Source organism: Spinacia oleracea, chromosome 1, assembly GCF_020520425.1.
Source record: "Spinacia oleracea cultivar Varoflay chromosome 1, BTI_SOV_V1, whole genome shotgun sequence".
Classification (NCBI taxonomy): domain Eukaryota; kingdom Viridiplantae; phylum Streptophyta; class Magnoliopsida; order Caryophyllales; family Amaranthaceae; genus Spinacia; species Spinacia oleracea.
Window position 1 is genome coordinate 126,786,480 of NC_079487.1, and position 135,604 is coordinate 126,922,083.

At 36.8% G+C, this 135,604-nt stretch overlaps 15 protein-coding genes across 21 annotated transcripts; 3 read left to right on the forward strand and 12 right to left on the reverse strand.

The window, feature by feature from the left end:
* The first annotated feature begins 1,415 nt into the window (after nucleotides 1-1,415).
* On the forward strand, nucleotides 1,416-6,950 carry LOC110782932 (benzaldehyde dehydrogenase, mitochondrial). 2 transcript variants are annotated; one of them, XM_021987209.2, is made up of 11 exons: nucleotides 1,416-1,683; nucleotides 4,028-4,162; nucleotides 4,252-4,394; nucleotides 4,491-4,644; nucleotides 4,803-5,032; nucleotides 5,183-5,272; nucleotides 5,488-5,661; nucleotides 5,756-5,893; nucleotides 6,023-6,160; nucleotides 6,258-6,319; nucleotides 6,443-6,950. In XM_021987209.2, the coding sequence occupies exons 1-11, from the start codon at nucleotides 1,617-1,619 to the stop codon at nucleotides 6,714-6,716; spliced, it is 1,605 nt and encodes a 534-aa protein (XP_021842901.2). In that variant the 5' UTR covers nucleotides 1,416-1,616; the 3' UTR covers nucleotides 6,717-6,950. The 2 variants fall into 2 exon arrangements, with proteins under 2 accessions (XP_021842901.2, XP_021842900.2); XM_021987208.2 differs by having other exon boundaries at nucleotides 1,431-1,683; nucleotides 4,025-4,162.
* Nucleotides 6,951-9,749: 2,799 nt separating this feature from the next.
* LOC110782933 (probable xyloglucan endotransglucosylase/hydrolase protein 33) lies at nucleotides 9,750-12,214 on the reverse strand. The gene is made up of 4 exons (XM_021987210.2): nucleotides 11,904-12,214; nucleotides 11,565-11,665; nucleotides 11,239-11,447; nucleotides 9,750-10,265 (listed from the first exon to the last, which is right to left on the reverse strand). The coding sequence occupies exons 1-4, from the start codon at nucleotides 12,181-12,183 to the stop codon at nucleotides 9,857-9,859; spliced, it is 999 nt and encodes a 332-aa protein (XP_021842902.1). The 5' UTR covers nucleotides 12,184-12,214; the 3' UTR covers nucleotides 9,750-9,856.
* A 22,209-nt stretch (nucleotides 12,215-34,423) lies between these two features.
* LOC110782934 (U-box domain-containing protein 19-like) lies at nucleotides 34,424-36,493 on the forward strand. Its single transcript, XM_056827012.1, has one exon. The coding sequence runs from the start codon at nucleotides 34,424-34,426 to the stop codon at nucleotides 36,485-36,487; it is 2,064 nt and encodes a 687-aa protein (XP_056682990.1). The 3' UTR covers nucleotides 36,488-36,493.
* Nucleotides 36,494-36,690: 197 nt separating this feature from the next.
* Nucleotides 36,691-38,933, reverse strand: LOC110782936 (equilibrative nucleotide transporter 1). Its single transcript, XM_021987212.2, has 2 exons — nucleotides 38,423-38,933; nucleotides 36,691-37,534 (listed from the first exon to the last, which is right to left on the reverse strand). Exons 1-2 carry the CDS (start codon nucleotides 38,922-38,924, stop codon nucleotides 36,825-36,827), a joined length of 1,212 nt encoding a protein of 403 aa, XP_021842904.2. The 5' UTR covers nucleotides 38,925-38,933; the 3' UTR covers nucleotides 36,691-36,824.
* Nucleotides 38,934-39,700: 767 nt separating this feature from the next.
* On the reverse strand, nucleotides 39,701-41,643 carry LOC110782935 (equilibrative nucleotide transporter 1). Its single transcript, XM_021987211.2, has 2 exons — nucleotides 40,853-41,643; nucleotides 39,701-40,410 (listed from the first exon to the last, which is right to left on the reverse strand). The coding sequence occupies exons 1-2, from the start codon at nucleotides 41,376-41,378 to the stop codon at nucleotides 39,701-39,703; spliced, it is 1,236 nt and encodes a 411-aa protein (XP_021842903.1). The 5' UTR covers nucleotides 41,379-41,643.
* Nucleotides 41,644-43,683: 2,040 nt separating this feature from the next.
* On the reverse strand, nucleotides 43,684-46,760 carry LOC110781157 (equilibrative nucleotide transporter 1). Its single transcript, XM_056827016.1, has 2 exons — nucleotides 46,101-46,760; nucleotides 43,684-44,703 (listed from the first exon to the last, which is right to left on the reverse strand). The coding sequence occupies exons 1-2, from the start codon at nucleotides 46,636-46,638 to the stop codon at nucleotides 43,979-43,981; spliced, it is 1,263 nt and encodes a 420-aa protein (XP_056682994.1). The 5' UTR covers nucleotides 46,639-46,760; the 3' UTR covers nucleotides 43,684-43,978.
* Nucleotides 46,761-47,949: 1,189 nt separating this feature from the next.
* LOC130459556 (uncharacterized) lies at nucleotides 47,950-53,333 on the reverse strand. 2 transcript variants are annotated; one of them, XM_056827005.1, is made up of 4 exons: nucleotides 51,833-53,333; nucleotides 49,460-51,644; nucleotides 49,008-49,356; nucleotides 47,950-48,883 (listed from the first exon to the last, which is right to left on the reverse strand). In XM_056827005.1, exons 2-4 carry the CDS (start codon nucleotides 51,641-51,643, stop codon nucleotides 48,225-48,227), a joined length of 3,192 nt encoding a protein of 1,063 aa, XP_056682983.1. In that variant the 5' UTR covers nucleotide 51,644; nucleotides 51,833-53,333; the 3' UTR covers nucleotides 47,950-48,224. The 2 variants fall into 2 exon arrangements, with proteins under 2 accessions (XP_056682983.1, XP_056682981.1); XM_056827003.1 differs by lacking the exon at nucleotides 51,833-53,333 and having other exon boundaries at nucleotides 49,460-51,781.
* A 148-nt stretch (nucleotides 53,334-53,481) lies between these two features.
* Nucleotides 53,482-61,624, reverse strand: LOC110782938 (RNA-binding motif protein 25). 3 transcript variants are annotated; one of them, XM_056827009.1, is made up of 8 exons: nucleotides 60,824-60,965; nucleotides 59,181-59,523; nucleotides 58,420-59,082; nucleotides 58,139-58,291; nucleotides 56,392-56,836; nucleotides 55,549-56,256; nucleotides 54,908-55,407; nucleotides 53,482-53,971 (listed from the first exon to the last, which is right to left on the reverse strand). In XM_056827009.1, exons 3-8 carry the CDS (start codon nucleotides 58,825-58,827, stop codon nucleotides 53,720-53,722), a joined length of 2,466 nt encoding a protein of 821 aa, XP_056682987.1. In that variant the 5' UTR covers nucleotides 58,828-59,082; nucleotides 59,181-59,523; nucleotides 60,824-60,965; the 3' UTR covers nucleotides 53,482-53,719. The 3 variants fall into 3 exon arrangements, with proteins under 3 accessions (XP_056682987.1, XP_021842905.1, XP_021842906.1); XM_021987213.2 differs by lacking the exon at nucleotides 59,181-59,523 and having other exon boundaries at nucleotides 58,420-58,664; nucleotides 60,824-61,624; XM_021987214.2 differs by having other exon boundaries at nucleotides 58,420-59,523.
* A 4,719-nt stretch (nucleotides 61,625-66,343) lies between these two features.
* Nucleotides 66,344-85,919, forward strand: LOC110782939 (ubiquitin-like-specific protease 1D). Its single transcript, XM_056827024.1, has 14 exons — nucleotides 66,344-66,853; nucleotides 67,733-67,784; nucleotides 69,925-70,040; nucleotides 70,129-70,403; nucleotides 72,519-72,585; nucleotides 72,940-73,013; nucleotides 73,122-73,154; nucleotides 73,260-73,355; nucleotides 75,521-75,623; nucleotides 76,688-76,785; nucleotides 79,464-79,586; nucleotides 81,458-81,572; nucleotides 85,130-85,237; nucleotides 85,352-85,919. Exons 1-14 carry the CDS (start codon nucleotides 66,470-66,472, stop codon nucleotides 85,526-85,528), a joined length of 1,821 nt encoding a protein of 606 aa, XP_056683002.1. The 5' UTR covers nucleotides 66,344-66,469; the 3' UTR covers nucleotides 85,529-85,919.
* Nucleotides 85,920-86,433: 514 nt separating this feature from the next.
* Nucleotides 86,434-89,418, reverse strand: LOC110782857 (serine/threonine-protein kinase STY13). Its single transcript, XM_021987103.2, has 6 exons — nucleotides 89,084-89,418; nucleotides 88,739-88,851; nucleotides 87,998-88,134; nucleotides 87,715-87,889; nucleotides 87,295-87,429; nucleotides 86,434-87,172 (listed from the first exon to the last, which is right to left on the reverse strand). Exons 1-6 carry the CDS (start codon nucleotides 89,304-89,306, stop codon nucleotides 86,981-86,983), a joined length of 975 nt encoding a protein of 324 aa, XP_021842795.1. The 5' UTR covers nucleotides 89,307-89,418; the 3' UTR covers nucleotides 86,434-86,980.
* A 2,037-nt stretch (nucleotides 89,419-91,455) lies between these two features.
* Nucleotides 91,456-97,308, reverse strand: LOC110782940 (uncharacterized). Of its 2 annotated transcripts, none has more exons than XM_021987218.2 (19): nucleotides 96,898-97,308; nucleotides 96,088-96,125; nucleotides 95,973-95,995; nucleotides 95,325-95,407; nucleotides 95,203-95,254; nucleotides 95,030-95,117; nucleotides 94,804-94,894; nucleotides 94,320-94,358; nucleotides 94,111-94,178; nucleotides 93,938-94,000; nucleotides 93,638-93,693; nucleotides 93,482-93,555; nucleotides 93,283-93,375; nucleotides 93,076-93,177; nucleotides 92,891-92,971; nucleotides 92,725-92,816; nucleotides 92,610-92,625; nucleotides 92,135-92,245; nucleotides 91,456-92,053 (listed from the first exon to the last, which is right to left on the reverse strand). In XM_021987218.2, exons 1-19 carry the CDS (start codon nucleotides 97,012-97,014, stop codon nucleotides 91,949-91,951), a joined length of 1,392 nt encoding a protein of 463 aa, XP_021842910.1. In that variant the 5' UTR covers nucleotides 97,015-97,308; the 3' UTR covers nucleotides 91,456-91,948. The 2 variants fall into 2 exon arrangements, with proteins under 2 accessions (XP_021842910.1, XP_021842908.1); XM_021987216.2 differs by having other exon boundaries at nucleotides 95,325-95,431; nucleotides 96,898-97,239.
* Nucleotides 97,309-99,148: 1,840 nt separating this feature from the next.
* Nucleotides 99,149-104,260, reverse strand: LOC110782941 (uncharacterized). 2 transcript variants are annotated; one of them, XM_056827029.1, is made up of 10 exons: nucleotides 103,928-104,227; nucleotides 103,774-103,847; nucleotides 102,600-102,702; nucleotides 102,133-102,230; nucleotides 101,856-101,986; nucleotides 101,666-101,774; nucleotides 100,484-100,675; nucleotides 100,263-100,399; nucleotides 99,889-100,156; nucleotides 99,149-99,569 (listed from the first exon to the last, which is right to left on the reverse strand). In XM_056827029.1, exons 1-10 carry the CDS (start codon nucleotides 104,151-104,153, stop codon nucleotides 99,399-99,401), a joined length of 1,509 nt encoding a protein of 502 aa, XP_056683007.1. In that variant the 5' UTR covers nucleotides 104,154-104,227; the 3' UTR covers nucleotides 99,149-99,398. The 2 variants fall into 2 exon arrangements, with proteins under 2 accessions (XP_056683007.1, XP_021842911.2); XM_021987219.2 differs by lacking the exon at nucleotides 99,149-99,569 and having other exon boundaries at nucleotides 99,688-100,156; nucleotides 103,928-104,260.
* A 5,789-nt stretch (nucleotides 104,261-110,049) lies between these two features.
* Nucleotides 110,050-112,644, reverse strand: LOC110782942 (uncharacterized). The gene is made up of 4 exons (XM_021987220.2): nucleotides 111,538-112,644; nucleotides 111,258-111,449; nucleotides 111,086-111,177; nucleotides 110,050-110,971 (listed from the first exon to the last, which is right to left on the reverse strand). The coding sequence occupies exons 1-4, from the start codon at nucleotides 112,330-112,332 to the stop codon at nucleotides 110,311-110,313; spliced, it is 1,740 nt and encodes a 579-aa protein (XP_021842912.1). The 5' UTR covers nucleotides 112,333-112,644; the 3' UTR covers nucleotides 110,050-110,310.
* A 1,012-nt stretch (nucleotides 112,645-113,656) lies between these two features.
* Nucleotides 113,657-117,764, reverse strand: LOC110782817 (protein NUCLEAR FUSION DEFECTIVE 6, mitochondrial). The gene is made up of 3 exons (XM_021987065.2): nucleotides 117,519-117,764; nucleotides 116,866-116,984; nucleotides 113,657-114,004 (listed from the first exon to the last, which is right to left on the reverse strand). Exons 1-3 carry the CDS (start codon nucleotides 117,701-117,703, stop codon nucleotides 113,985-113,987), a joined length of 324 nt encoding a protein of 107 aa, XP_021842757.1. The 5' UTR covers nucleotides 117,704-117,764; the 3' UTR covers nucleotides 113,657-113,984.
* A 12,009-nt stretch (nucleotides 117,765-129,773) lies between these two features.
* Nucleotides 129,774-132,267, reverse strand: LOC110782943 (polygalacturonase 1 beta-like protein 3). Its single transcript, XM_021987221.2, has 2 exons — nucleotides 131,988-132,267; nucleotides 129,774-131,880 (listed from the first exon to the last, which is right to left on the reverse strand). The coding sequence occupies exons 1-2, from the start codon at nucleotides 132,063-132,065 to the stop codon at nucleotides 130,054-130,056; spliced, it is 1,905 nt and encodes a 634-aa protein (XP_021842913.2). The 5' UTR covers nucleotides 132,066-132,267; the 3' UTR covers nucleotides 129,774-130,053.
* Between the last annotated feature and the right edge of the window lie 3,337 nt (nucleotides 132,268-135,604).

Here is a 135,604-nt window from a genome sequence, read left to right on the forward strand (position 1 = left end):
ATTCACAACTTTAACTATTAATATTTTTAACTACATATTATAAAAACTTATAAAATACCAAGGGATTACACTTATCTTTTCCTTATCCCTACACGGCCACACTCCGGAGTAATTCTATATCCTTAGCCCTACTTTTTTTTATCCCTTTTATATCTCCGTCCACACATCAAACGCCCCCTAAGAGTAAAAGTAAAAGATAGAATTTTGTTTGACATAAAAGGAAGGTACGAGTATAAAAGGAACACCCATGAATTTAAAAACGGAAGATAAATTGAGATTATACATCCCCTTCCAACTTTGCTACTTTGGGGTTGTTACAAATATTACTCCGTGTGTCCTTGTCCCAAAAGATATCATTTCCTTATCCTACAAAATATTACGGAATTTTTTTATTGGTTGTTACAAAGTAATAACCAATATAAATACGAATTGTGCAACAGAGAACTCAGATTATTGGGTTGTAATTAGTAAAGTGAAAACTTTATTGGATTGTAATTGGTAAATTTTCCTATTAATTAATAAATCTTTACAAAATAAAGTTACATTTGATTTGTCAAGGTCCTGTTCTATTTACCTTATTTCTACCAATTTCATGAAAAGCAGTTTTGGTAAGATAAGTTCAGTTCAATTTAAATAAGATAAGTTGAGGACTAAAATAATTTATACCTAATATAATTTTATTAAAAAAAAAAAAAGTGATAATTTATACCTAGTATTTAAAAAGGAAACCATAGATGATTAAATGACACGTCTCATCAATCCCAATCGTCCATCCATAAATTATTACCTCCTCTGTCCTTAAATATAGCCCATTGGTTGACTTTTACTCTCCTAACACGTTAATTTGTCTCTTAATATCTCAAATAATGTATAACTAAAAGTTATAAAAAATTGATATTTAGAAAATATACGACGATACGAATCTAACGTTACCCCACATGACTACAACTTGTTTTACGTATTAATTACAAAAATGGTCAAAGTTGTAGTGTGAATAGTGTAAAAATAAAATGGTGCGACATTTAAAGAAGTGTATTTTTTTTCAATTTTTTTGTTTGTGGTTTGTTATACGAAATATTTTATTCTACAGCTTCAACACATCTTCCACTTAATCTGCCTCATTCAATATCGATTCTATATTGATTAACCTCTTCTACTCCATCTCCCCTTTAACACTCATTATTAATTCACATTCTAATTTATATATTTTGTCAACTTTCAAACTCCACCTCTACATAAATTGTATGTTCCCATTCAAATCATAAGGCCTCAATAAAATTAACACTTTATAAAACAGCTTAATAATCATTATATAATTTTCGTTATTTGAACGAGCTCAAAAGTTAGTTAAATTAATAGTTACGGAGTATGGAGTACAAAACAAAATCACATTTGATTTGTCTAAAAACTAGTAGTTGTTGGTAGACTGGTAGAGTGAGTTGATTCCCCACGCACCTCCTCTCCCCCCACACTCTTTTCCCACTCTTCCCTTCATTTCTTTTCACTTCAATCCCATCCCCTGCGTTTTAGGGGATCATCATATAAATCCACTCCATACCATAAAAAAGGAGCAAAAAGGCACAATCTTTTTCACTCTCTCTCCTAAGTCATTTGAAATGGCAAGCAGAAGGATTTCTTCTCTCTTATCTCGCTCACTTTCAACTTATCTCACCTCTCCTGTTGGTAATTTTCAATAATCTACCCTTTATATTCCCCAATTTTGATTAACTTTTTTTGTTAATGATATTTGTTTCTTTGATCTTCTATTTGTTTTTCGTGGGGTTTGTTGTTTTTTTTTTCTTTTCACAATTTTGTTTAGTTATTTATAGTAAATTCCTCTGTTTTTTTCCCTTCAGAAGTTGGCAATTTATTTCAATTTTGTACTTTTTATGTTGATTATGGGTTTGTTATTCAATCTGATTTGTTGGGTTTGTTGATCACAGTCTGCTGACTGTTCATCTGTTCTTGGATTTGAATTGGACCCCATAATTCTGGGTTTTTAGGAAAATGATATACCCTATGACCCTATTAAGAAGTCCGGATCCTCTACAAGGTACAGTTGTATTTAAACCATACAATTTAAAATCAATGGCTCATATTGATGAGAAAAAATAGGGAAATTTTGGAAAAATAATATATGAACCAATTGGTTTTTCATTCAATGGTTGATATGATCAAACTCTACCTTGTAGAGTTATTTTAGAACTCTAGAGGATCCAAAACCTCTATTATGACAGTTAAACTCAAACATTAATAACACCGGTCGACGCCGCCCTTGGTTTATATGATGTTGGTTGATGAAGAACTATATTTTCAGTTTGTGTAGTTCTCAGCCGCCTAAGAGGACTCTTTACTCTTGAATGTAATTGTAGAATTTTAAGATGTATTTCTTTGGTCAATGGAGGTTGTTGAAGGTTTAAGGTGTATAAGTTATCACTTTCCCTACTTATTTATAGTCATTATCTACACTTAATCATTTACACCATCCTAAAACGAATGTCACATTTTCATATTGTTCTTGTGAGTCCATTCCGATTAGTGGCTCGTCGGCCGTCGGCTAGTTGTACTGGGAGTTCTAAGTTTCCAACCAAGTTGGTGTGATTTCAAGGATGTGGTGGGGGGAAATCAACAATGAAATGTCAATTATTTCACAAATGCAAAATGATTTGGAGGACAGAAATAAGGCAAATATTGATCTTTTCTTGTATTTTATCATATTTGGCTCCATTATAATGGTATCATTATAGATAGTGCTGGTCTTGAACTGTGTGCCGAGCATTTGTAGTGACGTGTATGGTTCTGATTTTGATCCCCCCTCTTGCTTGTTGTTATGTAAATATGTAATGCAAACAAGTAATATGGAGTAGGAAAAGTTGCTAAAAATTATCACATTTGCCGGGTTGATTGTAATTGGCCTTCATCATTGTATAATGTAGCATACACATGATGATTAGAAGTGTTGCGTGAGTACTAGGAAACTCTTGGTGCATCTACTGCTTTCCTCAAAATAAGTTGGAGAAGTCTTGTGTTGTACAAGGTTGACACACTTGCTGTCTTTCTTTAAAGTAGTGTAGTGTTAGGTTGACACCCTATTTCGTGTACCCCACCAGGTTACTTGTTGGATGGGTGGTTAAAACGTTTGCTTTTGCAAATGCCTCCTCCTGGCCTTCGTCAGATTCTTTTAATTTTCTCATCAGACGAGTATTCATCATACTTGAATTCAGCTGTGCTTGTTCTTGAACCAATGAACAGGAGTTGTATATCCATTCTAGAAGAAATATGGGATACAAGCTAAGCCTTGTGCTTCATATTTTAACATAACATTTTGGAGAGCAATGATAATCCGATGCCATGAAAGCCACAGCTTGGGACTAGATGTTCTTTTGCCTTTTTAATCAAGGGACTAGGCAACGTAGGCATTCTTGAAATTTAAGTTTCCATCTTGGAAAATTTAAGTTAAGACTCACTTGACACAAACACAAGGAGGAAAAACATAGAATGACAAAGGTTTTGCCTCCTGCTTTAGGCCTTTTGAGTGTTTGCCCATTGAATTGTAGGTTACAAATGAATAAAGAGATCAAGAGACATGGAACTTTTGGTGATTCACAGTAGCTCTAGGGTAATGTTATTTTTAATATTCGTAGACCAGAGTGATGCTTATTAGCTTGCCATACATCATACAGAATAAATGACATAATTATTTTTGTGCATCTATAGTCGAATCCATTTGTAGACGTGCATTAGTTAAATTTTATGTATATGTACGTAGTAACTAGTAAGTCACTAGATTTTGGGGTTCCGGTTTGAGATTCGGTGCAGTATGTGATTTATCAGATTTCTGAAAAGGGGGAACTGCTTTGATTAACATTCGGTGATGTACTGCTTTGATTTCTAGTAACCATTTGTAACATTTTGGCATTCAGAGAAGACTATTTCCTGCAAAACCTGTATCTGTTCTTTCAATGATCAATGAATTAAAATGTCTTGCCATTGTAATTATTAACATCATCTAATTTGTTTTAAGTAGGGAGGACTTCTTGTGTCAGAAGGGGACTTCAAAGATACAGCACTGCTTCTGCTATAGATGAACCAATCACCCCACCTGTGGATATAAATTATACAAAGCTTCTGATTAATGGCAAATTTGTCGATGCAGCATCAGGTACGTACTTTCAAATTTCCTGTTTAGCTACCTGAGACAAATATGATACGCTTCTGTTAGACTGTTACTAATGTTTGTGGTGATTTCAGGGAAAACATTTCACACAGTGGACCCTCGGACTGGGAAGGCGATAGCTGATGTTGCTGAAGGAGATTCCGAAGATGTGAACAGAGCAGTCTCTGCTGCTAGGAAGGCGTTTGATGAAGGACCATGGCCAAAGATGACTGCTTACGTAACTAACTAAATTTTCTCAAATTTTGTGAGATTATACTCCAATTTCACATTATGAATACACCTTAAGTCCAACTTCTTTGATGATTTACTGCAGGAAAGGTCAAGAATTCTTTTGAAATTTGCCGATCTTATTGAAAAGCATAATGATGCAATTGCTGCTTTAGAAACATGGGATAACGGAAAGCCCTATGAGCAAGCTGCCCAAATTGAAGTACCAATGGTTGCACGCCTTTTCCGGTACTATGCTGGTTAGTAAATATACTCCATAATCACTTGATTACCCCCTATGACAATTTCTTTTAAATTAGTAACTTACCAAGTGATCGGGGTTGCATTTCTTATACTTTCTGGGCTTAGAACATGTTACAATCGAAGAACTTAATTGTGATGGAATTCTGATCCTCAGGTTGGGCGGATAAGATACACGGCCTCACTGTTCCTGCTGATGGACCATATCATATACAGACTCTGCATGAACCAATTGGTGTAGCAGGGCAGATTATTCCATGGAACTTTCCCCTTCTAATGTTTGCTTGGAAAGTTGGACCTGCATTAGCATGTGGTAACACAGTTGTTATCAAGACAGCAGAACAGACTCCTTTGTCAGCCCTTTATGTTGCCAATTTATGTCACGAGGTACACGATTATGTTAGCTTGTGGTAACTGTTCGTCATTTTTATTTGTGAGAGAAATGTAAATACCGAAAGAGAGATTTCGTGGAAAATGATAATCTTTTTATTTATTATTATAGTCTCAGACAAATACTGATGACTTGTGTCGTGGCAGGCCGGAATTCCTCCAGGAGTTCTAAATGTGATTTCAGGTTATGGCCCAACTGCTGGTGCAGCTCTCTGCTCTCACATGGATGTGGACAAGGTAATTAGGAATGCATTTTCTTCTTTTGGTGCTCACCAAAACTTGTTGGAAACCCATTTTCTGAATCGTTGTCTTCTGAATGTTAAAGTTACATCATTCCTTCTACCAATTGATAAATAACGTTGTAGATTACGCCTATTTTCTTTTGTAAATCATTTTATGCAACAGTTTGTTGTAGATAATGCTTACTAGTTTCGACCTATTATTTTCCACAGCTTGCTTTTACTGGATCAACAAGCACCGGAAAGCTAGTTCTTGAATTAGCAGCAAAGAGTAATCTCAAACCTGTGACTTTGGAGCTTGGTGGGAAATCTCCGTTTATAATATGTGAAGATGCAGATATAGACCAAGCAGTGGAGACCGCTCATTTTGCTCTATTTTTCAATCAGGTCTGAGGGGGGAAATCCATTTGTATGGGCTGGTTTCTGTTGCTGGTTTAAAAGTTCTGCTAAAATTAGAAATTTGTTTGCTTCACTTCTTCAGGGACAATGTTGTTGTGCTGGGTCCCGTACATTTGTCCATGAAAGTATATACGATGAGTTCGTAGCTAAAGCAAAGGCGCGAGCTGCAAACCGATCCGTTGGAGATCCATTTAAGCAGGGCATTGAACAAGGTCCTCAGGTAACTATATCATAACCTCTAAAAATCTCGTCTGACTATATTTTTCCTGGTATTTATTTGCAAGTAACCATTCTGTTCTTCGGATTTTTTGTTTGATCGTGTTTATGGTGGCACTGTTGGATTACGTAGATTGATCCTGAGCAGTTTAATAAGATTCTGGGGTACATAAAATCTGGTATCAATAGTGGAGCAACACTGGAAACCGGGGGGGACAAAATGGGCTCAAAGGGCTACTATATTCAGCCCACAGTTTTCTCGAATGTAACGGTATAGAAGCCTAAACTTGCCTCACTTGTCATCACTTTTCATGACTATAAAATTCTATCATATGATCCATAGCTAAATCAGTTACAACTGGCCTCAGGATGACATGCTGATAGCAAAAGATGAAATTTTCGGTCCGGTGCAAACTATCTTGAAATTCAAGTGAGTTTTATTCAGATCCTGATATTAACATACCTTTTATTCAGATAAAAAGGGAAATATATACATACAAAATGATTGCCAAATGTTTTCCTTAAATATCGTATGTTCTCGTTGTTTAATTAGGAGCATAGAGGAGGTGATACGTCGAGCAAATGCATCTGATTATGGTCTAGCAGCTGGAGTTTTCACTCAGAACATTGATACTGCTAATACTTTATCACGCGCTCTTAAAGCTGGTACGGTGTGGATAAACTGTTACGACATTTTTGATGCTGGAATCCCTTTCGGTGGTTACAAAATGAGCGGCATTGGTAGAGAGAAGGGAGAATACAGCTTGAGAAACTACTTGCAAGTGAAGGCCGTTGTGACTGCGTTGAAGAATCCAGCCTGGTTATAGACCATGGAAACGATTCTGTTTCTAAAAATAAGAGGTTAAGCTCAAAGCTGTATATGCTTTATTAGCTAATAGTTACGTTGATGGTAATTGATGATGGTGATAAAATCCTTATCTGTAGAATGTTGATGTCGATAATTTTGTTCTTGAACAATGCCGGAGTTTTGAGTACTTACACGTTTGTATTAGCAGTATCCATTTTCGCAACCTTAATAAATTCTGGGTTTTACTGTTTTAGTAATACTCTATCCTCCAACCAAAACGTCTCCAAAAATGTCAATAACTTTCCAAAAGGTTCTCCCTTGATTTCGTACCAACAACTCATTTGATAAGATAAACGGAGAATCTCTGTGAGATTTTTGCTGTAGATGTGGGAGACCAGTCTTGAGGAAATGTTTTCCTGAGGTTCTTGATCTCTATTTCATTTCTTTCATACCAACATAGAGTTGGCTCAAGTGGTAAGCAACTTGATGCCACTTAAGGGAGGTCTCGGGGTTCGAGCATCGCCGTATGCAGAAATTCTAGTTGGGAGACTCACCCTCCATAAACAAGGTGTGCGACTCGGGTCGAATCCGGATATAGTCGGAGCTAAGCTCCGGTGAACCGGGTGTGCTATACGTAAAAAAAAAAAAAAATCATTTCTTTGATAACATTCAATAATTAAGCAAACACCCTATAGAAGTTGTCAGCAAAACCTACTTATGAAGTAAGGAACATTGTTGAACGAAATAAACAAAACGTTCCCTAACGGGAGAATAATACAATGTTAATTAACTAAACGTGTAATATTTGAGAGGAAAAGTTAGCCAACTCTAAATTTAATCTAGAAAAGTTAACTAACCATGAAAATTTTAGAAGTCTTAATTTATTACTCCGTATGAAGTATGTTTCCAATTTTACTACAACTAGCTTTTGAGCCCGTTCAAAGAACGGACAGTTATATTAGTGGTTATTAAGCCGTCTTTTAAAGTGTTAATTTTATTGAAGGTTTGTGATCTTGATTAATGGGAATATATAATTTATATATGAGTTAAATTTAAATTAAAAAACATATAGGTTAGATGGTAAATTAATATTGAGTGTTAAATATGGAGATGGAGTGGAAGAGGTTGAATGAATATATGAACTAAATGGTGAATTGATGTTGAATGGGGAAGATGAAGGGGATCAGGTGTTGAAGCTGTAAAATATTTTGTATAACAAAATGAAAAGGTAAAAAAAGAAAATTATGGAGGAAAGATGAAGTGACACGTGTTATCTAATGATATTTGAAAGATGGGTGACACGTGTCATCTAATGATCTATGGTGTTCTTTTTTAAATACTAGGTATGGATTGATTCAGATGAAGTATTTAGATATCAGTAATTACTACTCCAACTAATATTATCGACTAATGACATGTTTAAAGTATGTAAATCACACAAGGGTTTGGAAATTTTAGGAATCATAAATTCATAATTTTATATGTTCTACGATATATTTTTAGGTGTACCAATGATGTCTTGACCTAATGGTTAAGACTGAGAGCCTCACAATAGGTCTCAGGTTCGAATCTCTCCGCCCCAATTTTGTAACTTATATTGCCCTCTTGGTTCATTCGCACAAAAAAAAACATATCTTTAGATGTAATAAAGATTGTTTTTGCCTATTTAATACTCCGTTATTTTTTATTTTAAAAATGGGCAAATAAAACGTCATTTAGTACATTCAGCTCTAGTTATACTCGGGCACGTGAGGTAGAAGTTGATACTCTCAAAATATGGTTTATGATATGGAAAATAGTGGGGGATTTTTTAATTGAATGTGAGATGATGTGGGTCAAAGCTTTTGGTAGTGGAAAGAAAGATGTATACGGAGTAAAATATTAGTGGGTCCATTTCATAAAAAAAAACGTGACAATTAAATTGAGACGTACCTAACGTTTCTAAGTCAGTTTTCTTAAAGTTACTCATAAACTACTGGGATGCGAAAGGTATGCAAGGTGAGTTTAATTAAACCATACTTCCTCCATGTTTTATTTCTATCACTGCTGGCAACGCAAGACGTCAATCATTAATAATTTTAATTATCTATATAAAAGTTGATATTATAAAGCTATACAATGAGACAATTCTAATATTATTTCACATGACTATATTTTTTATTTACGTATAAATCAAAACTAACGGTCGATAATCAATATAAATTATATAAATAATGTCAAAATTAAAAACACCTCAGAGATACAGATGAAGTATTCATCTTGATCAACTTTATATACCCACCTTTATTTCTTTTGAAAAACTTCAAAAGATTTCCAATCACTTTCTATTACCTTTAAGATCGTATAATAGTCAACTTATGGAACACCGCAATTTCGTTCAAGCCCAAATTGCCCCCACAAAAAGGATTTCAGGAATCATAAGTATTTTGTGATCCAGCTCATTAGATTTATGTTCATCTTTTAGTTCAATAATATTTATAGCTGTCTATGATTTAGACATTATTATGTTTATAAATTAAGTAGATACTTAACAGTTAACAACAACAAAATGCATGCTAAAAACAAAAAAAACTTTACTTTTTTAAATTAAATTTCATGTGGAATCGCAGTAGTTTCTTTGTTTTTATGCATAAACTTTGTTGGATAAAACTTTACTACTATTAGAATCTATGCCAAAAGACAACAAAAGAATCGCAAACATAAACAAGTTGTTACACTGTTTTCAAACAGTTCACGTATGATACAACAGGTATAGCTAAAGACCACGGAATATTTTAGAGAGAAAAAATAGTCCGTTCGGTATCACTATCAATTTTCAGTTTTTGGTGTTATGATTTTGAAACTTTTAAAGTTACATGTATTGCCGTCACGTTGATTTTAAAATTAACAACAAAAACTGGAAATTAATTTATGTGGTTTGCATATTTTTATTTTTAATTTTCCAAAAACAGAAAGCTGAAAACAAAAAACGATATAGAACATGACTTAAATTGCCGATTTCAGAAACTTGATTTTGATACTATTTGAGTATTTTCAAGTCGAAGAGTAGTAATTACATAAATAATCTTCACCCTAAAAATTATATAATAATGGGATAAAAAATGTTACAAAAAATATGTATATATCAAAAAAAAAATAAAGAAATTAATTGAATCCTAGTTATTTTGTGGTGCATTCTGGTGGTAAAACATTGTACCTATGTTTATCTTTACAATAAGAGTAAATCATTTGTTTGCTTCTTGCCCATTGAAGTCCCTGAATTTGTTGATTTGATAACTTAACAAAATCTTGGCCATCAACTGGGTCCAAACTTGATGGACTACTACTCTTCGAACACGATTTACCCGAAAGATCCTTCGGGTCGTATGCGCAACCGGCCATCTCCATTTGCCCTAAGGAAGCGGTAAACGGGGCGTACTTATAGTTAACCGGGTATTTTCCCCCGTGGGTCGCCCACGGGGATGCATCCCATATTGTGGCATAAACAGCCATAGGTTTTGATGGATAGGATGAGGAAATTGCTGGTGTGTTTTGCACTTCCCTCACTGGGATATTGTCCACTAGAAACCTGCATTTCGAAAAAGAAAAGGTTAAAAACATAAAATTTCATCGTAAAGTATTACAACTGGTTAAACTAGTTGACATCCATTAAATTAATAATTTTGTTATAAGATACTCCCTCCGTCCCGAAATACTCGACCCGGTTTGACCGGCACAGAGTTTAAGGGACTTGAATTGACTTATTTAATTTAATAGGAGTAGTTGATAGTGGAGTATTATTTTAATGTAGTTAGTGGGAGGTGGGTTGAGAGGTGGGGTTGGGGGAGAGTAGGGGTTGAATTTTTAATTATTTTTTGTATGGAGTAGGGGGTAGGTGAGTTAATAGGGGTGGAGTGAGAAATAATATAATATTGTTAGAATATTTCCATTTTTAGAAACAGGTCAAGTATTAAGGGACGACCCGATAAGGAAAACAGGTCAAGTATTCCGGGACGGAGGGAGTAATGTAATTACACAAAGAAATACCTCATTTAGCCTATATGTAGGTGTCAGTCATGATGTTGTTTAATTTCTTCTAGTAGTTTGTTACTATGTTGCTAGACATTTAAGGTATGTGTGGGGGAGTTTGTGTCTAGTTGTTTGTTATGGGCAAGTTCAAGTGATACAATACAACTCATTTTGTTTTGGCCATGAAGTCCACAATCATGCAACAACCTTACCAATAAAATTTTATTTACATTTGTTACTCTTATTGAGCTATGACTTTTACAGCACCGTTGCCGATTGAGATGCATGTTTTTCTCCTAATCGATACCATAAAAGTCAATTCAAGTACTTTAAAAAATTAATTATTTTACTGTACCGTTGTTTTAAATTTCCTACCTGTTTTTTTATAAAAAAAAAGTTGGAATGAAGATTGGTTAGAAGTTAAAGCAAGTTGTCAAGTAACACAATAAGCAATAATGTACAACAAATTGAATTAAATGACATGTAGTTTTCTGGTAGGTATAGTATAAGCTTAGAGGTTGAAGTTTGCTTACACAATATGATGACTATTCCAAATGATGGTATATTCATGAAACTCTGTAGTCGGGTCGAACCATAGCCGAAACTTCTCTTCTCTCCCTGTTTTTACACTTCCATTTCCGTACATGTTTGTTTGCAGAATCCAATTCCTGCTTTTCTGATGTCCAAGTAACTCGAAGTCAATCTCATCATGGTTGTGTGGGAAAACATCCGAATTCGACATCTGGTGGCGAAAATGAACACAAAAAAAAAATTAATTGATCCATGATTAGTCCGTTGGATAGTTATATATTGTGCAACCGTTGTATTCTACGTGGTACGACCGTACGGGAGGACTTACATAGAAGGCAACAACAACACCAGAGGTGAAACCAGAGGGAAGTTTGATAGCTGCACTAAAGAAACCATAATTGTAGTGATTCTTTGAAGCAAAACCTGCACCTGTATGTTTTGATCATGTTAGATTATATTATTATAAAATACACCGACGAATTAAAAATCATAAATAAAACGTATAAAGTTCGTATCCACTGCATAAGGGAACTGATTTTGGCACACTGTCTTGTGAGTATAGCATGGAAAACAGTGTTTGTTAAAATCACTCCCTGCTGCATAAGGCTCCCGCGATTTAGCGCAGAGTTTGGGGGGAAGAGGGGAAAAAATACATGAAAAGAATTACCAGTTTTTTTGTCTAGGGAGATCTTAGCATTAGAACCATTGGCATAAATTTGGGCATTAGAGTCTCCAAATATTTGTGAGTAGTCCCGGTCGAAGGAAAGGTGAGGGAAGAGGCTAGTCAATCGAGTCGAGCTCGGCGGCACACCCTGAGCAGTGACTATGGTGAGAAAATTGCCATGGTTTGAAGTTAGGAGTATGAATGTGTACAAAATTATGGGTTGTAAATAGAGGAAATTGGTATGTAAGTATGCCATTTTTGTGTGTGTTTTTGAAAGAGTCATAAAAACAGAGGAGCGTGGTGTTGGACAAATAAGGTTGTGCTCTATTTATATATTTGTACACAAGAGTAAAGAGGCTGCTGGAGTGCTGACATGGCGCCGCTGAGTTGGCGCAAGCTGGACTTTTCCTTTTTTCTGTTTATTTATGTCATTGTTGTTTTATTGGATGCAACTCTTGGTACTTAAAAGAAAACAACTCACTTGATTTTGTGTATTCTCTTCACGTTATTTCTATTGTATCATTAAAAAAAATAATTCAAAATCAGATCAGATTTGACCTTCTTCTTTCTGTTTCTCATTGCCATATATTTGTAATTCTGTATTTGTAAATAAATATGAAAATTAGATATTAAAAAAAAAATGAAAAGGAGGTAAATAGAATGTATATCAAATTTCAAAATTGCTGTCAATTATGATCATTAGATATGAAAAATTTCTTTTCTTATTTACAGTGTGCTTATCTAATGAGCAAATATACAAGTCAACGCTTGAGAGTAGAGGAGGAAAGTAAGAAAATCCCCACTTTTAATCATAAGCAGACGATAAAGCTCGAACTTGTGACCTCACAGACAGTTACATGTGAGTTCCCTGACATCTTTATCAAGCTTGAAGCGGCAAACCTAAATCGACCACTCACGTAGCTACACAAGTAACACAACCGGCCACTTGAATCGGTCAATTCAGGGCTAGCTAGGTATTATAATCAAGGTAACTGTGGTGGATACTTCTTCGATAGTTACATTCTTTCTTTTAATTGACACAATTTCAATTATTAAAATAAAAAGAAATTGTACTTGGTATTACTGAATCGTATAATCAAACTCAAGCAAGTAGGAAATCTAGGGATTGGAATGCTGGATTGGGTATGTTTGGCTAGAGAACAAATGCACGACATTTAGGACAACTAATGCTGATAGCTATAGCCTATACGCCTTCTGCCAAGCGCGGCAAGCGGCAAACATATACTTTCCTGTTTTTAAAAGATTGCCTCATAACCAAACTCACTTTATTAAGAAATGGTGGTAAAATAAACACATGAATTGAAAAAATGGACCCATTAGAAAAAAAAGATAGAGAGAAATCAAGTGAAAAAATTTACCATTTAATATATGGAGCAAATTTAGAGGGACATCTAGAAAAGGAATACGAGACAAATTTTTAGGGAAGGAAAGAGTGTGAGAGTATAAATGTATAATTAGGGGTTGTTTGATTGATCGTGAGAAGTAGAACTTATTAGAAATAAGTTTTTCTCATGTATAAGCATTTCTCACGAAGTGAGTGATATTGTTTAGTTAAACATGAGAAATTTCATTTACCTAAGAGAACTTAGGTAAGCAACTTCCTCCCTTTTGCAGGAAGTGAAACTTCTAGGAAGTATGATTTCCCATGTTTTTGTCAACCCAACAATCCTACAATCTTCCACTTCCTAGAAAGTCATATTTCCCATGTTATTTCATGTAAACCAAACATCACCTTTGTCTGTAAGCGATATCTCGGGTTTTTATTTTGAAGTGTATGATTTGACTTTAGCTTGAACAAAAGTAAAAGATTGTCCAGTTGCAATTTTTTGGGTCAAATTTTGAGAACTTTGACCATGAATTGTCAATAGCCTATAAGAAATAATAGTCATGTGAGGTATTGTTAGAATCATTTCAATACTCCGTATATTAATTTTGGAATATCAACTTTTTTTAATTTTTATACGCGTGTAGAATTAGAGTTATTTACGTTTTAAGTCGTGTCTTGGAAACCGTGAAAAGTCATGGAGCAGTCTTTTAAGGATTGAGGGAGTATTTTTTTAGGGAAGTGACGGAGGGAGTACTCCCTCCGTCCTAAAAGATTGTCTCATATACCATAAATGGATGTCCCTATTTGTTTGCCCCATACCTTTTTTTGGTTTGTGGTCCCCACATGACTCTCCTCACACATTATTATTTAATCTAACTAAAAAATAAATCTACCCCCATTTTATTAAACAATTGAAAAAAATTTATAAGTTAGTACACACAGTTGACGGAGTAATAAACGTTCGGCCGGTTGTTTCAAGTTATTTATATTTATTTGGAATAAAAAGCATATCTAGAGATTTGTTAAGATATGTAACCTTATATCTTGTTAGTCTCACGTCCGAATCTTAATATATAAAGTGTAGAGAAGAGTTTAACGGGGCACATAGTATACTTTATTAAAAACGATTTTTAATATATATACTCCGTAGTATAGAAACACACTCAAATAAAATGTGAATGAGGAATACGGAGTACTGTATATAGGAGTCCAATTTAACCATAAAGTTATAATGTGAATTTTCTACTAAAGTATACCAAATACGATAAAAGAAAATTACTTGCATATGGGTTAGAAATAGTAGTCACGCACTCCATCTCTGTTATTTACGTTACACAGGCTCTCAATCTTAATCTAGAACTAGATTAAGACCTCGTTAATTAGTTGTCATATACATCAATGTGAACATACAAAGATTACATTTCAGGTCATTGACAAAAGGTGAAGTTTGGGTGTGAAATATTCAACTGGAGTAGTACTAGTACGGAATAGTTACTAATGTCAAATATGTGAATTAAATTTGGTGACCTCAAAAATCAAATAGAAGAAATTAAAACCGCTGACCTCAAAAAAGAGAAAAAACAGGCCGTGTCAAACTTTCAAAAGGCAAAACTCTTGCACTCAAGGCTCTCACCGCTTCGCCACTCGAGCATCGTGAAGAAGGTAATTTAAGTTACATCATATGCTTCAATTGGTAAATGTATAAGGAGTTACGTTGTGTTTTTCAAAAGATTTAGACTCTAAACACGCTATGAATTTTAAAATTAATACAATATACTCTTTTTTATTTTTTTATTACTAACTGAGCTATACGTCGGATGACAGTGTCAAAGTTGCCTTTGACTAGAAACGTCTAGGATTGGCCAACCGTGTGAAAACTGGATAGTGTGCTTGTATTTTACCGGTAAAGCATAGCTTTCAATCTTTATGGTTTTTGTGAAACTATTATGGCGGCTCTTGCTTTTGTACTACTACTGTGATTAATACGTAGTTGTAGTTCCTTGTCATCTTTGTCTACACTTGTGAATTTTCTCTGACTTTTCTAACTTTACAATTTAAATTCATATAATCTTTTAGGTTATAAATATTCTATGATGACATTTTAGCCCAAGCCCGAAACATTTGCACCGGCCCGACCCAGTTTGGTAAGCATGGGCATAAGTTTTCCGGTCCGGAAATATACCCGTCCAACGATCCCTAGGTAAAAGTTGGTTACCATTTTGTTACCAAAAGCCTAATCTTTATTTATTGACACCTTTACTAACGCGTCCAATTTATTTAAATGACAAAACAAAAATAATTCATCTACCTTTGAGAAAATATACGAGTAATTTTTTTTTTAAAAAAAGTAGTAAAATGTCGCACACGCGACGTCTGCACTAGATACTAGTACATACTACATGCTACGAAGATAAGAAACTCCGACGGATTAGGAAGAAAACTTCAAACATTCTAAAAATCCAAAAAATGATGATAATAGCAATGAATTTGTTGTTAGTGATAAATATCACATGAACCACTAGATAACTATCCCACTCAATTAGTCAATTATAGTGAGAATTCTCTTATAGATGCAAGTTCATTGTGATCTGTGATATTGGATTTAGAATACATGCACAAGTAGCTAAAGAATGAAAGATCTTATCAACCACAAACAATTTTAGCAATTTGTGGTCCAAATTCCAGAAAAAATATTGAGGCGGTACCATACCATGCATTATGCCAGCTAATACAATTTGCTTAATGCTTTGGTTTATACTCGAGTTTATATAGTGACATTTTGCATGGCACAATGTTGCTATCTCATCATTGGTAAGTTAAAGGTAGCATCATGCATGAATGGCACATTGCCATCTCATCATCTAGTAGGCACAAAAATTCGGATTTTTGCCATCTCATCATCTCACAACCTATGAAATATTAAGAGAAGATTGACCATTGATCCACAAATCAATTACGTATCTTCTATTTGCACGATTTACTATATAACCAATAATTAGGCTATGTAACTTACCACTATTGTGTTTTGGGCCCCAAATATGTTGGAGGTCCTATTAGACCTACCTATAGACGGCCCTACAAGTACCCTACCCGACTAGCAACTACTCCCTCCGTCCCGGAATACTCGCAGCGGTTTGACTTTTTGCACTATTCACATAATTCATTTTGACTCTATTTTATTTATAGTATATGAAAATAAGTGTTAGCATATAATATATTGCTGGCTTCACCTTAATATATATTTTCAAAATATTAATATTTTATCAGTTTTTATAATATATAATTGAAGATATTGATGGTCAAAGTTGTGCACTGACAAGCGTGTCCAGTCAAATCGTCGTGAGTATTCCGGAACAGAGGGAGTAAAAGGCAACACTAGTACGTACCCACCCTATGATTGCCAGAACATAAGTGGTTAGAAAATCTAATACTCAAAGTTAATTTTAGGTTTCGTGAGTGAAGGTGTAATGGAGGGAATTCATTTCTATTAATTGTACCCCAATAGGCCAATAATGAGAAAGTGACTTTGGTGGTTTAAGTTTTTATTCCCCAAAAAAAGAATGTGGCATTCCTTACATTTATGCAATTGCAAATTATTCGCAACTTTTGGCAAGTGAGCTTAGCTCCTTTTAAGTTTTAGTTCTTTGGAGCTTCAACTTTTCCCTTTCAATTAATATATGAACTCCATAATATCAGATCCAAAAACTCCAAAGCTTATGTAGTAAAGTAATTCATGTGCAGTGCACTAAGTTAGCCACTAGATGATGATCTCAGATATTTGGCCACATTGTCTAAATTTCTTTAAATTTAGGAATAATTCACTTTTGTATTTAATAATTGTTTGGGCTCCCAATTGATTCTCAATTGGGCCACTAAGTCCAAAGCCCAATGGCTCTAAACAAACAGCATCAAACCTACCAATGGCTAGTCAGCCATCCATCAAGGCCCAAGGCCCAAAAGCAATAAATGACCTATGGGCATTTATTGTGCAAACACTATAAATAGGCCGCCAAGGCTCACACCTCAAGGTACGTCCAATTTACCGCCTTAAGACTACTCTTCTAGAGAACTTCTCTCTCTAGAATCCGAGCATCGTTCTTACTTAGGCATCGGAGGGGCTTTCCTCGGAAACACCCCCGAGGCTAGTGACTTTGCTCTTGTGCAGGTGAATTCGGACTCTACTCATTCAAACAAGCAAGATCTTCAACACATACAAAAGGGGCCTTCATTCGAAGCCCATTGTTTCCATCTTTACAACACCGGAACAATTTGGCGCCGTCTGTGGGGAAGAACACTTCAAAGCCTTTGAAAGACATCAATCACCTCTTTCCGCGAAAATGGTGAATGATGTTGTTAACAACAATGACGACGATATGATGGTGCGGTCAGATTCAGAATCTGACCAAGAGGAGCACCCTCAACCGATGGCGAGGTCACAGCCAAACAGAGCTACGACCGCCACAAATGCAGGACCTCCGATTCCAACCAGGGAAGAGCTCACTGCGGCCATGACCATCATGCAAAACTTCCTCTTCAATGAGAAGCAGCAAGGACTGGCAAATGACCGCAGAGAAGAGAGGAGGACCAGGCGAAGGCTGAACGAGCCACCCAGTGCGGAAGTGTCCAGACCCGAACGAGAACTCCTTCCCTTGACAGGTACACACTTGACGTCGAGGTGGATGGAAAGCACGTGGGACACCCAAAAAAGGGCACAACAGCAACCAGATTGGTTTGCGAGACCATCGCCTACTCCAACAGCTCTCCAAAGCGAATCGACTACTCGTAACACTCGGGTCCGAAGCTCGGTGCTCAGCAGGTTGAGGCCCTCGGTCCACTCAAGGTTAAGACCCTCGATCCATACGAGACTCGGGGTGGGCGAGCCAAGCAGATCTGGCGAACGACCCGAGGTCAGTAGCCGAGAGAGAAGAAGAGACAGGAGGCATGATCGAACCCCTAGCCCCCATCGTACGCCCGAACGTTCTAATCACAGAACCTCGGCAAACGAAGGCATCAGGGCTAGACTCGGGAAAAGAATCATGACTCCCACGTCATCCCCTTTCTCGGACGAGCTGATCATGGAAGAAATACCGAAGGTAAGACTGCCAGCGCACCTGACCTACAGCGGAATCACAGATCCGAGGGATCATGTCATCTCCTACGAGCAGCAAATGTTCTTGAGTCCCTACTCCGAAGCATGTTGGTGTAAATATTTCCCAACCACGCTAACCGGAGTGGCGGGAGAGTGGTTTAGATCGCTGCCGAAGGGATCGATCAAGAGCTGGAAAAAGCTGAAAAAGAGATTCTGCACACAGTTCGTGAGCAACAATCGCCCCGAGCGAACCACAGCAGAACTGACCTCAATCCAACAAGAAAGAGACGAAAGTCTGAGAGAATTCATGGCCAGGTTCATGAAGGAATCAACAAACATACCGAACTTGCAGCCAGACGTGGCCATCTTCGCCTTGAAGCACGCGCTCCAGGAAGGGAAGTTCCGTGACGAACTCTCAATGAAGAACCCCTCCAGAATAGCTGACGTGCTCCAAATGGCTGATGCGTTCATCAGAACCGAAGAGTTCAACAAGGCCGCTGCAAGATTGAAAGGATCGTCGGATCCGAGAGACACAAAGAATACCCAGAGCAAGCCCGAGGGCAGCTCAAGGAAGGGGAAAGAGAAAGTAGGAGCTAGAGAGATGAGCCCGAAGAAAGACGGGAGAAGGGGTGAACTTCAACCCAAGTACACCAACTACACTCCACTAGCTCTGCCCCGAAAAGAGATATTTAGCCTCAACAGAAATGACGAAAAGTGGAAACTACCTGGGAAGCTCAAGTCCAACCCAGCTCGGAGAAACAAGAACAAATGGTGCGAGTTTCATGATGACTTCGGTCACCACACCGAAGAATGCAACTCGCTGAAAGACAACATTGAGGACCTCGTTCGCCGAGGCTACCTGAAACAGTACTTGTTAGACCGAAGGGAGGAAAAAGAAAAGGCCGCAAGCGGCAAACAACACGAGCAACCCCAGAAAAGGGTCTACGAAGCAACAGGGCACAAGAAGAATGACATCCTAGTGGTGTTCGGGGGACAGAAGTCTGGCCAGGCCAGCAAAAAACACCTAAGAGCCCTCTCCCATCGGGTCAACTTCAGCGCGGTGGGAGACAACCAGCCACACCCCCCGAACATGACCTTCACTGCTGATGATTGCTTCGGAGTCCAGTACAAACACGACGATCCTCTAGTCATTTCCATGGACCTCAATAACCACAAGAGATCGGAAGAACAATCCAGACCTCTGAGCAGATCGACGGATTTGAAGAGTCTGGAAACTAAAGAGTCTCTTAGCAGATCTACGGATTTGAAGAACTCGCAAAACTAAAGAGTCTCTTAGCAGATCTACGGATTTGAAGAACTCGCAAAACTAAAGAGTCTCTTAGCAGATCTACGGATTTGAAGAACTCGCAAAACAAAAGAGTCTCTTAGCAGATCTACGGATTTGAAGAACTCACAAAGTTAAAGAGTCTCTTAGCAGATCTACGGATTTGAAGAACTCATAAACTAAAGAGTCTCTTAGCAGATCTACGGATTTGAAGAACTCGCAAAACTAAAGAGTCCCTTAGCAGATCTAAGGATTTGAAGAGCTCGCAAGATCAAAAGGCTTTCAGCAAGTCTACGGATTCAAAGAAAAGCTCGAAAGTACAAAATTGAAAAGCAGCCAAGTAACTAACACTCATTTTTCATTCAATATTTGGGGGAAGTACAAATACATTGAAAACCTCAAAAATTGAAAACAAAATGAAACAGTTAAAATCGGCAGCCATCAACAGACAATACCGGCCTACCGAAGTACTAAGAAAGCAAAAAGAAACGAGTACAACGCAGCGCCGAGGCAAAAGGGGGAAAAGCAAGCACATATTCGGAAGTCCTCAACTGGAACCGACCGACTCTGAAGAAGACGACTGCCCGAATCCCTAACTCTTGGGAGTCTCAGGAGCGGCCCCTAGGGGAGCATCCTTCGAAGAACCCCCAGCAGTAGTATCACCCTCGGAAGTTGCCTTCTGGGCCCGAGCCTCTGCGAGAGCAGCTTGGCGTTCAGCTTCAGCTTCATCTCGATCAGCTTGGCATTCCACCAAGTGGTCCTCGGCCTGCATCCATAGGGGAACTTTCTCGTTCCAAGGGAAGTGAGGCATGTGCTTCGCAAACATGCGCCGAGCACCCAGGATGCCGTTCCAGTACTGCTCTCTACACTGATCAGCAGTGTAGAGGTCGACTCGCTCCTGCTCCAACTTCCGAATATAGTCATCCTTTTCCCGAAGCTTCAGCCGAAGGACAGGCACCTTATCAGCTTGCTGCTGGATCAGCTCCCGATGCTGGACAAAATGGCAAAGCCTTAACTCTGCCTCTTTATGCTCCTTGTCGGCCGCTTCAAATTTAGACTTCATCTCCTGGAAGAGTCTATCTTTTTCCTCAAGTTCGCTAGCGAACTTAGCGGCCATATCCTTCTTTTCCTCAGCAAAGGAAGCGATCTTCTCAGCATCCTCTTCAACTCGGAAGATGAGCTGGCCAACCTCGGCCCCAATCTTCTCAGCAGACTCTCTAGCCTCGCGACTATACTGAAGGTACAGCTGCTTGACTTCCGTAAGCTCGGAGAGGAGTTGCCCAGCCTTCTGGTCCAAAATGGGAATATCACGAGCATAAGCCTCACGATATTTCCTCAATTGTTTCTCCTCAACCGAGCTACACTCGGAAGCGTACGAGGACCAGAAAACAGCCTGGGAACGAGAGAAAGATGAGCAAAAATAGGAAAAACATAAAACAAAAACACAACTCAAAGAGAAAAATCTAGCAATTACCTCGTTCAGATAGTACTGGGCCATCATAGCCGGATTCCTCTCTTCGGCCCCAGGAACCCTCCACTGCGGGTTAGCACGAAGCAGATTCTCCCGAGCAGCCTCGGGGCCCACCAAGGATCCCACGTGAGCCAAGGGGTCCTCTCCCAAAATCGGAGCCCTGGCATACCGAGCCATCGCCTCCCTTACTTCTTCGGGGATCCGTTTTAGCGGAACATCCGAACAGGGATCAGCATGGATCAGCCTATCCAGGGCCGAGGTAGAAGTAGAACCCAAAGTTGAGTGGCGCCTCTTCCTCGTCAGACCTTGCTCGGGCTGCTCCTCCTCTCCAGCAGAGGGAACCTCCTTCTGAACCTCGGGAACCGCAGCTTCGGGGCCCGTGAGATCTATCATCTCCTTGTCTGGACTCTTCTCTCTCTCGAAGGGAAGATCAGCAGACTCCTTCTTCTCCCCAGCTACCTCAGGGACATCCGAACCAGGAACAAAATCGGCTTCAATCGCCTCCATCACCTCGGTGATATCCTGGATTTCGATCCCCAAAGCAGCAGATGGTTTCAGTGGAGAGGGGATGATATCTTCCCCGATCAGCGGCTGGTCCACGGGCGGCGGTTCAGCAACCACCACACTCTTTAACTTCTGCCCTGGCAAGGGCATGAAGTGAAGAAGATTCTTAGGAGGAGGCATGACTTCCGAAACCGCTTCCTACATAGCAAGTGTTCAAAGATTAGTTTCGGAAAAAGGGAGAAACGAACTACAAAAAACTCCAAGTCAGAACAAATACCTTCTCCGAGGGCTGAGAAGCCTTTGCTTTCTTCGGATGCGTGGAAGGCCTCAAAAGAGTGCTACCCTTCCTTTTGCGTTGATCCTAAAAAGGGGAGACCAAGGGTCAACGAATGTAAAAGAAGAAAAAGGAGGAAATAGAGGAAAAAGCGTGAAGTACCCGGTTCCTAGATAAAGAGATATCTATCCGAGCCGGAGATGAAACCGAAGGAACGGCACGCGGCACAGCGTCAGTCCCAGGACCCTAAAAGATGGTCCAGGACCAAGACGTTAGCCGACGGCCAACCGAAAAGAAGAAGACAAACAGAAAATCGAGCCTATAAATGAACACTTACCGGGTCCGAAGTTGTCTTCAACACAGGAAGCACAACCTTCACAGGAACAGCTTCAACAGAGGAGGCGGAATCCCACGGATCAGCTCGAACTTCGGATATCCGAGCAACCCCCGAAGGAGACAACACGTAATCCTTCAGGCGAGGATTACGAGGGTTATCTTTTCCGAACTTGTACTCGGGAGCCGGGTCGTGAATAGTCTTCAAATCCAAAGAAATGCCCAACTTCTTAGGATCAATGCAGCTAAAGCCGTACTCTGCAAAAACAAAGCACAAAACATGTCAGCAAAACGAAGCAGGAAAGAGAAGGACAAACTCACTGAAAAAACGGTCTCAGCCGAAAGACACCTACCCCTGTCAAAAATCCTGCTGAGACCGGCAACAGCAAGAATGTCCTCCCTCAAAATGTAATTGAGATTCGGGAGCCAGCTAGACGGCAGTCGATGGTTATCCTCTTGAGCCAAGAACCACTGAAGGAGGTCCACATAGTGGCGATGATTCCGATCTGGAGCTGCCACACCCCTCATATCAGGATCAGGAGCCACGAACCACTTCGGAGGACGATAAAAGTTGGGATGCTTCGGATCCGTCGGCACACGAACGAGCAACCACTCCGTCTTCCAATTGTGGTCAGAGCTAAGGTAGGGGTACGCCGTGATGTAGTTCGGATCCCCCCTCTTTCGGGACTTCTTGTTGACAATGGTCCACCAACCATACCCATCACCCTTGGAAGCATGGTTGAGAACCAGATCGTGAAGATCCCGAAAAATAGCGACAGAGCAAGGGAAATTGACGAAGTCACACACCCATCTAAATCCGATTATGTGCCTCATAGATTTGGGTGTGAGCTGGGCCAAACTAATGTTGTACGACACCAAAAGCTCGGATACGAACGGATCCAAAGGAAAGCGGAGACCATTCTCCAAATGGTGAGTGTACACGGAAATGAACCCCCTCGGTGGATGAGTCACCCGAGGACGCTCTTGTTCAGGAAGCTCGCACCAGTACCCCAAGGCATGCTGAATTCCGTATAGCTCCTCGGCCTTCCGATGATAATTCACCAACTTCGCTTCCACCAACCAGTCACCGCTGACCGATTTCTCCAACGGACCGTCGATCTTGGTGGTCTCGTGCAAAATTGAGGCATACCTGCCCTTCGGATCAGCTTCCGACCAATGAGCTGGAAACTCGGGGTAACGACGACGAGCACCCGAAAAGCCAGCTCTCTCACCAGAGGTTGCGCGTTCAGACACGCCAGACCCACCAACTACATCATCTTCGGAAGCATCCCAACCAATCGAACGCTTCTCCAACGGCCGCGCCGAAGGCCGACCCCTCGAAGTTTTCGGTAACCTCCCCGAAGGCACGTTCTCCCTCTCACTAGAGGAGCCGACGACGAACTTGCTTTTGCCCCTGTTCTTTGCCATGGTCGCGAAATCTCGATCTAGGGTTTAGATTGAGGGGTAGAAGGAAGAACGAAGAAAAAAAGGAGAACTCAGAAACAAATTACCTTTCTCCGAAGCGGAATTCGCCGATAAAGCGAACAACACAAGTTCCCGAAGTCTAAAGTTGGCCGAATTTCGTAGATCTGAAGAAACAAATTGCACTGCGATCGCCGGAATTTAGAGAGAGAATGGGTTTGAAAGAAGGAGTAAAAAGTTCGAAAAGAGCAAAGCACCCAGTATTTATAGAAAAGAAAAAGGGCGCATCAACTTCCTCAACCCACGATCTCCACGACACAATACAACTCCCAACACTTGTCATCAATGCAAATCATCCCTTTTCAAAAAAAGAGAGGGAATTTTCGGACTTCTGACAGCTGGAAACCCACCCATTTAATTCTAAATGGACCGGGTCTGGGGGGCATGTTGTTTGGGCTCCCAATTGATTCTCAATTGGGCCACTAAGTCCAAAGCCCAATGGCTCTAAACAAACAGCATCAAACCTACCAATGGCTAGTCAGCCATCCATCAAGGCCCAAGGCCCAAAAGCAATAAATGACCTATGGGCATTTATTGTGCAAACACTATAAATAGGCCGCCAAGGCTCACACCTCAAGGTACGTCCAATTTACCGCCTTAAGACTACTCTTCTAGAGAACTTCTCTCTCTAGAATCCGAGCATCGTTCTTACTTAGGCATCGGAGGGGCTTTCCTCGGAAACACCCCCGAGGCTAGTGACTTTGCTCTTGTGCAGGTGAATTCGGACTCTACTCATTCAAACAAGCAAGATCTTCAACACATACAAAAGGGGCCTTCATTCGAAGCCCATTGTTTCCATCTTTACAACACCGGAACAATAATTTACGGAGAATCTACCATCTATGGAGTAATCGTGGACGACAAAGGATTATCATCATTTAATTAGGGTTTTTTTTTTCTAACTCATTTCAGCAAAAATAAGTTTAGGTACGTTTAATTTAGTAAATTTATTTTCCCCTCGGACTAGCCACTAACCTCCCCTTTTCTCATTAAGGTTTACAACTTTCAAAGGTTTTCTAGGCCGAAAGTAGGCAAATTACCTTTTATTTTAATTTTTTCATGTTTTTGTCTTTAGAATTAATAAAACATCATCGATTAAGTGTAGTAAGTTCTCCTATGGTGGGATTAGTTGAGTATTTTGGTTTTAGAGTAGCTTTGGTGGAGTATCGTCGTGATTTTGATTTGTTAATAAAGAATTATTCGAGATTAATTGCATCAACTATCAATTTTTCAAATTGAGTAAGATTAATCAGATGAAAATCGTCATGCCCAACTAACAAAACGTTAAACCGTCTCTCTAAAAAGGTTGTATATTCAAGTGATACGTGCGAGAGATATCCCATAATGCAAGATGTATCTTCCCATGACATACTTTTAATGAAGAAATACCTCTTTTTGATTCACTTGTTATGTATTTGTTAAATTCGAAATTAAAGTATTGTAGATGTTGTATTGTAAAAAATAAGTTTAGTTTAGTAAAAAAACTCCGTAAGTTTTTTCAAATAATTTACACGTAAATCACAAAAAATCAGCAATTTTTTTTTAAAAAATTTAGGTGAACCAAAGAGAGCCTTAATTAATAAATTTCATACTTGCACATGTTGGGATTTGGCCTATTTTTTTGAGCATATAATGCCTCAATGTCATGATTTTTAATTTCAGTTGATTTAATTTAATTTAATTTCAGTTAACTTAATTTAATTTCAGTTCAGTTAATTTAATTTCAGTATATTTAATTTAATTTTAGTTCATAAGTATTTAGTTAATTTAATTCAGTTTTAATTCAATACAAATCATTGTTATTATTTTTATTATAATTACTCCGTAATACAATTATTATTATTAATTATTGCAGTACTTATTAAAAATAATAATTATTATTATTTGTTATTATTATATTATTATTATTATTAGTATACTATTATTATTATTATTATTATTATTATTATTATTTATTTTATTAATTATTATTCTTATTATTTTTTATACCTTTATTATTGTTATTAATAATTTTTTTTATTATTACTATTATTTATTATTATAATAATAAAGAAACGATTACACAAAGTTGGATGGGAGCCTAGCCACTAATTGGGCTCCGACACCCTTATTTTTTTATTATTATTATTATTATTATTATTATTATCATTATTGTTATTATAATAGTAATAATAAGTATTATATTATTATTGTTATTATTATTATTATTTAAGTTAGTTTAATTTAATTTAATTTCAATTTAGTTAATTTAATTTAATTTCAAGAAATTTTATCCCAAAAGAACTACGCCTTAATGTGATTGAAATTTTTTATATGCACCTATGAATAAGGTGTACTCTTACTTATTTTAAATCCATAATTCAACTCAAATCATAGCACCTAGAACAGAAAAATGAAAATGAAAATGAAAATGATGGGCTATACCCTCAAAAGAATTGAGGCTCAGTAGATAATTTAGGGCTCGTTTGGTATCACTGTTAGTTTTAAGTTTTTGGTTTTGCAAATCATGATCATATTATTTAGATTAAATCCTGAACTAAAAATAATCATACTGATAGTATACCTGTTGATTTTGAAAACTAACAACAAAAAACTGGAAACTATTCTATGTTATTTTCGTTTTTAGTTTTGAAAAAAAACAGAAAACTGAAAATAAAAAATGATACCAAATAGGCCCCGTTTGGTCCTATACGTACTAGACCTGGATGTGAGATCGAGCCCAACAACATTATCATATCTCCGATTCACGGATCTTGGCCATACTTTTTTTGTAAGGTAGCATTACGAAGAACAACTCATACAAAAATATTCATGAATGAACCAATGATTCCAAAATACTATAATTAGCATAAAACATATTCCAAATCCAATAAATCTTAATAATTAAATCCACTAGAATAATCTGAATAAGGTCAAGTAGTATCAAATAATAACTATACTAATACTATAGCACCCTGGTTCTAGATTCCTATACATATAAACAGTGATTATTACAGAATTAATCAAATTTTTTATTATTATAATCTACGGCATTAATTATCTTATGATACTCCTTCCCTTTTTCTATGGTTACACTTTGTCTTTCACTCTTTAATGTACACGTTCGACCATTAATATAAACAATTACATATGAATTAATTTTTTTCATAAAACTTTTAATATTTTGAAAATACATATTAATAGGAACTCAAACATATTATTCTGATATTGTAATAGCGTGTGAGAATTTATGGCTAAAGTTCATAAAGTTTGACCTTAAAGTTAAAGTGTAAACATTAGAATAACAGAGGGAGTATATTTTCTTGAGGGAGTATATTAATACCGAGTATGATTTTATTTTCATTATACTCCCTCCGTCTCGGAATACTTGACCTGTTTTCCTTATCGGGCCGTCCCTTAATACTTGACCTGTTTCTAAAAATGGAAATATTCTAACAATATTATATTATTTCTCACTCCACCCCTATTAAGAGTGCGTCGAGGCGGATATCGGGCATGCAACAACAAACACATATCAACTAAAAGACAAATAGCTAAAAGACAAAAAAGGAAGTACCATTCATGTAAAAAAAGTACCATTCTGTAAAAAAAAAATACCATTCTGTAAAAAAAGTACCATTTGTGTTTAGAAAAGTACCATTTAATTTTTTTTTTGTCCTTTTTCCTATTTTGTCTTATGTTCTGATATGTATTTGGACACACAAAAAATAATTAAAAATTCAACTCCTACTCTCCCCCAACCCCACCCCTTTACACATTTCCCACTAACTACATTAAAATGATACCCCACTATCAACTACTACCTATTAAATTAAATAAGTCAATTCAAATCCCTTAAACTCTGTGCCGGTCAAACCGGGTCGAGTATTCCGGGACGGAGGGAGTAATTAAACATACTTCCTCCATCTTAAAAAGATCTTTACAGTTACTATTTGCACGAACTCCAATGTAATATTTAACTACTAATATATCTTATTTCGTATTTGAAAAAATTACTCGTAACGTTTTGATGAATATAATAGTGAAAATTTACGGTTAAAGTTTTTATACTTTGGACACATTTTTCAAAGCGTAAAGAACTTTAAAAAACGGAGGCAGTATAAAATTATTGATATGGTGTCTATTTGTCTAATTAAGGTGGAGCAATCCTGTTATATGATATGGAAATTAAGAGTATATTCCTTCCATATCTTTCATCACGAGCTTGGTTGCATGAAGTTGGACACTAACAATCGATTATTCAAAATGTTGTTGTATGGTTTATTGGATTTTCATTCATTAACTACGCCTAATTCTGATTTCTTTTCCCCGTAATTGAACGAACATTATGCGGTTTGTTATTTTAAAACATCAATTTAAACAAAACTTTAAAACTAGTTAAAAGTCCATGTTAGTTGTCCCCTTTAGATCAATACTATGTACGTAGTACTACGTAAATTTTATTATTGCTAAATAAAGTATTATACTCAAATCATTCTTGAAAATTTTGTGTACTTACTATTTGCATATAGTTTCAAGCAGTATTGTATGAGAATATTTTTTTAATAAAAAATGATGATTTGAAATATATGTCGAGACGAATTTAAAAATTCCAACGTGATAATATGTTGATGTGCATAATAACGAGAAATTATGATCATAGATTTCATTGTTTTGACACATTTTTCAAATTGCAAATAATTTTATGAAACACATATACCAAGTCAATTGTTTTTTTTTATGGTAAATCCAAAGGTAGTACTCCGTATTAGTAACGCCCATCTAATGGTGAGTAAAATTTACTTTTGAGGGGGTGCAACATTTCGATTTTTTTTTTTTGATGCTGAAGAATTGGATTAAACCAATAAGAAAAGGCAAAAAATAACAGAAATAAGAAACTAACAGCTAAAACAAATGAAAGCAACTAAGGAGGAATAAGGCGTGGGAAGGCCACCCCCCTAATATCCTCATCTATAATACGAACTAGTGCTAAAGGAACATCTTCTAGGATCACAGTCCTTAGAGATTGAGCCACCCCATGGTTGGCAAGCCAGTCTGCGGCCCGATTACCCTCTCGATAGATATGGACGATGCGTGTTACCCAATCATCCTTGTTAATAACTCTCTTGCAGTAATTGATTAGGTGTGCACACTCTCCACTTCCTGATTCCTTGCTTGTTAGAGCTTGTACACAAGCCAAATTATCAACTTGTATAACCAAATTGCGTATCTGAAGGTCACGAGCTAGATCAAGCCCACTCACTAGAGCTGTAATCTCTGCTTTGAATGAATTACAATGACCAAAGTAGCCTGCAAATGCTGAAATGAAGGACCCGTGTTGATTGCGGATGATAGCACCTCCACCAGCAGGGCCTGGGCATCCCTTAGCTGCCCCATCTGTGTTCATCGCATACCACCCAAATGGTGGAGCTTGCCACGAAATATACCTCTCAATTCTCCTATGTGGTGCAGTCGAATGACAGTCCTCTAAATTTAAGAGGCTACGTTTGGTTTCCTCCCCTCGTACTTTTAAGAAGCCACCCACATCCACTGGTATATCATTGCTACGCCAAAAAACGTAACAATTTCTCCATCTCCAAATCCACCATAAGGCCGTGCAAAACAGGATAGACCAACTCTCATTTTCAGAATCATCTATAAATTTTAGATTAGACATAATCCAGGCTTTCAATTCCCCTTGAAAGAATGAAGGTAAACCCGCTTGCTTACCTATTTTACGCCAAACGCTTCTTGCTGCGGGGCAATTGCGAAGTATATGTAGCGTTGATTCCTCTTCTTCATTTACAGATAAAGCATCTAGGGTCATCTGAAAGGTGCCTTATATATCTGTTGGCATTCCCAAGTATCCTGTGGTGACAAGCTAGCCAAAGAAAAGCTCTTGTTCTTTGCTGGGTGGGAGCTTTCCAGACCAGTTTCCATATCTCATCCTCAAATTCATTGCTCTCCCTTCTTATAATTTGCAAAGCAGACTTTATGGTGTACTTGCCTTTGGGTCCATTTTGCCAATATATCAGGTCTCCTACTTCTTCATTACTCTTCAGTTCGTGGGATTGAATTAGTTTCAATGCATCTTCATTCAAATATGGAGCGAAAGTCTGCCACTTCCAACCAGTTCCTTCCTCCCACATTTCCCCTACAGTGGCCCCCAATAGTTCAGTTGGAACAGGATGAGTAGTAAGGTCATACAGGGCAGAAGGGGAGGCCCATTTATGATCCCAGAAAAGAGTTGTAGCTCCATTCCCTACTGCAGTCCGCATACCTTCACACAATACTCTTGCGTTTCCTGTGATACCACTCCAAACATTCGACATTCCGACCTTGGGCTCGAACATATCTACATCACATCTGCCTTTACAGTATTTAGCCCGCAATACACGAGCCCATAAAGCGTTTGGTTCAGTCGGTAAGCGCCATCCAAGCTTAGCCAAGAACGCAACATTTCGAAATTGAAATCAAGGCAATTGCATGGATCAACTATCTTTTTTTTTTTTGTGGACATAGGATGGATCAGACTATCAAAGAGGGAGAAGAACCGAAGACCATCATGAAGAGTTCCAGACTGCTTTGACCTACTTTTCTTCTGATCCAAAACGTTCTCTCTCTCCTTTTTTATCACTTTAACTTTGATACAATTTACGAAATATATGTTAAGTTTTCCCTCAAAAAAAGTATATGTTAAGTTTGACTTGAGTTGTTTACCGATATATAAATACCAAATTTACTATGTAAAATGTTGTTGGATTAGTCACAAGTCACAACAAATATTTTTAAAATATCAATTTTTTTATATAATTTTTACGAAGAGAAAATTATACTCCCTCTGTCCCTTAATACTCAACTTAGTTTAACTTTTTGCACTATTCACATAATTCACTTTGACCATATTTTATTTATAGTATATGAAAACAAATGGTAGTATATAATATATTGTTGACTTCATCTTAATATATATTTTCAAAATATTAATAATTTTATTAATTTTTTATAATATGTAGGTAAAAAAATTAGTGGTCAAAGTTGTGCATTGGCAAGCGTGTCCGGTCAAAACAGGTCGAGTACTAAGGGACGAAGGGAGTAGATATTTAATGGTCAAATGATGCATTGACAAGTGTACTGCTCCATGTGATGCATTTAAAAAACAGAACGCGTATTTTTTTTTATTAACACTTTGTTTGGATAAGAGAAAATTGATAGGAAAAGGGATCGGAGGATATGGAAAAGAAGAGATACAAGCTCCCATGTCTGCATAAAAGGTTTGGGGAAGGAAGGTGAGGGAGAGAAAGGTATTCATTTCCCCTCCATCTTTTGTAAACACCATCTCTCCAAAACCGAAGAGATTTGGAGGAGAAATAGAGCTCACCCTTCTTGTTCCCTATCTCCTTTTCCCCTTCTATCCTATTATCCAAACACACCTTAAATCTCTCTTTTTTTTTTTGTTGTAGGATAAATTTGACGTTTGATGAGGGGAGATAAATGTCCGTCCCGAAATAATCGCACTGGTTTGACCGGAATATAGTTTAAGACAATTTAATTGACTTGTTATTTAATTAGGTGTTGGTTGATATTAGGTTTTTTTAAAATATAGTTAGTGGAAAATGTGTCAAATTTTTGAGGGTAGTAGAGGGTGAGGGTGTTTTTTTTAATATTTTTTAGATGTTAGAGATGCAAGTGGGACCTTAGTTAAGAGAGAGAAGCAATACTTCGTATAAAATTATAAAAAATATGTCATTTATAGAAACGGTGCAAGTATTTCGAGATAACTTTATAAAGAAAGTGGTACAAGTATCCAATGACGGAGGGAGTAATTTGCAGAATTGGAGACATCCAAATATCCAATGAGAGAACGTTAATGACCTTAGTGTTGAGTGGTTAGTGATTAATTAGGTCCACATTTTTGTTTGCCTAAAATATAGAGGTACAATATATAAGGCCGAAAGGGGCTTTGTGGGCCAACATTTTTGGACTTGCATGCGAAATACAAAAACAGACTGAATCAGTATCTTCTCACAAATGTGCCTTAAACATGTAAATACAACCAGCTTCAATGAGATATTCAATTTTGGGCCTTCCATGTTTATGGACCCTCGGGCGTTAGACCGTTAGTCCACAGGATGACAGGACCACAACCAATATGGCCATGGATAATTGAATATATTCTTAATTACACGTATAATCCTCATTATTGGAAAGGAATACAGGATAATCCACTAAATAAGGAGGTGTTTGGTTCGCGGATTTTAGGTATGAGGTATGGGTTTAGAATGGTCTAAGCCCATACCATGTGTTTGTTTGAAAAATTTAAGAGTTTCAAACCCATACATTAAACTCCCAAGATATGGATTTAGAAACTTAAGGGAGGAGGCGGGTATGACTCATACCTTTACTCTAGGTGTTAAATACAAGGAAAACACTCATCCCTAAACTGAACCAAACACATGGTATTAAGAATCAAGTTCCAAACCCATATTGCATAGATATCATTCCTGATTCCAACTCCATACCAGTGTGCGAACCAAATGCCCCATAAAGAGTCTTGGGTCTTAACCAAAAGCCCGACTGGAGCCAAAACCACAGTAGTTAAGTGAAGACCTTGAATTACAACCAATAGTTTGTGACTGAGAAAAACTTCGAATTTGAAAATTAGGTCGGTCTAACCAAACTTGGCCTGATCGACCAATATTTATCTAAAACTAATTTTATATAGGTTTTGTTGTGTTTTGCTACCAACAAAAAAAAAAATTAAATTTTGTGTCTTATCACCTACAAATCTCAAACTTTTATTTTACCATCTAAAAATAAATATATAAATTTGTTTTATCACCTTTTAAAAACAAATTTAACCGAATCGTTATTAAGCCCACTTTTGCACCTATTTTTGCACCATTACAAATTAATATGCTATGTTACGTTGAAGTGGGCTTAATAATGATCGTATATATAAGTTTGTAATTAATATGCTATTTTAACCGAAGGTTTGTAATTTGCTATTTTAACCACAGAATATATATAGGTTTGTAATTTGATTAATTTGGAGATTTTAGGTGCAAAAATGGGTGGTGAGATTGAAGAGGAGTAAAGAAGAAGGTGAAAATCGAATGAGAAGGAGAAGGAGGAGTAAAAAAGAAGATGCATAAATTGGATACAGAATTAAGGGAAAGCTTAATTTGTGGGATCCCCGAACGGTGTCGTTAACTTATTCGTTAAAAAGTGGTAAAATATTATTTTTTAGGTGGTAAAATAAAAGTTTGTGATTTTTAGGTGGTAAAACAAAAAAAAAATCTTTTACATATAAACCTCATATTTTCTTTGTTTTACATATAAATAAAAAGTTTCCTTTTACATATAAACCTCATATTTTCCTTGTTTTGGCCCATTCATCCTAAAATCATGAATTTGTTACTGATTTTCGATGCACGTTTTTTACCATTAATATCTTTAATTAGTGAAAAAAAAGTGAATTGATATTATGAAAACACTTATGGGAATTGAAAAATCTAACAAATTATGAAGCATGGTTAACTTGAATTGGTTAGAAGCTGTTTGAATGTTTTGTTAGCTCTTTAAATAAAAAAGCTCATATGAATATCTTTTTGGAAGAGCTTTTTACTTTTTGCTTATTTTATAACTGAAACAAATAACTGCTAACAATGTACTTACGTACTGGAGTATTTAACAAACAGATTAAAGTTTTACACAAACAACCAATACAACCAGGTATTTGAAATCAGGTATTTGAACCCGTTAATGCAATCAATTAGTCAAAGTACATTTAAACCTGCCTTCAAGTTAATAACCAAGCATGCTTTCAAATTGAATGGAAAACTCCGTACAAACTTAATTGAAACGCTCTCGATCTGGAACTACAAGAAACATCACACGTTCTTTCCATTTTCTGCGCTCTCACGAAGTCAAATATAAGCCAACCTTACTTAAATTATCACAATAATAATACTACGTATTGTACTTACATACCAATATATTATATATCATGTTGCTCCAACCTGTACACGCCGTGCACTCCATAATTTTGTTGCCACTCTTGTTATTCAAGAAATTTCCGAAGCTCGTTATACATTAATTAAAAGCGTATTATTAGAGTTGTCAACGAGCTAATACATTCACGAACAACTGACGTACAATTAAGTCCGATCAAACCTTGTTTATTATGTCATTTTCAAGTCCTTAACTAATTCGTGTTCAAGACCAAAAAATCTCCTCGCAATTCTATAGTCAAGTCAATTTACACTTAAAAGTGGGAATTGCCAACTCTGATTATAGTCTTATAGACTTATACTCCGTAGCTAGTACGAGTACGTATACTACGTAACTATGCACAAAGTAACGTATCTGGATAGATTTGTAGTCATATTGAGGGGGGAGAATATAATAAGGAGTAACTTCGTTTCTTAGATTTGAAGAAAGACAAAGTATTTATGGAGTATTAACCTATCAACCATACAACCTGTAGCAAACTCCCCCGAATTTGTCGGCTTCATGTTAAGGTCATAACTCGTAAGCCCCATCACCATGCACGACTCAAGTAACTTTGCCCTGCACTCTCCTTGAAGCCTCATCAACCAATTACATACTAACACGTGTCTCCAATAACTCAACCTCCTAGGAGACTATAAATTCACCAAATGTCTTTTTCATTCCATCCAAACACGTCCAAACACACCACTAAAAATCCAAATTCCGATCCAAAAAATATATTTAAAAAGTCACCATATTATTCAAATGTTATATAACTCCGATGAGTTGACTCGCCGGACATTGTGTTTTCCGGCAGTAAAGCCTTGTGAATCAGTTTCCCAAACTACCCTCGTCAACTCTTTACTTTCTCTGTCCAAAAGAATCTCCAACTTTAAGCCTCCTAACTTTGTTTTCACCTCTAACAAGAGAAATGCCAAGAATGCACTTCGCCTAATCCAACTTCTTAATCTTTTCTTACAAGGGGTAAGTGAGGTTGGCGCGTGGGGGTCTTATAAGGTGGGTAAATCAGTTATTTCACCTTTGTTAGACCTCCACGTGGCGCTTCAGAAGCTAAACTTTCTAATGCAAGACTGCACGCGCCAGGACGCGCGTGTGTGGATGCTCATGAAGTCGAACTCGGTGGGTCGTCACTTTCGGGCTATTTTCGAAGAAGTAGGTGCTTCTTTGAATGATCTCCCCTTGGATGTTGTTGGTGCTTGTGATGACGAAGTGAGGGAGTTGGGGTTGTTTTTAATCCGGAAAGTTAACGAGGCCCACTTTGAGGCCCAAAGGGAGGATGTTTGGGCTTCAAATCTGGTTAAATCGGCTTTGTACCGGTTTGAGAGTCGGGTCATACCCGACCCGAGTGAGCTCAGGTGGGTCATGGACTACTTGAGTATCAAGAAGTGGGTGGACTGTAACAATCAAGTCAAGTTCCTCGAGGAGGAAGTCGGGTTTGGTTCAGGGCCGGCTGCTAGGTTGTTAGGTCTTATGGTGTATTGCCGTTGTGTGCTATTTGATCACATTGATGGTGATGTTAGAAGAGTTGAGAGCAAGAAATGTTACTACAATATCGGTTGTTTGAACCCGGATGATATCACATGCCCGATTTCACTAGAGATCATGGTGGATCCGGTTACAATCTCAACGGGTCAAACATATGAAAGGGTCAACATTGTAAAGTGGTTCAAAGAGGGCAACCCGGTTTGTCCAAAAACGGGTCAAATGGTCCAAAACTTAGATTTGGTTCCTAACTTAGCTCTCAGGGAGATCATCAAGCAATATTGTTTTGAGAATGGGGTTACCTATCCCATTCCCAAAAACAAGGGAGAACACAAAATGAGTAACACTAACGGCGCGGCGGTGATATTAGCCGCCGAAGAAGCTACAAAAATGGTGGCTGATTTTTTGTCACTTAAGCTAGCAATGGGAACAATGATAGAGAAAAGTAAAGCAGCCTATGAAATTAAGCTACTTACTAAAAGGAGTGTATTCAACAGGGCATGTTTCATGGAATCCGGGGCAATCTCATACTTATTGAATCTTCTTTTATCCAAAGATTCAACTACCCAAGAGAATTCCATGGCCGCGTTGTTGAATCTCTCAAAACACCCCGAAATCAAGCCCGTCATTGTTAACAATGGAGGGTTGACTTTGGTTGTTAGAGTGCTTAAAAACGGGATCAAGATGGCGGCAAGACAACATGCTGCCGCCACCTTGTTTTATCTATCCTCGGTGGAAGAACACCGAGGATTGATTGGAAACAACCCGGATGCAATCCCTTCGTTAGTGGAATTGATCCGGGATGGGGATGATCAAGGGAAGAAAAATGCCCTAGTCTCCATCTTTAGTCTCCTAATTCTCCCAAATAACCATTATAAGGTGTTAGAGGCTAAACTTGTCCCTCTTCTTGTAACCCTCTTAGAAACTTCTTCAACTAGGGAAGATCTTGTTGTTGATTTCTTGGCAGTGCTCACATCTTTAGCTGAAACTCCCAATGGGGCTAGGGAAATTCGGCATGTTAAGGCCGTAGATGTTGTCGTAAGGATCTTATGCTCGCCTTATTCCGAGTCTTGTAGGCTCGGAAGGGAGCATTGTGTGTCGTTCTTGCTTACATTGTGTACAAATTGTGGGAGAGAAGTGGTCGAGGTTTTAGTAACGAACACTTCTCTAATGGGAGCTTTATACTCCCTTCTCGCCGATGGAACTACAAGGGCTAGCAAGAAAACTAGCTCGCTCATCGGTATTTTACACGAGTTCTCGGATAGAAGCTCAAGTCGCTCCATCCCTCGTGCTTTACCACACGAAAATTTTATTCATGTGTGGTAAACTTAAATGTGCATATTCTTGAATTCTTTTGAATTTTTATCTTCTTGTTTGTAGATATAAACATACCATACTAGGTCATTGTAAATTTTATGTTTTAAGAGATTAGCTCGGGTTTTTGAGAGCTAATCTTAGTGTATGAACTTCCATCTTTTTTGCGAAGTTCATATTATAGAGATTATTTCAATACTTATCAGCAATTGATGTAATGTAATTTGTAACTGTCAACTGTTTCATATTAAAACTTGGTTATGTAATACGAAGTACAATACAACTATACAAGTGTAATTTAATATTCATGTTGAGACATACCTTTTGAATGTTGGAATGAATCCTTGGATCAAAGAATCCAAAACCAAGACAAAACAGAACCGATAGCCAAGCCAAGAATCAAGAACACCACAATCAAAATCCCAGCTGTTTCTGAATGCTGAATCTGTACCATTTTCGGAGCCAAGATCATGAGCACGCTCGCAAAGTAACCAGTTGTAAGCCCCAACAACGATGTCAAACTCGTAACAGGAATCTCAGTTCGGAGAAACTGAGGACCATGTAAACATCCCAAGTACAGTGGATAAAACAACAATCTGGCGAAACAAGCACCCAAGGCAATATTGGTGTTGTCTAGTAAATAGACAGCAGTCAAAGACTTGCCAATTAAATCAAACACATCGTAACAAGTGATTAACAGAATCGCATACCAATCCTTAAGAACTGTGGAATGTACATCTTCAGTAACGGAACCTGGGAAAATCGATAGAGTGACAATGTAGATGAGGGTGACCCCAAGACCGTACCATTTGATTGTTTGTATGATGTTCCAAATTGAGGAATATGAGGAAACTTCTTCCTGGTTGAGGCTATGCTCGTTTCGAAGCTTGTTGTGGTGTTTGACAACAGGAAGTCGACTTACCACGTTGTATAAGGCAAAACAAATGAACATGAATAAAATTGCAACGCTGAAGTAAAGGATGGCGCTGTTTCTTAAGCCATGGATGTCTTGTGGGTATACTGCTTTGGTAAAGATCCTCATCAACGAAACAAGGACACCTACACACAATAAAACCATACGGATACATGGTAAGGACTGGTATGCAGATCGTTCAAATGTAATTTCATATTTACTACCTTAAACGTTTTTATTCACTTTTGTCCATGTGGGCCCACTTAGGCTATGTTTTGTTCTACTTGTTTTAAGTTCAGTTAAGTTTAGAAAAAATAAGTTCAGTTAAGTTTAGAAAAAATAAGTTCAGTTAAATTTAGAAAAAATAAGTTTTTTTCAGACATTTTCACATACAAGTAAGTTTATCTCAGACAAAATAAATTTTTTCAAATAAAATAAGTTCAGATAAGTTCGGTTAAGTTAAGATAAATTCAGATAATATAATTTTGTCAAAATAAGTCCAATAGAACGGAGCCTTAACCAGCTTATTTCCTTGGGAAACGTTTTGTAATTCATTCACCGAGCCTTAACCACCTTTCAGAGGATTACATTCAACTTTTATACATGTGGGCCTCACTTAACTAATTTATTTAGTTAGAAATCTAACGAAGAGCAGGGAAATTAAAGAAGTTGGTTAAGTGGGATCCACATAGACGAAAAGTTGGCTAAAACCGTCAAAAATAGTTGAATACAAAGCGTTTCATAAAATTAAGGTGGTAAATATGAAATTACATTTTATAATATGGTAAATACAAAAAACTGAAACTTAAAAGGTGATATATATAAAAAAAATCCTAAAAAATGAAATACTTGGCTTTCCTGGAAAAAGATATATTCCTCCTAACAACTTTTTAGGACCTACTAGAATTTATATATGAGCACAATTACAAAATAAAGGAATGGTTCCCAATTAAATTGATAACCCACTAGAAAAAAGATACCTAATCCACAATTCATCACACAACAGTTGAAAACTGAAAGGCATCAAAGATTACCTGAGGCAGAAGTGCCAGAAACAACAGCCTGCATGTATCGCTCCGGCAACTCAGCAGCAGACCCAATAACCCCGCCTTGGACAAGCGCATTCGCTACGCCGGAAAGACCCACAACCACAACAGTCACATAAAACCCTTCATAGACCCCACTTCGTCCCTTAATGTAGAACCAATCCATGAGAGGCACTACAAGGAGGGCAACCAAATAGAGCCCTAAACCGATGTTGATACGAACATAGGCATGGAACTTGCGGAAAACGAAGACGATGAGGAGTAGACAGATAAGTGATACAGACTGGAAAACAACTGCAAATATTCGATTAACGCTACGATCAGGGTAGAGGTAGTTGAAGTAGTCTACAGCCGTGATGAAGGCATTCCAAGGGAGAAGGAAACCTGTTCCTAGTATGAAGTATATTATGTATGCTAAGTTGAAGGAGTCATTTGGGATGTTTGTGGTTTGATGAAGGAGAGATATTGAGGCATCTTCTTTGGCTTCCATTACTGTAAGTTTGTGAGTCACAAATGTGTGTAAGATATTTTACAGGAAATGTGTGTTTTGTGATCAATGAAAGTGGAACAGTGATCAATAAAAGGCAAGAGTTTTGGAAAAGGACTCGTGTGGATGTCAAGATTGTCAACCAGCTTATTTATTCCTCCGTCCTACATTACTCATTACACTTTCTGTTTTCATCCATCCTATATTATATGTTACACTTCCAAATTAGTATTGGTCCCACAATTATTATATTATCTCTCTCGTCTCACTAACAAATATAAGTGTAACGAATGTGGGACGGAGGGAGTAGTTAAAATCGTCAAAAAAGACCTGAGATAGAATCTTGTCTACATCATTGCCCTTGTGACTTTCTCTACGACAACAAGAAAAAACAGGAAATTGACTTGTCACTCCTTTGTCAGAAACATTCTTATCCCACAGAATTTTAAAAATAATTCATTACATCCTGATTAATTTCCTAATAACAAAACCAGGCATATATAACATTAAATTTAAAGCTGTTTATACCAAATTCAGGACGAGGCTGCCATAAACCAAGACACAATTGATGCGACAGCCATGCCAAGCCAACAATCAGCCATACATACTTTGTCCTAAAATTTCACACACAAAGCAGATAAAAAGTGCAAGGACAATCACATAATTAGAAGACAAGTTTTTGGCTAGTCTCTTTACAATTTAAGAGCATTATACTATACTCATATCCAGAACAAATACAATAGCTTGAGACATACCTTTCGAATGTTGCACTTCTTGGATCAAAGAACCCAAAACCAAGATAAACTTGAACCAATAACCAAACCAAGAGTCAAGAACAACACCATCAAAATCCCAGCTGTTTCTGAACATTGAAGTTGTACCGTTTTTGGAGCCAAAATCATGAGTACACTCGCAAAGTAACCAGTGGTAATCCCCAACAATGATGTCAAGCTCGCCACAGGAATCTCAGTTCGGAAAATTTGAGGACCGTGTAAGCAACCCAAGTACAGGGGATAAAACAAGAATCTCGCAAAACATGCACCCAGGGCAATGTTGGTGTTGTCTAGTAGATAGACAGCAGTCAAAGACTTGCCAATTAAATCGAACACATTATAACAAGTGATTAACAGAATCGCGTACCAATCCTTAAGAACTGCAGAATGTACATCTTCAGTAACCGAGCCTGGAAAAATCGATAGAGTGACAATATATATGAGGGTGATCCCAAAACCATACCACTTGATTGTCTGTATGACATTCCAAATTGAGGTATATGAAGAAAATTCTTCCTGGTTGAGCTTCTGCTCATTTCGAAGCTTGTTGTGGTGTTTTACAACAGGAAGTTGCCTTACCACATTGTATAAGCAAAAACAAAGGGTCATGAATAAAATTGCGACGATGAAGTAAAGAATGGCGCTGTTTCTTAATCCATGGATGTCTTGTGGAAATACTGCTTTGGTAAATATTCTCATGAACGAAACAAGGACACCTACAGTAAACATATAACACGTTAACCATAACACGAAAGAAGAACCAAAAAAGTTACTCCATATAATAGATCATTTGTTATTTTGTTCGAGTATCTCCATCTTGTTCTCAAGTACACCTCGAGTTAAGTATAGTTTTTTTCTTTTTTTTTTTTGCGTTATTTCCATCCCGTGTAAGACAAGCCTCCATTAGTTGGGAGAAATATCTTTTACCAGAAAAGTTAAATATCCCCATAATTTTACTCTAAAGGATGAACAAAATAGTTTTAGATTGATTTTAAATAGTTATTAGGCCCTACTACAGAAAGTCTTTGTGGTGCATAATTAAAGAAAGGTTCCCAATTAAATTGACAACCACAAAAAAAGTAAAAATAATTGTGGAAGATAAGCAATCCTAAATTCTGTATCACACAACATTTGGAAACTGAAAGCATAATACATTACCTGATGCAGAAGTCCCAGAAACAACAGCCTGCATGTATCGCCTCGGCAACTCAGCAACAGACCCAATAACCCCACCTTGGACAAGCACATTCGCTACGCCGGAGAGGCCAACAACCCCAACAGTCACATAAAACCCATCGTGGAGCCCACTTCGTCCCTTATTGTAGAACAAATCCATGAGAGGCACCACAACGAGGGCCACCAAGTAGAGGCCAAAGCCAACGTTAATACGAACATAGGCACGGAACTTGCGGAAGCCGAAGATGATTAGAAGGAGACAGAGAAGAGACACAGACTGGTAAACAACGGCAAAGATTCGATCAACACTGCGATCAGGGTAGAGGTAGTTGAAGTAGTCTACGGCTGTGATGAAGACGTTCCAAGGGAGTAGGAAACCTGTTCCTAATATGAAGTATATTGTGTATGCCAAGTTGTAGGAGTCATTTGGGATGTTTATTTCTTTGGTTACTACATCGTTGCTGTCTGTATGATGGAGAGAGACTGAGGCATCTTCTTTGGCTTCCATTATTGTTAGTTGTTAGTTGTGAGCACAAATGTGTGTAAGATACACAGGAAATCTGTTTTATGACGGTGGAATTCAACTAGCTTAGTTGGTTAAAATCTTGGGATGGTACTCTGAAAACGAATCTCGTCTACATCATTGTCCTTGTGGCTCCTCTCCAACAAAAAAAGATAAAAAGTTTGAAAACGAATTGTCACTCTGTGTCAGGTTGCTACCTGACAGATGCACAACCTGATTGCTTTCTGTCAGATCACTCAGATGACCCAAAACCAAGACACAGTGGAGCCAACAGCCAAACAGCCAAACAGCCAAAGCCAACGGTTAAGAACAGAGTAATCAAAATCCCTAATGTTTCTGCATGCCAAAGCTTGATTAATTTGGAAGCTTAGCCATTCGCGGTAGCAGACAAGTCGATCAGCGACTAGGAATCTCACTTTGAAAGATTTGAGGACCGTGTAAGCATCCCAAATTCCCAAGTACAGAGGATAAAACAGCAACATACCAAAAACATATAGCAATAGCAACGTTCTGTAGGAGATATACAGAAGTTAAAAACTTGCCGACTAAATCACATACGTTGAAGCTGGTGATAAGGACTTCATTTTTTTTTCAAATAATGCCAAACCAATTTTCAAGGAACTCAGAGTGTATAGCTTCAATAATGAATCCTGGAAATACAGATAGAGTGGCAACTATTCCTCAAGACGTGGGAATGTTGTGCGCATATGGCTTTGGTTAAAATCCTTAAGGATGAAACAGGGACACCGAAAGAGACATACATGCAAATAGATATTCCACATGGGAAATGGGAATGATTGCAGGTCAGGCTGAAGCTGTTAAATTGCGAACCTGTCAAACAAAGAGGCAGGGCTGTGTTTGATGACATAAAACCTAATTAGAGAAATTATTAGAGAAGTGGAATTAATGCAACTATCTTACTTATAGTTAGAATTCTTGGAAAATATAATCTCGGTTTGTATTTGCAAGAACAGGCACATTGGTAATGTCTAATTCTTATTTAAAAGAAATATGTTCATATATCTCAACCAGTTTTTTCATAGCAAGCTAAGGGAGACTTGCAGCATCAAGAATGATGAGAGAGGGAAACAAAATGATCCACTTTTAGATTTGGAAATAGGAAATGGGTTTTTTAAAGGGTAATGATATATGCAGCTTTTAAGTTGTAAATAAGCATTTAATGCATTTCCTAAATTGAAAGTAATTTTAGGAATGCATGACAAAATCATGTGTGAATAGCTGTAATTAATGCTTAGTTTAGGTTAATGTTTCCATTTTTTATATAATCTAGATTAAAAAGAATTACAGAATGACAAACGTAAGACTGAAGTGAGGTAGATAAATACCTTACACTTTTTTGAGGAGACAAAATTATTGGAGGGATTTATTATAAGAAAGTCAAAACCATGTTGTAGATGGGATGAATTCCTCAACTAAGCATAGTTTATGAATTCCTCAACAAATTATGGGAGGCCTTTCCTCTCATGTTACAAGGAGGGAAAGGTAGCGCTAATGCAAAAAATAAATGAAAGTTGTAAGCACAATACAGTCAGTGAGAGGAAAGGCACGCAGCACAATACAGTCAACTAATTATTGGAGGCCTTTCCTCTCATGTTAGGCGCAACATAGCAAAGGTTCTAACTCCAACTAGAATAAAGATGTATTCCGCTAAGAATGGGGAGGAGGAAGGGAGATTCAAGCTCGTTCCATACTTCAATCTTAATAATCAGATTATAATGAAGGTCAATGAAGTTTTTTTATCTGAGACATGTCATCAAATTATCCAGAATGGAAACAAGAACAAATTGCTATCAGATCAGACAATCCAAAACCAAGACACTGTTTAACTCTTTAAACAGCAGGCAAAGCAACAATTAACCAAAATATAATAAAATTACCTGCAGTCTCTGGATGTTGAAGTTAGACAGTTTCAAGAACCGAGAGCATTAAGACTGGAGTATAATGGCCTTCATCTCAGCACCAACAGACAAGTCAGCACCATCACAGAAATCTCAGCTTAGTTCTGAAACTTTTAGGATGGCTCTTGCTTTCTCTAGAACATATAAAGCAATTAAGCAAAACACGCACCTAAGGTGACACTGTCAGGATCACCTTCTCGGCATCACCAAAGCAGTGGAGAGAGACCGTGCCTTCTTTGACTTACCATTATCTCTTATGGAGCAGGCCACTTCAATACTTCATAGCCATTTTGGCCACTTAAATCAACTCATAACAAGAAATAGGTAGAGATTCTAAATTCACTGAATCATATACTAACCACACAGGCACGCAGATAAAAAGGGAAAGATTTTCATAAAATGTTGAAGAACTTTGTGAGAAATATCTGAAAATTACACTTTTAGGAATGAAAGAAACGTATCTTACAAGGATTTACAATTTGAACAATACATCCCTGACTCACCTATTATGATGAGATCAGACATGAAATAAGTTAGAGATCTGCCCCTTCCCTTTCCAACTACACACGGGTTGATGGTGATCTCCAAATAATGAAATTTAAGTTGAGGCATAGTGACATACCAGCAGGTCAAACAGTATGTATCAGGTAATAATATGATAAGCAATTAGATGACCCAAAACCAAGACACGATAGAACCAGTAGCCAAGCCAACTACTAAGAACAGCACAACCAAAATCCCTGCTGTTTCTGAGTGTTGAAGTTGGACAGTTTTGGGAGCCAAGATCATTAAAACACTAGTAAGATAGCCATTTGTCAGCCCCAACAGACAAGTCAGCACTGTCACAGGAATCTCAGTTCTGAAAAATTGAGGACCATGCAAGCATCCCAAAAAGAGAGGATAAAACAGCAACCGAGCAAAACATGCACCAATGGCAACATTTTCATTTTCAAGGAGATAAATGGAAGTCAAACACTTGCCCACTAAATCAAAAACATTGTAGCCAGCGATGAGGAGAATTGGGTACCAATCCCCAAGTGGTGCTGAGTGGACGTCTTCCGTAATGAAACCTGGAAATATGGATAGAGTCACAATATATATGACCACAATGCCAATCCCATGCCACTTTATTCTTCCCATTATTTCCCAAACGGGGCCAGATAAAGAACCCTTCTCCTCATTCGCCTCATTTGCCTCTTTTACAGCCTGTAATATGAGCTCATTGTAGTACTTGATCACAGGAAGTCGATGTGCCACATTGTAAAAGACGACACATATAATCATAAGTACAATCCCGAAGATAAAATATAAGATTGCACTGTTCCTCAAACCATCAATATCTTGGGGATATACTGCTTTTGTAAAGATTCTAAGAAAAGAAACCAGGACCCCTGCAGTTAATAAGCAAATGTATCTTAGTTCAGCAATCATTCCACAAAGGGAGCACACATGACACATTAAACTAAAATGAGCAACAGGGGAAAGATAATGTAGACGGGATAATAATGTAGACGGGTTTTGATCCCAAGTCTTAGCGGTGTTAAATAATTTCAAGCTCAGCCTTCCTAATTAATCACTTATAAGCATGAATCCATCAATATAACTTGTCAGCTATGCACCTGTGCCTCCCCTTATGTTCCTTCTAAGTTAAAAATCCAACAAATCACTCATGATTAATCCATTTTAGCTCACTTCTTACATATCAAATGCACAAACAAATGCCTTCAACTAATCTCGCCTTCAGACCTTTTTAACTTCAATCCTGGCAGGCTACTGAGCCAAGGCAAAAATTTATACAAACAAAACTATATTTTCACTATCAAGACATGATATCATCATGCTCATCAGTCCATCACACGTCTTGGGCCTTATGTTAAGTCACTAATATGTTAGTGACCAAATAAAGCAATATCTAGCTATCACCACCATTTCAATTTTCAAGTGATCTTTGGTGCTTCACGCTACCGAAACCAGTGCTCGTTTTAACAAAATCATCTAAATTCCTAGACAGAGAGCATTGCACATAGTAACAAAATATAGCACCAGCCTTTTTCAACCCTAATTCCGCATCTTCCAAGTAAACCTTCCAAATACATGACAGCATAAATCGAATCAAATTCCTGGAATTCAACCCTACACTAAATCAGCAACGAGTTTTACACTTAATTCAACAATGAAGTTCCGAAAAAAATATAAACAAAAAAAAAAAAAAAAAAAAAAGGGTCATCAATATAGCCGAAAATCCACATGAAATCTATCCCAGAAAAGGAATTTCAATTAATACTACAGACTTAGATCCATTTCCAATATCATCCCCTCAAACACCATAACTCAATCACATTCAATCCAACTCCAAGTTCCCAGTTCTAAGCAAATAGCAAAATCAGCAAACACACAACAACCCATTTCCTAAATCATCCCAAAACATCAAAACACACAAGAAAATTTTAACAAAAATAATACTTCCTCCGTCTTTTAATACTCGCAACGTTTGGACTTTTGCCACTATTCATATAATCTACTTTGACTATTCGTAGTGTTTTTTATATAAGATAAAACATAGTCACGTGGGATCTTGTTAGATTCGTCTCAATGTGTATTTTCAAAATATCAACTTTTTATAATTTTTGCATAAAGAGAATTTAAGATATAAATGGTCAAAATTGTGCATCGGCATGCGTGAAACTATCAAACGTTGCGAGTATTAAAAGATGGGGGAAGTATAAACTAAGCACCCAAAAAAGGTAAAAGAAAAAAGATGAAATTTTTAGAGAAATTAAATCCAAACCTGAAGCAGCAGTGCCAGCAACAACAGCCTGCATATACCTCGCCGGCAACTCACCGGCGGACCCAATAAGTCCACCTTGAACCAACGCGTCAGCTAGGCCCGATAGGCCCAAAGCTCCAACAGTAACATAAAATCCATCATAAAGTCCACTTTGGCCCTTAATGTAGAACAAATCCATGAGAGGTACAACAAGTAGGGCCACCACGAAGAGGCCCAAGCCCGTATTGATCCGCACAATAGCATCGGATTTCCGACGAGAGAAGATGATCACGAGGAGAGAGAAAAGTCCAGTAAGCATGTAAGCAACGGCGAAGATGCGGTCAACGCTCTCATCAGGGTAAAGGTAGCCAAAGTAATCAACGGCTGTGATGAAGGCATTCCATGGGAGTAGGAACCCAGCTCCTAGTGTGAAGTATATTATGTAAGCAAAGTGAAAGGAATCTTTTGGGATGCTTTTTGGGGCTTCTCCGCCGGGAGTGTGGCGGTTGAGGAGAGATACTGCGGCGTCGTCGGCGGCGGAGTTCACGGCGACTCCCATTTTTGTGGTGCGTATTGTTTGGGGAGGAGAGAGAATTGTTGGGTTGTTGGAGAAGTGGGAATGACGGTTTTGGAACGACGTAGTTTTATTTTATTGGCTTATGTGTTGGTGAAAGAGAAGTGGAAAAGAGATCAATTAACCAATGGGATACAACTCTACAAGTACTCCGTATCTTTCAATAAATAAATAATTTTAACTTAAAAGCAGAATTGATTATCCCATAATTTTTATACGAAATATTATTAGGGATATGTTTATTCGTTCACTAGATTAGATATTTAGATTATGATAAATTTTTTTACAAAATATTTAACTAAATATAGCCAAACTACTGCATAATTATAAAAAAAAAAAAAAAAAATTAAACATACTCATTTATATTTATATTATCTAATATGCATATTATATATGTGTAATATGCTACTTTGACCAACATATCGAGTGAATATAATTTCCATTATTAATGTACCGATTTGACTAAAATGTTATAAAAAAAGTATTTAGCAAAATTATTATTACGTGGTATCTATTATTGCCATAAATTATACGGTTTTTTCATGAAATGCCCCTGAGGTTTTAAAAAACGCACCAAATACCCTCGCCTGTTTCGATTCACATAATATACCCCTATTTTTTTCCAAGTTTGCACCAAATACCCCTTAACTGACCTTCCGTTAGTCCTCCGTTAAGTCGTGTTTATAATTCACAGTATACCCCTTTTTATAAACTTAATGCATAATATACACCTATTTTAAAATTAAGTTGCACTAGATACCCAAATTGCAGGAATTTGAATTTAACGGCTAGTTTTTAAACCTAGGAAGCAAAATATAGCCGTTATGTTCTTGCTGCATATAAATGCTACTAGTGTTCACCTCACTTGCATACTTTCCCCTCTCCAAATTAGCCATGAGCTCTCATTCAAAAATCGAATCTTCTTCCATCCCAAATTTAGCATACATTAGAGTTCCTAATAAAAATTGCTATTGCGGGAGAAGATTTGCAATTAGGAGCTCGGAAACGGAAAAAAATCCGCAAAAGCTTTACTACAAGTGTGATCCTTGTGATAATTTCAAATGGTGCAAAGGTTTTCTTGAGCACACAAGTGATGAAGTTCAGAGCAAGGGAAACAGAGATGATGAAAACAGGGGAATGCAAGAACAAAGCTGGGGAATGCAAGAACAGAGCAGGGGAATGCATGAAGAGTTGAAGCTATTGAAGAAGAAGATCAAACAACAGAAACAGCAAATCAATTTTGCAATAAAAATTGGTGTATTAATGTTTGCATTTCTGATTTGGATAGCAATGAAGTAAAGTTGTAACAAATTTCATGAAATAAAGAGACTTTGTTCCATAAATACTTGTTCAAGCAAATAAGCTTTACATAAACTGAACTTTAAGTGGACAAACACCACTGAACTGCACAAAAAGAGGTGTTCTAAGCATTTCACTGTTTCCAAAAAATGATCTCTGCACAACTGTTTCCAAAAACTGATTCTAACTAAACTGATTCTGACTAAACTGATTTGACTAAGTTAGTTTAGCTTTGTGCACTACAATTCACAAAATATAGCCAACTGAGGTGACTATGCAGCTGCCTTTGACCTCTTCCTTGTGTTTGGTCCCCCATTTGATGTACTTGCTCCTGCTGCACCACTCTTTGAAGTACTTGGTCCAGTGGCACTTGTTCCTCCACTCTTGCATGTTCTTGAGTTGTGACCAAACTCTCTACACTTTCCACATTTCACATTTGTGTTCCTCTTCCCTTTCTTTGGTTCATTTGCCCCTCTCTTTCTCTTCTTAGCAGGTCTGCCAGATGGTCTTTTGATGGTTGGAGGCTGAATGGAAGGAAGGCCAAAGTCAGGCCATTGAGATGGATCTGCCATAGGATGAATATGTTCTGCATAGGTTAGCTTGTATGCAGCAGCCTTGAACCATGGGGATATGAAATCATGGGGGTTCATCCTTTGGTCATATATGACCCTCAGTGCATGCTTGCAGGGGATTCCACAGATCTGCCACTTCCCACAGGCACAACTTCTTGTTGCAAGCCTAATTGGGAAGTTGACATGTCCATCCCTAACCTCAAATTCACCCCCTCCACATGCTGTGGCATAACATAACCTGGACTCAGCTGTCCTCTCCTCTAACTCTTTCAATGCATATGCAGTGAGCTGACCTTCCTCCATGTCAACTGCCTTGTCAAATCTAGCCCCCACCCTCTGCATACACCAACTTCTGATTGCTGTACACCAGACATTAACCAACAAACAACAAGTTCAGGGGTATATTATGCATGAATATGATTAAACAACAAACAACAAGTTCAGGGGTAATATTATGCATGAATATGATTAGAAGAGTTATACCTTCCAATAATGAGAAGACAGGCATGTCTCTGAAGGGCTTTGTGCATGCATTGAATGACTCCACAAAGTTTGTTGTGTTGTGATCACAACAAACAGTAGAGTCAAACTTATGCCTAGACCACTGCTCAATGCAGCTGTTCAAGTATGCAGTGGCATTTGCATTGTACTCACTGATCTTTTCCATGGCCTTACCAAACACATACTCATTGTATGCATTAGCAGCTATCCAAAATAGCTTGTGGAATGCAGATCCACTGAAGCCATTGTTCTTACAATTCATGTATAGGTGTTGGCAGCAAACTCTCCTAGTTGCTCTAGGAAAAGTTTCTCTAACTGCCAACTCAACACCCTACACATCAGCAAACAACAAAAACAGGTTCATTAATATAGAAACATAAACATAAGAAAAAGTAAAGATCAGAAAAGAGTAAATATCAGATCAGTACACATACCTTCATCCTATCACTGATGAAGGTCCAATCATCTCTGTTGCAACCCTCCTGCTCAAACATTTGCCTCAAACATCTCATGAAGTAGGTCCAACTGTCACAACTCTCAGTGTCTACTATCCCATAGGCAAGAACAAAAATTTCATTATTCCCATCTATGCCAACTGCTGTCAGTAGAATGCCCTTGTAGAAACCACTTAAATGAGCCCCATCTATTCCAATTATGGGCCTACAACCCCTTAGAAACCCCCTGACTTGTGCAGCAAATGAGAAGAAGCAAGCTCTGAATTTTGGGTTCACATCCCCACTACTGGCCCCCCATGTTATAAGTGCATGACTCCCTGGGTTTGTTTGCTTAATCATCTCAGCATATCTAGGCAACAGCTCATATGCTTCAGCCCAACCACCATGCAGCTTTCCCTTTGCCATACTCCTGACCTTGTACAATAGCCTCTTTTTCACCCTCAACTGAAACTTCTCCTGTGCATACCTCCTCAATGTCTCCACTGGAATCTCTGGATTTGCCTCTATTTCCCCCAACATATGCTTACACAACCACTCAGAGGTCACTACTGGATTCTCCTCAAGCCTCCCACAAGTTCTGTGGGACCCACTGATCACCTTAATGGCCCAGCTAACATTGTCAAACAACCTACTGGCATGTATCCTCCAGTCACATGACTCCACTGCACACACTGCTGTGTACCTCCTATTATCAGCCCTCTCAACACTAAGCCCAAACCCCTCCTGTATGCAGTAACTTCTCAACACTTCAAGAAATGTGGCCTTATCATGAAAGATCAACCAGGGTTCTAACTGAATGGACCCATATGGTTGATCAGTCCATATTTTGCCATTTTTATAGGCCTTATCCATCTTTGAGGAACCATTTAGACAATCCTCAAACCCCAAATCAGGAATATCATCAGGAATCACCTCATCATCAACATCAGAATCAATCCAATCATTCAGAACATCCTCTTGTTCAGAATCTGATTCCTCATAATCAGAATCCTCACTCTCCTCTTCTGAACATATCTCACCAACATCAGCAAAAACCCCTGGTGTCTTAGACCTTCCTGTACCCTTTCTCCCTTTTCCCTTTCCCTTGGAAACCCAAGTTCCAGCCTTCTTAGCAGTGACTTTGTTAACCCTAAACCCCTCAGGTCTAGCTCTGCCCCCCTTCTTTTTCACTGGCTGAGCTTGATCAGGTGGTGCTTGATTGTTAGGCTCATCAGTTTGGTTGTTCTGTGGTGGAGTGGGATTTTGTGGTGGTGGTGGAGGGGTGTGATGTTGTGGTGGAGAGGTGGGATGTTCTGGTGGTGGTGTGTGTTGTTGTTGTTGTGGTGGAGAGGTGGGATGTTCTGGTGGTGGTGTGTGTTGTTGTTGTTTTGGTTGGGTGGGTTCTTTCTGTGGTGGGGGTGGTGGGGGTGGTGGTGTAGGTTGTTTGGTGGGTTGTTTAGGTGGGGTGGGTTGTTTCTGTGGGGTGGGTTGTTTAGCTGATGCCCTCCTTTTGGGGGTTAGTTTCTTAGAAGCAGGCTTATCCTTGCCTTTTGACTTAGAAGCAACATGATTTGTGTGTTTGGGTGGGGTGGGTTGTTTCTTTGGGGATTCTTGTGTTTGTTTTGGTTGAGAGCAACCTGGAAACACCTCATCAGCATCATCTTTGCTAATGACTCTCACATACTCAACCTTCATGTCCTCACAATCAACAACAGGGACCTCCATAGCCACAGTGTACTCCATTTGTTCCTGTATTTCCCTCAAAATGTCCTCCCTTTCCTGTTGTTTCCTCATTGCCTCTTCCTCCTCTCTTTGAGCCCTCAACAGTTCCTCTTGTCTCTCCTTAAGTTGTCTCTCTTTTTCCTTTCTATGATTCTCAATTGTTGCAACAGCATTCCTAAACACCAATCCTGGTTTATCTGTTCCCTCAACCCAAATTTCAGCAGTGTCTTTACCCCAATTCCATCCCCACAGAAGCCTTAAAGTCTTATCATCATTCAATTCAACCTTACCACAAGGACCCTCAACATACAAGCTAAAGGTACTAGGCAAAAAAACATCTTGCTTAACTGATTCCTCAAAGATATCAAGAAACAACTTCAACAAACGATATTTTTCCATGTCTCCCACTCTAATATCAAAACTATGTGACCCATAACGTAGTAACAACCAAATAGCACTCATCCTAAAGGGAAAAAATAATGAAACTAACATCAATTTTCATTCCAACAACCACAATTGACCAATAACCAACAAGAAAGTTGCGCAATTTTAAAAAAAAAACTGACAATTTCACAAACCCTAACCCTAATCGATTTCGTGAAAAAAAACAAGTTTACCAGCAAAATTAAACAGAGGAGAAGAGATTATTACCTGGAAGTAGACTAACCAACTTTAAATTCCCGTTTCCTCTTCAACACTAACTCAACTGGAAATCGCCTCAAGTTTCTCCCTTTTTTGTCGCGATTGAAGCAAAATCACAACCCACGAACTCGCCTTTAAGGTGCGCAGCAAAATTCACAAAAATATTGAAGATCTACCCAGAATTTCTAGGGTTTGAGTAGGATTAGAGCTTGAAGAAGAACAGGGGAGAGGAGAGAGAAAGAGAAAAATGTGAACGGTTTTTTTTTTTTTTTTGGTCTTTCTGTGAAAGTGAAGGAAGTCAATGGCGCTAAACCAAAATTAAGGGCAAATAAGTAAAACACCACTAACGGCAGACTAACGGCGTTAGCTAACAGGGGCATGTCATGAACAGTACGGATAAATAGGGGTATATTATGTGAATCGAAACAGGCGAGGGTATTTGGTGCGTTTTTTAAAACCTCAGGGGCATTTCATGAAAAAACCGTAAATTATAATCTAATATTTTTTCCATACATAGAAAGTTTATAAAATGGTAGAGAATAAAATAAAATAAAATAAAATATATATTTTAGGAAAACATTTTTAGGCGGGAAAATTTTACACCAGGAATTGACACGTGTCATTCCTGGTGTCTCTTTTAGTATATAGTAATAGATGGGTAGTTTGAATTCTTTAAAATACCTTTAATCTTTTATCATATACGGAGTAATAGAAGAAATTATCTTGGTGTTAACTTCAGAGCTTCCACAAAAGTACTCGTAACAATTAGTGTGTATTTCAACTTGACAGCAATTGAAAATGTGTTCAAAATGTAAAAATATTAGTTGCATATCGAGTATTAACCGGTTTTCTTTTCTTTGAAATAAATGGTTAGAAATCATGATTATTAGTTTCATTATCACAACTATTGAGAAACCCTTTTGTGAAAGATTGAGATTTGTTGAGAAAGTAAATTACTTGTAGTTCAACAGTAAAAATATCTTAAAAAAAATTACTTCCTTTGTTCTTATTTCTATGACACAATTGAATTTTAGATACTATTTACACGAACACTTATGACTTTCTTTTGTGTTTTATACTTAAAGAATATAGTCGTGTGAGATCTTATTAGATTCATCTCAGTAAATATTTTTTAAAGATCAAATTTTATAATATGTTTTTAGCCACAATTAGAGATATTAATGTTTAAAATTGTGCATTGACAAACGTGCTAAATAATTGTGTAATTTCCCTTAAAAAAATGTGTAATTTAAAAAAGAAAGAAGTACAAGATAACCTATCGTCCAATCAAATACGAAGGTTCTTCGTAACATAGTGTGGTAAAGAAGTAATTTCCCCACGTGGGAAATACTTCTCTAAACATGAAAATAATTTGACCTTGCATCATACTCTACAAGTACGAAGTATTAAATAATTAGTGACAATTTCTCAATTAATTAAATATTTAGTGACAGAATTTCTGAAGTAAATACTCTGTATCACGTTATATTTAGAAGTTAGGTCATACCAAGTTGGACAAACTGTCATGGTTACCCACTTGCAACTTGCAAGCCACACCATTAGTAGTTGTTTGCTGTAAATCTGTAATGGTTGACTCGTAGAGCTTAGCTCAACATACTACTTTGTACCTGTGTAATTCAATGGAGAGACGTCCAAAATAAGTAAACACAAGGAAAACTTTCTTTCTTGCATATACAGTTTCATGATACATCTCTGGAGGCAAAATTAAACTAGAATTTCATAACTAATTTAAAAGTCAAACAATGCAAGAGAGGGAAAACAACAGTAAAAATGGAGCTGCAATATCATAATTACCTACCATCCCTTTTACTTTGGTAAAATTACAAAGGCGAAAAAAGAATTGACAGCAAGAACACGAAGATCCAAAATCTTACTTCACGCTCCTGGTCTTGTAGTCAAACCTGTCTCAACCTTTTTAATTTCGAAGATGAGCATCCTCCACATTTTGAGGACAAACATTTCGGCTTCCTCGTCCAAAATTCGCTGAAGCACATCCAGCATTTTCTCGGCCTTGACATGTTCTCGGAATCTATCTACTATGAACTCCACCAAAGTGGTTTCTTCTTCTCCCAAAAACTCTGTAATTTTCTTGGAAATCCAGGGTCTCATTCTTTCATGCAACCGATTCTGAACATGTACATTACCTGGTGTTAGTAGTATTTATGGGAAAGCATGCATTCAGTCACTACCACTAACAACAACAACAACAACAACAACAATAACAACAACAACAACAACAAAGCCTTAGTCCCAAAATGATTTGGGGTCGACTAACATGAATCGACATAAGAGATCGTCAATGTGACCAATGTGAGATGTATGAAGCATACAGCCCACAACAAGGAAGTTGTTTCCAAGGAACTTTCCGGAAAGCATATAATTTTTCCGGGATATAATCTCTGGGGCATGAAGTATTGTCCATATAACTTACGGGGCAAGAACCATATATGCTAAAGTGTGGAGCATACACAACCACGATTTATGGAGTATGAAACTATGAACCACATATGCTAAGCTATGTGAACTTGTGAAGCTTACAAGATCCACATGCTGAGGTTTGAAGCACAACAATTCTAATGTATGAGGTCACATAGGTTGAATATGGAGAATACAGCCTAGATCTGGTTCACAGTTGAGCCGTGAGTATTTATTTTCTTCTCCTGAAATAAGGTGTTCTTCAAAATTCAAAAATTCTGATCCCGATCTGGTCTGAATTTTTTTGGGTGTCTAGTCTGATTAGATCTCCTAATATGTCTGAACTTCACATACTTGTACACTTAACATAAAAGAAAAGTAATATCAAGTGATGTCTTATTAGATCCTTATTCATGTATATTTCCAAACATCTAATTTTCATTTTTCTTACTTTATACCGAATCAAAGATATTTGGCAATAAGCAAAGGGAGATACAAAATTTGGTCTAATCTATTCGGAATTTATCTGGTCTAGTCTGTAACTAGTAAAAATAAGTAATAAGTTTTTGAAATAAAGTAAAGAGAACATATCCCTAAGCATAGTTAAATTGAAATAAAAGAACCATCCAAAAGAATAATAAGTCTTACCTCATCATACACTGTCCAATTAATTTCATATGAGAACAAATCTTCTTTAGTCTTTGGAATCATATCAATTAATTGTTTTGCATCCAAAATCTCCCGAGGTCGAGGAGCCTCATCACCACGTTCATGTTCACGGTCCCGATGACTTGACCTATCATGAGAACGTCGACTTCTATCCCTATCATCAGACTTTGCTTCTCTAGGATTAACACGCTTACCAGATTCAGCTGAGATTGGAAGTGCCTCTCCATCATTGGCATGTCCGGCTTGAAGTTCTTCGGTAGAGTAGTCAATTGGGACAAGAGGCCTCATTTTCTTGTCTTTTTGCGCATCATCATCCTCTTCCTCATGGAAAACAGACGGCACAGCTGTTCTTTTCCCTGACCCCACCAACCCAAATCCAAGCTTTTTGGCCGGGGCATTGCCCATAAGCTTGCTATCTTGTGTTGAGCCAGATGCTGTCATTGGTTCATCAGTAAAACCATTTTCAACAGACACATCACCTGTCAAATAGAAGCCAGCTAAGAATTTTATTCACGAAAAAGTGAATTAATGGGATTGAGATGCAGAAGTCTAAGATCAATAATAATAAGAAGCAGAAGGACACAAGAAGATTAATACTGTATACTTGTACAGCCGCTTACCAGTATGGCTTGCAGGATCATGAGCAAGAGCAGGAACTGAAACAGGGGCATGGGCAAGAGGAGGAGCAATAGCAGGAGCAGAATCATGATCGTGCTCCATATCATCTTTAGTCTCACTGGCAGTAACTTCAGGTGAGAGTGAGGCAGGTGTCTCATTTCCATTAGCCACTGGAACAGAAGGAAGCTCCAATGCCTGTTTTTCTTGTTGCCTCTGCTGCTCCTCTGCTCTTTTCTTGGCTTCCATGATTTCTTCCTCTTCTTTCAGTCTGTCTGCCATATCCTCTTCCTTTTCCCTCCGTCGTCGTCTCCTCTTATCCTCAATTTCAGACTTCCGTCTCCTTTTCCTAGAATCATCATCGCTTTCATCCTCTTGCTCAGAAATCAGCCTCCTCCTTTCACGCTCCCTTTCTTTCTCCTTTTCCCTCTCACGCTTCCGCTCATACTCTCTCTCCTTTTCTCTAGTCTCCCATTCCTTAACTCGCTCCTTGTAAAACCGTTCAGCCTTTTGAATCTCTAAGTCTCTCTCCCTCTCTCTCCTTGCTCTTTCGCGTTCTCGTTCTCTTTCCAATCTATCAAGCTCTCTCTCCTTTTCCCGCCGGTCACGGTCACGGCTCCGATTATCATACCTTCTATTTCGATCGGGTGACTCTGTTCCAGCTCTATTTGAAGGTTTAGTCTCACTGGTCGTCTCATCGTCAATTTTATCTTCTGCAGTAACATCAGAAAGATTAGAAGTAATTGAGAAAACTTAACATACTAAACATACATTGATCTCATAATTATTGCAGATTTGCAGTAGACGTATGATATCATCAAGTAACAATTAAACTTTCTTTGACTTACCATTTTTCACATTGTCAATATCAGAGTCTTTGTCCCCGGATTTAGAAGGCACTTCGGAGTTCAAGTTGTTTGTGCCATCAACAACCTTCGGTGCTGGTGGTGGAGGAGGAGGAGGTAGAGGCTTAGTCCTTATGCGTTCTTCTATCATACTTGTGAGTTTCTCCAAAGCCTCCCGGTCAACACTACGGTCCTCATCTGTAACAAGGCCAAAACTGGCCGTATCATTTTCCTTGTTTTCAGTCTCATTCACGTCTTTCTTTGGCTCTTCAACAACAGTTTTAGCAGGTTCTTCCTTCCCATTACCTTCAACCTTATCAACACCAGGTGCACCTTCTCCCTCTTTCGTGGCTTCCTCGGCTCCAGTCTCACTAGGTTTAATCAAGTTGTCTTTCTTCTTCTTCACATAACGTTCTAAATAATCTCTTGTTGCTTGATCAACATTCAGCTGTACAATGGCAAACAGATTAAAAGTCAGGTCCACAAAAACTAGGAGCATAGCAAACCAAAAAAGAGCCTAACTGCAAGACATTGAACCCTACAGAAGGACTTCACCGACAAAAGTATAGCTTTGGAAATATTGTTTCTTCTTTACAGAGTCTACGCACATACTTCCTCTGTTTTTTAATAATTGCACCATTTGGGTTTCTGCACTATTCAAATACTCTTATATAGTCATCTTTTGTGATATTCATGGAAAAAAATATTCATGTGGGATCACGTTAGATCCGTCTCAAAATGTACTTTCAAATTATCAAATTTTAATAGCTTTTTCTATGTATAATGAGAGATATTAGTGGTTAATGAAACCTCAAATGGTGCAATTATAAAAATAAAAAAATAAAAAAAAAAAAAAAAAATAAATAAAAAAAAGAAACAGAGGAGGAAGTACTAAACATGCTAATGTCACAGGCAGTTCTGGATATTTTGTTACAGATAACAGACTCCGCCACCTTATATTCCACGCTCAGTCGTCAGAAACACAACAGAAAGTGTTATTGTAAAAAAATAAAAAATAAATATTTGATGTAGCTTAAATGAACTTAAAACGGAAAAGCAGAAGTTAAAAAGTACGATCGGTATCACATTCAGTTCCGGATTTTTTTTGAAAGTTTTCCTTTACTTGATGTAGCCAAGATAATGAACTAAAATAAGTCACCCTTCTACGAATCATGTTTATGTTGAAAACTAACAACATAAGACTATAAACTACTTTTTCTGGCTCACAAAAACTTGTTTTGTCAATAAAACCAATAACTAATCTTGTAACAACGAACAGGACTAAAGGTACTTCTTGTTCACGCAAATTCGCCTAACAGAACCAAATAGCAATCTATGATCACGTGAATTGGCAAAATTTTAAATTTTAAAGGAAAGCTCCAGAAGAAAGTCAGAAACATGATATAAAGCGCACAAACAATGCGACTAGATACAAATTCTATTACACCCTTCCTTAACAAACAAAACTAACTTTTCCCTTTTTCACGTTTTATTCTGGCAACTGCTGTACTTTCCAGAACTGCTTACTTGTCAGAAGAAATAAATGAAAAGAAATAAACTTTGGCAAGATTGCTTCATTTCAGTATAAAAAATTGGCATGCAGAAGCAGAAATCGGGATAAACACAATAGTATATATATCAAATTGAATGACAGAAGTACTCAAAACACACAAAATTTGATATTAAATTCATGAAGCATGGTCAAAGCTTCATACTGCAAAAAGACATTATACAGCAGAATAGAACATACCACCAGCTCTTCGCCGTCAACATTGCATTTACTCAGCAGTCGTAGAGCTCGGAGAACCCCTTCAGCAGATTCAAATTCACAGAAACCAAATCTTCTTGGTGTTCCATCCGATGGATCCTGAGCTCGCTTCCAACTCTTTATTGGTCCGCATAACTGAGAAAAATAAAAGATTCACAGTATAAAGAATGGGACAAAAAATATGAAGAGGAAAATTTATACCATGCCAGCACGGGAAGGAATAAGAAACAAAATAAAAAATGTCTTTCATGACATTAACATACCTCAAGGAGTGAACGTACAAAATCACTCTCCACCGAAGAGGCTATCTTGCCAACATAAACAGTAGTTTGTGGTTTCTCTACTGGCATAACAACTGGAACAGGGGGCCTAACAATTGGGAGAGTCATTGGAGGACGAAGTCCCAAAAAAGGAGGCCTTGGCATTTGCGGAACCATGCCAACTGTAACTCCAGGCCGAGGAAGGAAAGGAGGACGAGCCATTGGGGGAAAAGGATAACGAACAACTCCTGCACAATCATGTAAAAAACATCTATGCAAACACATCAGCATAGGTTTGTAATTAACATATAAAATAACAAAAAATATCACTTCATAAATAGGGGCAAAGAAACCTTCACAATCTTTAAAAGTGTTGTTACCACACATCACAAATAAGAGACATGGCAGCATAGCAGGGCAACTATGAGCAGCTGAGCAGACCTGATGGATCAACAAAATAATACAAGGTTCATAATCAACAAGTCACCAAGCATGCTTACCTCGTAATATATCCAGATGCAACAATAGTAGCCTTGCCAAAATAGCCAACGCACCAACTAACATGTTTCGCTAATGAGTATAACGAAATTTTCACCATCTCAATTAAACCCAAGACATTTGATGAAAAAAGACCGTAATTTAGCCCATCAACCATTGTTATGTCAACTGTTGATTGCCCGATATACATTATGAAATATAAACAAAACGAACAGACAGATAGGAAGGGAAAGGAAATATAAAACAATGTTAAGGGATAATTATACCTTGCCAAACAAGGGCACCAAGAACTCAGCAGGCCTCATGATCTGCTCCGGAAACTCAAGAACCCAGGAAGGAAAAGAATCCTTAAACTACCACAAAAACCCTACTAAATCGACATGACAGCACCAGCCATTATATAGCATTGGAGTACTGCTGGATTTTGCAATTTTAAGGCTTAACTAAATATACGATGTCTTTGAAATATTCTCCAACTTTGAAATATAAATTGACAAAACTGAGGAAGTTACGGATATGTGCATACCAAAGTAGGGAGTTGCAGAAGAAGTCTCTAAACAACTGCAATATGAAGCCTTCTGAGCTTTCTCACCGTATTCAATCAAGACACTGTAGGAGAAAACATCCCATCATCGTTACCCCGTCAACTAGTCAATATTAATTTTTCAGAATTTTCTCCAATTTTCTCTCAACGAAACTCTTCCCAGAAAGACGCAGGTTAATAACCTCTTCTAAAGTTAGAAGTTCTATGCTTTGTTATTCAAGTTGCATCTCATCTCAGCTACCTTGAAGAAATAAATTATCCAGGGACTTGTATATTACCCCGTAAATTTTTATTCACTATCATCTCAATAGCTTAAAGCTAATTTAAATTAGTCATATGACATATAAACTTATATACTCAACACCAAAGACACATAACATATTACACCTGTAAACACCCCCTCACAAAAATATTATTATCTAACATGCACAAAAAAATAGCATAAAAATGGGAAAATTTTAATTAGTTTTGCCTCATAAACTACACAGCAAAAGTGACAAGGAACTCAAAGTTGTTTTCAGCAGTGAAAAAGAGTCCAATCCCAAATACTAAGGGCACAGAGGTGGTACCTTATATAGGGGTTATAATACCTCAGTTCATTGCAGAGGTACCTATGGCTGAGGTGGTCTATGCTTGTGGTGAATATGATGATCCTCAAATGGCAGTGGTGGTAGGTAACAAAAAACTCAATTTTGTTATCTTGACACAATAAAAAAGAGTAAAATCCCATGTTCTTAGGAAGCTTATGGGGGTACCTTATATCCAGTTCGTAGCAGTGCTACCTATGATTGTGGTGGTCTATACTCATGACCCGCAGATACTTGTGGTGGTTAGGAGGTGTGAATTAAAGGGGAAAAGGAAACTATAATTGCTCCGACAGTAACCAAGTGAGAATTCCACCTGAGCAGGATATTTGGGAAAGAATTCCTAAAACTAATTCCTTAAAAATTCCTCCTCGAAACTCGAGCAAGATGCAAAGTTGTCATCACGTTGCAATGCCCTTCTCGACACCAAATGCCAAGGGTAATTTATTTATTTATTTGAGGGATGCCAAAGGTAATCTTAATATCTTAAGGACTTAGGGAAATTCAGATAGACCTAAAGATACCTACAGGCTACAGTTACCAGGTGATAGCCTTTGCTGCTAAAGTCCTAAGAATCGACATCAATTTAAGAACACATCAATCACAACATAAAAGCATCAATTAATCATACACCATAAAAGCTATTTCCAAAGAAAATGTTATCCGCTCAAGTTTCTAGCTTTTATCCAATCACGATTGAGTTGATGAGTTCTAATCAAAAATATATATTAAAAAAAAAAAAAAGATTCAAATCACTGATAGGAGAAGAGAGAAAACCCACCGGGAGGAAGAGATCCATGAGGAGGAGGATGCATATAACCATTAGGCATAGCCATATACGGCGGTCTCATTGGCTGTTGCCCAGGCATCATCGGTTGTTGTTGTTGCTGCTGCCCAGGCATCATCTGTTGGTGTTGTTGTTGTTGCTGCTGCCCAGGAATCATCGGTTGTAGCTGCTGCTGCTGCGGTGGAGCAGAGCTCACTCCGGGAGGCGGAACGCCATGGTTTTGTTGCTGTGTCGGATACCCTTGCATATTAGGGTTTTGCGGGATTGGAGTGAACTGAGGGACGTGCATCGGGGGAGGAGCACCGGCGGGCCGGAATGACGGCGGTGCAGCATATGGGTTGATCTGCGGCGGTTGAAACGGCGGCGCTGAGCTAGGGTTAATTGTAGGTGCCGCAGATTGTGGAGGTGGAGGAGGAGGAGTTGACGACGGTGGTTGGGTGGAATTAGGTTGTGATTCGGGATTGGCAATGTTAGGGTTAGGGTTAGGGTTTGGAATTGGGGATTGAGAAGGGGGAGGACGGTTAGGGGAATCTTGAGTTGCCGGAGATGGTGAAGGGACTTCAGCCATGGTGGCCATGGCCGCTGCACCCGCGGTGTTCTTTGACAGTTTGAGGAGAGAGAAGTGTGTTGATTTTCTTGGTGCGCGTGTTCCGACGAGAAAATTAGGCCCTTTTTTCTTTTCTTTTTAGATAGGCAGGAGTACTATAGAACTGGTAATTTCTTCGACTTCCAGTTTCCTACAACAAATAGGAGTATACTTCTCCAAACCTACTGCGGGGTTGGAAGTTGTTTTTAGTGGATCGGTTTCGGACCGAGGAGTGATGAATTGATGACTGTCTCTCTTTTCTCGAAAGTCACAACGATCTCCTTAGTTGATAATAGTGATTGGTTAGAAGCGTTTTGAAGAAAAAAGAGCTTTTTGAGATGAAATTAGTGATTTGAATTTTTGAAAAAATTAATTGAAAGTGTTGGTTGGGAGAGATTTGGAAGAGAGTTTAGGGGGAAATGCTTTTCAAAAAGTAACATAGTGTAGGAGTTTTTTGCAATTAGAGGTTTGAGCGTGAATGTAAAATGACTACTTTGTCCTAATATTGCATAAAATTACAACACTTACCAACCTTAACATCGTACATTATTTCTTTTACCCTGTTTACTATTTGTTTCTTGTGTAATAAATTGTATATTAGTACTTTGGAACACTTAAAAGATATTGCAATCATGCTTATGAGTAATATTTTCTATTTGCCTATCAAGAATTTTTACATTCAAACTGTTGAATTAAGAGTATTTTTTCCAAAAAAATACTTGTTTTGTTTTTTTAGAAAGGAAAAAAAAGTTGTTTTATTTATTAAATGTTTATTCAAAACATAAAGAAATTAATTAACATAATAAACTATTTGTCTAATTTTTTTTTTAACGGAAAATCTATAGCTATTTCATTCAAATGAGCCTCTTGTCATCAAGAACAAGAGTAGAAACAGTAGGTGGACATTCTTCAAGCCAGAGCAACTCCTCCTCAAAGGTACGGGAGAGTAATGAGCCACCTTATTACAAAATCTATTAATATGACGAAAGTTATAGGCATAAAAACAATTTGCAAAACCAATAGAGTCATTCACCATATATCACTTGGACTTGTGATTTCTCCCTTGTTTTCCCTTTCAGCTTACTCGCCAAACTATTTGTCTAATATTAATAAGAAACAAAGTATATATAATTGTCCTTGATGGTCATTGTACATATTAAACGTTTTGTTGCTAACAACTAATTTACTAGACACTTTGACGCTTGCAGCTAATTCAACCGACTAGTCAAACCATCTTATACAAACAATGTTAGCTCCTAACCAAACAAGGTCAAACTTGGCTCTGTTATTTATTACTTGTACAGACGTACATTCGTATTTTCTCTATTTCGATATAATTGTAACATTTTACTATACTTTTTCCGCGCTTGTTATTGTAAATATTCAAAAATAATATATTTAATTTTATACTCCTAAAATTTATAAAAAGTTGATATTTAGAAATTACATATTAAGGCAAATCAAATAAGACCCCACAAAGGCCACAAGATTATATTTTTCCATGCGTATAAATCATGAATAGTGTCAAACGTCAAAGTGTAACCCTTATATCGAAACCGAGAGAGTACATGATACTTTGTATTCAATTTTGCATTAAGATAAAATTAGTAGAATGTTTTGTGCTCTCTAATCTAAATCATCTTCCTTATATCGTGCATTGATGTCGTTGAACTCGACTCGTTATTGAAAGTGTCTTTCACTACAAGGACATCCAATGAATTTGGAATTTGAACGAATACGAGGTATTTAAGAGTGTATAATTTATTTATTTTAAAAAATATTGTTTGAAATAAAATCAAATGATTCAAGTTGTGACTCGGTGGTCATGATATTTTATTTAGATCCCTCTTAACTACATGTGCAACTGAGCCGAGCCAGTCAATAATACTCGGGCTCGGGCTCGTTTAAAGCTCGTTCATTTATTAAACGAGCCGAGCTTGAACAACTTTTGAAGCTCGCTTAATAAACGAGCTTGAACATGAACATAGGTATGCTCGTTCATTTAAGTTCATGAACAACTCGTTCATTTATGTCCGTGAACAAGTTCGTCTAGTTATGTTATGTATGATATTTTACCATATATACATTTTTCAAATAAAAATAAAAATCATGTTTTTGACTTTTGAAATCTATAATAGAATAAAAATATTTTGAAATAAAATTTTAATTGCTAAATTAGTGCTCTTTGACTCTTTCTAAATTATTAGTTTGTTTATCAAGTAAAGTAATGTACTTTACTCATTATTATTAGATATGATTATAATTTGTTAGATTTTCAAGTGGTTAAACTCTAAAGCTCGTTTAAGAAAGCTCGTTCATGAAAAAAGCTCGTTTATAAACTCGGCTCGATTAATAAATGAGTCGTTCACGAACAGTTCGCGAACACAAAATCTTTTAAACGAACTGAGCTTGAATAGATTTTTGAGCTCGGTTAAAAGCTCGGGATCGGGCTCGAGCTCGCATAAGTTAAATAAACATGAACATGAACATGAATAGGGTAAAGCTCGACTCGACTCGGCTCATTTGTACCCCTACTCTTAACAAAACATAACTCTTTTTTATGAGAAAAGACATAGCTTATACCATTAAAACAATGGATAAGTTTCAAAGTAATGAAATAGAGACATATTTTGAGGACTTCCTTGCATCTATTGACAAATTTACGAATATATAGCTAGATAGACATTGTATGTTTAACTTATTTTTGTGACAAAATAAGTTAAGTTTTTTTTTTTTTTAAAATCATGACATGGTCACACACAAATAATTTTATTTTAGACAAATAAGATCAACTGAAATAAGATGAGTTCAGATAAGTTAAAAGAAGTTAAAAGAAGTTCAAATAATATAAGTTTAGACAAAATCATCAATCAATCAATTAATATATACTAAAAGAAACACGCCAATAATGACATGTTTCATCTCCTGGTGCGTCCTAGTTTTTATTTTTTAAAAATTATTCAACTAAGTAAAGAAACTTTTACAATATCTAATTTATTGATGTTTTTTTTTCTTTCCTTCTACGATTTTTTTCTGCCCTTCTACTTACGATTTTATGTATTGTATCAAGAACCTAAAATACTATACTAATACTAATTTGAAGAATATATGCATAATATTACTGATTTTCTATTCGTTGCAAGCTACAATATCAAGATTAAAATTATTATGATTTTCATTTTATTTTTTAATACTCGTAACCCAAACAAGAATTTATTTATTGTATTTCATTTTGTTACATCTCTATTATACAAGTGAAGAGGTGAGATTATTTTAGTAAATACACTTTTGGTGTCCCAATTGGATTACTAAAATACCCTCTACACATATAGAATCGAGAATATAATGACAACCTATCCAATACGAAAAACTCAAAAAACATTTTAATCAATCTAGCCTCTTAAATAAATTCTTACCATTTTAATCAATATGCATGTTTATATGCGTACGGCTCTATCTAACTTATATGTTTCTTATATTCGCATGCATCGCATTGATATAGTAATATTTTTTACATGTTATTTCAGGTTTAAATGTAATAGCACAAATATGTTTTGTATATTCGCACGCATCATATCGCGTGCATATAAGACTAGTAATATGTAGAGTAAGTGTTACCTAAACACCCAAAACCCAATTAGATACCGGGTCGGTAAACAAATAGGGTACTTTAACCAATATGTTCAGATAAGATACCTTATAAGAAAATTTGGATGGCAGGTATATACGAGTACAATTACGTATATCATTGCTTTTATATTTAAATGATATATGTAACTGTACTAGTACTTGATAACGACGTGATGAGTTTTTTTCTCTTTTACCAACTTAAGTATTTTGGTTGAAATCCTACACTCCTAAAATTATACTAATCACTTTGTAATTTAAATAAATATCAGTTTTCTCTTATTTTCCCAACAACCCCTTGTAAAAGTTAATTTCATTATACTTTATATTTCAAAAAACTTTTAAATAAATTAAATTGGAACAGGGAAAAAACTTATTTACCTTGCCTAATAGGTCGAATAGGACAGAGCTTAAACAAGTGTGAAATAACCATAGAAGGGAAACTTTTCTCAAAATAATCTCATGTTTGTTTGGTCTTAGACGCTTTGTATAACACTATAAACTTGTATAACTCAAAATAAAACCTAAGTTGATAGTTTGCCTTTATGACATGTGAGTTGGATCTCAATTTGTGATATACGGAGTAATCATTTTTACGCAAGATGAGAGATCACATACTTTGCTATTTTTAATTAATGTCATTGAAAATTCAAACCTTGTGACATGACTCATGTTATTTTAATGGATCATCTTTCACCTTGAGACGATAATGTTTCTATATTCAAATTTCCACTGCTTAACATCGAATTAGCATGGAAACACTAAAACAAAATTATGTTTCCAACTACCAATGCAACAAATAAACTTTTTGAACCCCTAATAAAAGCCCATAATTTATCTATATAAACTAACTTGTTAGGTATCCTTTGTTGTTTACACGAATTAGAGTATGCGGGATTTTGTTTGATAAGTCAAATTCACCCCTAAAACTAAATTTTCAAAGCTTAAAAAAGGCATTTAAAATTCATAAAACAGGGTTAACCTAATTTGCTAAAATTAGTCTAGAAATACACCGATCCGAGATAAAATTGATAAAAGGAAATGAAAAATCCCGAAATCCTCATTTAAAGATAATTTACACTAACATACGTTACACACCTTGGTAGTAGTTAAACTTGAATGAAATCCGAAGTTCCGAACCAACCAAAACGTTTACGGAGTAATAGGTTTATTAACCATGGAATCCGTAAATACGGAGTACGTTATTCATTTCCATGAGAACATGAAAAATTGAAATGGGGGCAAATGAAATTGTACGGAGTAGTTAAGTTAGGGTCCACCACCAACGAGACCAACCTCTGTAAAACCCTTGTTTAAACAATTTATACTTTCCAATCCCAAAATTTCCACCACCATTTCCTTTGACCTCCACTCTCTCTTATTTCATCACTCTCATTTCCTAGGGCCCACTCAATTTCCCGGCAAAGATGGAGGTCAGAGAGGCGGCGGCGGACACCACTATCGCCGACACCGGCGAGAAGAAGCCACTCAAAATCGATTACAAGGAACTTTTCGGAGAAGATCATGACGAACCGGTGAAGGAGATTGTCGTCGTTCACACTAATCGACGGCGGAGACCGCCGGAGAAGGAGAGGAAATCAGATTGTGATTCTACGCCTGATAATCCTCCTCCTTGTGGCGGAGATGATTATTCGTCGATGCTGGACGTTCAATTGAAAAGGGCAATTGAAAGGCAGACTAGTAATGTAGCTAAACTGTCAGCCAGCTTGCCTGATAAAGGTGCCAAACTCAAGATTAAATTGAAAGGTTTGGAGGATGAGTTGTTACGCCGTCAACTCCGTTATAAAGAGGTCAGTCTCCGTTTATTTTGCCTATTTAGGGTTTTATTCAGAGGTTATTGCATTATTTTGAGTAATTTGCTCGCATTCTGACGACGGTAAGGATTACGAGAAAGGGAATGCTTGTGTGGCTACTTCGATTGTTGCATTGTTGAATAAAACACCATTTTCGAGTTTACGATTACATGCATGATATGCAATCATAGCCTTCATAGGAGTGAGGTTTGACCATGATGGTTGTTTTGGGAGGCAATTTGTTATTTTTTTTTTTTTTTTGAAGATAAGCAGATTCTGCTAGGCACATTTTATCAGTAACTGAAAAAAAACCTGCGAGGAATTTATGCTGATTCATTTGACGAGAGGGCTTTTTTTCTGCTTCCCGAGTTAGTATTCGCTAGCTTCAATATGGGTTTCAGTTTGTTCCATTAGATTTCTGGAGCTCTAATATTGTTTTCACATGGAGATGAGTTGTATGATAATCATTGACCCTGGCGCTGCTTTCATAATATCTCTGTAATTCTTGTTTATGAGGAGGAAAGATTATCTCTAGGGTAGTTATGCTTTGCCTTGACTTTCCTTGTTAGGGAATAGCTGCGTCAGGGATCGTGGGGCTCTATGCTTGTTTATGGAGTCTCCAATGTTTGAGGGCAAATAGTTTTTCCGTTCACATTAGAAGATTATGAGAAAAAGCTTGGATGCTGGTGGTGAAGAGCGCTGTTTGTTTTTATTTTTGACACAGTCACCAACTCATTAGACGTTAGTTTTTATTTTGGATTTTTCTGGTTATGTTAAGCTGTGAATTCCTCATGTCACATTAAAAATATTGAATGAAGCATTTCCTTCATGGAAATATATAAAAATGTTCGTGATTTTTTCTTTGAAAATTAACAGGGTGATAATGGATGGGAGAAGCCAATGCACTTAGAGAATTCAAGTGGCAAAGGTGATGTCATTTTCTTTGCATCTCTCATTTATCTGTATTCTTACAATGTCATTTAAACATTATTGTATTGACTCTTGTGATACCGGAACCTTTTTCTGTCTTTCTTGTTAATAAGACTTGACTATTGTAGTAAAGAAAAGTTCATATTTGGTCTAAAATGATTTGTCAAGTTTCTATATTGATGTTGAGTATTGAAGATGTGACAAGAACACTTTTAGCAAGATGAATCCTAGTAACATAGATAGGCTGCAGAATTTTTTGGGCTGATTCATAAACTAGGCCCTCTTTCCCAGTTTAGTTGTCTGCGATTATTGTTTCAGCTGTGCTGCTTGGGTCTGAATAATTTTCATGTCACAGTCTGCATAGAAAGATTTACTTTATAGCAAAGGTAAAAAACCAAAGGAAATCTTATTCTGATAGAGAAGTCATCCAGGGACCTTCATCTACAGAGGTCTCTTCATCATATTGATGTGAAGGAGCTTTATGTTTTGAATTTCTTTCTGAGGTTGGCAAGTTCAGGCTGTGGATATAAGCGTCTTCAGAAGTATTTCATTTCAAATTTTGTCTTTGGTGCTTAATCATGTCACCTCAATATCCCCCTATTGGACAATGTGTTGTTAGTTTCATTTGGAAGTCGAAATTTTGGGTTCAACTGGAAGCTACCTTTGACCTGGATTAGTTATACTCCCTCCGTCCCTTAATACTTGCACCGCTTCTATAAATGGAAATCTTTGCCAATATTATATTATTTCCCACACTTACCTACTAACCCACTTACACAGTTACACCCCTACTCCCTACAAAATCATTTAAAAATTCACACCCCACACTCTCCCTACAAAATCATTTAAAAATTCACACCCCACACTCACCATTCCCCACCCCTCACACATTTCCCACTAACTATATTAAAAAAATACCCCACTATCAACTAACACCCATTAAATTAATAAGTCAATTCAAATATCTTAAACTCCGCACCGGTCAAACCGGTGCGAGTTTTAAGGGACGGAGGGAGTAATAATTTTCTCTAGAACAGAAGGCTAGGCTCACTATTTCACTGAGTATCTGTTTGCCCTGTCATGCGCATCGTAAATCTTGTTCGCATGTCTCTTTTCATTGTTAGGTGCCTCAATCTCTGTGAGAAAGTTGTTTGCATTGTTGAGAGTCGTTCTTTTCCCCATATCTATTGTGCAGTTTTTTGCAGACGCCTTTTTTTGGGGTTGCAAACACAGATTGTTCAGGAGCAAAACCCTGTTGAACAAAAGAAATTTGGTTTTGGTTGACAAAATGCAAACCTTGGGTTTTCTCTGCTCTGGTATGGAGACATTGGAGTTGATGAATGGTTGCAGTTCTTATAAATGTAACTTTAATTGCTTTTGAAGAGAGCCACAATTAGAGGAATATACATGGAGAGGTAAATTTTGAAAGAGAGTGAGAAGAGCAGGTAGTAAATGCTGATTGTGGTGGAAAAATGGCAAGTGAGCAGAGAGTGGGAAAACAACTAGTAACGGTAACTATTTCCTTTTCTACATTTAAAAAAAGAGATATGTATATCCTCTTTGAAGTTTTAATTCTTCATTGTTTTGAGGGTATTATAGGAACCCAAAATTTATCAACAAAAAGATGGTCTTGTCTTCAATTCTTCATAATGTAATATATTAGACTTTTCAGATTGCTTTCCTCCTCTGTAACAAAGTATTTTCTTTTTTTGCAATCTCTGTATGTTCTTCCATGTCTTCCAACATGGAACTCAAAATAGGGAATGGGCAATTTGACCAACTATTTATCAGGTTGGGGAGAATCATCTTTATTAGGATCTTCTGTGATGACGGTAGAGTACTTGTGAGGAAAATTGATTTGCTTAAATAATACTTGAAAAATGTGTCCCAGGGTTTGTAGTTTTGTTATGTGTTTAATCACTTTGTCCTTTTCTAGTTCATATTGAAAAATCATGATATGATTTTTTGACGGGCTAAGGATCATGCTAAAGTGTGTGTGATTTCCATTGGTGTTTTTATTAGCTTTCTTTATGTTTACTCAAAAATACACTAGTCTTAGTCTTAAAGTCTTGGTTCCTATCTTCCTTCCTTTTTAATTATCTTTGGAAGAGGCTAATTAAGGAAATACCAATTGTTAGGTGTCTTAGGTGGATCTAAGCAAGCAGCACAATCATCTCAAACCCCATCGGAGTCAACTTTTGCCACCTGTTTTTTGAAGAAGCTGGATGATGATAATCCGAATCGGGAACAGAATGTATTGCATCTATCATATTACAGCAGCTATCTACTCTTTTTGGTTCTTTAAAAATACTGCTTCAATTTTACCTATGCATACTTTGCAGACCAGTAATCAAGCAAGCAATGCATTCGACCGTGAACTTTCTTACCTGAATCCTTGTGACAAGTCTAAAAGGAAATCAGCTGGAAAGTTACCTCCAAGCAAAAGAGCGTTGGGTTCCAAAGAATTTTATGCGTGGAAGCCTGAGAAACCCGAGGACCGCCCTCCTCGCAATGGCCGGAAATACATGGGATTGAACGGAAAGCAGGCCGGCAAGGTTTCTTTATTAGGATCACTCCCTCTGTCCAATGAGAAGATAGCTAGCGCCTGTACTGACGAGTATGCATTGCTATTTTATTTTCCATGTTGGTTGTTTGACTTGTTTCCGTTGTGCTCTGATAGCAGTTAAGCACGCTCTGTCTCAATCATTTTCCCCATTTTTGGACTGCATGACTCTAAAGATTAAAGAAATGATAGATCAGTAGATCCTATAGGATCTTTGGATCTGAAAAGAGTGGGGGTTGGGAGGTTCACCCCAATATTTTGTCACTGTAGCTCCTGAAGTTATCATGCAAGGCCAAAGTGCCAAAAATGGGGTGGATGCTAATGCTGGTGTTTTGCTCATGTTTATCTGGTTCAAAACTTCATATAGATTCTCTCGTTTTCAGGTGCTTTCAGTATGTCCTTTTCCCGAGTCAGCTGTTACATTTTCTTGATTGCTAGCAAGCACTTTGGTCTAAAATAATATCTATAATAGTAACGATGTATTTAGAATTTCTGATAGAATTTTAGCTTAGCTGTTACATTATGCTGGTCTAGATTTTGGGCTAGAATTTTCTGATGGAACGGAAGAATTGAGTTCAGAACTTCATTTTCTTTGGACCTAGTCACATGATAGTCTAACACAAATTGTTAGGTATTCCCGGGGGTACCTTCCTCTTGGTACTCCCGCATGTCAAAGCGGTCCTTTTGCTTTTTTTATCAAAAAAATGACATTAGCTTTGTATAAAATAACATGGAAGATAAAATAACATATATATTTATAGGAAAATAACATAAGTCTTTAGGAAAATAACATAGGTTTAAAAGTGTTTGTCTCTAAATTTTAAACATCTTACGTTGCAAATTTGCGTCAAATTTGAATAGTATTAATAATGGACTGAAATGTGGTTTAAAAGAGAAAAAAGTTAAAGGTTGAAGAGAAAGAAAATGGACAAAGTAGGGTGCTCCCGGAGAAAACATAAATAACATAATGTTCATAAAAAATAACATAAATCTCAAGATAAATAACATAAGTTAAATTGTTAGGTACTCCCTGAGTATGAATAATAACATCAAAAGGATGAAAAGCAACATCGAGCATATAAAAAATAATGTTAGTTACAGGATAAAGTAACATGTATTATATCAAAAATAACATACAGATTATGAACAAGATTGCCTTGTATATTAACGGAGGTTATGAATTGAATTATAACATAAACTATATGTAAAGTAACATATCAGTTGCTCATCATCTTCAAATTCAGAACTACAATGGTTCAAATTAAAAAGAAAAAAAGCCCCCATTTCTTCAATATAGTGTCAATTAGCTCATCAACTTCAAATTCAGAACTACAATCGTTTAACTAAAAAGAAAAAACCCCCCAAAATTAGTGTTTATAAGTCAAAAAATTCAAAATTATGAATGTAAACAAAAATTAGTAAGAAACTACATACTTATTTAGAAATTAGTGTTACTCACTTTGTATTCTTCAATTGCTTGTTTTCTAGATCATACTGTTTGTCTTCCATTTTAACTTCATAAGATCTTCAAATTGCTTCACCTTTTGATGGAGATTGGAAAATGTAAATGGAGAGGAGAGAGAAAGCTCACAAATCGCCCAAAAATGGCGGTTTGTGACAGTTGTGGAGTGAGAAAGTGGAGAGGAGAGAGAGTCTCAAAAGGGAAATGAAGTGGTTTTTTGATTTTTTTTCATTTTTCAGTCCATTAAGTTATAATTTTGGCATTTATGTTATGTATTTTTTTTTCATTTCGTTTGTTACATATGTTACTTTATTTTAGCCTGCGATTTTGTTCGCGCGCGTTTTCTTTTATTTTGTCTGCGTTTTACTCCTGGAGTACCAGGTGGACGGTAGGGTGTATAATTCAGTAATTGATAATCTAACATTGGAAGTGTACATACCATGTGAAGTTGTACGTACTGGACCTTTGTTCTTTAGTTCTAGTTAACCCTGCAAGATACAGGAAAATCAGGGATCGACAAGGGGGATGAAACGGAAGACGGGATAATTCCTAATCTAATTTGGAACAAGATTAAACATTACTTTATCGTTTTGTACAGTCATGTTTTTCTGTATCATGTTCCAATGGCTCTCTCTTTAACTGTTCTTTTTAGTTGTTCAGATTAAGGTTTGTGCATATTTGACCATTGACAGAATTATTTATTTCAGGTGTCTTTCACCTTCTTACAGTGAGGCTTCTCAAGCTTTGGATTCAAATGGCTCAAAGACTGAGAAGGTATTTTTTTCCCCCTGGATCCGCGGCAGTCATCCGCCCCCTTCTAAGTCCAACTAGACTCAGATGGAGATGGCAATTTTATGATTTCCTTGTCCTGGACAATGCTAGCAGCTAACTTATTGCTTTTAGTCACTTGCCAATTTTTTTTTTGCGTGTAGTATGCTTGTGTAAAATTGCGTGAGCTGATATGATTTAACTTGATATAATTCTGGCAAGTATAAGATTTTATTTTTATGAGATAACTGGGCAACCATTCAAGTTTCTTTTGCTGGGTTGGATCATATTTTTTTAACGGGAAAGACGAAATAGTATCTGATTTATGTATTGCTCTACCTACATATGAACTAATTGCAGGCAGTTGTTTTGGTGGATGAGGAGGAACCTGAGCTTATTGTGGAAAAACAAATAGCTGAAGATCTACCATCAACGTATGATGATCGTAGCTCTTAGTTTTTTTTCTTTCCTGGATCTATATTCTCTTTCATCTCAAATTTTCATTGCTAATGCTGAAGTGATTTTATTGTGCATATTTACAGGTCTAGTGAGGGCAAGATTTATTATCCATCTAGGTATCTTTGCCCATTGCATCCTCTCATTTTTATCTGCATGAGACGTATACTCGTGTGAACCTCTTCTTATTCTCCTTTCTTACTGTTTACTTTCCTTTTATGCAGGGAAGCTCCTGAATCTCTTGAAATCCTCCGCTCTGAATTAAAATGCCTAGAACCTGGAGAGTGCTTGACCTCCACCATCATGAACTTCTATATAAGGTATGTAAGATACCACCTTGCTGGGGAGAACAAATGTAAATTCAAAGCCAGGCTTTAACTGGTTTCTCAGATTTTGATGTTTACAAAGGCTTTCTGTGACACTGAAATCTTACCGTTGAGAAGTGATAATTTTATTAATGAGGCCTTGGCTAGCTAAGGTTAGCACATTGTGTATTGGTAATTTGAGTTCTTAAGATCAAATACCCCTAGCTTCTAAGGTTAGCTCTGCATTCTGGCTATTGTTTTTTTCCCTCCTTTTTCGTTGATGTTTTTTGAATATATTGTTTGTGTGATGTTTTTGTAAACATTTTGTTTTTTTAGGAGATAAAAAGAGCACAAAGGCAATTTAGGTCATTAGAGGAATTGCAATTGTTTGGGGAAAATAGTTGCTTCAACGGCCACTATGGGATTGATGGGGTTGACAGGTCGGAAAAATCTGAAATGAATAGGATAGCACTTTTGTTTGGAGAGTTATGCAGTGGGCAGCAGATGTATTAGGGGATAGACGGAAGATGATGCTTTGAATTTCAGGGTTTGGGGGTAGAGTTTTTGTTGTCCAACTGGATGAAGGCTAGGGTGAACTGCAAATTTAGCATTCCCTCCCTGTCTCTGCAATGGCTTTAGTTTTGTCAAAGGTAGTACTAAGTCTTCTGGAAAATTGGAAATAAATTACTTATATTTAGCATGTTTCCCGTATAACTACGTACAAATTTTGCTACCCCCGCCAAGTGTTCCGTTAAAGTGGTAGCAAAAACTTGATTTTGACTTATACAGGGGTGGTAAGTAGATGTGAAACGCAGAACTTCAAGGGGAGAAAAAATCTCTTATAGGGTAGTTCACTAGTTCTTTTATCAGTCGTAAGAGAGCATTACACTACATTCGTCACCCTTTTTGCCACTGTGAGGGCATTTTTTTCTACGGGATCCCAACTGCTGAGCAGTTGAGCCAAGAGTTATATTGTGACTTGCTTGTTGTGGGTAAGTTCTTTTAATGTACTTGTTACGGGTTCTCTCTTTCATTTTTTCTTCAGAGTTTCTGTGTTTAGAGCTTGTTCTGAACTTCTTGAATTTATCAAAAAGGACGGTAAATGGCTGTCTTTCCCCTTCTTTTACTGCTTTTGATGATTTTACGGGTTCTGCCTTTGAGTTAATGACTTAATGCTTGCAAAAATTGTGCAAAAAAGTTTGTTCACAGTTTGAGACTGGTGATTTCTTGAAGTCGGGGACTTTATATCTTAATTTCTAGGATCTTCCGATTTTTCCAGAAAATGGTAAGACAAGGTTGAAAAGAACTTTTTACGGGATAGTCCAAAACTACTTTAAATTAAAATTCAAATTTAAAACGCTGAAACAAAACCTCACCAATTTGTCAATTTATGCCACATTGGTTGTAATGTGCGCAATGCTTAGTGTTAAAAGGCGCAAGCCCACCAAGGCGCACATTTTTGTGTGTGGTATTTAACAACCAAAATAGTATTACTCGTTGTCACAAAGGGGTAAACTAGTAATTGCAATGAAATTAAGTGCCCTTATTATAATGGGGAAGGTTCACGTGACTTTCTAGTCAGTGACAGGGTGAAAAAAGGGAGAAAAAAGGTAATAATTTGAGGTTTTCTCTCTCTTAGTGTCATTATAGTAAATTGACACTATTGTGGAGCCATTAAAATCATGTAGTTTTGGCTGTTAAAAAAAAGTATTACATGCCAGCAATTGGAGCTTTATACCATAAGGGCATAAGACGTTGTGCCTTGAGCCTGGGAAAAGGCGGATAAGGTGCACAGCTTTTGTAGGTGTCTGTGCCTGTCAAGGGCTCAAGACTAAGGCTCCAGGACCTGCGCCTTGAGCCTAGGCCCGACTGAGGCACACTTTTTAAAACTAAGGCGCAATGTAGCACTAGTAAGATGCCATTTTCGGTGCTCCGTGACTGTTATCACTATTGACTTTTTATTCAGACCATCCTATGATGTTTTTATATAAATGGGGAGTTATTTGAAAGTGTCGGAGCAGGTTCTGTTAGTGGCTCATTTCATTCCTTAGATATGTGTCTTTTTTGGGGTAGATTCAAGCTTACCTATGAGAGAATTATTTTTAATCTATTTTTTTAATTGTGTTTTTTTGCTTGTGAGATTAGTTTTTCATTGTCTAACCTGCTGTTCAATTTGCTAGATTTCTCCAGGAGGAATGCTGTCCAGATAATTCATCACAGCAGAACTTTTACTTTTTCAATACTTACTTTTACAGTAAGCTCCAAGATGCTGTAGCAGACCAGGTACTCCCTAAGTTTACTCCCTAACTTCTGTCTCTCCTTGATGCTGAGGAAATGAGAGCACAATTTATCCTTTTTTATTTGGCTTAGTTGATTATGTTTGGTTAGTCATGCCGACCCTTGTCTTCTGATATTTAACCCACATGATATCCTGTGAGGCACTGAGGCGTCATTGTACTATTCTATTGACTCATTTATTATTTCATTTACCTTGTTCATAGAGCTGATTTACTTTTGCATTTTTTTTTGGTAAGTGAGGACTATATTTCATACACCAATATATTACACCCTAAGGATCAAACAGGAAACAAACTTCCTTTCAAGATCAACCCAAACTAGAGCCAACAGGCTCAAAAAAGTACAAGTGTAAACAAAGAAGTAACACACATAAAACCAACTATACAACTATAAAGCTATACAAGGAAGGCTACTAGTTGTCAAACTACTCTTTATCAACGTGGGCTACCTTCTTCCCCATGATACTATAAATTCTTCCCCTTTACAACAGGCTTGATTTCTAAAACCACACCGGGAACTGAATCCAATTTCAGATTCCACTTTGGATTTCCCCCGTTTGCATTTCTTGCTTCTTATGTTTCTTAGCTGTGTTTGTGTGTGTGTGTGTGTGTAACCAGGCTATTGATTTCTTTGGGGAATGAAACTAAGTTTGTAGCAAAACTGCTCGTGGCTGAGTGAAAACTATTTTCTTTAGTTAAAGTGAAAACCAAAAGACTTTGATTTCAGGAACTGAACAAAAAATCATTTAGCTTAGCGAGTAAATATCTGTCATGGATCACTATCCCACTTGTGTTCCGTAACCTACTTGCAGAAACTAAATAACAGGCCATCTGGCGATTTTTCCCCCAGGACCTAGTTCTGTCCAACAGAAGCGAGAAAAGAAAAAGGAAATAGTTCAACAATAACTATAGTAGCATAATGTATAGTGTTGACTATTGGATGCTCAAAATTGCCTACTGCCTGTGTAGATTTGATTTTTTGTTGAACCCCTGATGCTCTATTCGCATTCTATGATTTATGTGAGTTTGTTTCTTTCATGTGAATTGCAGAAGAGTGGCAAGGAATCTCCTTTCAAGAAGTGTAGAAGGTGGTGGAAAGGTGTCAATATATTTCAGAAGGCATATATGTTTCTTCCAATAAATGAAGAGTAAGTTCCAACTTTTGACATTTGGACTTTGTTGAAGTATATATTTGGTTTCCTGTTTCATTTTTAGCAGGTAGGGGCAAGTTTCCTATTAATATCTCGTTTCTTCTGTGTTACATTTAGCACTGTGTTTACCTGTATTATGTCTTGTTCATTTTCAACGCAGGTAACGGTATAACTCTAACATTCCTTTGGCATAACTCTTCTTTGAGGCTCCATATATTAGCACGCATTTCATTTTTTAAACATTAAATTGCCTTCAATGAATATTTGCTAATGGAAAGAAATTTCGTTTTCAACTAATTACCTTTTTAGAAGGGAGAAATGTATTAGCAATTGTTTCTTTCTACCCATATCAGGCCATGCTGATTAGGGGGACACCTTCTCCATTTTGAAGAGAGATTCATCTTTAGAAATGAAACTGCTGGCACCTGGTCATAATGTAGACTTCTGAACTTCTCATGACTTTCTTTTGCTGAGATTTATTGAAAATTGTGTTCTCGTCCCGGGAGTCCGGCACCATGATCATGATGCGTATTTTGGTCCTGGATTAACATTTAACATATAACCCAAAAATTGTGAATGTGTAGTTCAAAGATTACGAACATATAGTTCATATGGTTAAAATGTGATGAACGTGTTCATTTAGTTCAAAAACTATTACCATACAGTGATTTAGTTCTTTTTTCTTTATTCAACAGCATAAATGAACATGTAGCTCAAAATTTATGGAAACAGCTAACATGTTTGTAATTGTGAAACGACATGTTCACAATTTTGAAATATAGGTTCTTCCTAGTCCAGGATGTGCATCATGGTCTCAAGTCCATGGTAAATATTTGGATCCTGACAAGTAGTAGTAATGTAGTGCGTGTTATTGTAATTTGAAATGAGTTATCTTTAATGTACTGTCATAGTGCTAGGCTGCTACCATTTGATAAGGGAATGGTCAGAGTCGCGAGGAAAATGTTGCAGCTCGAAAAAGAACCATTATGCTTCCAGGATATCTGGATACTTGTCCCAATACCTGGAGCTGAACAAATTCAATACCTTTAGGTTACCATCTCTTGTATGAAAGTAAGTTGAAGTGTGCTATCATGCTTTAAAGCCTTTATCACAATACAATTGTGATTTGCATAAAATGTATGTCTAGATGTATGTCAGTATGCGTAAAAGACACTGTTCAGTTTAGGGGATTGTTAAGTAGGATGAAGCGTACATCAGAGTTTTTTTTGTGGTATTCTCGGGTTAAGCATTTGCAATATGTTGAGTACCCAAATTGGGAAATTTGCTCCTAGCATTACCAACTATCAATTCATTTGTGCAAAATAACATGGGTCTCCTACTCATATAATCATACTTAAAACGCGAAAATCCTCCCCTTCCACTTCCCCATGTACCTTCCCTTCCTTCCTTGTTCGCCTCCATCACCTTTGACCACCACTTCAACTTCCAAGGTCACCTCCAGTGCACTTTCTTTTTGAACAGGCATTTAGACCTCCTCCTCTACACAGAAGCTTCCAGTCCCCGGATGGCAATATTTTATTTAGTGATCTTACTCAAGGTCTCAAGTTTGTAAAATATAAAAATAAACAGCTTGAGATGAAGTAAATAGTACTAAAATCAGTTGAAGACTTGTAACTTTCCGAGAGAACAATGTATCCCTAAAGCAAGGAACAGCTAGTGCTATTCTCAGTGCACTGTGCCTCAATCATGGTTAAAAAAGTGGCTATAGAACAGAATAAAAAAATCAAATAAATAGAATTATACTGTAACCCATCATTTATAAAAAAGAGTAATCAACACATATGCTTCAAGGTAGATGTTCCAAGGAACTTTTACATAGCTAGCAGTTGAAAGGTATTGATTTAAAGAGGAAAGAAAGATAGTGGTGGTCATTGGGAGTGAGGTGAGTAGGGCAAGTGCTGGAGGCCAATGGGTTTGCTGGGGGAGGTCGGGGGGTTTTCTCTTTCTGTTTCACAGTAGATGAGACATATTAGCTTGATATATGGTTACGCGGGGAGCTATACTGTCGATACGTTTAAGGCATGTTCCTTTTTTATTTTTTTTATTTTTATTATATAAATATTTCTGGTGCTTAGGCGGGGGTTGTGTTAATTTAACCGATATTGGAGTTTACTGCTTGATCTTAAGAGCATATATGTGACATGCTGAGGAATACCTCATCCCTAGGTTGTTATTGCCCTATCCTTTTTTTCTCCATTTTGAACTGTTGCTGAAAGTGAGATAAAATGGTGTACAGGACCTACAAGCTCTTCTCTCTGCGATTATGAAAGACAGACATGTGCATTACTAGACATTAGTACTGCATAGCTTGTAGAAATGTAGATAACTATGGGGATTGGGAGGCTGTTTGAATACAAACATGTCCCCACGTCGGTGTTGGTATGCTATACAATTTAATAATTACAAAGTAGAAGACTGAACAAAGATTCATGAAGCCATGTATAATAATAGAGTCACTAATTGGCTTAGTAAACACATATATTTATTGACCGTTGAATTAATCGTGTCCCTGCCTTCCAGTAAACTTATGACTGTTGTTCAAGATAATTTGTTATCTGATATTCTCTTCCAATCGACTCCCTTCCTCTGGATTTTGCCTTCGTAAGTGGAAAAAGTCCCTTTGATTTTGATGTGCAGTTTCTTCTTGTCCACAGCAATCATTGGAGCTTGGCGATAATATGCATCCCTGATGAGCAAGGCGAATCAGGATTGAATATACTTCATTTAGATTCACTGGGAGTGCACTCTAGCGATTCAATTTTTGATCATATCAAGAGGTCAGAGCATTCAACCTTGACAGTATGGCATTGTAAATTGTTAAGTTATAATCTTAAATTATCTGTTTGCAAACTTCATGGTGCTTTTGCTTGCAGCCTTCCTTATCCTAACAATTGGACAATGAATTTATCAGCCATATCCCAGCTACCATTAGGTGAAAGGGGTGTGTGTGTGTGGGAGGGGGGGATTGCTCCTTGCACTGGTCACAGTTGTAGAAGTCTCAATTAGTTATTGGTCTGAGAGATGCTTTGGGTGATTGCACGTAATATGAGATTAATGATTTAACAAAGTTGTTGAATATTTAAATTTTAGATCAGTTGGAGATGTATGGTTTGGTAAGGGATAAAAATATACTTGATGATAGGTTGTAAATTGTAAATGTAACAATTTTTTTTGTTAGTGTATGTACATTAGTCATTCCCTGTACTCATTTGGTTTTTTTCGTTTAAAACAAAAAATTGTCTCATCTTTTACATACCAAGTATTATAGGTTGCCGTGATTAGATAAACAATAAAATGGTTTACTTCTGTTTGGTAAGTTCTTTACATTGCAGGTGTATGACCCTCGAGTTATAGTCATGTTATAGATGTTTTGTTGTTAGAAAACCTGCAGTTTTTTCAAAATTAGCGCTCCAATAGACTTCCGTAGAGAAGAAAGTTAGAGAACTATTGGAGAATAGGGAAAGTAACACAAGAGAGGGGATTAGAAGTTGTACCAAGTAGTGCAAGGGGAATCCCAAAAAAGCATTACAAGAAGCTTTCAAGTAATTAACTTTTATATTGGGGTTTCTTACTATATACCCCTTTCCCCTAAAATGTATTTATTTTCCTGAAGAAGATTAAGTCAAAAGTCAAAACTCTTGTCATTAATAATGTCCAGTCTGAGAGGGATGTTATTGAAGGTAAAGATCACGTATGATGTTCAGGAGGGATGTTAATGGAGGTACCTATCATATATGATGTCCAGTCCTAGAACTTCACGTGCTTCATCAGGGATTTAGGGTAGGGTTAATCAGGAATTCAGGATCTGCTGCTGGAGCTGCACAATCTCCTACAAGGCTTCTTGGTGAGCCATTGGTAGGTCTGATGTCCCAGTAACTTTTCCCTCGCTTGAACTCTTGTTCTAGTCACACAATAATGTTCATTTTCATATCATGACCCAACTTTACTATAAGAAATTGATATAAGATTTGTCTGAGTGAATCCTTTTCACTACCGTGGGCTAAAGCACCATTTTCTGTTAAGTGTATGCTGTTTGAAAAGATCCCCTAAAATGTTCTAGACATATGTCCGAGTAACATTTCTAGCAACATTGTGAGCTGCCTATCTTTTTATCTTTGGGGTAGATGGAGAGGATGGTAGGTGGTTGAATTTGATTTTTAAGGAGAGCCTCCGTTCGGTTGGGGTGAAATATTTTAATTCCTATATAGCTGGGATGAGAGAATTCTAGATGCTTTATAATTCCTATGTAGCTAGATGCTTTTTGTATCGTCTCTACGGGATATACTTTGAAGCTGCACTTCAATGTTGTGATGCCTTGTCGTTTTGAAAGCTAAATCTGGCACCAAAGATGTTAATAATCTCATGTCCTGCAATTTTACTATTATCTTTTGATGCAGAAGGTTAATTCTAATATTAAGAAAGCATTTACTGTAGTGCTGTACCGCCCACACAAACTCACACAAACATTCATAGATCTAGCCATCTAGGTAGGATTAGAGAATTGATAAGGAAATAGAGATCATACTAAAGAAAAAAAGGAATAAAAAACGAAATTTGCAATCTTTCTTTCTTAATATCATCTGTTGCTCTGATTCAATGGGAAAGATACTGATTAAAAACTGATCCACTTATACGTTGTTTTCTTCAGGTTGTTGATTAATGAATGGAAGATGCTAAACGAAGATGTAGATGCTGTTAAAGCCCCCATATCTGACAGGATATGGCAACATCTTCCTCGTAGAATTGAGCAGAAATATATAGTGGTAATTATTCTAATTCTGTTTCTTTGGGAACGGGTGTGTGTTAGCATTTTCTTTTACACTTGTTTCTTTTGTGAGATACTGCTTTTTCGTTCGGTCAATTCATTGGACATGCTTTGCCTTTTATCAGTTTATAGTTTTCCGTTACAAAAAGAAAGTAGTCCAATTGAAATTAATACTTCTTCTCATTGAATTTCTTACCTTCACGGTTCCATTATTGTCACACAAATTTGAGCCATTATTAGATTGAATAAAGAATATTTGACAAGTATTATCAGATGTTAATTGCTTGTAATTGGACCTGTCAAACCGGTTAGATTAGATTTAAGGTCTGGTAATTTTGGGTTCATGTCATTTGCAGGAGAACTCATTTTTGTTTAGAAAATGTAAACGCATGTTTTTGAGTTTGTAACCCAAATTTTCACTTTCAAGTCAGCCTTTCTTTCATTTTTTCGATTAGATCTGGTCATAATTTTGTCTGCATAAATGTATAAAAAATCATACTCTTTATGATGCAAAAGAGTGGAATTTTGATATATATTTTTAGCGACTTGTAACGTTGGCCTTATTTGGCAATTAGCTAGGCTGACTCACTTTGCCTGTTTGACGAGCTAGTGCATTTGGCTGCTTTTGAGTTATGAGTCTGTTAAAATCAGCTATTGGTCATACGCTGTTAGTTTTTAAAATCAGGAACTTTTGAGAAAAACAGTTATGTATTTTTTGATGCCCGCAGCCATTAAAATAAGCTGCTCCAGTTTGGTTAATCTGACTTTTAGCACAATTTAAAAGACATGTAGGAACATATTTTTGGATGTTAGACCACATTAACAAGTCAAAAGCCAAAAACTAGCTAAAACTCTAAAATCCATTTAACAACCCACTGGTCAAGGACTTTTTGTTTTACTTTTGGCCATTTGGGTCAAGATGAATTTATTTGCTTTTAATCAATTTTCAATGTACAGTAGCAGGTTGACCCAGAATGGCTAGCATGGTCTGGCCCTCTAGTTTTTGGTTATTTGGGTCGTGTCAGTTTAGATTAGTGAGTCCTAAAATGGTGTATAGATCTGATGGTCAGTTTGCTGATGATAACTTCTCCCAAACTACTTATAAACCGGAATTTTCTCCTCCGTCATCTGATCATCAAATATTACTTATATTAGGTACTGATAGTGTCTTGTAATATAAGGAATTATCGCTCGAGAAATTTCTTTGGTGTCCTTGGACAATGTAAAAAAAGAATCACAGGCTTACATGAACAACTAGTACAGTTGTACGCGTAGTGGAGTGACACATTTGTGTGCCACTGTGTAGGGCCGTACCAAAGTAATGGTATTATAAGAACTATTGGCCGTTTGCATATTCTTGCCTGGAGATTCAAGCATTGTATGGTCCTGATATACAGTACAAAAGCCCCCTTGTTCCGGAGATCACAAATTGTTGTGATATTATATGAGTTAAGAAATGCCCTCTGCCCCAGAGAGATCATATATTTCCGCTGTAGGTTATCCGAGGCAGAATTTCCAAGTATAATACAGTAGTTGTAAAACTTGCATGTTACGGAGTACAACTTTTTAGCCAGCATACCAAGTAATCAGTATTCCTATTTTCCTAATTATAAGCCAAACAGTTTTTAATTTTTTTTAATAAAAAGGTTAGGAAGCCCTGCTTGTTTTTTATATCACTTAAAAGTGTAAAAATCCAAGCAGTGGAATGAAATTGATGCTTATAGATTTTGTATCATTGAATAATTTCATCTTGTGTGCATTAGGGGCTCACCAACAGTTATTGTGCACCATGTTAGAGTTACTCTTCATGTATTTAAGTGACCATTTTAAGTGGCCATGTTTGACTTACCTTTTATGTATTTAAGTGACCATTTTAAAAGTGTACTTCAGAACATTAACACCAACTGAAACAACAAATTGTATATTGATATGGAAGGTGGGATTGTGCACCTGTTCCAAAACGCAGCCTTTTTCCCTTTAAAATACAGGAATGCTTTATTAAAAAAAGAAAAGGAAAGAACATTATTTATTATCCACCAATCACAATAATCAAGGGGGAAATAAATAGAAAGAAAATACTGAAAATTCAAACAGTCAAACCCCTTAAATTTGCTTTCTTATCGGTCAATCTTCATCCCTAAATTCTCTCAAAATAAATAACTTCCAAATTATCTGAGTATAAGTTTATTAGCTTCCCTTCTCAAACTATAAGAGACAGAAGGAAATGCAATTCAAAGAAATTGAAATTCAGAGTTGAACTTCATGGCACAAGACAATGAATATCGTGAAGAAGGAAGGATAACACCCACAAGAACTTGTATGTACATACTACTTATAGATAAATTATAGCCCATGGCTTCATGTGCGTATAATGAATTTAGTGCTAGTATTTGATTGGAAAAGACCTAATTTCGTGTCTTTGAAATCTCCTTAAGTTCATGATTATTTGCCTAAAAGAACAAAGATTTTGAATCATCGTGTTTAAGTCTAAATTTTAATTGTTTGTTGGTATAATTTCTCCAAAGATGTAGAACAAAGATGTATTATAAAAAGAACCCAAAGGAAGCACCAAAAAATTAATTAGATTCATTTTTTAAACCAAGAGAACATGAGTGATAAAGTTGATTTGAAAATAAAAAGAACATCGAATTACTTATTTACTTCACAATGAACAAGCATAAGTAATAAGAAGAACACAGGGATGTAAGTAACATAACACGTTTTCTCTAATACAAAGAACATCAATAAGTTGGAAAATATAATGAAGTTGAGAATCTCTTCACAATGAACAGACAAAAGGAATAAAAAGAACATGTTTTTGTAATATAAGAACAACGATTAGTCCGGAAAATAAAATCTTTGTGTTCTAAGAATTGGGATAGGATTAAATTGGGATGAAATGAGATTGATATAGTGATCGATGTTAGATAAAAATAGGGAGAATCAAGTTTGTTGGATATGAGTTAGTTAGGTGCAAAATCTGGCAGCATCTATTTTATTTATTTGGGTGAAATGCGTAAATCAGATTTTAGTTTTAAAGAAGTGCAAATCTTAACAAACTACTCCCTCTGTCCCGGAATACTTGACCTGTTTTCCTTATCGGGCCGTCCCTTAATACTTGACCTGTTTCTAAAAATGGAAATATTCTAAGAATATTATATTATTCCTCACTCCACCCTTATTAACCCACCTACCCCCTACTCCATACAAAAAATAATTAAAAATTCAACCCCTACTCTTTTTTGCACGTGAGATTTTTTTTGTTGCAGTTGCTAGCAACTTGCTACGTATAGACTCCATCTCTGCTTTCTTCTATCACTGGTGTCTGTTTATAAAGATGTAAAGATTTGATATTGTCAACCTTGGAACTCTTTTGAATGTGTTGTGTACTTCGGGCTTCAATACAGGCTCTATACTAGTTTCAACTTTTAGAGAACGGTTGCCTGTATCTTGACCTTCCTAGCTTTCTGTCGGGAATTATACTAGGTGGTTGTCATCATTGATCTAGAGTTTTGACATTTTCTTTTTTCTATCTGCCTACTTCCATCCCAACAGGTTCCCCGGCAGACTAATGATTATGATTGTGGTCTTTTTGTATTATACTACATGGAGCGATTCATACAAGATGCACCTGAAAGGCTTACGAGAGAACTCTCATCCATGGTACGTCTTACATCCATCCAGATACATTACTAGATCACTTTTTGGGTTGTTAGTTTGACAGTATTCTTGTTTTTGTTAATTTGCTTCTCACTTGCCTTTACTGTCTACTCTCAGTTCGGCAAGAACTGGTTCAAACCTCAAGAGGCTTCTAGGTTGAGAGGGAAAATAAAAAAGATACTCCAGCAGGAATTCAACGAGGAAGTAAAACCGGATAACTGGACCTGCGAACCTGTGTGTTTGTCTGTAAATGTTGAAACAACCAAAGCCATAGACCAAGCTGAAATTTCATGACAGCTGTGTCCCTATACTTGGTACAGATTAACTATTTCAGAATGGAGTTTGGAGATCTGTCTCCCTATTATGTATAGCGGCGATGAGGGCACTGACGCATAGGAGCTGCACATACATTCCTAGTTAGCTTTGTATAGATAGAAGTAGATTCAGAAATCCGTTACTATATTGTAGGAAGATACCAAGCAGCCTTTTTAGCCAACTTGCTATTCCAATCTGAGGCAGCTATTCTAAAGGTTTTCTTGTCCATTGTACATAATGGGTTAGGATTTCTGGTATCAGAGAAAGCCATCTCAGTGTCATTCGCCCAAGTGCAACGTTCATGTGCTTACTTTTGTATAGATGATTTTGGAGCAGACGGGAATAAAATTTACTTCTTTGCTCTGCAGAATTATGCCTTTCTGTGTCAAGTATCGAGCTTTATGTGCATCTTGCCTTTTACACTTCTTTGTTAAGGGATATTGTAATTTGATATCCAAGTTTCTTATGTTGCTGCCTATTAGGTAGGGGAAATAACAGTTAACATTATTGTATGGTTTTCCTTAGAATTTACGTTATTGTTTGGTTTTCCTTGGAATTTAGAAAAAGGGAGAATTAAGGAAGATTGCACCTGATCCTTGTTGTCCAAGTAGAAAATAGAGATTACGTTGTTTGCTAATGTTGTGTGGCACATTTTACTAGAGCCTTTACTTTTGCCATAGAATTTCAACCTTGATTATCGCAATAAAGTAGCAGATGAGTTAGCAAACAAGACAACAAGGGAAAACCTTGAAGATAATGCATGTAACTAGGAAGTTTCTAGTTATTGTTTGAAAAATTTGCATTTAGACTTTAACAGGATTTATGCCTCATATTCTAATTTAAGTAATGTTATGTTGCCGTATTTAACCCAAAAAATAAATAAATTCAAGAGGTAAAACAATATCCACAAGCTTCTCACAAAGATGGAGAATATTTGTACAACCAACGAGGATCCTCTCCATTTTCTAAGGTAAAATTAGACTCAATGACACAACTACGATTTAGGTGCACAGAGTAGCACAACCTTAATCGGATGCCCTCTGCAACAATTCATATTATCAGGGTGCAATGTGTCACATAAACTACATATTGCTGTATGCAATGGATGACGCAATATTCGTAGTCATTTGTTACTCATTGTATCTAAAGTGACATGTGTCACAACTTGCACCCAAACTATGTAGTTTGAGATACTAAATACACCGACTAAAAATTGTGTGGTTCTCTGCACCCAAGACATGGTTGGTGTCACGGAGGCCAAATTTACCTTTTCCCAGAAAAAATGGAGAATACTTTTAACAGACTACTGCTGAATTCAACCCTCTATTTCGTCGCATATAGGCTTCAGCAGGGATAACCAATACATAATTTGTCAAACAATAAAAGTACTAATCAAAAGTTGGTGAAGAAACACATCGAGTTGCCCAGATTTCAGTGAAAGAAGCAAGAACAATGAGCTTGATCATTAGATGTCATACCACCTCCTTTGGATGTGTCGATACATTCCAAACTGGAAACTACATCTTTCATCTCTGGCCTCTTCTTTGGGTTGGATGACCAACATCTTTTCATAATCTTGGCTAATGATTTTGGACACCATTTGGGAATCTCAGGTCTCAAGTCCTACATTAATTCATCACACACCATTTCACAATCTATAATTAAAAACATGTCTTTTGCAAATAAATATACGGGTTGTTGTTAAAAGTGTATGCCAAAGTTAATTTTCTTAGTAGTAACACCACCTTATTATAGACGGTGGAAGCTTCATTTGCAAACTTTGGTGGCGAAAATGGTGTCTTGCAACAATATATCTCCCACAAGCATATTCCGAAGCTATATACATCACATTTGGTGTCATAAGGTTTCCCCGCACGCACCTGTTGAAAAGACCAGAAAAATTCAGATAAGACCAGACCAGAAAAAGGAAAAAAAAAAAAAACACTCAAAATAAACATTGATCGTGAATAATTAGACCATATCAAATCAGATTCTAGAAAAATCAGACCAGACAAGAAACTAGAAAAATCAGGCTATACCAGTTAGACAACTAACACGGGATGAAATGTCCTATTCCTCTAGTCTAGGCCCTAAATCAATATCTTCTGTTGAAATGTGAAAAAAAAGGGCGTTCTAAGAAAGAAAGAAATGCATATTGGATTTACCTCAGGAGCCATACAACCAAGTCGTCCTGCCTGTCCAATCATTTTACCTTGTACCAAAGAGACAAGGCGAGGAACTCCAAAGTCAGCAATCTTTAGTTGATGTCTCTCATCGAGAATCATGTTCTCAATCTTTACATCTCCATGAACTATGTCTTTCGAGTGAAGATATGATAACCTTAATTAAGAAATTTAATACAATCCAACACAAATTAAATTAGATCTAGTTAGCTAACTAATTAATGATTTCGAGTTTTATTAACATGGCTAGCTAGGAGAGTCTTACCCTCTTGCCAAATCCAATGCTAATTGGATAACGGTCTTTAAGGAAAGATATGTTATAGCGTTACTTAAGTATGACTTGAGTGTGCCTCCATGAAGATATTCCGAAACCATACATAGGTCTCTTGATGCTCCTACAAACTGCGTGCGCAAACCAAACAAAAGTGTAAGGGTCTGTTTGTTACAACTTACTTCAATAAAATAAATTCATATAAGTTCAACAAAAATAAGTTTTTTTCTGGAAATTTTAAGTACAAATAAGTTTTTTCAGCAAAACTAAGTTCACATAAAGTGAATAAAAAAGAGCGAGTTGAAATTAGGGTTTAGCATTGGATTTTCATGTACATAAGCTCTTCTTTGGTAGAAAATCTAGTAATCAACAATCAATATATTTCACTCCATATATAACAAACTAATTACGAAGACAAACAAAATTCTCCTATAAACAAGGAAAAAACAACAAGAATAATCCAAACTTTCAACCATCTTATACTAATATAGAATATTGAAGTGTAACTAAGAACAATCCCAACTTTAATTTGCTCAATAATATACATGCATCTACGCAGTATATCACTTCAATAATTTTGAAAATATGATCGATCACCATAGTTTGGTAGTATCTTAAGTTCGTTAGAATCGTTACACAATGGGAAATTGGGAATCAAATTAAATAAAGAAGACGATAAAAGTACAAATTGTTCATACTAATTAAAAAAAATCTCGATTCAATCAATTTAATTACCTTGATGATATTAGGATGATCCAACATACTCCACATTGATACCTCCCCATCAAAAAGCTTTTTCACTGAATCCTTTGCTCTTTGACATAATTGTTCTACTACAAGTACTTTAACTATATTTCATCACACACAAACAAAAAAAATTAGGAATCAATATACAAAAATTAAAATAAAAAAAGATAAAGAATTTGTGAAAACAAAAGTAAACGAGGTTAAGCAATTCCCCAAACTCTAAAAAAATTGTTTGGAACTTGATTTGATAAAATCCCCGCCCAACGTTTACTTCAAAAAAAAAAAAAAAAAAAAAAAAAAGGTTAAGCAATTTATTTGAAAAATTGTACGGACCTACAACATCTTGGCCATAATAGGAGGCTTTGAACACAGAACTAATGGAGCCTTGGCTAATCACACTCTCCACACTTAACATACACAAATCGATAGTTTTCGAGTCGAAATCCCTCATAGTATTATCAATATTATGATTGATGCCCTCATTGTTGTTGTTAGTATGACTGCTACTAGTACTAGATTTCATGCTATAAGCTCCCAATGATTCCATGGCGGCCATTTTTCAAGAAGAGGACGTTTGTTATATATGTGATGTAGATGACCGTAGTATATAGGAGTTCTTTTTTTGGTTTTTGTTTTGTTGTTTAGAAACTTAATTATCCTACATAATGTCAAACATGTATTCGATCGAATGCTATTGCTATTAGGGTTTGGAGTTTTGTACGGTTTAGGTTTTTATAATGTGATCGAGCTAGATTTTGTAAAACCTGTTATTTTATATTTTTATATATTATTTAAGAAAAAGAATAGAAATAAAGGAAGATAATAATTAATACTGAGTCAAACATCATGCATGTCTACTATTTAAAAAAAAAAAAAAAAAGTCAAGCATATAGTTAGGTATAATCATATGTATTAATGTATAACAATCTAGAAATATATGATTGTAAATTATAATCTAGATTAATATGTCTAGAATTATCCTAAGAAAAATCTAGATAAATGACAAGTATATATAAAAAAAAAAAGGTAGAAACACTAGGATACAACTACTATAAATATATTGTATGTGCATGAGTTGAGAAGTGAGCCAATCAATAAAGCTCCTACAAAATATGAAGAGAAGAAACAAGGGTTCTACCAAAGAGATAAATGAGAGACATGAGCTCTCGTGCAAATATTGTTGTACAATTCTTATTAATGTAATCAATGATGAAAATGCAATTTTGTTATATTATTCAAGCCCTTCAAAACTTCCGCGTGCGTCCTCAATTTTCTATCAGACATGAGTGGTTAAGAGCCTTTTGCTCTTAACTAAGGTGTGGGATGCTGCCCAAACTCCCGCTCGCCGAAAACGATGTATCCTCGTAGCAGAACCTTAAAAATAAACATTTAAAAAAAAAACCTCCTATCAAACAAAACAAAATATAATGATAACCTAGTCCCAGAAAATAGTTTAAAATTTAAATTATTGTTGTAAGTGATTTTTTTTGTAGCAACATAAATCTAAGAGTACATTTGAAATATCTAATACTTCAAATTTAACTGAAATTGTAGGAATTCCATTCAATAATGGAAATTATACTATAATTAAATAATAGTACATCTTACCTTCAAAAAAAATTAAATAAATTATAGTACATCTTCTATATAAAACTTTGCCGCATTTTCTTTGTTCTATTTTTGTTTCTATATTTCGGTATTTAGCTCTATGTAATAAACATGGAAAAAATTGAAATCTTAGAACATAATACACTATGTATGGATGTTATAAACTGCCTTAAAAAAAACCATTCTTAAACAGCAAACAATCAAATCCTACTAACTACAACAACAACAATGTTATAAACTGCCTTAAAAAAAACCATTCTTAAACAGCAAACAATCAAATCCTACTAACTACAACAACAACAAAAATCGAATGAAAAATTAAAAAAAATCGAATGAAAAATAAAAAAATATATCCATGTCTAATGAAATAGTTGTTGCTATCACCAATTGAGGTTGGCATGAGTGGTTAACCAAGGTCTCGGGTTCGAGCCTTGGGAATGAAAAAATCTCAACTGGAAGGGATGCTGCCCATCGAGGTACCCATGCAAACTCCCACGGGAGATTACCTCGCTGAAGGCGGTGGGAACTCCTCGTAGTAGAACCAAAAAATAGTTGTTGCTATCTTCTCCAATTATGAATAATTGGTTTTGACTAAATAACTAAATTCATAATACACATTCATTTACTAAGCTTAAATTTCATTGTTTAGTATTGACATGGCGGTTGGTGTCCAACTCATTCTGATATCCACGATGTTGAAACTTATAACCCAATGTTACTCACATGTAAGTTGTCCACAGAAAAGATAAGAGAAAATACCAACTTGTAGTCGTAGTATAAGTTTAAGGAGTTAATCTCATTATTGTCAATTAGTTTTAGTATAGAACCTCCGTTGGACTTTAAAGTGGACCAAACTTTCCTCCGGGTTTTACATTGTATGCAGGCTTTAAAAAAAGTGGCCCAGTATTAAGAATGTAGAAACGAGGGAGTATTACACACAGCATAACTTCCTAAGAAAACGAGCAAGATTTTACTGCACACCAATTTGAGTATACTCGTGTAGGTGTCGTGTATCTGCTAGTCTGCTACTGCTATTCTGCATATAACCCACAAGATATATTCCGCGCAGTATACGCTACACCAGGGATACGCATCAGTACAGTCCAAATCTTTCTTACAAGTTAAAAGAATAATGAGAAATGTGCTGCCTATTGCACTTGTGTAACCTTGCAAAGCATCATACATTCATACTGACATCACCAGATGTAGCCAAAATTGTGATGTCCAGTTCTACAATCACATCCTGTAATTCAGTGAAAACTGAAAAGGTTCTCGTAACTAGGAAGACCAGAATCAAACTCCCAAAAATCGCAGTATCAGTTACTGTTACTGCTACTGCTACTGCTACTGCTACTTGTCTAACATCAGCTATGAGACTAGAACTTTAATGTGCCACCAATGTGAAGAATACACAGATTTTAACACTACAAACAATTAGTCGCGTGTATAAACCCTTTTAGCATAACCTGCTATTCCTAGTTTGCGTATTGCCTACAAAATATACTTATGATATTTTGATATACATCTTGTCTTCAGGTATGTACACTTGAAAATTTCTGCTACAAGTTGGACGACAGTTTGTTGCAGATTTTAGACCGTTCGCTGCTTCTTCTTCTGTGGTGTTCCGTGTACTTGAGTTTTCCTCCCATATTTATGTTGCTGAAAGTTCTCAAATGCTTCAGACACTGATGCCACCTGCATAATATTATTCTTAATTAATGTAAATAAGGAATAATATTTCTGGAATGAATTAAAACATGGTCATATAACACGAACCAGCTCTGGCTTCTTAGAGTACACTCTCACGATCCTGTCTAGACAGCACGAAGGGAGTAGCTGGCTGATACTTTCTTCCCCAATGGTGAAGTTCTCATCAACATCATAGTCCTGAAATGCAGCACACAAAATATTTGAAAGCAAATTACAACTATGGATACTGAAAAATAAGCAGTCGTACAATCATCAGAGTAAAGGAATTCTGTAATTGTATCAATGTGTTAAATTAAATTTCAACGAAGAATTTTCAAACTTTATCTTCTTTTATTTAATACTCTAGAAAATTAGGAGACGAAAGGAGAGAGTAGTTTTCCGTCCTTGGTACGATTACTTACAACCCAATTTTTTTCTACCATAGAAGACGTATAAACCAGACTATGGAAAGTTTTCCCAGACAATGACTGTCACCCACCCCCAAGTGAATAGTGCAAAAAGTATATAAAAGCAAGATCAAAACACAAAGTGATAATCATACCTGGAAAAATTTGACGCTGGAGACATAAGCAAAAGATGAGAGAGTCAGAAACCAATGAAGAATGTCATTAAGACCACAAAACATTAACCATTATTTATTGACCAATCTTTTATACCTTGCAAGCGGATTATTCTTTCCTCGTGTCAGATCAATCTTGGTATTGCTCACAACAACATCATCTTCTTGTAGGGTCACCCCACCAGACACCTAACGGAAAACAACTTAGAAAGAAATCCACCAACCAGGATGATTAATCACAGGGCCGAAAGTTTGACCTATACCTGTGAACAGATAATATCTTTGGCAGTAACTTCCTGGAAGTGTTCAAGATCATCTCTTGGAACAGTGAACTCGTTGCAGTACTATGTAAAATAAAACAAAGAAACAACAAGAAGCAGGTTGTAATCAACAAAGAAAAAACTGTAATAAGTCCACCAACACAAAGAAGTATAGGCTGTAGACAAACCTGATACAGATCTCTCCTTCTTATCCGTGCAATCAAATCTCTAGATTCTTTCAGCGCCGGGTGAGGATCGATTTCAATTCTTTTAATTATAGTGTCATCCAACTGGAATATTGGAGGCAGAATACAATGTCAGTACAGCAGATTTGGGTAAGGGTAAAATGGGAGGAACAAAAGGTTTAGAACTTAGAAGAAGCCAAACTCATATACCTTCCAAAATTCAGCAGGATCATGAATCTTAGCAGAAAATTGAAGATGATTGTTTGCTTTCAGCAATGCATCAACAACCATAAGCTCTACTGCCTGTAAAACATGTCTGCTGTCAAATACTACAGCAACTTTCTACGCTTTAGCAACATTATACTAAAAATGTAACTAGACAACATCACAGTAAGACTAAATAAAGCACCTTCACTTTCGCATGTGTATAAACAGTTCGATGCAGATCAGCGCGGGTAATGAACAGTTTGCTGACAGTAAGATCTGGCAGAATTGTGAAAAGTGAACTTGAGTATACAATAATAAGGGCTATTCAGTGACGGTACATTATGTAATTTATACTGACATTCCTTGGCTCTGTAACATATCTCATCATCCATGACTCGCATTGTTTGCAGCAACCTACAAGCAAAAGGTTAACATGTATGTCTTACTGCCTCAGAAATCAGTTGAATGTGAGTTAAAATAAATACAGCACAAAGTTATTCAGCCACAAAATCATCCAGGGGGAAAACAACAGAATTGAATGCGATATGGTCATCAAAATGAACTTCGCAACATGTGAGAGGTAAAGAGCATGACATTTGAACATGTAGCTTGGGAAGTTGCTAACAACATTAAAGAAGAAACAGAATGCAATACACACCTCTCAAACTGGAAGTTGCAGCCAAGACCACAAGCCCGAGAATCTCGAACAATATAATCAAACCTGTGAGTTTTGGAAATAACATAACAGGATGTTTAATACCTAGAACGGATAGAAGGCAGGTAGAGCACTAACACCAAGTAAAGATATATAGTAGAAAAAACCAAGCGTACTTGTCAACATCAATTCCATTACGTCCATTTGCAACAATATCATATAAGAATCTCTTATCCTTCACACGCTGCAGTAATAAAGCATATGAGGTCATGGAGATATCATACAAATATACCACTATATGTCATCAAGGATACACGTTACAGCAACAAATCTGGTATGTTTGCAGGAAAACATCAGAGCAAAGCAATTATAAATCAATACTTACATATGCTGAACCATGCTCAGTGCTGGCAACTATCATTCCCTATCAAAAGAGGAACGCACTGGTCACATATATTGAAATGAATCATAAAAGAGAAAACAATACAATAGCATCTCGTACCAGTCAAATGAAACGAACTGGGATTAAGATTACAAGAATCACAATCGTGAAAATTTAAGATGGTCCACATTGTTAGAAGATGAAGTCTCTACTAAAAAACAACTATGCCAGCTAAATAAAGAGTACTCCAGCATACCAAGTTCCTCTCTAATAAACAAATCCCTTTACAAAAGGTTTCAACCTCAGAATATTAGATTGATTATTGAAAGAAATGGGAAAGAGGACGATTTACTGGAATAGGATTACCAAAGCAACCATATCATCAGAAATCAACAAATTGAAAAACGAGAAGAATAAGCTAGAAAGGGTGTTTTACTTCTTCTTTTTTTGTGTGGCAAATATAAACAGTGTTTTACAGTTTTACTACCTTCACTTTCTTTAGCATGGCATCTTCCATCTCTATGTGGTGCTCATCAACCATGTAATCAACCAAGCGTTCAGACATATCCTCATGAGACCTACAACAGTGTCATACACAATAAGCAATTTCTTTAGAAGGTGAATGTCAATCAACGTACTGACATAAATAGAACAAAATGACCTGACTTCAGCGTGCCACAAAAGTTAAAGAAAATTCAAAATAGAAACAATACCACTTAGCACCACCGCCAAGAACCTTTGGAAGGAACCCACTCTCAAACATGTGGCTGAATGGACCATGACCAACATCATGCAATAGCCCTAAAAACATGTTAAACAATGATTACTGATTTAAAATCAAAATGAGGTAAAACTGGATGATTATAGAAAAACCATGTTTATTTACCGGCAATTTTCACAGCCTGAATATCAAAATTTTCGATGCCAAGCTCCGAACCCTACAAAAACATGCTGATATAGATATTTCTGATGCAAAATAAGAAGTAAGAGTACAAGCAAGTGTCCTACTTGGTATCTTTTAAGTTCATTAACAGCTTCTCCAGCGAGATGATAGACTCCAATTGAATGCTCAAACCGAGAGTGTACAGCCCCTGGAAAAACAAGGTGTGTGACCCCTGAAAGAGTACAAGCCATTAAACTTGAAAAGAGTTCCTCTTCCATATAGCACTTCTTAAGGCAATTGGCAAAGAAACAGTGTATACAAAAACTATAAATCTTGACAATCAAGTAAGTACCGGTGCGATGAAAAGATAAAAATGACAATTCCTATGCCTTTGCAATTTTGGCAAGAAATCTGCCTTTGCAGCGAATTGGATAATAGTCATTCAACACTAAATGGCCCTAATAACACAAAACTATAACATCTGAGCCAGTCTAATTACCAGATAAATAAAGAATGAAAGATGACTAGGGTGACATAAGTACTTGCTCAGTGGAGGCAGGAAATAAATCAAAGGATTAAATTATGCCAATACCGTAGACAATTAGACATGCTAGGATACTCCAGCAGGCAAGAAACAATAAACCGACTGCTGGCTTCATGGAGAAATGTACGGAGTTTTGAGTATAGTCAGATGACAACATGTTCCATATTTAGCAAATAGATTACTGGAGCACAGTAAAAAAAACTAAAACAATTTCAAAATAACAACTCACCAAGCTGCTTAAGATCACGAAGTCTGCAAAAATGAAGATTTGAGAAAATGATTAGTCAAATGCCAAATTAAAGGACAACAAATGAAGAAATCACTGATACTAAACTTGCACTTGCCTCTGGAACTGCTCAGTGTCTATGAACTTCAGTGCAAGCTGTAAACAACAATAAGAACCTCATAATAAACTAATTTGACATTATATAATTGAAATTTTTCTTAGAAAATAAAGAAACTCTAGCTTCTGACTCAGTAATTAGTCCACTGTTGAATGAAACAGCATTGAACTCTGTTTTATAAAAATTATCAAATTCAGCATGCAAAATTAACTCGTAAAAACACTTTACGAACGCAGAACAATGGAACACCAAACTTTTGATGGAAGCCTTACTAGTGAATTCGACTAATTGTAGTAACTCGTTACCAAATAAACAAACCTTTAATCAATTCTAAAATAGAATACAAAACGGCAATTAATTCGTAGAATTTTCATAATGCGCCGAAAATATAGGAAATCGGAGGACCACAAAATTCTCGCAAATTCAAGATTTCGTCAATTCAACACTCGAATTTCCAGAAGACTGCAATCTATTTTCGACTCTGTTTTCAACTCTACTCTAATTTCACTCAGCAGTTACTACACCAAAAATTAACCAAAATAACACCTAAATATTCGGAAAATGGCAGAAATTCGAATATACAAGCAAAAGAAAATGCCAATAAATTCAGTAAACAAAACAACGTGATTATTTTCCACATTTTAGCCGCGTATTTCGACGCTTAATTTGACGGAAGTAAAACAGCACTAGAATGCAACAGTCTACTTCAAGAAGCAGCAAAAAAAAAAAGGAGAAAATTCTGGAAATTGAAATTAGATTCTTCGAAAATTAAAAAATTAGCAACAGAAATAGAGCGAAATTCAAAATTACCGGATCAAGTTGAATGAATCCGTGGACATTATCCTTAACATGCTTGGAGTAATGGCGAAAATCGGAGGAATTGAGAGTCTGTAACTTCGGAACTTCACCGGCGACGATATCTCCCATTTTCCTTGGAGCGCAAGGTTGTCTGCAGAATGAAAGTGGAAGAGAGAGAAAGAGGAGAGAGAAAAGAAAGGAAGTAGTAGCGTGCAAGAAATTTGGAGCAGCAAGATTAATCTGGCTTTGTTTTTGCTCAGTGACAAACAGAGAGAATTTGTGAGGAAATGTGTTTATATATACTCGTGTTTATGACACCCTTTTGTCTTTTACGAACTGCGTTTAATGCAGGATATAGATGAAGAGACTGTCGTTTCAAGATTGAGATTAAAGAATGGTTAAAGCAACTTAATTAGTTAGTTATTGACTTATTGCCATTTTAGGAGTAGTGGGGTTACGTTTGGATTTGATTGGTTGAGGATAGTAATTTGAGGAATGTGTAACAAGTTTGGCAAAGGGGAAGTTTTTTTAATTACTTATGTTTTGAATTACTTATAATTGTTTGATGGAATTGTGTATTACTTCATCCGTTCCTAAATAATCTCATAATTTACAATAATTTATTATTTCATTCAGTCGTTCTCGAAATTGTAATAAATTTTCTTATTATGACAAAGATTCGTTCATTTATTTTATTGTTTCTCTTTCCGCACAAAAAAAGTAAAGCGCCGCACTAACCTTACTAGCACATTAAGGTTGTGTTCAGTTCGACTTATTTCTTATTTCAGACAAAATAAATTCAGATTGAGTTCAGAAAAAATACGTATTTTCCAGACATTTTTACACGCACAAACTAAGTGTAAAATTATCTTTCTTATTTTATTAAACCACATCGTACAGATTAAAAAAAATGTCATTTATATACTTCTTGTTTTTGTTAGATTAATTTTATAAAACAAGTTGAAAAGATGTCGTTTAAAATGATTGACTTCTTTGTTTATTGATTTTCATGTGATTTTTTTTACTTTTTTTTTGGCAGCTTCCACATGTGAATTATATTGTTGATACAGAGTTGTAAATCTTGTAATGGTGCCACACCGGCCTTCGTTACCCAATTTGAGAGGTGGTGTATAATTACTCCGTATTTATTATGCTTCTGCCAGGCGTAAGCCATCGCCCATAGGCCGTGGCCAAGTGTAAGCCAATGAGCAAATACAGGAGTATGTCCTTGATTAAGTTTGACAATCCATCCTTCTGTCTCCTCCAACTGCACATTCTTAAACGTTCCCGTTTTCAAAAGTTGATAAAGTACACTGTCCGACCACTCAAACATCGTGCAGTGGTTAGGGATGTTAGTGGGGCGGGTTTCGTGGGAGACCCGCCCCGTATCCGCCCCAAGTAGGCAGGAATGGAGGTAGGTTTGGCGGGTGATGGGGCGGGGATGGGTATAAAAGTCGTACTCGCTATGGGTGATGGGACGGGTGTGGATTTTGTATTGAACCCGCGCCATCCCCGCTCGCCCCCGCTTTATACCCACCATGGGTGATGGGGTGAGTGTGAATTTATTTGCATATCTAGGTGATGATATGAATTTGGGTGAGATTTTTAAGTATTTTGATTGGATTTTTTATTTATTTTTATGACGGGTATTTTTTCGATTATATATGTTACTTTAGTCATAAGGTTTTTTTTTTCTTTCTAAATTTAACTTTCATTAATCCGTATATATGGCAAATGTTTGGTAAATAAGAAAAATTAGGCGGGTATAGGGCGGGGATAAGAAGGGGGATACCCAGTTGGGTGGCGGAGCGGGAATGGATTTTAATTTATACCCGTTGGGGCGGGATGAATTTTAATTTATACCCGTTGGGGCGGGGATGGGGCGGGAATGGGGATGAAAATTTTAGGTGGGGATGGGTATGGAGGAACCTACATCCGCATCCGCATCCGCATCCGCATCCGCCCCGCCCCATTGACATCCCTAGCCGTGGTAGCATTGTGGAAGAGGTGAGTTGTAACATCATGGAGGATATAAGTTATAACATGTGTCTCAAACTCTCAGTGGATTAGTGTATACAAGATTGTATTTCTCACATGATTTGAATACTAGACACGACATACATCCGTACACTTACAAACTTGTTAATTCGATATCTTACTTCTGTCAAACAAACCCTCTACGGCTCTACTCAATCGATGAAAAATAAGACCCTTTAACAAAATAGGCTTGACTAGAAACTAGCAAGGGTACTGAATAAAGAAAATAAAAATAAAAAGCAAGTCAGAACTCTTCTTAAGGAAACTACTCAAATTTGAGACTTTCATGGAAGGAACGTAACACTTGTGCAGATTAAAATGGAACGGAATGAGTAATTGAGTATCAACATTCAACAGACCAAAAGTTCTAAGGCAGATTGTCATATTGTATGGAACTATGAATCACTCAATGACCACAAACAAGGCTTCAAGGCAACCAAACAAGGCCACAAGGCCGACAACTACAAGCTTATCATTTATGGCGATAGATTTCTAGCTTCCAAGCTTAAGAAAATCAGCACGTGTTGAAAAAAATAAATAGCAGACAACCAACGAATATTCGGTGAGTAGTTAACATCCAAAAGTGTCGTCAATAGCTTTTCTTGTGGAAGGAAATCCCCATGGAATTCCACATTTTCACCATTGTCCTGGAACAACCTATGCTTTAATGCAGGAGTAAATATTTCTAAACTTACCTTATCTGATTTATTTAAACTTATCTTATATGAATTTGACTTTTTTTTTTTAAAATAAGGTGAACAAAACTGAGCCTAAAACTGTACAATAATGCTCATTTGGGAGAAAGACACAAAGAATTACAATTATATTAACAATTAATATTCGTAAATAATACGGAGAAGCAGATTTTCTTCCAAATAAAATGAAACTCGTATGCTATAGAAACGCGATAAAAGATACGGAGTAAAATTTCAGTCTACTCGGAGATGGTAATCAAGTGCTCAATACCTTCTCAAACTGAGGAGGGACTCGAAGCAGAGGAGCCTGAAAGTCCCCGGGTTTCCCGAGTTGGCCACATGCAGCCATCTGATCATCACCCCTACTGAAGCGTAAGAACACCCTGCAACCACCAGCTGCCAGAACATTCCGGAACTCAATCATCTTCTCGTCTTTAGTTGGCTTGAAGCGTGACCCACTATGAGGATTAAATTGGATGAGATTAATCTTGCATGGAATGTCTTGAACAAGATCAATAAGCCTCTTTGCGTCCTCCACGCTGCAAACGATAAACAAGAAAATACATATTCAGATAGACATTTGAAATTATGTCTATGTCGCAATTCTAATTGCAGCACAAGGCTACACAACACAAAGAAGCTAACCTGTCATTCACGCCCGCAAGCATCACATATTCAAATAAAACTTTGAAATTATGTTTATGTCGCAATTCCTCCCTAAGCGTTCCAAGTAGTAGTTCCAAGTTATACTTCCGGTTTATTGGCATGATCCAGTTTCTCACCTGAAAATTTCCCTCTCAGGTTGTTTAGCTATATCTACCACCTTTACGAATGAAGTGGAAACTAGGGCTGTAGTATATTATTACCTCATCAGTTGTAGCATTCAAACTAACAGCAAGACAACAATTGGATTCATGAAGAAATCGTTTCAATTGAGGGACCAGTCCACTGGTCGAAATAGTAACCTTCCGCGGACTGAAATGGAGCCCTTGTTCCTCCACCATTATATCTGCTGCTTTAACTACATTGTCAATATTCTGAAGTGGTTCTCCCATTCCCTACAGAAAATACATTTTAGAGTTTAGACATTATCAGAAAAAGAAAAAAAAGCATAGACCCATTATCAGGCATTCAGGCGACAACATTACATCCTGCATGTATTTGCAATAACCTCTCGGTTATAGCAAGGGTCATGCTGTTCATGAAGCTAAACAGTGCTAAGCATCAATGTGTGTGTGAGTGTGGTGGTGGTGTCATGGTGTGTATGGGGGGTTCGCGGTGTGTGTGTGTGTGTGTGTGTGTGTGTGTGTGTGTGTGGACACTTCAGGGACCAACTGGAGTATCAGTATGGGATGGTCGTATGAGATAGACTCTCGGTTCATGCATCTGACACCATCTCTTTAAGAATAAGACTATTTATTTTTAATAAGGAAAGGAAACTAGGCAGACTACCTAGCTCACCCTTTCGGTTGAAAAGCTTGAAGAAGAAGAAGATATTTAGTTAGTCAGGCTTGAAGAGGCTCTATACACAGAGCAAATCAGAGAGAAAGAACGCATGTTGAAAATTGATGAGAGGTTTGTTTAGCTTTTAGATTGCCTGTTGAAAGCTTTATAGCAAACAGCCGACCAGGTATGTGTTATAAAATCTCAACAGCAATTACTACACAACATGAACAGCATAATACTCTCAGGCAGGAACAGGAGTTAACGGATGAAAGTATCATAATTTGCAATAGAATAAAGAAATAACTCTAAGGCTGCGTTCTTTTCACCTGATTTTCACTTATTTTTTCTGAACTTATCTTATCTGAACTTATCTGGACTTATCTAACTTATTAGAACTTATCAAAACTTATTTTAGTTATAAATTGTACTTGGTCAACCCTTATTTTTCCTGAACTGAACTTATCTGAACTTAACTGAACTTATCTGAACTTATCTGAACTTATTTTTCCTGAAATAAGTGGAAATAAGGTGAACAGAACAGGGCCTAAACCCACAAAACAAATTGAACCAGTTATCTATATTATCCAAAATAAGACACTTACCATGAAGACAACATTGGAAATTGACCCAACTTCTTTTGTGAACAATCGCCGAGCAAAAACGGCTTGTTCCACAATCTCAGCAGCAGTTAGGTGTCTTGTTAATCCCATCCTGCAAATATAGTTTGTAAAGAGTGATGAGAGGACAATAGATGACAAAATTACTTGTGAACTAATCTTGATTGAAGCTTGCCTTCCAGTAAAGCAAAACTGACAATTCATGGCACAGCCCACTTGACTTGAAACACACACTGTATTTCTTCCTCTATCACAAGGGATAATAACTGTTTCAATCACCAGTCCGTCCTCCAATGTGAATAATATCTGCAAGCTCCTGTGAGTTTCAGGATCATTGAGAAGATATTTACGTAAAACAAAAACAAACTGAGAAATTCTATTGGCTCAACAGCGGATAATGGCGTGATGACGGTAAATGATAACTGCAAAAAATAAGAGAGTTCCTCTGTCACCTTTTTAGTTCCATCAGATGCAGAACGAATTTCTTTCAGAGACAATGCCCTAAACTCTGCATGGGCACTTAACATTTTTCTCAAATCCTTGTTCAGACCTATGGGATAAAAATAAAATTGTGAACAGAAAGCTTGTCAAAAAGGGTGAAAAGAGTATTACATACACAACAAAATAATTAGCCAAATTTGCTTGAGTTTGCTAAATCTGAACATTAATGTGTCAAATTTGTATTGGATTGTAATGTGAAATATCAACGCTGGATTTGTGTTTCAAAGATACTTTCGTAAGATGTTAGAATGTTTTGTTTACAAATGAGACATCAATTAGAAGTAATGGTGATAATAAAGCTTCGTACATCAAATATGACCAAAAAGTTTTGTGAGGGCAAGATTGTTTTGTAGCAAGAGAAAATAATAGGAAAATCAATGAGACAAAAAGAACTGGATTCAATTTGCAAGCTCATTACCTTCCAGATCATCACAAGATTCAGCCCAGATGTTGTTACCGTAGAGACGTTTCCACAACATCATCGCCTGACCAGGCCTATAACCATGTGATTGAACCCATTTCTGTCAAAAGAAATATCAATGATGAGATTCCATCCAAGGGTATAAAAGTTACAAATCGTAGTGTAACTTCAGGCTTACATTCAAGCTTAAGCACAATGTAAATCAGTGCAGGAAATGTGCAAGGTTGATTGACTTGACTCAAATTTCACACAACAGCACTAAGTCATCGACTCACTGGATGAAATAATTCCAACTAAGTCAGACTGATTACCTCATATCAGAATCTACTATAAAAAAGCTCACATCTTCTTCCAAGTTGACTTCATCCAATTTTACAAAACAGCAGCAAGTCATTTACTCACTGGATGAAACAATTCCAACCAAGTCAGACTGAATTCCTCACATCGAAATCTAATATCGAAAAGCTTATAGCTTCAACCAAGTTAACCCAACCCAAAAGGTTAATTCTTGTATCATATCCTTTCTCGAAGTTTATGATCATCCATCAGAATAGACCTCCTCAAACCGCCCACCCCTCGACAAGAATCATAGATAGTAGTGAATGCAAATGCCATTAGCACGTGTAATTGACTCTATCCCAAGGGTTGGAACAGTTATCCATCATAATAGACCTCCTCAAACCCGCCCACCCCTCATCAAGAATCATTGATAGTAGTGACTAGTGAATGCAAATGCCATTAGCACATGTAATTGACCCTACGCCAAGGATTCTCACCATCTCACCGGAACTCAATGGCGACTCAAGTACACGTGGATTCAAGCATCCAAGGGTCAAACCAGCTTTACAGATTCACCGTTTTTAGTATAATTTGTAAAGTTCAGTGTCAATGTTCAAGGTGATTATAGTACAATTTGAAATGCCTATACAAAGCGGGCAACTCGGAAACCGGATAACCCTATAAAGTACAGGCTCGGAATCAGGTATCCGAACAAGCTATTCTCAACTTACAATTTAGTCCAATTTGAATTAAAATGTCCAGTTTCATACAATCATTACAATGTACACAAGTATAGGTTCAAGAAATCATAGAAGTTGAACAAAAACAAATTGAAATTAATAAATAAAACTCATTTTTTATGTACAATTATAAGGAGAACAAACCAACATACTTCGAGCTCGTCATATCTCAATCCCTTGAGCATAGTTTTTGGTTTTTCTTCATTGGGTTTAACATCAGCAGCTCCTGCAAAACAAATTCAGTAAATCCCAAAATTAAAAACCAAAATAAATACCAATTTATTGGAAAATTGCAAAATTAATTACCGGAAATGAAGTGGTTGGAGGATTCATGGTCGGTGTGATGGAGAGGAAATGACGCAGAAGAAGCGGTGGCGGAAAGAGAAAGCCGGCGTTTATGGCGTGAGAAGAAAGATATTATAACTGATGATGATGGAGATTTAACGGTGGAAATTGAAGAGAGTGTATGAGTGAGAGGCAGAGGATTAATTCCCACTACAATACGCCTCATCCATATGCAACTTTTCTCCATTTGTGTTATGAGAAGGAGAGAAAGGAAGAAGAAAGGGTTTATCGGTTTATCACTCCAAGGCTCCAAGCTGAATATCTGAATTGAATGAAGAACGAACGAAACGACGTCGTTCGTTCCTAATTGTCCTAGACCCAATTTTTTATGGGGTTGGGGGATTTAGGCCGAAGTAGCGCCAAAATTTAACGGGTTTGGACATGAATTTTTAGTCCGGAAAATAGGGTGGGCAATAGTTTTGCTGAAACTTGGTCTGGCCAATGCTTGATGGAATGGTGAATATAAACGCAATTAGATTGTGGATATTTGATTCACTTAAAAAATACAAATCATTGTTTAAATAACAAGATTTTACGTTTTCTATTCTAATTTTAATGAATTTTTTTTTAAAAAAATATAGCATGTTTTTGGGTACAATATGATCGTTGTGCATCCTTGTTCATAGTCTACGAACTGCAATGTAGCATATGTAGGTACCTAAATAAATTATGTCCACGTACTTCTCCAAATTCCCTGTTATTTCTTACTCCTAAAAAGGTGGACTAGTGGCTCATCATGAACATGTCACAAGAAACAACATGGGTTAGTAAGAATTATCCTTTCCACAAGAAAGTTTGTTACTTCTGCACTTTGAAAAGATACCTAAATCATGATATATTTTCACTTCTCTCAAGTCTTGTAGAGATTGGGTTATGGAATCTGAACACAATTCTAACATTAATCCAATTCCCATCTATTACGACTCATGAGTCCGTCAAGTTTGAGAATTATCATTTAGTTGAAATTGTGTAAGAGCAAGTCTTTGCTAATCTCTATTTAATAAACGCATGTGTTACTCTTTATTGAACTTCATTCTTAACAAGTGACTTTAAATTTGTACGTCAAAGATGTATCATTGAGCTATCTCACACTATATGCTACTTTTTCCAAAACCGAATATAAAAAATGTAAATTTAATACTACGTTAAGTGTATGGGCTTTCTATTGGGCCTGTTCACATAAAGCCCACTGGACTTATAAGTTATTGCTTAAACATAAAGGAATAAGATTCCTTCACATGGCCCACAATCCATTCCCAACGCCTTTGTTATCAAACAATATAAATATGTCAATACGATTAATCCAAAGATATGTTGATTTATGATTCCACTTTTGCACACATCAAACCCAGTAGAATCTCTTGCGTGGAACCACCCCTAATACTAGTTAACGTTTGTGTATAGGTACTTTTGAAGCCTAACAACAACTCAAGCATGTAATTACCCGTGCATCCCTTGAACATCAAATTCATTATTAACAGGCATGTTGAAAGTTAATCAGTGCCGAATGTCACGGTCCGAGTGTTTTGACACCGGATCCGTGCGGCGCGCTCTTGCCTATGGGGCGGCAAGGGCGCAAGCCTTGTGCGGAAAGTGAATCTCAAGGCTCGGGGCACGAGCGGGTGTTTGCTTTAGAATGGGCACTCTTGCCTATTGGCGACAAGAGCGAGGGTCGAGGGTTGAGGGCCGATCGGGGCGCTTACAGGCACAAGCGGGACCGACGACGATAGTGTATCTATTTTTCAAGGGACTTTGATGGATCTTGGAAAGCTTAAAAGCATGCGACAGCACAATATCTATAAAGGCTAGCAACAACACATGAATTAAGCAAAGGCAACTTCTGATGAGAGGTATGGGTTCATACCCCTCATAGAGGTTTATTTTGAATTAGCTAAATCTTGACAGTGAACACTGGAATTACAGTAACATAATAATTCTCCCTAAAGCCTAGAAAACTATTAGAAAGATCCTAGAAAGCAATAGAAAGGAGAAATACAAGTAAAGGAAGGTTGGATTCTAACATCCTCCCCCAGTTAAGCTGTCGACGCCCTCGTCGACTTACAAGAGTTACAAAAGATGAAGAAAAAGCTCATATTCTAAACTTTGTAGTCTTCTCTGCGCCGTTGGTTGATGGCGGTTGCTGGAGTCTTCTTGAATCTTGTTGTGTCTTGATAGGCTAGTGAGTCTTGTGAATCCAAGTCTTCCTTGTTTCTGGTTTCTGGCTCGGAGCGGCTTGGCTTGAGCTTGTATCTTGTTTCTTATTTCTGATGCGAGGGGGTATCTGAGATGTCGCCTTTCTGAATGGCTCCATCACTCGCATTGCCGAAAGGTATCGGCCCTTCTCTTTTGTCTTTGTGGGAGTACATGTACTTCGAACTAGACAAGTTTGCCCACCTGCTACAAGCAAAGAATTCAAGTGAGGCATTACAACTACTTTGTTGGTGCGGAGGAACTCCAATCCAAGTACAAGGTCGAAGTCATCCATTTTGACGGCAGTGAAGTTCATTTTTCCTTCCCAGTCTCCCAACTTTGCTTCCACCTGTTCTGCCACACCGAGAATCGGCTTGGCTTTAGAGTTGACGGATTTCATGCTACCGCCTCATTTCTTGAGCACTAACCCCAATCTTCGGGCTTCTGCTTCGGTCACAAAGTTGTGAGAGGCGCCATTGTCTACCATGGCTCGAGCATTCCTCCCATTTACCACGAGGTCCACATACATCATGTTTGTGGGTTCCTCTCTTGTCTTCGGGGTCTCTTTCCCCATTGCATACATCATGTAGATGGAACTCATTCTGCGGGGCTCGTCGTCTTCATTGCATGCTTCTTCTTCTGTCTCTTTTGGGGTTTCCTCCACGGACATGGCCGACAACTTCCTCTGTAGGTTGTCGATCTCCCCTTTGTGTTTGCACTCCCACCATTTGTGTGGGCCTCGACATAGCAAACAATTAAGTCTACTAATGTTTCCTGAGGGCGTGCTGATCTTGGATTCCTTTGTTGATACGGAAGGTGGTGACCAGGATTTCTGTGAATCTCCTCCCCCATTTCCTTTCTTGAATCCTCCGACTGAGCTGGACGACATCCTTGAGTCACTTCTTGCACTCTTGGGTGAGCTTGGGGTCGGTCCCTCCAAGCTTGTAGGCGTCCCCCTTGTTCCTTCTTCCGAGCGATGTCCCCTCCCTGCGGAGTAGTCCATTAATCGCTCTGCAGCAGTCATAGCGGCCGAAAGAGTGTCAACTTTCGCCCTCAATACTTCACGCTCCGCCCATTCTTGTAGCCCGTGAACAAAGTTGAACAACCAATCCTTTTCATTCATGTCACGGATGTCCAACATGCAAGCTGAGTATTCTTTCACATAGTCGCGTATGGAGCCCTTGTGGCGGATCTCCTGCAGCTTCATTCTTGCAACAAACTCGGTGCTCTCGGGGTAGAACTGATCTTTGAGTTCCTTCTTGAACTCTTCCGAAGTATCTATCTTGATTTTGCCACCTTCGATGTCGGCGTGCTTTGTGCGCCACCACAGTTTCGCATCATCCGACAAGTGCATGGTCATAGTATCAACCTTTAGATCGTTGCTCAACTGACAAATCCTAAAGTACTGCTCCATGTCGATGAGGAAGTTATCAACTTCCTTCGAGTCTCTAGCCCCACTGTAGTCTCGAGGCTTTGGAGGTTTGATCTTCATCGCACCACCTCCACTCGAGTCAGTTCTTGCAGCGCGCATCAGTGTCGCGCATTTGTCTTGGGCATCTTCAGCTTGCTTCTGGACAAAGTTAAGTTGTTCCTGAAGCGCTTCTTTCTCTTGCATGAGCTCATCGACCGCACCCTCGAGTCTTTCTATCTCTTTGGCTTGGCCAATCACAATTTCCTCGAGTCGGGTCCAGCTCTCTGACTTGCCTTCCAGCCAGGCTAGTCTTTCTTCGATTGTTTCCATCTCAGTTTGCTTCTTGGGTCTCTCGATGCCTAGGTTTTAACCTTGGCTCTGATACCAACTGTTACGGTCCGAGTGTTTGGACACCGGATCCGTGCGGCGCGCTCTTGCCTATGGGGCGGCAAGGGCGCAAGCCTTGTGCGGAAAGTGAATCTCAAGGCTCGTGGCACGAGCTTGTGTTTGCTTTAGAATGGGCACTCTTGCCTATTGGCGACAAGAGCGAGGGTCGAGGGTCGATCGGGGCGCTTGTGTGCGCACAACAGGCACAAGCGGGACCGACGACGAGAGTGTATCTGTTTTGCAAGGGACTTTGATGGGTCTTGGAAAGCTTAAAAGCACGCGACAGCACAATATCTATAAAGGCTAGCAACAACACATGAATTAAGCAAAGACAACTTCTGATGAGAGGTATTGGTTCATACCCTTCATAGAGGTTTATTTTGAATTAGCTAAATCTTGCCAGTAAACATTGAAATTACAGTAACATAACAATTCTGTATTCTAACACCGAGGCTACGATAACGTATTGACGGATATTACACATTAACATTTTACGGTTTTGTTCACATTTAGAAAACTAATTATATTATATCTGAAATTTTCGGCCAAGTTGTTCACTCCACGAATCGCGTCCCAAATAAAATAATAAACACATCAACGAAGAACATTTGGAGATGGGGAGTAGACGAGTAGTGTTTTAACATGAACAGTGATTTGCCGATGAACCATTACAACCAAAACCAAATAAAAATATACTACCTAGTACTTGGTAAAAATAAAACAAGATCAAATCTGAAAATCCGTAATACTCAGTACTTGATTAATTTAAATTTCCATTTACACCCCTTAGCACAATTTAGGTACAAAAACAACTAAAAAAACCCAGAATCAAAACTCTTCGAATCTTCAATAGCATTTATAATTAACTATGACCATGACGAAAATGAGCAAGACGTAAACAACCGCGGCGAAAACGTAACTAAAAACGGAATCAGGGTAGTAAGAGAACATGAGTGAGATTGCGTAAACCCCGGACCATGAACTGATAACCCATAGCATAACCCACGCCGACTGTATGTAGAAGAACCTTGCTTGACGACGAGGGCGAGGGCGAGGACGACGGAGAGGGCGAGCCCACGGTGGAACCCACACCATGATTGAAGAAGTTTCCGGTGGAAGTTATTAATGGCGATTGGTGACTGAAGCTTTTCGCAGTGGAAGCTTTCAAAACAATGGCGTAACTCTCCGTTAATTGGAAAGGGAGTATTTGTAATGTTAGGAGTGGACTAGACCTATTTTCGGGACGGGTTACAGTCGGGCTGGTCTAAAGCTTAAGGCCCTGTTCGGCAAAAGTAGCGGTAGCGGGTAGCGGTTCAGTAGCGGGTAACGGTTGGAGTAGCGGGTAGCGGTCAATAGTAGCGGGTAACGGTTAGCTGTCAAAGGTAGCGGGTAACTGATATGAGTGTTCGGTAAAAGTAGCGGTTGATATTATAAAATAAAATAAAAGGTGAAATATTATTTAAAACTTTATTATAAATTTGTCAAACGCTACCCGCTACCTTAAACGCTACTAATTTTAACGTTTGATAAAAGCTACTCAACCGCTACCTCTATCGCTAACCGCTACCTAAATTGCTACCTCGCCAAACACTTACAAATTTTACAAGTAGCGTCTTGACTCGGTCAAAACGCTACCCGCTACCTCAAAAGCTACCGCCGAACACGCCCTAATGCTCCAATCCGGGCGGCTGGGATAAACTAGAATCGCTAAATCGCTAATGCTTAGGGCTTGGCTGGGTTAATCTAGAATCTGTAATGGTAAATCCCACCGGGTCCGATTCAGCCTAACTTAGGACCACTAAATTATGAAATTTATATGTTTTTTTTGTGGGAAAAGTTTGTTAAATTTTTTTTACAATACTTTACATTGAATTAAAGCATACAGTAATATTTAGTAAAAATGAGTTAAAATCAGTAAATTATAATTTTTAAGTGTACGATTATACAGAGTAGATCTATCAAACGAGTCGGTCGGGTTGTAAAAAATTACTTTTGGGTTCGGGAGCTATCCTGTTAAGTTATTTTTTTATTAAGTCTCCGTCAGGAGCTCTCCTATTAAGTTGTTAGTTCGTCTCAATAACAATGAAGTCTAGTATAATTCAAAGAGCATAAATTGCTTACTACTTTCATAGTTTCATTATTCCTCAATGCCTTACCAAAGCCAGGCAATAACTCCTAAAGTGTTAGTATACAAAGAAAATCATAGACACCCTAACTCCTCCTATAACACACAAACGTACACTCCACACTCAGTAAAATGATCTACAAATCAAAGAATAAATGATAATTTTCAACACAATTGAATTGAATCACATAAAAAAAATGCAATGAAAAGTATCCAACATCATTCAAAGAATCAAGGGTTTTTCACTTTGATTCTCAATTTCCTAGCAATCTGAGAAGCCTTAGGATGAACTGTCCGTTTGCTGGAATCGCTTTGCTCAACCTCAACCCAGTTCATAACCTTAAGGATAAGTGATTGAGGAACTTTTCGAACATCAGCATCCGCTTTCCCTTTCGATTTCTTCAACCCCATTTCGAGTGCTTTCTCTATAAACTCCATAAACCAACTTCCTGCTTCAGATTCTATCTGTTTACACAGCTTGATCATACTGCTTAAACAACCAGATTCACCACCAGGCTGCTTGTTTTCATCATTCTCAACATTAGTAGTCTTTGAGTGTGACCTTAAGATTCTAACATTGTTACTTGGTTTCTGAATTTCATTCATTCTTTCAGGAAAAGATGCAATGGACTTGTACAAGGCTAGTCTTCTCTTTGATGGGTTGTTGTTTGGTTCATTGTCGTGGAATCGTTCCATGGAGTTTTGAGCTATTTCGTGTAAGATTGGAGTCTCTTCTTTCGCTTCTGATTTGGTTTCGAGTGTGGAAGCTGCTGCTTGAATTGACACCATGTCTGTCACTGCTTGTGTAATTTGGTTCTGAAACTCCAAAAACTGATCAAAACAGGCTGCTGGTGCGTCTGCCTTTGCTGATTTGCTCAAATTCGCAAACATCCTGCAAAAAAAAAAGCTCTTAACTTGTTAGCCTTTCTTCTTCATTTCTACACATTTTTTATGCTTGATCTAAACACCAACATTAATGATCCTAAGTCCTGACAATAAAGCATACTTGAGGCAGCGGACAACGTTGTCTGTGGCGGTAGATTGTCTCAGAGCTTGAAAGGCAATCTTTTGAGCTTTTTCTCTTTGATGTACAGCTTCCTATTAGGTAAAAAGACTCACATCAGAAACTGTCAGAACTGAACATTTAGTCAACAATTGATTATAACTGATAAACTTACTTTGCCAAGAATAGCAAGCTTTCCTGGTAAATTTACTGATAAACTTGTGCCACTACTAGAATTAAAGGTTGGATTACTGGACTGTGATTGTAACTGATGCGGAGTTGATTTCGAATTCTGCACATTTGCTGCTGAATTCACACAACCCCCATCTCTCCTTAGACTTGGTGGAGGTGTACAACTTTTCTTTTCCTGCATTATAACAACCAATTTATCAGCACATGATCAAAATCGATAACTCAAAAACTGAAAACTAAACTCGAAAGAGCAATGTACCTACAGATATATTAAATGGTGTGGATATCATCTTTGGCCCTCTTTCACAAACACTTTTACTCCGAGGAAACTTCAACATTGTGGGTGTAACACAGCTTTTCCTAACCAAAGCAGGACTTTCACCCCTCGATTCGAACTTAGAAGACAACAAAGCACCACCAACAGAAGCCCTAATTGCTGAATTAACATGATCTTTCACCATTTTTACTGATCTCATCATAGGAGACATTGGAGGAGGGTGAAATTTCACTGCACTACCCTTCTCCTTCATTGGAGTACATTGATCAAAATCTAAAGGAACAGGCTTTAATTTCATAATAGGAGAAGTAATTACATTCCCATCAAACCCATTAAGTTGGTTCAATTCCCAAGACCCTCTTCTAGGAGTTCCATTGATCACAACCTTATGCTCAGTTTTTTCTTTCTTTTCTCTTAGACCCATCAAGGGTTCTGGAGTACCCATGAAAGGGTGTCTACCCGGGAGAGGTTTAGCGCCTTTCGCTACCGGAACAGGCGATCCGGGCTCTAATTTGTCGACATAGATGAATTGACCCAGCTGCATTTTATTGCTTAAAACAAGATCATCTTGCTCATATGGTAGGCTAACATAAATGGAATGTGAAGAATCGGAGACTTTAATGTAGAATCCATGTTTAGGCCATAGATTCTTCTCGTCAAGCTCGGCCGGTACGATGTCGGTTACCTGAAGAAGCGAGCTCCGGTGCTCGCCGGTGGGTTTAACCCCTGTTTTCAAACCATCAAGGAGTTTTACTAGAACCCCGGGTGCTAAAGTTGCCATAATCTACCCAAGACCTGATTAAAAAACGCTTCAATTAGAAACTTTTAGGGGCTATTTCACAATTTAGAGTGCTAAATTGGAGAAATTAACCAAGAAACAGGGAAAATCCAAAGAAAAATATTGAAATAGAAAACCCGAAATTTGGGGGGGTTTAGAAAGCCTGCAATTCTTGTAATCTATGAAATGTGGAGTTTTTAGAGTTTGAAGGTTGACGTTAATGGCGAGAAAAGTAGTAAAAAAAAAGGGGTGTTTTTGTTGGGGGAGAACAATTAGGTGGTGAGTAACGGTAAGGAAGACAGAGGAGAGAGAAAGAGAGAGCGTGAGGTATTTTTAAAAGTTTTGGAACGTTGCCGCAACGGTCACATGTTGAGCGGTGACTGTGAGAGAGTTTCGGGTCATGATTGTGTTTGAATTTATTAAAACGGAGCTACTAATGTGATTGGGTTGCCTTTATTTTGACTTTGCTTAGGATCTTATCAGGGAAAAGTAAAGCCCACTTAACCAAAAAATTATTACACTAGTTAACTTCAATTAAAAAAGAAAACTAAAAGAATGATAATACGCGTGTTTTTACCATTGTATATGATATAATTATATTTGTTTTTTATATAGATATCGTACGACTTTTAATCAATGAATTAATTCTAAATTTTTTTTTAAAAAAGAACTATTAGAAATAGAACATTTATAAGTATCACGGCTCATTAGTGTCGCGGTGGGCTAAACGAGTATCATTCACATTAGGAAATGACATCCGAGTGAATGTAAGGGCCATAGGAGATTAGGAAGTGTCTTAGAAATATATTTATTTATTTTGAGCCAAATTACAAGATTACGTGCGTCTAATTGAAAATTTGAAATGGAATACATGGCTGCTAATTTGCTAAGTGCTAAGTCATAGGGAGAAAAACATGTCTAAGTTAGTAGTTTTTTTTTTTTTTTTGATGAAAATGTCCAAGTTAGTTAGTTAAGTCACTAGTTGAAGACATCAAACATTAATGAAGTATTGTTGTTATTTAGAACAAGTTTTAAGATAACTATCCGCGTAGACCACGTTTAGTAAGCGAATTGAAAAATACTTGAAATAAGTGTAGGCCGGCAAACTTTGTTGAATGTTATGAGCCTAACTTGGGTCAAATAATTGTTTATCAAATCGAACAGACAGATTAGTAACATGTCTGTTAAGTCAATCTGTTGCCAACTCCAATACAAACAGATTAGTAACAAGTCTGTTGTAAAATTTGGCTAGTTCTTTATATGGAGTACAACACATTGCCCCGAGCATTGGCAACATACATAGCATGTAACGGAAACATATAACCTGTTGAGAGGGAAAGCTGAGCAACAGATTCAGCACTCAGCACTAAAACAATTAAGGGATTATGTTTTCAGTTTTTCTTTTACATTATTGAACAGAATAAAAGCCGACTGAGACAAACTTTTACATGATTGAAATCTTTCTTTCCGCAAAATTCAGTTCTAACAGGCATCCTACTGGTAAAAACCAGGTTCAGATTGTATTGACAGTTCGGAATCTCAAAGATATGTGATTAACCTTTCCATCTTGTCATCCAAAGATGTGGTCCTAACTAAAGAGACACCAAATCATACATCCACCGAGCCCGGCTACTGGATTCAAGTTGAAGGCCTTGCTATAGAGGGGTAGCAAATCCTGTCACCAAAGATAGAAAAGAGTTTAGATGTACCATCCAATATACAGAACCTACGAACTTTTAACAACGGCATTGACTTTCGGATATGTGGGAGGTGGGCGGGGCAACGGAATAAGTACTTGCATTGGCAGTAACTACTATAATTAAGATGCTCCATGAACCAAAAATAGGAGATGAAAGCCCAACTCCCTCCCTTTATACTCGAGCAATACTTGGAAAGTGGATGAAATTGTAGAAATAATATGTTAAACCACTTGGAGGATCATTATTCATGTCTTATAATTCCATAAGTGAATAATGAATGGTAACTTTCATCAAAGATACAACCCAAACACAACTGCACATTGCATTTGCTTTAGCACTCCCTTCTGTTCGATAAAGTGAATATTCTAGATTACTACTCCGTATTATAAGAAGGGCATCTACTAACACCAATATACAAAGATAATTATTTTCTTATACAATACACTTCAAATTTGTCTAACTCTATTACATTGAGGGCTCATTTCTTTTTGTAAAGCTTACGCTTATGAGTCAACATTACAACGACCAGAAAATATTGGTTCCCTATGATCTTAGACTTATTAGTACAATCTTCGAAGAAATAAGATTAGCTATGCTTTTCCTCTTAAAATTTTCAAACTTTAAAGCAAGCATTAAAGGTCTGTACTATCTTTACTGGAATTTCTTAATTGCTAATTTGAAAACAACGTCTCATATGTTGGACAACTGGGGAAACTAATCCAAGAAAACAAGGGCAATATTCAAAATAAGTTTTCCAGCAATTCTGCAATTTCGTTTTGCATAGTTTAGTTAAGTTCATTTCTTGAACTTGATAGTGTCCATTACTCAAACTGATACCTAATTTGTACGTCACGAGACTCAAGTGTACCTTTCAGAATCAATTATCGAACACCCATAACAGATGAGACTATGAGAGTAAAACCCAACCTGAAGTAGCTACTTCTTAGGAAACCCTCCTATCCCAACACAAGAAGAAAAAAAGATGTGCATTTAACACACATATGACTATATGACCCTCCTTCAAGCCAAACCTAAAAATAAATAGTTGATTTTCGAGTATCCAAGCTAAGATTAGTTCACTTCATCATAGGTTCGAAAAGCATTAGTGTCCATGACAGACTATCTTTCGTAGCAAATTCATAAGTCCGAAAACCATGTTTTAATAAGTTGGATGAAAAATCTGGTTAAAGAGGCTTTCATGTCAAGAAGTGGTTGAAAAGGGTTTAATTACCATATGTAAACTAGTTTCCCGAGCTCCTCTCTACGACCTCAGAGAAAAATATAGACATGCTTTCCATGGACGTGTGTTTTCTAATAAAAATCTAACAAATATTTAAAATTGCATCTAGGGTTCCCATTAGTTTCCTCAGAGCTCTCCACAAGCCAACAGTATGCAGTTCAGATTCATATACAAACACACCATAAGGGTGCAAAGAAGTATCCTTGCAAAGGCAAAGTTCAACATCAGGGAGTAAAAAATGAGTATACTACCCATCCTAAAGGTGAAAGGCATAACAATAATGCAATGGAAACAAGTAACATTACAGGGTTGGGTCATTGGGTGTTAGATTCCAATATTTCATAAACTATAAATCTAACAGGATGAATTAATTGGGAACTGGGAAATCAAATACGAAGTACTCCGTATTAAAATAACAATGGAAAACTCGACTGGGAAAAGAAATATAATAACATAAAACAATGACCCAACAGGCTTCCAGACAAAGGACATGGCTGGGACTCTGGGAATAGACACATCAGATTAACCAACAAAGACATTCTCTTTGTTAGCACTTATGTTTCCTTGCATCCACAACAACTCACGACTTCAGGACAAATAGAGCAACTCTTTACCCAAATAACTAGCTTTTGGAGTCACAAGCTTCATTAGTAGCCCTTAGCCTAGCAACAAGATCCCTAAAATAAGCCACAGGACAAAAGAATACCTTCGAGAACCAAGGGCACCTAAGCAAAGGAAGCACCATGACATGTTTAAATCCGGATGTGGGACAGTGGGACCAAAAAATAGCATGTTCATGCTTTTAATTTCTATCCCCCTACCTATTGAACGAACCCCAGGATCCCGGCTACTAATGTAAGAAACCTGCTCTTTGTGTCCATTAGAAACCAGGCATCAAGTTATTCCACAGAGGTTGTGAAACTCATTTCAGGACAGGCAGATTAAACTCGGACAAGCAGCAAATAAAATCAAGCTTGTTACCCAAACTCGTCTTAAGATACCTAGAATTTCAGAGTTCAATATGCAGCAACTCACCAAGAATATAACCACTGATATCAGGTCACTTTATGAGACATTTCAACAGTCCCTAATAAGTTCAAATCAAGGAAGTCAGCTAATGATAGTAAAACTGAAATACTTAAACTCCACCTCGAAGAACTTTAGTTCAATACCAACAGACGCCATATGCACAAAGGTCCTCTAGGGGAGGAAAAGAAAGGGCTTTAACCTACACCAGTGCATGAGGTTTTAAAATTAGAGGGTAAGCTGTAGTTTTGGGAAGACACTAAATTCCAGTTGTTTAAATAACTAAATCAGAACACTGACAGAGCATTCAGACTTACCTAGACTGAAGTTGACTATAATCACTTCAAGTGATTCCGATGCAAATCAAGTATTCTATCATCATATCAAGGCATACTAGTCTAGAACATTCATTTTAAAAGAAAAAACCAACAAGTAGCAGCGATCCACATCTCATAAGTATCAATAGTGATGACCAATATCTACAATAGCTACTACCGAAAGAAAATAGGTTAGGCTATCCTGTCAACAAAATATAAAACTAAAGAAGAACATGTGATGCTGAGAATTTACCTTCAGAAAGACAACCCCAGCTCTGTGAATGTAGTGATAGCAAGGAATTGAACAAGGCAGAAGCAGTAGCACTATGCAAAGGCATTAACGATTGAGCACCACCCAACTCTACCGGAATTCTACATCCGCATAGACATTTGATTAGAACATACATTACCCTTAATGGAAACTTCAATCATCAATTATGACCCACTTGAATTTATTACCATTTCACAAAATTCACAGCATAGAAGCAAAAATCTTCACTAAAAATGATAAATAGGAAAACTTATGCTATTTGGTTCAATTGGGCAGTCATTAAAAAAGGAATACTCTCATGATGAGCATATAAATAAAATAAAACAAGCATTTTTCAACATAAACAACGATCAAAATGGTAATTTCCTTTGAAAACCTTACAATTGTATCATGAAAATGCAAAGAAAACCCAATAATCAATAATTTATCGCTGAAAGCATCAATCAACCCCAGCAACAATTATACTTCTTATACCCAATTAAGTATCCTAATTCAACTCCTAAACCAGAGATCCCACAAATGGCAAGAATAAGCAATCAAATTGCAAGCAACCAAATTCATGTAATCAGCATTAAACTCAATTTGGTGTAATCTGATACCCAAACATTCAATAATTTGAAAGTCAAAAAGTTTACCTAGAAGAACTGAAACATTTATGAGGAGAGAAACGAGGGTTAGGAGAGGGTGCACAGCCAGGCAACTTAGAAGCTCCTGCTAACGAAGGAGATTTGGTGCCACAGAGTTTGGAAACTGCATTTCTTGTAGCGTGGATAGTGGAAGACTGTAGGGCTTGTCTTGCTCTTCCACATACACTCGCCATTTTTGCTTCTTTTTCTCTCGAATCTCTCTCTTCGTTTTCAGGCTGAATTTTGAGGCTTTTTCAGAGTTTGAAGGTTTGATGGGCTTTGATGTCTAGCCCTTGGGTTCTTCTTTGGGCTTTGCCTGGTCATTCGCAAATTTTTTGCTGTACTCGGGTACAGCCAGAGTTGGCTGTAAAACCATCAAAACGAACATTTACTTATTTGGAAATGAATATTTATTTATTTATTTATTTGAAAATTAACCTTTACTATTTTGGAAATTAACATTTATTTTTATTTGGAAATGAACATTTATCTACTCATTCGAATATAAACATTTATCTAATTATTTGGCCATACTCATTTATTCAACCAATTTAGAAATGAACATTTATCTACTGATTGTGAAATGAGTAGTTACTAATTTTAAAATGAACCTAATTATTACATTACTATATTATTACTTTGAACATATATTTACATATATTGACCAATTAAAACATGTCAAATAACATCTTTTACCAAAAAATTGAATATTTTAGGTATTGCCTAATGGAGTATGTAAGGTTGTACTTAAATTACAAAATATTGGTAGAAATCTCCACTTATTTTTCTATATCTTCAATTTTGAAAGTTGCTTTTGAAATCACAACTTAATGTAATTTTTTTTTTTGCGAAAGACAACCTAAGAGATGTTTCCGTCATAGACTGAGTTTTTCCGGCCATTATATAAAGTCCTTTCTTGGGGGGAAAAAATATACGGAGTATATGTTAAGGTGTGATTTCACAATAAAAAAAAGTATATAAGGTTATTTCTCGCAAGATTTGGTTTATAAAAGGTCTTTTTTAACAAATTTGCCTATTTAGTTCACTATGTTTTATAATGGTTGTACATTGAGTTTTATTCTATTTCTAATCATGAAACTTTACTACCCCTATTATCCAACAATATTTACAATTTTTTACTCACTCTATCTTACTTTATTCATTTTTTTCTCTTACACACATCCCCTTTTTACACATTGATCTGTTACATTATCCTTTTTTTTCACCCACCTATTTTACATACTTCCTCTTTTGTCTTAATATTTATGAAAATAATTTAATTGTAAACATCGAAGTGGAGGTAGTATATAACTAGATTAGATCCTGTACATGCACGAATATTTTAAAATTATTTGACCGATTCCATAAAATTACTGCAAATATAATTAATAAATCTTGAAAACAATTATTTGTAATTTTAATCATCTAATACGAACGATTTGACTAAAATATTACGGAGTACCAAAAAATATTCTTTTTACTAACACAGTAACACGTAAAAAATGTATTGGTCCTATGCACTTCTATGCAATCACTCAATTAAAAAAAATATATATATACTCCATTGATTATCTTCTTTCATGCATCATATATACCTAAATTTCATTAAAATATTAATTGTAGCTTATTGATAACCAAACACCTTTGAAACGTGCTCTGATAAGATGATACATTAAGTTGGTTGGGGCGGATTGAGTGTTTGATTGGCAAAGACGATATAATCTGGTGTGTGTTTGTGTGTTTTTTGCGTAAATGTTTGATTGGTTATGGACCAATTAAGGTGCATAGGAAGAACATGATAGTGTATAGAATACGTTAATACTCTTATCTAACTCAACATGTAACATGCACATTTCGATGTGTCAATAATAAGTCATAAACAAATAAGTTGGTAGTACACATTACACAGGACTATAGACAACGACTTCAAGCCAATTTAGTCGTTATAAAGGCTTTGAATTGAACTTCTTTAATAATGTTTGAGATAATAATGCGGATCCGAATCCTCCGTCTCACTCTTGTGTCTTATTCTATTTACCACTTGATTCTATTGGTCCACCTTATTAAATTACAATTTCTTAATTAAAATAATAATAATAAATTGTTATAATTTAATGACGTGGACCAATAAAATTAAGTGCTACATGGAATGGGACACAAGAGTGGGACGGAGGATTTAGACCCCAATAATGCAAAGAAAAAAAAAAGTTGAATTGTGATAATATGAAAATGACAATTATTAAATCAATAATGACATTGCATGCAAACATCGTCAGTGTTTTTCTTACCAAATTATGAGTGTTGCAATACTAATTACGCTCGGTTGAAACAAAAGTTTTATACAATAACTAGCATTTTAACCCGTATAAGGTATGGGAGCATTATATAATAAATTAATTAGTATTTAGGCTCGGGCGATGCCCCGGGTTAATACACGGATACAAATTTTAAATAAATTCAATACTCCATAATTATTAAATTGTCATTTATTATGTTTTGTTATGAAAAAGTGACATATAATTTGATTTGGATTAGTGGTTAATTGTTTGGTTTACAAATTAGAGGTCATGGGTTCAAGACTTGTACCACACATATTTATCATTTTTAAATAATTGTGTATTAGATGGAACATTGATGTGAGATTAGTGTGAGTGCCACGTGGCACATAGGCTTGCTTATCAACGCCTTTTAATATATAGTATAGATAATGTATGAAAATTTCAAATAGCTCGATATACGATTTTTAGGTATAATAATATATAAATTTTTTATTGTACATTCACAAATATTTGGTTAGTACAATATACGAAGTATAAATAAATAGAAACACTTTATATTTATTATTCTTTTTCTACTTTAAGGTTACTAGCTACTCCAGAAAAAATCAGTTTAAATAAACAAGGGTGTCTTTTGAGGCAATTAATTTGGTAAAAAAAGACCTTAAAATAACCTTAATATTTTTATTATGTGTGTCTTATAAGTTGGTAACATTTATATACAAGGGTGTCTTTTGAGTTTCCACAATTTTAATACGGTATTAATATTAAATAATATTTTAATTAGTCAATCGGAAAAGAAAATAAGATGGAGAAGATTGAGAAGTGGACACATGTCACACATGTCACTATGGTTTGAATTTTTAAATACTACGGAGTAGGTATAGATAAGGTTAACATTTCTCATAAGTCATCTCTATTCTATAACTATATTTGGTTCACGCACAAACATATATTCAAAAATTATTACTCCGTATTTAACCATTTTTTTTATAAATTATTTGATTGACAAATTCCCCCCTCAAAGTTAATGTGTAATTAATAAATCTTGGACATAATCAATTAATTATCTTTATGTGATTTCCCTCCTATAACGTGCTTCATATTTTATATGCTTAATATGCTAATTCAACTAAAATGTTTGATATGAATAATATATTAATCTGACCAAAATATTGAGCAGATACATTTTTCATTATTATATAACGAGTTGACTAAAATATTAGCAAATTATTTTTAGCAAATCATTAATTTGTACTACGTTATATCTATTATTTTCATATTTTATAATTCAATATATTTTCCATACATAAAATTAAATTTAAAAATTAAAAAGGTACGGAGTATTTTACTTTTAGGAAAATAGTTTTTACCGAAAATTTTTTACACTAGGAGGTGACATATATTTATTTCTGGGATCTGTTTTAGTATATATAAATTTATAGATAACTCCCGAGATCATTAAAGTAAATGACATTTTACTGCCCTATAAAATAGTCTAATATATCCCTCATCATAACTAATTTTATGGATAAATTAGATATAATTAACAGCTTAAAATTACCATTGACAAATTAAACATAATAAAATTTGAAATACCCCTTAACAACTCCATAATATACGTCCAAAACTCAACCATCTTCCTCATAAATAGTCTATGATGCTCATAAATTAGGAAAACGAAAAGTTAGTGGGCTTTAATCGAAAAACAAGACACGTGACACGTGGTACAATTAGATCTCTAAAGTCCTAATGGTATGAAACTATGGATATCAATATTTATATACACCAAGTAGCTAGCTCCATCACGAAAGTTTATTAACTTGTACACCCTAAATTACTAGATTGTCAAATTAAAATACGGGAGTATATGCGTACGTACTCATCATATAATGAGTGGTACAAATTAAAGACATTGAGGGCATGAAGTACGATACGTAAAGATAGATTTTTTTTCCATCCATGATATTTGTGCGCATGGTTATTAAAATCGCGATTCAAATCGTAGAATCGTAATTCTATTAGAATATGGTCTTACTATTCGATTTATGATTTTATATGATTCTACACTTTCTTTTTACTAGTGAACACCTCGTATAGTTGAAACATTGAGAGAAAGTTATTAATAGATAAATAATGTTAATTATTGCTTATTTAGCTAGGAGATAAATATATATTTTATTATTAAGTTTTCCTATAATATAAGCAGTTTAAATGCATGAAATATGAGAATAAAATCTTGATTATACTTGCTCGTGGAATCTTATCATTCAAGATTCGATTTTACGATACGATTTTAAGAGTCATTTCCAATTCAAAATAAAATATCAATTTTGATAACCTTATTTGTGCGTGTTGATTCATATATAAGGACCATAACCATGTTCACTGTTGCCTCTTCTTCGCTATATATCCAAGTCACAATGGAAAAGGAAGTGATGGCTAGCTACGAAAGTTAGGAGTCTCTTATTTGCAATGTGAAAGGAAACGTTGGTTTTCTTAAAGTGGAGAAAAACATATTCCGTACTTCACAGTGTAGTGTATACTTATATACTTCCTTCGTTTCGGAAATATCGCACCATGGTTGACTTTTACTCTTCTAAGCCTTACTTTGACTCTTAATATCTCACATCGTGTGCAAGTAAAAATTATAAAAATTAATATTTAGAAAATATATATCGATACGAATCTAACATGACCCTAAATGACTAAAATTTCCTTACGTAAAATGGCCAAAGTCGTAGTGTGAATAGTGCAAAAAATAAATGGTGCGATATTTCCGGAACGGAGGAAGTATGTAACTTCTTTGGTACTCGACTTCATAGTGTAGTGTATACCTATATATATATGTAACTTCTTTGTTACCCGAGTACCGCCTATAAGTTGCAATAAGCCATTTCATGAAACAAAATTCGGCCTATGTTGAGGGCTAGCTATGACATATTATTTATAGTAATAATAATATAATATAGATTGGTTTTTAAAGGTATGAAAGGTCCAAAATAAAATCAAACAAACTAGAGTACATACATAAATCAAAGAATATTATTGTGCATGTCGGCAAATGTATATGTCAACTATATATACATCCAACTTTCATATATTCTCACTTTAATTTAAGCAAGCAATTAAATAGTTGACCCATAATGTGAGTACTACATTTTTACGTGGATTAGCATATTAATCCCTCATTTTGTCTTCATTTAATTTGCTTCCCACTCTTTCTTGTTTCCTAAGAATAAATTCAATCACCATAGCCATCCAACTACAAAACACAAGTATATTTTTTTTATATGTAGTACTATGCAATCATGTGCTAGAAAATGTTATCGATCTCACGTCAAGTTTCCTAACACAAGAATTGTCATACTGTAAACCTTATAAATATGATCAATGACATGCGCGGTAGTTAATTACCAATTCAATCAACTTTATCGATCAATGTATGTATATGTATATGTATATGTATACCTTATCGACTATCGGCCTATCACTAACATGGGAGTCAACATCCACTCTAGTCTCTATACATAATAGATCAAGATAAGCCTTTCTTGGTTTTTAATGGCCTAAAAATCATGTACACCTAAATTGCAAGTACTATAATGTTGTATTCGAGATATTTAATTAAATTTGAATATTCAAATTTACTGAAATTAAAGTGAGGCCACCAGTTTGAAGTAAAACTAAGTGAATAAAAATAAGGTGTAAAATAGAAAAGGTGGCCCATAATCATAGCTGGAAAACTTGGTGTTTAATACACATCGACGAGTATACTATAGCACCTATATATGTTTTAGGGTTGGTTCTAACTTCTAAGGACCACTTGGACTTTTCCCCTTCAACTCTAAATCACATGGTTTTGTACATTTCTTCATTTGTTTAGATTGCTATAGGCTTTGTTTTTAGGGCACTTGGCTTTAATACACCACTTTAAGGTCCACACGGTAGAGCTGTCAAAACAGGTCATCGGGTCGGGTTTGGGTCGGGTCATTCCGGGTCTCGGGTCATGATCAGGTAGGGTCGTGTCGGGTTAATATTTCATCCGGGTTGAGTTCGGGTTCGGTCGGGTCGATTTCAGGTCGGGTCATGTCGGGTTTTTTCTTATCCTGGGTTCAGGTCGGGTTCGGGTCGAGTCACATTTCGGTCAGGTTTGATTTTGGGTTCGGGTCTTATCGGGTCGGGTTTAAGTCGGTTTGTAGCAGATAATTTCGGGTTCGGGTCTTATCGAGTCGGGTTTAAGTCGGTTTGCAACACAGTTATTTTCGGGTCCGGGTCTTAGTTTGGATCGGATAATAATCAAATCAAATAGAATTCAGGTCGGGTCACTCTCAGGGACTGGTCAAACTCGGGTCTGATAATTAACCTATACATTTTAATTATTTTATATTCTAAAAAAATTTGTTTAACTTATTTTAGAGCTAAATTTTTCGGTATCTAGCAATAAATAATTAAAATAGATTTATCGTTGAAGTTAATATTTGATCGTGTCATTGATAACTCGGGTAAATCGGGTAACGGTTGTCACAAGTCGGGTCAATAGCAGGTTTCATCGAGTTACAATCGGTTTCGGGTTGACATCGGGTCGGGTATCGAATTGAGTTCGGGTCATTGTTCGGTCGGGTCAGTTCGGTTATCGGTCATTTTCGGGTCGGGTGTCGGGTTCGGATTCGGGTGTTACAACATCGGGTTAAAATCGGTTATCGGTTTTTCCGGGTCGGGTACAGGTCGGGTTTCGGGTTACCTATTTTACCGTAATTTCGGGTCATGGTCGGTTACGGGTTCGGTCGGTTCAGGTCGGGTTTTCAGGTCGGGTCAGTTTTTGACAGCTCTACCACACGGTAAAGGATCTACTGATTTTTAAGGGATTTTGACACTTTATTTGATTCATTAATTAGGACCCCATTAATTATGGATTTATATTTGGTTTTGGAATCAAATCAGTTAAAGGGGAAAAGGAAAAGGGATATCAAACACTTTACATTAGATTTCAGTTCGAGTTTGTCGATATGACTATTACAACGTTTGTTTTAGTTTGGTGGTAACTGGTAAGGATTGTACCTATCAACTTGTGAGAACATATGTTTATTTTAGTTTGGTGGTAACTGGTAAGGATTGTACCTATCAACTTGTGATAACGTATGTTTATTTTAGTTTGGTGGTAACTGGTAAGGATTGTACCTATCAACTTGTGAGAACATATGTTTATTTTAGTTTGGTGGTAACTGGTAAGGATTGTACCTATCAACTTGTGATAACGTATGTTTATTTTAGTTTGGTGGTAAGGATTGTACCTATAAACTTGTGAGAACGTGATTTAATCCAGACTATGAGAAATTATGAGATAGGAATCCCTTTCCCATCTATCCTCACCATCAATCTGTATTATACGGAGTATTGACCAGCCAGAGCTTTGGTCAAATAGGTCAGTTCTTATTACCTGCTTAAAAAACAATACAATTACGCACTCTCTTTTTATACTTAATTAAATGATAATGTCAACATCATTTCTCTTTCATCAAACGCAATAAGCTCCACGTTATTATATTGAACAAGAGCTATATGAATATTGATGAATAGAAAATTCACGGAAAAATGTGCTACACACTTCCTCTGCTCGTAAAAGCATACATATAACATGATGATGAGAAATATATCCTAGCCTTCATAGTCGCTTGAGTTATTGGCATTATTGCATGATCCTAGACCATTACTCACAACCCTCGTAACAATTACAGGAACATAACTATTACATGATCTAAAATCATTACTCATGACCCTCGTAACAATTACAGGAACATAATTTAGACGACCAAGTTGAACATTTATACTTGGTACAAGAGGAATAGAGCTGAGGATGCATTATTTAATGAGACAAAAATGAAGAGTACGTACAATAAAATTATTTGAAATCAAAATGTTTGGATTATGGATTAGAGAGTGAGCATTGAAATTTGAAGCCTAGTGAGTTAGTGTAAGGGTGAATCACAGGTAGCTACGAGTCGTAAATTTTGCAAGTGAACAAGAATGCGTGACTCAACAGTCAGTCGCAACCAAACAAAACACGTAACATCCTTTTTCATACTCTTATTAATTAACTGCCTCATTTTTTCATGCTATTTACATTTGTTCTTAATTTCGGCATCATATATGGACCCAAATTATGAATTTCAATTTACTATAATCAAATTACGCGTCTATATCGCCTTAAATCATAGAGTAGTTATCATTCAACATAGATAACATGATACAAGTGCTAGTCAATCGGATTCAATATATCAAAGTAACACTCCATATATTTTATTCTCTTTAATTACTTCGATCCACTAGGTCTAAGGTCATGTTCGGCGAAACTAGCGGCAGCGGGTAGCGTTTTGCAGTTAAGTAGCGGGTAGATGTTGAAGTAGCGGGTAACGATAAATTGTCAAAATAACGGGTAACTAGTATGAGTGTTTGGTAAAAGTAGCGGTTGAGATGTAATATACAATAAAAGTTGTATATATTTTGTTTAAAACTTTATTGTAAAATATATCAAACGGTATCCGCTACCTTCAAACGCTACTATTTTGAACGTTTGACAAAATCTACCAAATCGCTACTTGTACCGCTAACCGTTACCTCACCCGCTACCATACCAAACACTTGGACATATTAGAAATACTCCATATGTCCCTTAATACTCGCACCGTTTTGACTTTTTGCATTGTTCATATAATTCACTTTGACTCTATTTTATTTCTAGTATATGAAAACAAATGTTAGTATATACTGTAATATATTGCTGGCTTCATCTTAATATATATTTTTAAAATATTAATATTTTTATAAGTGTTTTTAATATGTACTGTAGTTAAAGATATTGGTGGTCAAAATTGTGCATTGGCAAGCGTGTCCAGTAGTTAAAGATATTGACGGTCAAAAGTATTAAGGGACAAAGGGAGTAACGTTTTGAATAGATCAAAACGTTATCCGCTACCTCAAACGCTACCGACACGCCTTAACTAGAATGTTACAACTACCATTATTACACAAACATATGGAGAAACCAGACAATGCAAATCAGGTAGTTAATACAATTACAACCAAATGAACCAATGAACATGTAGCCACTTGTAAATTGTAACCAAACAAAGCCAAACTTCAAACTTGTAGTACACCTAATTCTATATTTCTAGGTGCACTCAGTCACCCAAGTACATGTAAAAAATACTCCATCTTTGTTTCTTTGGTATGTAAAAAGTCACAAAAAACATTAATATGTCAACAGAAAGACACTTGGATACCTCTCCAGGCTCCAGCCCTCCTCCCAAAAACTTGTCATAAATAAATCGGTTTTTTCATGAAATGCCCCTGAGGTTTCACGAAATTCACCAAATACCCCTGCGCGTTTCAAAATACATAGTATACCCCTATTTTCTCATATTGTTCATAATATACCCCTAGACTTAACGGACGTTAGTCCTCCGTTAGCTGCAATTTACCATTTTACCCTTATGTGTTGTTTGGTACGATTCTTTACTTAAATCCCCACTCAACAGCTCTACCCACCCAAACTTTCTCTCTCATCCCACCCAACCCACCAAAACACTCTCTCTCTCTCTCCTCCCACTGAACCAAAACCACTCCTCACCGTCGTCACCACCTTCCCCTGCTACCGTCGCTTCTTCCTAACTTTCCAAAGATGAGCCTTTGTTCTCTCATTTCACCCTACCCCTGCAACACCACCATTATCATCACCAACAAGGCAACAACAAAAAATGACGGAGTATCCAACAACTACACCAACAATTACAACCCTAATTTCAATTCCAGTCATCAAGAATCGCCTCAAAAATCTTCAATTGGTGTTACCATAGCTGCTGCTACACTCTCATTCAGCCTCTTATTATCTCCGCCTGTTTCGGCTGCTGCTAATTTGACGGCTTCTGATCAATCGTCCGATGAGTATTTCCGCGAAGATGAGGGATTATTGGGGGATGATATGGCATTATCGGTGCCCAAATTGTGGACGAATGAGGGTATTGTGAGGCGGCTCGTTCACCAGTTCTTCTTCAGTTTCATCTCTTCCTTTTAAATTGTGGATGAATTCTGGCACAATTGTCTCATATGTTGTACAGAATTCGAGGGAAGAGAAGGAGATGAACTCTGGTCCAACGAGTCCCACTGAAGATGGCAGTGAGGTGATTTCTTTGGTGGTATTTGTAACTTGGCTGAGATCTTTTCAGCTTAGGGTTTTTGAAATCAGGGGATGTTGATAGGGCATTGTGGGTTTTAGGTGTGGTTCAGGGAATGGGTTGAGTCCTAAAACTGCCATGCTGATTTCGGTTATTTCAGCTTTGGGAAATTCTGGGAGGGCCGAGGTTAAGTCGATGGCCAGGTTTGCGAGGTGGTGGTGGTTTGCCAAAGAGGCGTGGGTCAATTCTTTTCCCTTGTTTAAGCTATCGGCTGCTTTTGAATCACCAGAACTACTGTAGTTGGACACCGAGACCTCAGCCACACTGCCCGTGTACTCCGAATCTCACCCATGAGAAGTTAAAGAGAGAGAATTTGTTTGGGAGGATAAATTGAGTGACTCTGGCGACCAAAGCGATTGATCCAAGAGGCCTTCATTTGGGGTAGTTGATAAGTAGTCCTCCTTCTATGCAATGTTTTTTCCTCACCCTTGTCATCGTTAGGAAACACTAGTTTAGCTTTTAGCTATTATCTGATTCTTGAAAAAAGCTTGGCTTCTCAGCTTTTGATCCTTAAGATTATTCACCTCCACTTTCGAAGTCCTTAGAGACAATTTGGCAGTCGAGGAAGCTGCAGTCTTCATGACAGCAGGCCTAGAAGTTCTTGGATTATCACCAACATTAGTCTTACTTATCTTGTTAACGAACCTAAAGAAGATTTTTGTAAAGCTTTTTAAGCAATGTCATGTATCTAAAGTGATCTTGGAAGAATACAATACTCAATTTCTTAATTTACAGGAGGCTTAACTTTGTAATATCCCTGTTTATTGATGGAATATAATCTATGTTTATTGCTGGAATTTTTTTACAAACTGCTCTACTTCATTGCGAAGAAAATTAGATATGTAAACTAGCCGTTAGATTCAAATTTTGCAGTTTAAAAGCAGATTGGGTATTTGGTTCAAGCAAGTTTACAAATAAGTGTATATTATGCAAAAAGTTTATAAATATGTGCATTTGGTGAATTATAAACATGACTTAACGGAGGACTAACGGAAAGTCATAATAGGGGTATTTGGTGAACAGTATGAAAAAAATAGGGGTATACTATGTATTTTGAAACGCGCAGGGGTATTTGGTGAATTTCGTGAAACCTCAGGGGCATTTCATGAAAAAACCGTAAATAAATACACGCTTTGACATCACAAGACATGAGTCAATCCGTGTTTACAATAAGTCATCTGCCCATGCATACAAATCACTCCTATACTCATTATCAATGCAATCAACAAAATTCAGCTACCAATTCAAAAACGACTTATTTCTGCATTTCTGCTGTTGACTATTTCATGAATTCTTAAATATCAACAAAGCATTCAATCCAAATATGGTAAATTCTGTACAAACATTTCCCAATCATCTGCCCACCTTTTACTTTCATACCCAAACATTTTCAACTATTCATACTATAAATCTTATCCATACATGTGAATATGTGATGATGTGAAACTATAATACTTACAAACTTAATAACGCGTTGTTGCATGTTTAACCACGGGCAATATTTACTAGTCTCTATCACCAACCACAACAAATAATTCAATTACAAAACCACGGCGATGGTTTAATACTGTGTATAAGTATAACTGGTTGATCACAAGTTCATATCTTTCTCCCCGTTTGTAATTTATCATAAAATACAACAAATTAAATATAAAAAAGCAATAAATTTTTGAATGAATTTCTGAAAATTGTGCATTAAATTAGTGGTTTGTATCAAATTGATACTTGTTTAATAGGTACATAGGAATACTATATAATATAATTATATATCAATTTATTTTCCACCTATATAGTAAAAATTTACCCATATTCTAAGAACAATGACAAGCTAGTAACCAACATTTAGAAACAACAAATTACAATTTTTGGCTTGGAACATTATGTGGCTCGGCCTTTGCAAAGCCAACAACTATTTTAAAAAAATTAAAAATGTGATTTTTTTTTTAAATATTGACCCATTCCCAAAAATAGTTCTTAAGTGAAGAACCCAATCTCAATGGGAATACTTGCCCCAGATGTTTTTTTCAAGTTTTTTTAGTCAGCAATAGCCCAAGTCAAATCATTCTCAAATATCCAATGGCAAACCTCAATCTTACCCGGACCCGAACCGAGTGCTTGAAATGCTCCGTGGGTTGGGCTCCATGACGAGGTATCCAAGTGACATATGGCAACGCCGTGGTTGATCTTAGCCTTGGTATTCGGGTTCAAGATATCCGCTTCGTAAACACGGACCTTTGGAACCGAATGACAGTAATACAACAAATACGGGTACAAACTTTGATGACAAGAAACAGATTTCGTGACCTTCCCACCATTAATCCCTCTAACTTTCCCAATCAAAATATCCGTTTTCGACCCGTTTATACTCTCCATTGTCCGAGCCTCCACGGATTGACCCAAAACCGAAACCGCAAAATCGATCATATCCTCAACCGAACCAACACACTTCTTATTCTCACCCGCAGCCGGAGCCCGTTCACACTCACCCAACGCAGCGTTTAGCATCCCCTCCATTGTAGAGTTCTCAAACCCATGGAAAATCTCCTTCATTTGAGTAATTTTCGAAGACGAAAAGGGTATTTTCGACAAAATTGATCTCGGCAAGAATGACCGAGGTGGCATCTTATCTTTTACATCCGGCATTGGCATAACAGTCCCTTCTTTCAACATTTCCTCTCTGAAAAACTTCCCTGGTTCAACCCATTTATTTACGAATTTACCCTTCTTCACCATTGAAGCACTCACCAAACTACCACTACTACTAGTATTCTTATAATCAGCAAAATTGACCCCATTTTTAGCATACCCTTTGAAATCACTACCTTGCCCATAAGAACTGAAACCAACTTCCTGCCCTTTTGCGCCGTCGCCGTAACCGGTAAAATTATCAGATCCTTCGTTAAAACTCGCTGCATAATTACTGAACTTAACCGTCTCAATATTGGATTTCTTTGCATACGATTTGAAAACGTCATCGCCGACATTTGACTGGTCTCTGTAACTGGAGAAAGTCTCAACGCCGGCATTTCCGCCGTCGGCGTAACTGTTGAACTTATTTTGCGGTACATTGCCGTTGAACCCGTACGAGGTGAAGTTGTCGTTTCCACTGTTACCGGTCTCGGAATACCCGGAGAAAGTGGACCCCACAACGTTTGAGTCCTTGCCGTAGCTCCCGAAGCTGTTCGTCAATCCATTGCCGTTCTTTCCGTAGTTAGCAAACCCTTGGTCTCCCGCATTCGCGTCGCCCGAGTACGAAGCAAACGAACCGTCCCGGCCGTTCGCCTCGTCTGAATACGAGGTGAACTGGAGGCCCGGGACATTAACATTGTCGGCGTAGCTGGTGAATTTTCCATGGCCGCCTGTAGCTCCGGCGGCGTAGGTGTTGAACGTTTGAGAAACTACGTTTCCGTCTTTGGCGTAGGTGGTGAAATCGTCTGAGTGACCCGCTGAGTCACGGCTGTACCTCCGGAAAGTGTCAAGCGGCTCGTTCTCATCCCCAGAGTAGTTTTTAAACGAGTTAAGACCACCGGCGGCGCCGCTGGCATAGTTGGTGAAGTTGGTATCAGAGTAGGCGGCGAATTTCCCGTCGGGGGAGTGTTTAGAGGAGAGAGAAATTTTAGGGTCAGGGAAACAGAGGAGATTAGCGAGTTTGCAGAACGAGTCAAGGTGAGTGTAGAGTGAGTTAGCGGAGGCGAGTTTAGCGAATCGGGCTGAGTCCGAAGCGGAAAGTGGTGAAGCTTTATTGATGAGGAATCCGGGTCGAGGGACCTTATAGATCTTGTTATTCCAGTATCGGATCGCATACGCTTTTGGCGTAAACGGGTTTTCGCCGGAGGGTCCGCGAGCCTCCGACGGTTGTACCTACATTTTGAAGGAGACACCAAAAATTAATCAAAATAATTAATAATTAAAAATACAAAAAATAAAATAAACTAAAATTAAATTAAAAAAGGAAGAAATGTGCTTACAAAGGAGGATAAGAGAAGTAGTAATAAGTGGAGGACGAAGAAGGAGGTGATAAGCTTGGTATGTTCTTGTTCTTTCATTTTTATTTTATTTTGATTTTTTGTAAATAAAATAGGAGGAGAGAGAAAGAGAGAAAGAAGAATGTTGGGAGTTGGGTGAGTTTGGATGGAATGGGAGTACTTATAGGGGAATAAAAATGGAGGAAAATAGTGGGATTGTGGGAGTGAAGTAGTGTGGTAGTGGACTAATATGTCGGGTTCACTCTCTTAAGTAACTATACCTAATTAGCTAATTAATTACTCCGTAATTATTAAGTATAGTGTTCTAATAAATAATCCTTGTTCTTAACTCTCACTCCCTATTAGTGTTGAATTGTTTGCAAAATAAAATTACACTAACTACATAGAGTAAATATAGTAGGAGTAAAGGTAATTTTAAATTAAATGACATGTTTGGTAGCTGGCGATAAATACTAAAAATTTTAGTTGTAGTTTTGTGGAGAAATATTATGCATGTCAAGATTCATGGTAATATGATGGCTTAAAGGACGCAAGAGAATGTGTGCAGATGAAGGAGGTGATTAATTGGTTATCCTATATGTTTGGAATAATTTCATCATCTATTCACATTAATATTATATAATCTCATGTATTTGAATCGACCATCACCTCCGCTCATTATCAACCCCCAAAGTTTAATACTTCTTCTGTTCCAGAAATATCGCACCATGGTTGACTTTTACTCTTCTAACCATTACTTTGACTCTTAATATCTCAAATTGTGTACAAGTAAATATTAAAAAAAAAATATTTTAAAAATATATATCGATGTGAATCTAACATGACTCCACATGACTTATATTTCCTTACGTACGAATCATATAAAATCGTCAAAGTCAAAGTGTAAATAGTGTAAAATACAAATGGTGCAATATTTCCGGAACGGAGAAAGTATGATTGTTCCATGATACATGACAAATAAATTCTAAGATATTCTTTGGCCTAGAACAAAAATTGGCTAGCTACGGTCTAAATGCATTGATTAAACTTCCATCCCCTACTACATGTTATTGTCCCGTGTAAAGATAAGAATTCTACTACTCTTTCATAATTATAAAAATTAAAATATTAAATGTGATTATAACGGAGCGATTTCCTTCAATATTGCACAAAGATCCAATAATTCCCTAAATACGTTAATTTTTAAGTTATTTTCCACCATACCGTCCACGTAAGTAAGGGAGAAAGAGAGTAATTTTTTTTTTTTCTGGTTCAGCATTGAACCGCCATATGAGATAGCGGTTTCGTTTTAAAACAAACCGCCATCTCAGATGGCGGTTCAATGTTATAAACCGCTATCTGAGATAGTGGTTTGCTTTAAAAAAAACCGCTATCTCAGATGGCGGTTTGCTTAGTTGTAAATTATTTTTAACATGAATTACAGTTTAAATAGAAATATAACTTAGAAATATAACTTAGAAATAACATCTTGTGACATCAATTGCGTCTGTAGCTCAGTGGTGGATAGAGCGTGTTTCTAAGCAGAAGGTCGTGGAATCGAACCCTACCTGACGCGCTTATTTCTTTTTTGCTATCTCATATAAACCGCTATCTGAGATAGTGGTTTACTTAAGTCAACCGCTACCTGAGATAGCAGTTTAGTGCCGCTTCGTTAAAAAAAAACCGGTTTTAATGCTGACGTGGGCGGTATGGTGAAAATTAAGTTAAAAAGTGGCTCATTTTGGGAATTTGACGTTCTTTAAACAATATTGAAGGAAATCGCTCATTATAGCGTGGGTCATTTACCGACCTAAAATATAAAAACTAAAGCCTGATTATGACTTGATGAAAATCCAAATCTAAACTGAATGGCTCATCACATTAATGAAATCCGAATTAAATTCGTCCTAACTGAAGCCACCCTTAGTTAAGAAGGTAGCGAAGAACAAGAACTCGTAGATGATTAATACACGTACACCAGAGGGAATGATGCAAAGAAAGGCATATATAGTCACGAGTCCTGTCACTGTCCATTGATGGATTTGTTTAGCATTATTATAGAGTTCGATCAATCAACCTTCATCAAATTAATCATGTATGGTATTGTATTGAATTAGCTAGAGGAAATGCCAAGCTTATTAGAGCAACAAAAACAAACACATAGACATTCATTGCCGGCTAAACGCGTCACAACATATGAGAATCATTCATAAATTTCCATGCTCTACAAATTCCGCGGTCCATACAATTTTATTTATTTAGAAATATCTCTGGTTCTTTATAAGCGTACATGTATTTTTGACATGTAATATACGGAGTAAGAAAGACATTAGACAAAATAACACTGGTAACTCAACTATTTATCTAGCTATTTTGTAAAGAGTAATACGTTATACGTACCATTTTTCAAATTATTTTAATTAATTTCCAGGTCACCATCTCTATGTCACTTAAATGCATGTTAGGGTGCGATCTTTTCCTTTGGTGAAACATAAACTTATTTGACTTAATAGAATCATATTGACCTAATTGAAACTTGATAGACTTGATCAAACCTGATTACAAGAGTTTGAATCAAATCTATTAAATTTCTGCGAATAACTGTATAAGACTTGATTGGAACTCATTAATATAGTTACAACTTATTTGAAGTCGTTACAAAAGTTATTTCTCTTAAGACGAAGATAACGCTTTATGTTGTTCTAATGACGATTAAAAAGGAAGTATAAATGTACACAAGTTTTGTTTGGTTGGCAACAATAGTGGGTGCCTAGGTGGTGGTGGTAGTTATGATAAAATTCGTTTCTTGAGAAGGAGTAAAAGTAATGTAGCAATTACCGAGGGATTTATCCCCGAAAGCTCACTGTGACCATATCTTCCTTCTGCAGGAAGGGAGAACAGACCTCACTTTTGTGTGCTCTGCCTTTCGCTTTTCTACGATTTCTCTCTCTATTTATTTTTTATTTTTTTGGGTATAGGCTTAATTTGCATAGTGACAAGAGTTCACACACCGTGTGAGTTATTAGGAAATCTTACGGAGCTAACATAATAAACTAAGGACTAAAGATCGAAATGGTAGCATTCTCTTATTTGGTGAACCCTTGATTATCGTTAGACCTGGTTATCGGGCGGGTCGGGTCAGGGTCGGGTCGGGTCAAAAGAGGGTCGGGTATTAAAAGGGTCATTTTTAGCGGGTCGATAATGGGCGGGTCAAAAGCGGGTCATTAGTGGGCGGGTCAATAAACGAGCAATGAAAAATGAAAAACAAAAGAGCCATGTGCAAGTACAAGTGAATACGAAGCTATACAAGTAATTTTTTGTATCATTACTATTTTAATTTTCAAAATAATTGTAGTATAAGTTTGACCCTATAATGACCCTGTCCAATAAAGGCCCTGTCCAATAAGAGCCCTGACCAATAAAAGCCCTATTAACTTGACCCTAACCCTATATCCATTGGACTACCCTGTCCAATAACCAGGCCTAATTATCGTTACAATATTGAATTTTGATTGGTTACAAATGTATTGAAATTTTACATACAACACTTCCTCTCTCTAATTAATTATGCTTATAAATTATTTTTTGTAATATGTATCATAGGGTTTTCCAATCCTTAG

Coding starts and splice junctions, on each gene's coding strand:
- LOC130459556 (XM_056827003.1), bottom strand. CDS start 51,673: ATGTTAGTTTCATTATTTTTTCCCTTTAGGATGAGTGCTATTTGGTTG. Junction 49,357..49,459: donor TCATCAGTGATAGGATGAAG/GTATGTGTACTG, acceptor GCTGATGTGTAG/GGTGTTGAGTTGGCAGTTAG. Junction 48,884..49,007: donor TGTCTTCTCATTATTGGAAG/GTATAACTCTTC, acceptor TCTGGTGTACAG/CAATCAGAAGTTGGTGTATG.
- LOC110782941 (XM_056827029.1), bottom strand. CDS start 104,153: ATGGAGAAAAGTTGCATATGGATGAGGCGTATTGTAGTGGGAATTAAT. Junction 102,703..103,773: donor TGAGATATGACGAGCTCGAA/GTATGTTGGTTT, acceptor TTCTTTTGACAG/AAATGGGTTCAATCACATGG. Junction 102,231..102,599: donor ATCTTGTGATGATCTGGAAG/GTAATGAGCTTG, acceptor TTTATCCCATAG/GTCTGAACAAGGATTTGAGA.
- LOC110782938 (XM_021987213.2), bottom strand. CDS start 61,406: ATGGCCACCATGGCTGAAGTCCCTTCACCATCTCCGGCAACTCAAGAT. Junction 55,408..55,548: donor TGATCCTGCAAGCCATACTG/GTAAGCGGCTGT, acceptor TCTATTTGACAG/GTGATGTGTCTGTTGAAAAT. Junction 53,972..54,907: donor ATTGGACAGTGTATGATGAG/GTAAGACTTATT, acceptor GTACATGTTCAG/AATCGGTTGCATGAAAGAAT.
- LOC110782942 (XM_021987220.2), bottom strand. CDS start 112,332: ATGGCAACTTTAGCACCCGGGGTTCTAGTAAAACTCCTTGATGGTTTG. Junction 111,178..111,257: donor AGCTTGCTATTCTTGGCAAA/GTAAGTTTATCA, acceptor TTTACCTAATAG/GAAGCTGTACATCAAAGAGA. Junction 110,972..111,085: donor AACGTTGTCCGCTGCCTCAA/GTATGCTTTATT, acceptor TTTTTTTTGCAG/GATGTTTGCGAATTTGAGCA.
- LOC110782857 (XM_021987103.2), bottom strand. CDS start 89,306: ATGGCCGCCATGGAATCATTGGGAGCTTATAGCATGAAATCTAGTACT. Junction 88,135..88,738: donor ATCATCCTAATATCATCAAG/GTAATTAAATTG, acceptor TTGCGCACGCAG/TTTGTAGGAGCATCAAGAGA. Junction 87,173..87,294: donor CTTCCACCGTCTATAATAAG/GTGGTGTTACTA, acceptor GAATTAATGTAG/GACTTGAGACCTGAGATTCC.
- LOC110782943 (XM_021987221.2), bottom strand. CDS start 132,065: ATGAAAGAACAAGAACATACCAAGCTTATCACCTCCTTCTTCGTCCTC. Junction 131,881..131,987: donor TACTTCTCTTATCCTCCTTT/GTAAGCACATTT, acceptor TTCAAAATGTAG/GTACAACCGTCGGAGGCTCG.
- LOC110782935 (XM_021987211.2), bottom strand. CDS start 41,378: ATGGAAGCCAAAGAAGATGCCTCAGTCTCTCTCCATCATACAGACAGC. Junction 40,411..40,852: donor TTCTGGGACTTCTGCATCAG/GTAATGTATTAT, acceptor TGTTTACTGTAG/GTGTCCTTGTTTCGTTCATG.
- LOC110782936 (XM_021987212.2), bottom strand. CDS start 38,924: ATGGAAGCCAAAGAAGATGCCTCAATATCTCTCCTTCATCAAACCACA. Junction 37,535..38,422: donor TTCTGGCACTTCTGCCTCAG/GTAATCTTTGAT, acceptor TATTGTGTGTAG/GTGTCCTTGTTTCGTTGATG.
- LOC110782939 (XM_056827024.1), top strand. CDS start 66,470: ATGGAGGTCAGAGAGGCGGCGGCGGACACCACTATCGCCGACACCGGC. Junction 75,624..76,687: donor AAGATGCTGTAGCAGACCAG/GTACTCCCTAAG, acceptor TGTGAATTGCAG/AAGAGTGGCAAGGAATCTCC. Junction 81,573..85,129: donor TTGAGCAGAAATATATAGTG/GTAATTATTCTA, acceptor CCATCCCAACAG/GTTCCCCGGCAGACTAATGA.
- LOC110781157 (XM_056827016.1), bottom strand. CDS start 46,638: ATGGGAGTCGCCGTGAACTCCGCCGCCGACGACGCCGCAGTATCTCTC. Junction 44,704..46,100: donor TGCTGGCACTGCTGCTTCAG/GTTTGGATTTAA, acceptor TATTAACTGCAG/GGGTCCTGGTTTCTTTTCTT.
- LOC110782940 (XM_021987216.2), bottom strand. CDS start 97,014: ATGGGAGATATCGTCGCCGGTGAAGTTCCGAAGTTACAGACTCTCAAT. Junction 96,126..96,897: donor GATTCATTCAACTTGATCCG/GTAATTTTGAAT, acceptor TGTTGTTTACAG/CTTGCACTGAAGTTCATAGA. Junction 95,432..95,972: donor TCGTGATCTTAAGCAGCTTG/GTGAGTTGTTAT, acceptor GTACTCTTTCAG/GGGTCACACACCTTGTTTTT.
- LOC110782934 (XM_056827012.1), top strand. CDS start 34,424: ATGTTATATAACTCCGATGAGTTGACTCGCCGGACATTGTGTTTTCCG.
- LOC110782932 (XM_021987208.2), top strand. CDS start 1,617: ATGGCAAGCAGAAGGATTTCTTCTCTCTTATCTCGCTCACTTTCAACT. Junction 5,273..5,487: donor CTCACATGGATGTGGACAAG/GTAATTAGGAAT, acceptor TATTTTCCACAG/CTTGCTTTTACTGGATCAAC. Junction 5,894..6,022: donor GCATTGAACAAGGTCCTCAG/GTAACTATATCA, acceptor TGGATTACGTAG/ATTGATCCTGAGCAGTTTAA.
- LOC110782817 (XM_021987065.2), bottom strand. CDS start 117,703: ATGGCGAGTGTATGTGGAAGAGCAAGACAAGCCCTACAGTCTTCCACT. Junction 116,985..117,518: donor AAATGTTTCAGTTCTTCTAG/GTAAACTTTTTG, acceptor ATGCGGATGTAG/AATTCCGGTAGAGTTGGGTG. Junction 114,005..116,865: donor CTGGGGTTGTCTTTCTGAAG/GTAAATTCTCAG, acceptor CTTTGGTGACAG/GATTTGCTACCCCTCTATAG.
- LOC110782933 (XM_021987210.2), bottom strand. CDS start 12,183: ATGACTCTTTCAAAAACACACACAAAAATGGCATACTTACATACCAAT. Junction 11,666..11,903: donor CTCCCTAGACAAAAAAACTG/GTAATTCTTTTC, acceptor CAAAACATACAG/GTGCAGGTTTTGCTTCAAAG. Junction 11,448..11,564: donor GTGTTGTTGTTGCCTTCTAT/GTAAGTCCTCCC, acceptor TTTCGCCACCAG/ATGTCGAATTCGGATGTTTT.